At 42.0% G+C, this 144,179-nt stretch overlaps 2 protein-coding genes across 11 annotated transcripts; one reads left to right on the top strand and one right to left on the bottom strand.

Moving 5' to 3' along the window:
• The first annotated feature begins 16,583 nt into the window (after positions 1-16,583).
• Positions 16,584-118,879, top strand: KAT2B (lysine acetyltransferase 2B). Of its 8 annotated transcripts, none has more exons than XM_036267510.1 (19): positions 17,278-17,296; positions 48,734-48,832; positions 49,351-49,477; positions 66,354-66,499; positions 70,305-70,397; positions 71,725-71,906; positions 79,380-79,571; positions 84,553-84,659; positions 88,711-88,833; positions 91,042-91,178; positions 94,017-94,225; positions 95,220-95,346; positions 101,843-101,953; positions 105,044-105,187; positions 109,901-110,015; positions 112,258-112,294; positions 112,527-112,590; positions 112,689-112,773; positions 116,803-118,879. In XM_036267510.1, exons 3-19 carry the CDS (start codon positions 49,429-49,431, stop codon positions 116,994-116,996), a joined length of 2,115 nt encoding a protein of 704 aa, XP_036123403.1. In that variant the 5' UTR covers positions 17,278-17,296; positions 48,734-48,832; positions 49,351-49,428; the 3' UTR covers positions 116,997-118,879. The 8 variants fall into 8 exon arrangements, with proteins under 8 accessions (XP_036123399.1, XP_036123403.1, XP_036123404.1 ...); XM_036267509.1 differs by lacking the exon at positions 17,278-17,296 and adding an exon at positions 42,824-42,899; XM_036267508.1 differs by lacking the exons at positions 17,278-17,296; positions 48,734-48,832 and adding an exon at positions 47,372-47,464 and having other exon boundaries at positions 116,803-116,836; positions 117,743-118,390.
• Positions 118,880-128,422: 9,543 nt separating this feature from the next.
• On the bottom strand, positions 128,423-140,857 carry SGO1 (shugoshin 1). Of its 3 annotated transcripts, none has more exons than XM_036267092.1 (8): positions 140,750-140,857; positions 138,656-138,804; positions 138,376-138,572; positions 135,046-135,122; positions 133,053-133,111; positions 131,313-132,125; positions 128,756-128,945; positions 128,423-128,543 (listed from the first exon to the last, which is right to left on the bottom strand). In XM_036267092.1, exons 2-8 carry the CDS (start codon positions 138,795-138,797, stop codon positions 128,435-128,437), a joined length of 1,587 nt encoding a protein of 528 aa, XP_036122985.1. In that variant the 5' UTR covers positions 138,798-138,804; positions 140,750-140,857; the 3' UTR covers positions 128,423-128,434. The 3 variants fall into 3 exon arrangements, with proteins under 3 accessions (XP_036122985.1, XP_036122984.1, XP_036122983.1); XM_036267091.1 differs by having other exon boundaries at positions 128,756-128,957; XM_036267090.1 differs by lacking the exon at positions 140,750-140,857 and adding an exon at positions 139,856-140,043.
• Between the last annotated feature and the right edge of the window lie 3,322 nt (positions 140,858-144,179).

Consider the following 144,179-nt stretch of genomic DNA (forward strand, 5'->3'; position numbering starts at 1 on the left):
TCCATTCATGTAAAGTACAAAAACTTGCAAACTAAACAATACATTTTTTTTAGGATGCAAACAAATGTGATAAAATGATAAATAAAAACAGGTCATGCCCTGGCCGGTTTGGCTCAGCGGTTGGAGCGCCGGCCTGTGGACCAGAGAACCCCAGGTTCGGTTCCCACTAGGGGCACGTACAAAAAGAAAAAGAAAAAAAAAAAACAGGTCACGCTTGTCTGGTGTGGCTCAGTGGATTGAGTGTCGCCCCATGGACTGAGAGGTCCTGGTTTGATTCCTGGTCAGGGCACATGCCTGGGTTGTGGGCTTGATCCCCAGTGGGGGCCGTGGAGGGGACAGCCAATTGATGTTTCTCTCTCACATAGATGCTTCTCCCTCTCTCTTCCTTTTCCACTCCCTCCCACTCTATCTGAAGATAAATACAAAAATGTCCTTGGGTAAGGATTAAAAAATAAATTAAACAAAATGATACAGCCAATTTGGAAGACAGTTTGGTGGTTTCTTACAAAACTAAACGTGTTTACCATACAATTTAGCAATTATGCTCTTTGGAATTTATCCAAATTAGTTGAAAACTTATATTCACACAAAATCTGCGTATAAATGTATAAAGCACCTTTATGCATAATTGCCAAACTTGGAACCAACCAAGATGTCCTTCAACAGGTGAATGAATGAATAAGTAAAGTTGGTACATCTATACAATGGAATATTATTTGTTGATAAAAAGAAATGAGCTAACCCAGAGACATGGGAGTAAGGTTCAGACTGACAAACTTCAGAGGAGGGGTGGGGGATAGGAAAGAAATAAACCAAATAATTTATGTATATAAGCATAACCAATGAACACAGACAACAATGCTGGGAAGATGCGGGAATGGAAGGAGGGGGTCAATGAGGGAAAAAAGAGAAATATCTGTAACAAAAATAAATTAATTAAAAAAATTTTTTTAAATGAGTTCTCAGGCCAGGAGGAGACATGGATGACTCTTGAATGTATATTGCTAAATGAAAGAAGCTAAAAATATTGTAATAACTATATATGGTGCCAGATGAGCACTAGACTTATTGGAAGATCACTTCATAAGTTATATAAATGTCTAACCATTGTACTGTACACCTGAAACTAATATTAAATTGAATGTCAATTGTAATTGAATATTTAAAAAATTTTAAAACATCGATATAATAATATAAATATTAAAAAAAGAAGCCAATCTGAATTGGTTACATAGTGGATGAATATAGCTACATGACACTCTGGACAAAGCAAAACTATGGAAATAATAAAAAGACCAGTGGCTACCAGGAGGTGGGGGCAGAAAAGGATGAATGGGTGGACCACGGGCGATTTTTACAGCAGTAAAACTATTCTGTGTGATGTTGTAATGGTGGATCATGTTATTATACATCCACTGAAACCCACAGAATGTGCAACACAGAGAATGAACTTTAAACTATGAGTTTAGGTAATAATGTATCAACAGTGGCTCATCAGTTGTAAAAAATGTACCACACTAATGCAAGATAGTAATATAAACAGGAGGGCATATGAGAAATCTGTACTTTCTGCTCTATTTTTCTAGAATCCAAAAACTGCTCAGGAATTAGTTTAACGAAAAAATATGTGTGTATGTAAGTAGAAACATTACAAAAAAGTACCTTTCTGGAAGTGTAGTCAATAATTTTTTCCTCATTCATGTCTAAAGCAGGCAAATAGTAAAGGTTGTAGGAAATTAGAAGATTGACTATTGGGAAGGTTAATAACGCAAGAGAATTCCTTTACTATAAGATGGTTGTATCAATTATTCATTTTCAAAATTTTTGTTTATTTATTTATTTAATTTTTTTGAGAGAGACACACACACATCAATTTATTGTTCCACGTATGTATACATTCATTGGTTGATTCTTGTATGTGCCCTAATCAGGGATTGAACCCGCAACCTTGGTGTGTCAGGACAATGCTCTAACCAACTGAGCTACCCAGCCAAAGCACAGCTGTTCACTTTTTAAATCGACCATCAATAGGAGTAGGCACTCGACCTAGAAGCCAATGGCAAGTGTCTACACTTGGGGAGCTCAGTGCCACAGGAAAATAGATACACATATGCATTACTAGACAATAACAGTGTCGGCGCTCACCATGTGCGGGGACCATTTCTAAGCATTCTGTCCACATCGTCTCATATCCATACAACCCTGCAAAGAGACACCACTAACCCATTTTACAGACAAAGACACCGAAGCCCTGGAACGTGAATTACCCTGCCTGGAGGGAGTGGCAGAGGTGGGAATCAAGCTCCAGGGCGTTGACCAGCAGAATGGGTGACTCTTCTATTCTGCCAGGGACAGAGGTAGCATCAGTTCATTTTGGAAGAAGAGCACAGTGATTCATTTTGCTTCAGTCGGATTCTTATGATTTGAAACTTTTGAAGTTCAAATCCATTCCCCGGTCTTTCTCATGTCACTCTTCCTTTCTTGCCTTTTCCCCATGGCAACACATTCTTGAGCTTGTCCTTCTCCCAACTGAAGCTCAATCAACCTCATGTGGCTCAGCGAAAAGATGGCCGGACGAGTAAATACGAAAGTCAACCTCTCCAGGAGGCTGCCCTTGTTCAGCTTAGACCTGCCCGTGAACTTCCAGTTTACTAGATGTTTCATAACTATGATCATAAAAGTTAAGGCAGCAGGCAGCAGCCCCGCGGAAGAGAGTTATATTTAGTAGTCCTTTAGGAGCTGTCTCTGGGTATCACTGAGATTCTGGTACAGGCTGTTACTGTTTGAGGGCTTCTGGGCCTGCGGCGGAGAAAATGGAGTGGGTGGTTTGCTGACAGTTTTTATAAATACCCCAGTATTTATTTAATGGCAGAAACACACAGAGAGAACACACAGAGCATTAGAGGAAAGTACACAGCTTAGCTCCATTCATCCGCTGGGCCCAGGAACAAGCACTTCTGGTCTGTTCTGAGGCTCGGCCTCTGGGCCCAGCTGCAGCCCTGTGTCTGGGGAAGTCACCTGCCTGCCTGCTGGAGGCGGAAGGAAGGAAGGAACAAGGAACAATGAAGCCTTTATTAAAAGCCAAGGGGTTTTTTTGTTTTGTTTTGTTTTTTACATTTATTTTCTAGTCATGTCCTCCACTGCTAGTAGCTCATCACTGCTTTTTTTTTTAAATCCTCACCCGAGGATATTTTTCTAGTTATCTTCAGATAGAGTGGGAGGGAGGGAAGGAGAGAGAGAGAAACATCGATGTGAGAGAGACACATCGACTGGTTGCCTCCGCATGACCCAACCAGGCTCAGGGACAAACTGCAACCGAGGTACATGCCCTTGACCAGAATCGAGGCTGCAGCTCGTTGGTCCTCGAGCCCATGCTCTAACCCCTGGACCACACCGGCCAGGGTGCTCATCACTGCTTTTAAGGTAAAGGTCAGAAGCCCTGGCGTGGCAGACAAGGCTCTGTCTCTTCAGCCTTGTCTCTCCCCACTTTTCTCTCCGTCCAAGTTTCTGGAACCTGTTCACACTTTGCCCACCTCAGGCCTGTCCTTGCGATTCCCGCCACCTCGAATGCTTTTCCCTTCACTGTCACTAGTTCTAACTCATTCTTCCTTTCTCAGTTAAAACAGCTCCTTCACAAATGGACTGTGAGCATCCCCTGAAAGGCATTTCCTGCTGCCTCCAGCGGAGCCTTCATCCTTATCAAACACCTTCACAACTCCCTATGCCTATATCTTTGTGTGATTATTTAAGTCATGTCTCTCTAGTTTTGTTTTGCTTGCCATTTTTACCCCAGAGCCTTTATGCCTGCCCTGTAAGAAGAGTTCCACAAACATGTGTTAAATAAATCAATGAACAAAAATATATAAATAATTAAATAAACTAACAAATGAAATGAGTGTTTGAACACTTAAATATTTACTTTTTAATATAGGGAGGAAGAAAGAGCTTGAATTCTGCTGGTATAGCTCAGTGGTTGAGCATTGACCCATGCACCAAGAGGTCACTGGTTCGATTCCTGGTCAGGGCACATGCCCAGGTTGTGGGCCAAATCCCCAGTGTGGGGCATACAGGAGGCGGCCAGTCGATGTTCTCTCTCATCAATGTTTCCATCTCTCTTTCCCTCTCACTTCCTTCTTCTCTAAAATCAATAAAGGAAAAATAAAAATTTAGAATTAGAATTAAATAAAGGAAAAAAAAAAAGATCTCGATTCTTTTTCCTCTTCCTCCGTGGTTAGCAGTGCCTTAGTGGAAACATACACGCCCCAGAAGCTGGGTGATCGGAGGGCTAAGAGAAGGAAAGTGGAAATCACAGACTCTTAGCTCTGCTGGGAATTCGGCCACCAAGCAGTCTTACCCGCTGCGGCTGTGCTGTCCAATATGGTAGCCACCAGCCACATGTGTATTTAAATCTAAACTAGTTAAAATTACATAAAATTAAAATGTCAGCTCACCAATCTCACCAGCGATAGTTCACATATTGGGTGACCACATGTGGTCAGTGGCTTCCATATCGGACCGCACCGATTTAAAACATCTCTAATATTGCAGAAAGTTCTAGTTGAATAGTGCTGCTCTAGAATAAAAAATCTCTCCATACAGAACACAGGATTCTCGACAGGACGCAAGAAGAAAGCCCACTTTCCCTTCTGCTTTTGAATGAGGAGGTGGGGGAGACCCTGCACCCATTACAATTATCATCTGTGTTACGTGTGATGCCAGGTGCTGCAGCTAAAGCTTCTTCACCTGTAAGTGAGACTCCTAAGTGCTCTTATTAGGGCTCTTATGAAGATTAAGTTAGTTACAACACATGTTTGGGCACTTAGTCAGCTCTCTATAAATGGGAGTCACCTGGCAAAGTCATTAAGAGCAGGAGAGAGTCTGGTGCAAGCTACTTCTCTGAGCCTCAAGTGCCTTATTGTTAAAATGAGAATAATAACTTTATTATTAGTAAGGAATAGAAAGAATAGTTTGCCAAAAGGGCTTAGCACAGTGCCTGGAAGGTACCCCCAAATTGTTCGTCTTATTTGATCACTGTTGAGAGCTGTAACGAATGTGAATTTCTCATGAATCACTTCAGAAATTGGATTCCAGCTGTTAAAACAGTCCCAGTGTGTACCTGAAGATGTGCGGATGTGGCCAGCAGTGCTAACTTATGAAGCCTTCCTTCGGTTTTGCTGACTCACATTTCTGAGATGCCCATGGTTCTCACTAGGCCAAGAAATGCCTGACATCGGCTGCGTGCCAGGGTTTTACCAAAAGTATTGGTCATCTACAACAATTAAACTTTTATCTAATTTTTCTGTTTGGACTCAGCTAGATTCCTCTAATGTCTCCTGTTAATTATGCTGGCTCAGTTTTCTTCCAAACTGTACACTGTTCCCATCAGGCAGCCAAATGTCAAACAGGATATGTACGTTTGTACTTGGAGGGTGGAGAGTGGGAAGCAAGGGAGGAAAATGATGTTTACTCTGCTGTCAGTTAAAAGCAAGAGAGGGAGAGTGGGGGTGGCAAAACGAGGATCCCTAATATTTATTGAAAATCCACCATTGGCCGGACACAATTTTTTTCTTACGGATTTGTTTTTCTTTATTTTTTTCTTATGGTCTTTCTTTTCTCTTCTTTTATAGTTAAATTTTACATCAAAGTAATGCATGTACACTGTCAAAATGTACTTGTATTTCAAGTGTACAAATTTTGAGTGGATAGTCATCCAAAAAAAGTGAATGACAGTAAATGTGAAAAATTTCAAAAATTAAAAATATTTTGTTTTAAAAAACATTATCTTCTAAAACATAAAAAAGGACCTATCAAACCCAAAAGGCAAAATTAAGTCATTGTTAAGCACGATCAAATTTGTTAAGATATTAAAATGAGCTGAATATTTTATCACTTAACAAAAGTCAATGTCTTTCAAAATAATTGTTTTAAAACTGTTCACAGTTGTTGCATTCAATGTTCATCTATTTGCTAATGAAAAAAAAAATCGACGTTGCGCTTCCCATACGTAATGTTTAGATCTATAGACATACAAATTTAAGGGTACAATAAATTGTTCAATATTACCAAATGTCCCTCACACACTGCCATGTTCATGAAGGCTGCTAATTTATGAGGGTTTTCAGGAGCATGAATTGGATCTTGACAAAAAGAAGCAAGAAAATGGCTGCTTGGCACTCTGGGAAACATCACTTTGTTATGCAAGAATCTTTTGCATTCATGCTAAGAAGAAGGATTTGACAAGTTAATTAATTTGTCTTTTCTCTTACCTAAGCGCTCCTGCCACTCAAATCCTTCCTGTACTCCTAAACTGTGCCTCTCTCGTGTGCAAAACTCCTCAGTATTCTGAAGCCGGCACTTTCTGTTTTAGCAACTAGGAGGAGAGATTTGAGAGATGCGAGGAAGTGTGTCTCCCCGGAGCTTGATCCTGTTAGCTGCAAGGGTGAACGTCTAGGTTTACAGGGTTGCCCTGTCTGGCGCTCACATCAAGTGACAAGTGACAGAAGTGCCCCTCCTCCCACCCCTACTCTGCCTCTGAGTGTTTTTGATGTGTGTAACTTTCAACTGTAGGTCGCAGAGGTAGGGGCTCCTCTTGCTGAGGCTAAGGGTGATGTTGCTTTAAAAACTAATTAAAGAACATGCCATCTTTAATGGGTTACAAGACTATTCTTAAAAAGCACTGCAGTGAACTTTCGGTAAAGACTGGGCTATAAGATCAGGCTATAAAAGCACTCCTGCTTGGAACGTTTAACACTGACAGTTTAAAAATGAAATAGTAAGAGAAAATTTGAAGAAGATGGTGACCACTACCTCACACTATACTCAGCAAATGATTGAGATGCAAAAGGGCCCTAATTGTGAAAGACAAGAACAATGAAACTCAAGAACACATAGGAGAATATCTTCACAAACATTCGTTCAGCTAAGAGTTTTTAAATGGGACACAAAGGACTAAACATAATAGAAAGTACTGAAAATCAAATCAATAAAGGTAAGAGTTTCTGCCCTGGCTGGTTTGGCTCAGCAGTTAGAGCGTAGGCCTGCAGACCAATGAGTCGCAGGTTTGATTCCAGTCAAGGGCGAATACCTCGGCTGAGGTTCATCCCTGGCCCTTGTTGCGTTGTGTGGGAGGCAACCAGTCGATGTGGCTTTATCACATCAATGTTTCTCTTTGTCTCTCTCTCTCTCTGTCCCTCCCACTCTATCTGATAATAAATAGAAAAATATCTTCGGGTGAGGAATTAAAAAAAATAACAACAGTAAGAGCTTCTGTTCATCAAAGATCACTATTAAGAGAGTAGAGGGCAAGCCACAGGCCAAGAGAAATATGCAACATATACATCCACTGAGGAATTCAAATCCAAAATATAAATAAAAAATATAGCACAAATCAATAAGGAAAAGGCAAACTAATTTTATTTATTTATTTTTATCCTCACCCGAGGACACTTTTTCATTCTTTGTTCAGATAGAGCAGGAGGGAGAGAGAGAGAGAGAAACATCGATGTGAAAGGGACACATCGAGTGGCTGCCACCCACACGACCAACCAGGGCCAGGGACAAACTGCAACCGAGGTACATGCCCTTAGCGGGAACCGAACCCGGGTCTCTCCGGACCGCAGGCCGACGCTTTAACCGTTGAGCCAAACCGGCCAGAGCAAGACAAACTAATTTTAAAATGGGCAAAAGACTTCAACAGGCATTTATGTCACAAAAGAGGATATCCAAAATGCCAGTAAAAAAAGAAAATGTGCTCCATCTTATTATGCATGTTGTAAATGCTAATTAAAATTGCAGAGATATGCCATTATACAACCACCAAAATGGTGAAAATTCAAGAGATTGAGGATGTGACAGTTTGATGAGGATGTGCAACCCTGTCATTTTCATATCCTGTAGGCAGGAGTATAAGTTGGTACAGTCACTTTGGAAAACTGGCAATATTTATTAAAGCTCAATGTACTCTTTCCCTATGATCCAGCAACTATACTCCCAGGTATATACCCTGGAAAAGTGAGTATATATGACCACAAAAAGGCATTATAAGAATATTCATAACAACTTTATTTTAGTAGTAAAATAACTGGAAATGTTCATCATTAAGAATAGATAAACTGGCGTGGTCGGTGTCGCTCAGTGGTTGAGCGTGGACCCATGCACCAAGAGGTCGCCGGTTCGATTCCCAGTCAGGGCACATGGCCAGGTTGTGGGCCCAATCCCCAGTGGGAGGCATGCAAGAGGCAGCCAATCAATGTTCTCTCTCATCAATGTTTCTGTCTCTCTCTCCTTCTCCCTTCCTCTCTCTCTCTAACATCAACAAAGGAAAAAAAAATTTTTTAATTTAAAAAAAATTAAAAACTTCAAAAAATGGATAAACTGTGGTATAGTCACATAACTGAATACTACACAACAATAAGAAGTGACAGTTCTCCATATGGAACAACATGATGGATGTAACAAACATAGTGGTATTCAACCAAAGTCCATGCTGTATGATTAAGAACAGGCGAGACTATTCTATGATGATAAAGCCAGAATAACAATTGCCTTAGGGTAGACTAGAAAGGAGCAAAAGAAGCCTTCTTGGGTATTGAGAAATCTATATTTATTTATCTGAATGATGAGTAGCTAAGTACATACCAGTTTCACTGAGCTGAACAATTAAAATTAGTGCACTAAACACGTCATATCTTTTAAAAATGTCTGTTAAAAAAAAAAAAAAAAAGAATAGCCTGGCCGGTGTGGTTCCACGGTTGAGCATCGACCCATGCACCAAGAGGTTCCCCTTTTGATTCTCTGTCAGGGCACAAGCCAGGGTTGCAGGCTCCACCCCCAGTCTGGGGTGTGCAGGAGGCAGTTGATCAACGTTGATGTCTCTCTTTCATCGTTGTTTCTTTTTTTTTTCTTTATTGATTTTAGAGAAAGAGGAAGGGAGAGGGAGAGAGAGATAGAAACATCAATGAGATAGAACATTGGTTGCCTCCTGCATGCCCCACACTGGGGATCGGGCCCACACCTGGGCATGTGCCCTGGCCCGGAATGTAACGGGCAACTTCTTGGTGCATGGGTCAACGCTCAACCACTGAGCCACACCTGCTGGGCTCATCAATGTTTCTATCGATCTCTCCCTTCATCTCCTAAAATCAGTAAAAAAAAAAACATATAAAAAAGAAGAAGAATAAATATCCCCAAACAGAGAAACAAAGGAGTAAAAGCCGCTGAAAATACAAACATGATAGACTCTGACTCTTTTTCTTTTGTTTCCTTTTTGTCTGAAAAAACACATGTCAATTTTAAAAAATGGACATAAAATACCATTTCAATGTAAAAGTTGTCATTCTTTATAAACTTTCAAAAAAACATTAAACTCATCTTAGCTAGATATAACACACTTGTTGCAAATGTTTCACCTCCTACAGATATAACATCTTCCCTAATTGGAAGGTTGGATAAGCAATGCTTTAGATCCTCTGCAAGGACTACTAAAGGGTATGTTCAGTAAGAAAAAAAAAAAAACAAATTTAGAATGAAGGAGTATAGGGCGAGAAACTGTGAACATGGGGGTTGTTAAAATATGTTGGCATAAGTATGTTAAACATTAATTATCTACTGTAGCAATTTTCAACCTTTTTCATCTCATGGCACACATAAACTAATTACTAAAAAAATATATCTTTTGGCCCATTTGACAAAAAAAATAGGTGCAATTTTGATTGTCACACAGGATGGCTATTGTTGTATTGGTTGTCATTTTTTTATTTGACAATCTAAGGGAAAAGAGGTTAGTGCCCCCAACTAAATGGTCAGGTATTGCATGTTTTTAAAATTCTTATGGTACACTGGCTGAAAATCGCTTATCTACCGCATATTATGAATTGAATTGTGTACCACCCTAATTCATATATTGAGATCCTAACCCCTCAGGATGTGATTATACTTGGAGATAGGGTCATAAAAAGGTAACTTAAGGTGATCATTAAGGTGAGCCTTAATCCAATATGACTGGTGTCCTTATAAAAAGAGGAGATTAGGACCCAGACACACACAGAGGGAGAACCATGTGAAGACACCAGTGGAAAATGGTTATCTGAAAGCAGAAGAGAGAGACCTCAGAAGAAAACAATCCTGCCAACATCTTGATCTTGGACTTCTAACCTTCAGAACTATGAGGAAATAAATTTCTGCTCTTTATGCCATGCCTTTTTTTGGTATTTTGTTATGGCAGCCCAGCAAACCAATATATTGCAGTAAAATAAGAAGTCGGTTTGTGTCATAAAAACCTGTAGATCAAAACAGTAGCAAGCAAAAAAGATGGGAGTGTTTGTTGGGTAGTTATGCTAATAGATTGCTTGGTTTCCAGCTATGTAAGAGAAAGGAGTGGAGCAGTTGCGGTAGAGACTACAACCCACAAACCGTATCTACAATCTGACTCTTTATAGTAAAGGTTTACCCAACCCTTCTCTGCAGGGTTTATTTTGTAAATGTTAAAAAACATAAGCAAGCTTTGGCCGGTTTGGCTCAGCGGTTAGAACGTCGGCCTGCGGACCAGAGAGACCCCGGTTTGGTTCCCGCTAAGGTCACGTACCTCGGTTGCAGTTTGTCCCCGGCCCTGGTTGGTCGTGCGGGTGGCAGTCACTTGATGTTTCTCTCTCTTTCTTTTCCTCTCTCTCCCTCCCACTCTATCTGGACAAAAATGGAAAAATGTCCTCGGGTGTGGATTAAAAAAAAAAAATAAGCAAGAAGGATATTTGGGAAATGAGATAAAGAGAGGTATGAAGGAGGATTTCTTAAACTAATGAAAACATTAAGAAACTGTAGTCCTGGCTGGTGTGGCTCAGTTGGTTGGACGTTGTCTTGTGCACTAAAAGATTGCTGGTTTGATTCTGGTTTGATCCTTAGTGGAGAGTGTGCAGGAGGCAGCCCAGAGAAGTTCTGCTCTCCAATGTTTCTCTTCCTCTCTCTCTATAAAAAAATAAATAAAATAAATGTATAAAGAAAATTTAGTTAGTGAATGTACAGATATTTCTATCACTCATTGTATTTTTCTATGTGTCTGAAATATTTTATAATATACAAATTTTTGTGTTTTGGAAAATATGTTACTATGCACAGATATCATGTTTGTGCTTTGTGAGGATATCATGTTTTCATAGTATGGTTATTGTACTATACTACTATCCATTATTCTTTTTTTTTTTTTTTTTTTTTGCATTTATCTTCAGATAGAGCGGGAGGGAGAGAGAGAAACATCGACGTGAGAGAGACACATCGAGTGGTTGCCACTCACACGAGCCCAACTGGGGCTGGGGACAAACTGCAACTGAGTATGTGCCCTTAGCGGGAACTGAACCCGGGACTCTCTGGTCTGAGGGTCGACACTCTAACCGTTGAGCCAAACTGGCCAGGGCTCCATTATTCTTTGGTTTCTGATGTATAGCCCCTATTTCATAAGTTGAAGCACACTGCTCTGAGCTTTGATTTTAGACCTAGAGAGTCAGCTGCAGTGTGCTCACTCAACCAGGACTTAAGATAAAGGAATGGAGGAATTTGGTTTGCCCTTATAAGGGAACCCTAAACTAGAAAACCTTCCTGATATAATTTTTTTTCTTCATTGGTAAAATTATGCATATGAACATTTTCACAGAGTTAGGGAATTAGAATCCCTCTTAGATTATTATTATTATTTTATATTTTTTGTTAATCCTCACCCAAAGATATTTTCCACTGATTTTTAGATAGAGTGGAAGGAGGGGAGGGAAGGAGGGAAAGAGAGAGAGAAACATCAGTCTGAGAGACACATCAATTGGTTGCCTTCCACACGACCCCCACTGGGACCGGGGATCAAACCTGCAACCCAGGTATGTGCACTGGACCGATAATCAAACCCGTAACCCTTTGGGGGGTGTGTGTGTGTGTGTGTGTGGGGGGGGGCTGATGATCTAACCACTGAGCACACCGGCCAGGGCCCCTCTTAAGCTTTTTTTTTCTTCCCTTTATTGATTCTAGAGAGAGAGAAGTGAGAGGGAGAGAGAGATAGAAACGTGGATGAGAGAGAATACTGACTGGATGCCTACCACATGCCCCTCCCTGGGGATCGGGCCCACAACCTGGGTATGTTTCCTAACCGGGAATCAAATCGTGACCTCTTGGTGCATGGGTTGGACGCTCGGCCACTGAGTCACACCAGCCGAACCCCTCCTAGGTTTTTAAAAAATAATTATCAGGCACTTGTTAACAAGAATAAAGTTCATGATATTCAGATTGTTATAGAAAATCTAGGTCATTGCAAAATCTGGTTCTTTGGAAATTTGGTGCTGTTTATTTACTTATTATTATTTTCTTATTTAATTTTTTTTTCTGTATTCTCTCAGTTTTTTATTTTATTTTTTATCCTCACCCAAGGACATTTTTCCATTTTTTGTTCAGATAGAGTGGGAGGGAGAGAGAGGAAGAGAGAGAGAGAAACATCGATGTGAAAGGGACACATCAAGTGGCTACCTCCCGCACGACCCAACCAGGGCCGGGGACAAACTGCAACCAAGGTACACGCCCTTAGCGGGAACCGAACCCATGTCTCTCTGGACCGCAGGCTGACACTCCAACTGCTGAGCCAAACCGGCCAGGGCTTATTTAATTTTCAGTTTGCTTGAAGAGATAGTCACATACTGCTTTGGAAAAGCTGTCAGGCCCTGGCCGGTTTGGCTCAGCGGTTAGTGTCAGCCTGCGGTCCAGAGAGACCCGGGTTTGGTTCCCACTAAGGGCATGTACCTCGGTTGCAGTTTGTCCACGGCCCTGGTAGGTCATGCGGATGGCAGCCACTCGATGTGTCCCTTTCACATCGATGTTTCTCTCTCTCTCTCTCTCTGTGTTCCTCTCTCTCCCTCCCACACTCTACCTGAACGAAAAATGGAAAAATGTTCTCGGGTGAGGATAAAAAAAAAAAAGAGAGAGAGAGAGAAAAGCTGTCAGTTATTTAACCGGAGTTCAGAAGAAAGGAGACTTCATTTTTTCTCCTTAGTTTGTACCTTTATTATAAAGGGTACATAGGCTGGTAAAACAAGTACATATGTTAGTATTTAAAACAGAACACAGTGGGGAAAAGCTTTCTTTACAAGGGCAATGCTCAGCCAAACATATTTAATTCTATTCATATTAAACATGAAAAATTGTTCTTAAGAACAACTATAAAAATAAATAAAATAGCACTAAAGGTATTTGGGGCCAGCCATGCTATCTGGGAGAGAGTTTCAGGCAATACTGCAAATGCAAAAGCCCTGAGGCGAGCAAGAGCTTCCTGAGTTTGGCTGGAGTCAACCACACACCAGGGAAGAGGGCAGGAGAGGTGGGTCTTGCCAATCAGGTTATGGAGTTGAAATTGTATTTTAAATGTTATGAGAAGCCACTGGCAGGTTTCAAGCAGGGAATTATGGGGTAAGGTTTGCATTTACAGCTGTCAACCTCTGCACTACTATTTAGAGGGGATTGTGGAGAGCAAGGGTAAAAGCAGAGAGACCAGTTAGGAAGTTGTTGTTAGTAGTTGGGGTGAGAGGTGATGGCCCTGGAGACACATATGAACAGATCAAAGACAGAGTTTACAGGTAGACATTACTACCAGTATTTACTGAGGACTTTCTTTGAGTGAGGAACTGGGAATTACAAAAGTGAGAAAAAGAAGTTTTACTTTCTTTTTCCAGTGCAAGGCAACTACTTTTACAAGTTAGCTACATCTTTCTAAATCTTTCTCTCGCTTTTTAATTTTTATATGCATTGGTTGAACGTATACAAAATTGTGCTTATATGCCGATGTGTGTTGTTAACATAAATGATATTATCCTGTACGGGGGTTCATTTGACAGTATTTCTTGGAGATCTATTTATGCTGTTACTTTTGTATAAAGGCCATTCTTTGTAATAGCCTCATAATAGTATTAATATGCCAGAAATAACCTCCAGTTATTTGCCTCCAGATCAACTTGCCCCTTACAATTTCTACTCCGGCACTGAGCAGTGGTTAGAGCATTGGTCCGCAGACCAATGAGTCACGGTTTCAATTCTGGTCAAGGGCACATACCTCAGTTGTGGTTAGTCCCCAGCCCTGGTCTGGCTGTGCGGGAGGCAACCAGTCAATGTGTCCCTCTCCTGTAACGTTTCTCTTCCCCTCCCACTCTATCTGCAGATAAATAGAAAACTATCCTCAGGTGAGGATTAGAAAACAACAACAAAATCAAACAATTCCTACTCCCCACACCCTTTATTTTCTAATTGTGGCTTCCTTAACTCAGGAAGTTATAAATACTTTGTAAAGAAAGAACTGCCTTTTATTTACTTGATACCCACTTCCTAAAAGGGCTTTTGCACACAGGATCTAAATGCTCACAACAGCCTAATGAGGAAGCCTTTCAAATCTTTTGCCCTTGAAATGTCCCTGCCTGGTGCTTATAAGGCACTTTGAATAGGCCTTGAAACTCTAGGTCTTCAGCCTAAGGCAGTGTGTCATCTGGGTGCTCTGAGCAGGGAAATAATGAAAAATAATGTTCAGTTCATATCACAAGCAATTCATCATTCAGACAGTGATGGTTTTCAGGGTGGATTGAAATGAGGTTGTTTTCTTCCGCTTCAAAACAACCTGGAAATAGCCTGAATCCTGAACACTGGGAGTAGTCTGGGGGTGGGGGGGAGGTGACAGGTGAGTTAATATTAAAGTTGGCCCATCCCGGCGTCCCCCAACTGTCCCCAAACATACAGAAAATTCGGAAGAACTGCACAGTGAACACTTTAGATTCATCATTAACATTTTAGTCTACTTTATCATATTTCTGTTCATCTGCTTATTTGCCCATTCGCGGAGGCATCACTCCACCTTATGTTTTGATGCATCTCAAAGCACATTGCAGATACCAGGGCACTAAACTTTCAGCATGATCACTATTAACTAGAGTTCAATATTTATGATTTTAAAAAATATTTGAGGGAAATTTATATCCCATGAGATGCAAATCTCAGGTGGACGAGTCCACCAGTTTGATAAATGCCTGCATGTGGAACCCCAAACCCTGTTGATACCTGCTAACATCATGATGTAAGATTTTACTCAAGTGGTCACAGCCTTTAAGACTTCCTTCCTGCTTTGGTGAGAATGGCAAAAAATCTGCAAACCAGCAGAGCCAAGAGAGTGTAGTAGTGGTAACCTGAAGCATACCATGCCAAGAAAAGAAGCACCAAAGGAACCGTCCTGAACGAACCCGATGAGAGTCTCTGACATTTCTTCAGACCTTCTGATGGGACTCAAGTTGGGAGAGGATATTTATTTCCTTTTGCCCCCTCTAACATCACTGTTTAGATGTACAAACTTCGAAAAAGTTTCCATTCTTACATATCGCCCCGCATTAAAAATCAAAAGAACATACTGAATCTGGAACAAGGGTAGAGAAAATTAATAGGAAAAAACGGGATGGGAAGGGAAATGTTTCCAGGGAAAAGCACATTCCTTAAGGCGACACTGCCGGAGTTGGGTGAGTTTTACGGGACGGCATGCAAAGAATTGTATAATCCTCACATTATGACCCATATTACATAAAAATTATGACTCATGTTACAAAAGCAGGGCACTTGTGAAGGGTCCTGAGGAATAGCTCTGGGCTTTTAAAAACTGCTTTAGAAAGACTGGCCAAGGGTGCACAACTTTCCAATGAAAAACTGAAATGTTCATTCCACATTACTCAACACCACCGTTGTCATCAACAAGGACAACGACAGTTCTTTTTTTTTTTTTTTTTTAACAGTTTCAAGGATAGTTGAAAACGCTGAGTTGAGGTTTCTTTTTTAAGTTTGAGGCCAAAATCGATACTCATCTTTTTGGATGCTTCAAATCTTGATTAAAGTATGTTGGTTGTATCAAATTTGAAAACTGAAACATTATAGAAAATAAAATAGCAAGTGTATAATCCCACCGCGCGGAGATGAGCCTATTAACAAACATTCTGTATTCAAACTTTTCCCACTGCGCATAGATTTCATTTTGACGGTGCTTTTAGACAACCGTTCTTTTTAACAACCCGTACTTTCAAACAAAAATTACAGGAAATATTAAGTCTTTTTCTTTCCCTGGTAGATTAGATCCAGAAATTGCTCTAGGAAGGAAGCGTTATTAATTTTTAAAAAGTTGAACAGAAAAGTATTTAAAAAGAGAAACAGAAAACATTACGCCTTTATTTTGGTGAATTAGCAACAAAGAAAAAGATTAGCATGCACGGGTACTTTTCAAAAATATATATTTTTTCCTCCGGCTCCCGCTAGGGTGGAGGAAGTTCTATGTTCCCAGAGAGGATGGAACAAAGTGGAAGAACAAATGACTGCGAGCCTCCCCACCCCCACCTCCTCTCACCCCTGGTTCGGGAGCGTGGGGGTCGGCTGTGGGGGCAGCGGAGACAGTGGCGGCCAGCAGGTGCCTGGGCTCCTGCTCCCTATCCCCCGCCCCCACCCCTCAACCCCACCCCAGCTTGGCCTCGCCCCCTGGCGGGGGAGCGCTAGGTGTAGAGGCGCGAGGGTTGGGGGCACAAGCCCCGGGGGCAGCGGGAGGAGGCCGAGGGGGCCTCCCGCTTCGGCGTCGCAGAGCTTGGCGGCGCCTGCACGCACCCTCAGTCCGGAGCCCCGAGGAACATGTCCGCAGCCGGGGCGCAGAGCGGAGCTCCGGGGAGGAGAACCCGGGGAGGGCGTGTGCAGTGGCGGCGGCGGCAGCGGCAGCGGAGCCGCTAGTCCCCTCCCTCCTGGGGGAGCAGCTGCCGCCGCCGCCACCGTCAGCGCGGGCCGCGGCCGGAGAGAGCCGGGCTAGCGGCGCGCGCGGGGGAGGGCGGGGGCGGGGAGGGGGGTGGGCGAAGGGGGCGGGAGGGCGTGGGGGGAGGGTCTCGCTCTCCCTGAGACCAGAGCCCGAGAGGGAGACCCTGGCGGCGGCGGCGGCGCCTGACACTCGGCACCTCCTGCGGTGCTGCGGGGCGGCATGTCCGAGGCTGGCGGGGCCGGGCCGGCTGGCGGCGGAGCAGGAGCTGGGGCAGGGGCCGGGCTCGGGGCGCTGCCCCCACAGCCCCCCGCGCCGCCGCCGTTGCCGCCGCAGGGCTCCCCGTGTGCCGCCGCCGCCGGGGGCTCGGGCGCCTGCGGACCGGCGACGGCAGTGGCGGCGGCGGGCACGGCCGAAGGACCTGGAGGCGGCGGCTCGGCCCGAATCGCCGTGAAGAAGGCGCAGCTGCGCTCCGCTCCGCGGGCCAAGAAACTGGAGAAACTCGGAGTGTACTCCGCCTGCAAGGTACTCGCTCGCCGCTCGCGGACCGCCGGAGGGGCTAGGGCCCAGCCCGCGGGACCCCCGCCTCCTCCCCTTCCCCCGCCCGCCCCTGCCTCCGCCTCCCGCCTCCTGCCTCCCGCCTCCCGCCTCCTGCCTCCCGCCTGGGGCCGCTGCACCGCGGAAGTGCTGCTGTCGCCCGCGCCCAATTAGCTGCTCGGACAAGAGTGCTGTTGGGTTGGAGAAGGGGGATCACCAAGACCGAGAGCCTTTCATTGCTTCCCCCGTGGAAGGAGTTGCCTCTGTACCCGCGCTCCTGGGTTGCCCTAGGGCTTTGTTGCTGTGTAGGAGCTCGCCAGAAGCGCCTTCCAGAGAGTGGAAGAGTGCACACTGTGTGACGAGCGCCCCAGGGTCAAGGGAATATGTTCGGGGGGAATCTGAGCGCCCCTCTTCGCGCGTCCTCTCCCCGTGTCCCACTGGGAGCAGCTCCGGGAGGGAGTGAAGGTGGAATAGGCTCCCGGACTCCTGCGTTTTTCGGGAGATGGAAGGGGCGGAACGCGCCCCGTGGGAAGGTGGGCATAGCCCGAGGCGAGGGTCCTGGAGCTCCGAGCGCCCTCAGCTGAGGGCGGAGGCGCTGCGGCGCGTGGTGACAGCCCCATCATTATTGTATTATTACTTGTTAGTTAAAACGCTGTCCCAGCTGCTCGGTGTGTAAGCAGGATTTGGCAAACTGACAGCCGAGCGTGCCCGGCGCTACTGCTCAGTTTGAGGACACACGTTTCTTGCCATCCCCTCCCCATCCCAGCTCTCGGCGCGCCGTAGTCCCTCAGCTGCAGATCCAGATGTGGGCGCCGTGCTCCCGCGGTGGGAGGATTGCCCGAGGCCGCGGGGCAGCCTGGCCCAGCGCTGTCAGCAGCGGCTTTGTTTTGACAGGGTGACAGCTGAGGGGGGCGGGGACTTGGCCTTGTCAGCTTCTGCGGCCTGTGGCTGAGTCGGCGGAGAGACACCCTCACACTCACACACCTCCCGTGTATTCTCTCGCTTGCTGCAAACAGGGACAAGTTCCCAGATTCCAGATTCCCGTAATCGAGCTGCAGTGGCCACTTTTGAATTTTTGTGTAAAGATTATTAATCCTGCTAGGACCTCTCCCCTAGGTCGTGCTGTTTTTAGTGTTTTACAGGAGCATCTCAACCGCAGTAGAGTGTCTGTGTTTACCCTTTTCCCACACCATTCACATCCTCATGTGTATGTTGACCACTTACTATGTGCCCTGCACTGGGTCAATACATATTTCTTGAATGAATGTAGGATCTAGCTCAGTGCTTCTCAAACTTTAATGTGCATAGGAATCACCTGGGGAGCTGATTAAAATGCTGATTCTAATTCAGTAGCTCTGGGATGGGACTGAGATTTCTGAGGAACTCTGGAGTGCTGTGATTCTAGTCCATTGACCACACTCCAAGTAGCAAGACCGTAGTTCAGGCCTGAGCAATATATTATGTATCCCTTTTGAATCCAGCGAAGAAAACTGGAAGTGAGAAACAATAATGCAACATAGTAGTTATTTCCGAAGAAAGAATGCAAAAAAGATAAAGTGGGGAGTGTCTAAGAAAGGTGAAGGGCCAGGAGTTGGTTTTGAAGTCATTAGACTAATCAGGAACAAGGTCAAGAACAAAGTCAGTTCCTTGGTGGACCTAGTGTTTAGCAACCAGCATGGGCTTATGTAGGAACTGTGTCAGCTCAGTGTTTCTATCCTGGCTTTTTATTGGGTTGTCATCACGAGCACCTTCTCTTCTGTTGCCTGCTATTGCCTTAATATCGGAAAACTTTCCTGAAGTTTTGGTCCTATCTGAAACTATGTCTGAACATAGGTGCACCTCAGATTTCCAAGAGTGAGGTGTAGCACCTTTTCTAAGATTTGTGACTTAGGCGTTTCATGTTCACATTCATAATCGAATATGTAGGATGGGAAAAACCTTGCTTTGAAAAAGGCCCCTCGTTCTCCTCCTAGGAGATTCTGAAAGCATCAATTTGTATTTATTTGCTCATTCATTCAATAACTACTTAGAGGGGCCCCAACTGGGTACCAGGCATTGTGCTGAATGCTGGGGCTAGGACACTCAGATTCTATCTATCCTTCTGTGTGTGTGTGTGTGTGTGTGTGTGCGCGCGCGCGCGCATGTGTGCAAGTGTTGGGAGCCTGGGGAGGTGGGCAGTGAACCCATTACAATTATATATTGTTTCAAAAATGCTTTCTTAGAGTGGTGTTAGAATTCAGAGCAGGCCAATTCATGAGCTGGAGCACGATTAGGATAGGAATGGCTTCCTGGAGGAAGTGTCAGTGGGTGTTAAGGACTCTTGGCAGAGCAGGGTGGGGTGACGCGAGGCTTCTTGTAGTGGAGAAACTGAAAGCAGATATGAAAGCTTGGAGCTGTGCCGACAGGAGCTAGCACTCCATTGGCTGGTGCCACCAGGTTGCGGGTGTGTGGCCAAGAGGGCCTTGGGGAATCCAGGAATCTTAACATCTTGGGAGTGGCATTATCTCAAATTTGCTTTGTGTTATTTTATTATTTTTAACTGATGACTGGGTGTGAGAAGGTTTAAGAGAGCATAATCAGTGGTTCTTTCTCAGCTTGCCTCTACATTTCATATAAGAAAGCCCAAAAGGACAACTTTTGCTTTACTTTTTGGTACTGACTGGCCCTTTGGCAAGTCAGAGAGGGTAGAGAGGTTAGGGAATAAGGGGGGGACCTGGAAAGAGATGAAGTACTTTACTGGGGGCTATTGAAAAACAACAACAAAAACAGGTCCCAGACCCAATAAAAGATCTGGCCTTTAAACTTCACAAGTGAAACAGAAAAAGAAAGGAGCTAGTTCACAGCCAGGGTGGTGCGCCACACCCCGGAGAGAAGAAGAAGAAGAAGAAGAAGAAAAAAAAAGAAAAACAAACAAACTTGTTTTGCAGGATCCAGGGTAGAGTTTTTTTTTGAACTGTGTCTGGCAAAGGTTGCTTCAGAGAGTCACTTGGCTGGCGTGTGACACAGCCAGAGTGATCATTAAAAATGTAGCTCTGACTATGTATCGCCTCTGCTTAGGACCCTTTAATTTCTCTTTACTGGATTCCACAAGCCCTGCATGGCCTGGCCATTGCTGTCTCTGGCCTCTTTTCAGGGCCTTGCCTGCCCTGTTTCCTTCTTCCTCGGGGCCTCTGTATATACTGTTCACTGGGACTGAAGGTCTTCTCACCTCACTTTCAAATTAACTCCCAGCTTTTCTTGGAAATTTCAGATTCCTTGCATGTTCTTTATCTCCTTGTCCAGCCTTCTCATTATACGTTTTCTGAACCCCTCTGTACTTACTTTTCCTTCCTGGTTCTTTTATCTTGATTTTTAATTGTGTGATTATTTGATATGTGTTTGTCTCTCTGAATAGATTTTAAGTGAAGTGGTTATTGATTGAATGAACGAACTAGAGAAAACTGGAGAAATGATTAGTTGTTAGGATAGCAGTAGTGAGATTTTAGCTTCACTGCTTCTTGACAGTTGGGTAGAGGCAATTCTTTGTGCAGGCCAGATCTAGGAATCCTACAGATGTCCATAGGATTGCTTTTTAGTGTTATAAAAGAAACCGCAAGTGAATATATGAGCCCAAATCCAAATCTCCTTGAATTAAAGTGTTATTTATCTACTAAAAACCGAAAACCATTGAGTGACTCTTCTTAATGAAATAGGCCATTTATACTTGAGGAGAGACAGTAGGGTGTATTGGCCAGATGACAGAGTTCAGAGTTCAGACTGATCTGAGTTCAAATTTCAGGACATCCAGCTGTGTGACCTTGGACAAGAACATCACCTCAGCCTGCATTTCTTAGTTTGTAAAGTAGGAATAATAATGCTCCCCTCAAGGCTTAACAGTGAGGATTTAAAATGGGCTAGTATGTATGAGGCAATCACCAGGGTGTCTGGCCCATGGTGAGCCCTTACAGCTCACAGTAGGGGATCCGCTTTTAATTCGTAAGTCAAGAAAGAACTTGGGACATAGAGAGTCTTGAATTTTAGCCCTAGCCATTTTGGCTCAGCGGTTAGAGCATCGAGCGGTGGACCAGAGAGTCCCAGGTTCGGATTCTGCTAAGGGCACGTACCTCGGTTGCAGTTTGTCCCCAGCCCCAGTTGGGGTCGTGTGGGTGGCAACCAGTCGATGCGTCTCCTCAGGTCCATGTTTCTTTGTCTCTCTTCCTCCCCCCCTCCTGCTCTATCTGAAGATAAATGCAAAAATGTTCTCAGGTGAGGATAAAAAAAAAAAAAGAAAGTCTTGAATTTTGGCTCTGTCACTTGTGTGATCTTGTGCACAATTCATTTTTTTTCTCTGAGTTTTGATTAGTTTATCTATAAAATGGGAACTTCAACGTTGACATTAAAAGAGAGAAGGTCCCCCAAAGTTCCTGGAACCTAAAATTGCTGGGTTGATGCTGGCCAAACTGAACTGTCTGGTGCTTTGCTCTATGCCTCAGAATCAGTGGCCACAAAGCGTTTATGGAAAACCCAGTTGCTTAGATTCTTGGCTGAGTGCCATACCTAGAGAGTCACAGGGCACAGGGCTATACAATTAGCCTTAATTTAAAAAATAATGGTTTATAGTCTAGAAGTAACACTGACTGTATAAAATGCAGAGAGTGGAGGCAGTGGTGCCACTATGAGAGAAGGGTCCTGTGTTGGCCAGGGGCTGGTGAGTGGGGCACCTAGAACAAGCGTTATAGTTGGGGAGCACCCCCCCAATACTTTGTCAGTCACTTCTTCAGAGAGCACCCCCCCCCCCAACTTGTCAACATCTAGAGCAGTGACTCCTCCCCCAGGAGCTATTTAGGGACATTTTTGGTCACTGTAATGGGGGGGAGGGGTATGCTTCTGCAACTAGTAATTAGAGGCCAGGGATGTTGCTACACATCCCGTGATGCACAGGACAGCCCTCCGCCACAAAGAATTATCTGGCCCTAAATTACAGTAGTGCTGAAGTTGAGAAACCCTGCTTTAGAGAAAAATTGTGTTGTCCTGTAGTACCATCAAAACATTGGTAGCATAGGAAAAAATCAATGCTTTTAATGTTAACTTGAATAACACTCAAAATCTGAAATAGCTCACTTTGTGAATCATGGGCATATTTTTCAACAGCTTTATTGAGGTATATACTGTAGATCATAAAACTCACACACTTATGTTTGCAGTCTGTTGCTTTTAAGTCAATGCATACAGTTGTACATCCCTCACCCACAGCCCAGTAATAACTCGTCTCCTGCAGTGGGTTTGTTTGTTAAGGTGATGTTTTGTGTCAGTTGTGGGTTTGCAAATACAATTAAAAATACCTCTTTGGAGATTCTTCAGATAAGCAGTATTGCTCCAGCAAAGCACAAAACGTGGCGGGGGTAAAGGAACTGTTTTTTAAAGAAAGACCAGCCTTTAGTCACATAGTCTATAGCGTACAGTTATTTCATGTGTGGTGACTTCTCTAGAAGGCGGTATTATGGAGCCAACACACACAGGAAAAATATTTCATTTGGCAGGCACAATACAAAAAGCCTGAGAGAAAGAGGACCGAATTTAATTCTATTTGCTCATAAACTTTCAGGGAAGATGGAAATTCAAGCCTGCAAAGCCTTCAGATTGCAATTTGCAGTTTTATGTAACCGAGAAAGTAGTTTATAGGGCAAAACAGCACAAAATCTGCTGAGGACTGTTTTGTTTCAGGAAGCATATGCTTCCAAATAACATTCTATGATGCAGCGCTGGTGGGTTTTTTGTTAGCTTCTTGTTATTGTTTTTTACCACTAAGAAACCTAGTTACCTGTCCACACGGGCAGGATTTTGTTCTGTGTCTATCTGGTAAATCCATGGCGTTAGACCTATCACAGGGAGTCTTGAGGTACAATGTTGTTTCATGTGAGGTACCTTGGAACAATCAGAACATCTGCTTCTCAGATGAAAGATCTGGATACTCAGTACAGTGCCAGTAAAACACGAATTTCCAAGGCTCAGTGGCTTCTGGTTTAGTTCATTTGTCTGTAAATGAGAGAAAGGTTGCTATTTCGGAACAGTTGTCAGTGGTTTCCTGCTCCTACTCTGTGTCCCACCCTAAGGCCTCTGTGGCACAGTGACTACCTGGCTGCTTGGGGAAAACCTGGAGCATCCGCCCTTCTCTCTGTCTCCATATCGAGCACCCTTGGGCACCCACTTAGCTGCTTTGTGTTTCAGTTTCCCCTTCAGTGAAGTGGGAGTCAAGGTGACACCGCATCACTTACTGTGAAGATAAAATCATTTAGCAGATGTGAAAGTTCTTGGAACATGCATTTCACAGACGTCTATTTCATTTCAGTTTTTAAAACTTTCCATTGGTCTCAGCTGTTTGTGTTTGTGCCAAAGTGTAGGCCTCATGTCCCTTGATTCTTCTCCCTGAGGTTAAGAGCAAGGTAGGGAAGGTCATTTGACTAGCAGGGAACTGAGACCAAAAGAAGCTCAGCAACTTTCTTGAGCTGCAGTGGTGGCCGAGGGAGGAGCTGGTCCGCGTGGGTTCTTTCCGCGGCACCGTTCTGCATCCTCTTCCCAAACTTCCTTATGGGGTGGAGGGCTGCTTCCTCCAAATGGTTTACAGAGAGGATTTCACTGGTTTCAGGCATTCTGCTGCTCTCACTTGATGTTTATTGTCCCCTATTGAGAGAGATGTTCAAAGGCTTTTCTAGTTCATTGATACGGCACAGGCCATAAAGCGAAATACGCTTCTTTATTACTGGCCCAAGGCAGATGCATGCCCTTGATTGTTTTAAAGCTGACCATCAAGAATGGTAGCTGTGCTGGCCCAATAGGACTTCCTGCAGGAAGGAAGGAAGATGAAAGAGATCCCTCCTCAGGTTGTAGAAGGTGCCAGAAGTGCCGGAGAGGTAAGGAAATGCCTGTCTGGATGTTTCTGAAGTCCCCAAACAGCTCTACGTAAGACTGCTACATAGCGGTATTTCACCATGACCCAGGGGAAAGTTAAATTTTAACTTTTAATTTTATTATTAGACAGTAAAGTGCTGAAATTATATGTACTGTATGTAGCCCAGTGAATTTTTATAGATGCGAGCAACCATGCAACTGCCACCCAGAAAAAGTTATCATGCATCTTAGAGGATTCCCTTGTGCCCCTTCCCCACCCCTGGTAACCCTTTTTCTGATGTCATTCCCAGAGATTAGTCTTGCCTTTCTTAAACATCCCATAAATGGAATCACACAGTGCAAACTCTTTTGCATCTGGCTTCTGTCTCTCACCATGATGTCTGTGAGCTGCATCCGTGTTGTGGCATCTAGCAGTAGTGTGTAAAGATACATGCTTAAAATGGAAAAACAAGTTAAACATCATCAACCGTTTTCAGGATGGAAGGCATTGGATGTAGACGACTTTTTAAAATGAATTTTAGCCCTGGCCAGTTTGGCTCAGCGGTTAGAGCGTCGCCCTGCGGTCTGGAGAGACCCGGGTTCGGTTCCCGCTAGGGGCACGTACTTCGGTTGCAGTTTGTCCACGGCCCTGGTTGGTCGTGCGGGTGGCAGCCGTTCGATGTGTCCCTTCACATCGATGTTTCTCTCTCTCTCCCTTCCTCTCTCTCCCTCCCACTCTATCTGTACAAAAAATGGAAAAATATCCTCGGGTGAGGATAAAAAAAAAAAAAATAAAAAAAAAAATAAAATGAATTTTAGGCTTTTGAAAGAAGAGATGGGGATTTGAAATTCAAGTGTACTGGGAAGAACCCACGAGGCCAGGAATGTAGACAAGAAATCGGGGAGGTGTATTTAGCTAAGCAGATGTAGATAAGAATTGGAATGGAGGAGAGGCAGAATGTTGGGGAGGTGGGTGCAGGGGACCTGTGATGTCACAGCTGGTGGAATGCCCAGACTGTACTGAGAGTTCTTGTCCCCTGGTGTCTGTGTTGGTGAGTCCTTACTGGTAACTATCCAGGTGAAGTTCTGCTGTCACCCATCCTGGTTCTGGAAGATGACTATAATTATACACCATGTCCTGCAAGCCAGGCAGAACCACACACGTTGGGACCTGTGGCAAGATTCTTAGAAGACTGGGCAGAACCCAGTATATAAAACTCCAGTGGACATTAATGTCTCTGTGATATTGAAACAATTCATCCCAGAAAACTTGTATTAAAATATAAGATAAACTTATTCAATGGAATCATATGGACTATCCACTTACAAATTTTTTCATAGCTGATAGATTTAACATGATTGGAGTTTCATCTTTTTTATTTGTATATGCACATACACAGGGGTGTTATTACCTGTTGCCATTTATTTATTCATTTAACATTTATTTCTGTGGCCTGCTTTAAAAGATTTCTGCTTAGGTAGTTCCTGTATAAACTCTTTAAATCAATTTTTTTTCTTTATTGATTTTAGAGGGGGGGGGAGAGAGAGAGAAATATTGATGAAAGAGAACATCGATTGGCTGCCTCCTGCATGTCCCCTACTGGGGATCAGGCCCATAACCTGGGCGTGTACCATGCCCTGGAATCCAGCCAGAGACCTCTTGGTGCATGGTTTGACGCTCAACCACTGAGCCACACTAGGCAGGCCTATCTAAACTCTTTATGGCAATTCATCACCTGGTGATAATTGAGATAGAATTGAATCCTTTGTAATATTTGAGTTGCTTTCATCTCTGGCATGTAATTGTTCCCGCTGGTACCCCCTGCACTGCACACTTTTCTTCTCCAGGTATTGGCGTGGCTTATTGTCAAATCTCATTTCAGTCTGTTCTCAAAGGCAAGCTTCTCAGAGAAGCCTCCCTGATCACCCTCACTTTCTTCTCCCTGGGTCTGAAACAGCATCCCATCTCTGTGATCTTACCTTGTTTTGTTTTTCTCTATTATATTTATCAATATTTGGAAATCACATGTGTATTTTAAATAATTTCTTGTCTGTTTCTTTTATGACACTAGAAGCTTCATGAAGCAGGGACTTTGGTTCATTCCATATCCCAGGTCCATGGACCGTGTTTTATCCACAGTGGGTACCAGCACATACTGATTAATTAAATGTGTCATTTTATATTCACAGTAACTTTCATATTCACCTGTGACATTGGAGGGAAGAAAATCCTATCTTAAAGATGAGGAAGCCGAGGCTCAGAGAGGTTGAGTAACTTACCGAAAGCCATGTGGTCAGCAGCAGGGTGGCCCTGAGCGGGGGCTGGAATAACGCCTCCTCACCCCCAGCTGAGAGTGGTTCCCGTGAACTCCTGGGGCTTGATCACAAGCAGTACTTGTCTGATGGCCTGGACTGCTACTCTGAGATGGAGCAAAGAGAAGTTACACCCACTTTTAATCTTTCTCTGAGCAGATGATGAGATCTCTGACCACTGTCTCCTTTTCCTCAAAGGAGAATTAAATCCTCCCAAGAGTATCATGAGTATTGTGAGACCAGTGAGTTAAAAACCTATGAAGTGAGAAAAAGGCCCTACGATATATTCTAAAAGTCAACATTATTGCCTGGCCAGTTTGGCTCAGTGAGTGGACTGCGTAGCCCCATAGACTGAGAGGTTCCGGTTCGATTCCTGGTCAGGGGGATGTGCAGGAGGCAGCCAATCGATGTATCTCTCACACATTGATGTTTCTAACTCTCTCTCCCTTTCTCACTCTCAAAGAAATGAATAAAAACATATATTTAAAAAAAAGTCAACATTATGTTAATGAACTAGAAAAAAAATTAATTTCCTATAAAGGCATGTTTTCTAACTATATTTCTCGTTGCTTTGCTGTCTGCTTTGACCAAAGGCTTTATTAGGCTTTCTTTTTTTTTTTTTTTCATCCTCACTTGAGGACATTTTTGCATTTATCCTCAGATAGAGTGGGAGGGAGAGAGAGAGGAAGATAGAGAAACATTGATGTGAGAGAGACACACCGAGTAGTTGCCACCCACACGACCCCAACCGGGGCCAGGGACAAACCTCAACTGAGGTACGTGCCCTTAGCGGGAACCAAACCCGGGCCTCTCTGGTCTGCAGGTCAGTGCTCTAACCACTGAGCCAAACTGGCCAGGGCTAATAGGCTTTCTTTAATTGGCTCTTCTGTTTGCATACAGAGGCCCAGACACAGGGCTTATTATTTTGTTAATCAGGAGATGAATGCATTTACTTTGGGGGAAAAAGTGTGAATAATGTTTCTAATGATCCACTTGGAATGATATGCCACTGAATTTAGGAGAAAACTTTGAGTAATCTCTCAAGTGACCTCAGGGGAATGACGTGGGATGCTTCCATTAATTCCACGCCATCCTGATCAGTCCCCATTCATTGCATGCTCTCAGCCTGTGCAACCTTCTGTGAGGCTCCTGTGGTATGCAGGGATTCCAGAAGCACAGGAACAAGACCCGAGTAGTAGCATAGTGCCTAATGGCGGCAGCTCTCATCTGCATCAGCTCTAACAAGCTGGTGTTGAAACTGGATGGCAGGATGCCAAGGAAGCTAAGGTCAGCATACTTTGAAATAGCAAAGTGAGTCATATAACCCAGGATTTGCACATACCCACAGGGCTACCTGACTCAGCCCACCTCCAAGGGATCACGTTCATGAGTATTGCTTAGGTTCCTGAGCCCAGCTCTGTCCTAGGTGTGTGGTGGGTGACAAAAGGAAGGAAAAGTTATGAGGACCCCCTCATCTTGCTGGGGAGACTGATACAGAGGCAAAGAAAAATTGAAGTGAATAATTAAGCATGAAGTCAGTGAAGAGAGAAGCCATCATGAGCTGGAGGCAGGTGGAAATGTAGGAGAGAGGCCCAGCCCAGATTGATTCAACAGTACAAAACAAAGAAGCAAAACTGAAGTGAGTAAGACCCCGGAGTGGCTGAGATGTGGACCTGGGCAGCAGATGGCCTGGGTGTGAATCCTGATGTGCTGCTTTCTTGCTGTGTGACCCGGGGGGAGATGGTTTACCCTTTGCAAGCCTCAGATTTCATAGCTATAAAATGGAGATCATGACGTTGTCAACTTTTTCCATTCATTCAACAAATTGTTGTTTTACGTGCCAGCCGTTGATTTAGATGCTGGGGATACAATGACAGATGGGTCCTTACTCTTGCAGAGCTTGTTTCTGGTGGCAGAAGCAGACAGTAAATAAGAAAATAATAGAAAGTGGTAAGTGCCACACAGAGAATGAAAACAAGTAAATGAGAGTGCCTGGGGAGTTCTTTCAGATGTGCCTGAAAGGTCTCTGCAGAGGGGACAGGATCTGGGGCCTGAGTGAAGCCAAGAGGGAGGGTGCCAGGTGGGGAGTGCGAAGACCCTCAGACCCAATCAGGGCTGCCAGGCAACCCTTGTGGCTAGCTGGGGACAGGCCGGGGGTGGGGGTGGGGCCAGGGGCAAGTGCAGGAGAAGCATTGGAAGAGGTAGATGGGGGACAGATTGCCAAAGTAATTTTCACACTGTGAAATGATCTGATCTTTGCTTCCAGTCTGTTTTGACAAATGCATATCAAGACACCACATATTTTCATTGCCCCAGAAAGTTCCTTCCTGCTTATTGCCATTCAGATCCCTGTCCCCCAGGGGCAGCTACTGGGCTAAATTTTGTGTCATCCTAGGTTAGTTTTGATATTCTAGAATTGCATATAAACAGTATCACATGGTACATTCTCTTCTTCACTCAGTATATTTGGGGTACATCTATGTTGTTGCATGTGTCAGTTTATTTGTTGCTGAGTATTCCACTGTATGGATGTACCACAGTTTGTTTATCCATTCACTTGTTATGGACATCTGGGCTGTTTCCAATGGATTCAGATTAGATTTTCATTTTATTAAAAAAAAAATGTTTTTTCTTTATTAAAAAATTTTTTTTCTTTATTGATTTTAGAGAGAGAGAAAGAGAGAGGGAGAGAGAAATATTGATGAGAGAGAACATCGATTGGCCGCCTCCTGCATGCACCCTACTGGGGATCGGGCCCACAACCTGGGCATGTGCCCTGACCTGGAATTGAGCCGGGATCTCTCAGTCCATGCGAGGATGCTCAATCCACTGAGCCACACTGGTTGGGCTAGATTTGCATTTTAAAGCATCCACTTTGGCTGCTTTGGGAAGAATACAGTATATAAGAGAAAGCGTAGGAAAAGGCCAGTTGGCGTTATTGCATTCTGGGTATACGTGGATAGTGGGGCTTGACTGAGGGTGGTAGGAGCGGAGGGCGTGAGATGTAGACAGCTTGGGGCCCTAAGTGTGGCGGCAAAGGGATTTGATTTGTCGTTGGAGGTGACTGACATGAATAAAAGACAGAAATGAACCTCCTATCTAGGTTGTTGGTCTGAGCATCTGAAAGAATGGCAGTTGTATTTACTAAGATGGGCAAGACCATGGGGGAAGCAGGTTTGGGGTGGATGGGCATCAAGAATTCTTTTGGGAATATGTTAAAATAGGTAGCTCTCTTAGTAGTCAAATGTTGTTTTGATGATAAAATGAGATAATTTACTTAGCTGTTTAGTATAGTATCTTGAACATTCAGGAAATGGTAGCTTCTATTACAGTGAAAAGCAGTGCTAAATCATAATTATTGAGCTTACAAAAGAGACTAGCCAAATTAGAGAAAAATGAAAAAACAAGTAAACAGGAATAGGGAGAAATAGGATCCACTGGGTAAGGAAGAACTAAATCAGTTGATGGAAGGTTTTGAATTTCAGGGAGAAAATTTTGAACCGAATCCACTTGAGAATATGTCTTTGCGCTTTAAGAAGGAGGAGACACAAGATCCTTAGCGAGCCAGCGAGGAGTTCTAGGTTTTGGCTCCTTGCTCCTTTGCCAGCTGGGTGAACTCAGGCAAGCCACACCCCTTCTCTAAGCATTGAATTACTTGTTCTATGGGTTTGTGAGGAAGGGAAAAGATGATGCAGGCAAAAATTTCCTTGGAAAGTATCAAACAGAAATGCTCAATGTTCTTAAATGGCTTTTTAGACTTGAATGATGTCTTAGACAGTGGGTGCTAGAAGGGGGGCTGGGCATGGGAGGGTATTGCAGAGGAGGGGGGGGACTATGTCTTGTAATTGGTTATTAAGGGCCTGACCTGGGATCCTATAGAATGGAGAAGATATACATCTGGGAGAGCCTTTGAAAGAAAAATCAGATAGCCAAGGGTGAGGGCATTGAATGCAAATGACCTGAGCCCCAGGAGGTGGGAGAACAGTGATGCCATCCGAGAGAACAGGATAGTTGGAAGGGGGGCATTTGAGTTGAGGGCAAGCCTTAATGTAAAACTCACTGGGCGGACCTGCCAGAGTAGGCAGTTGAGAATGTGAACTGAAGTTCTGTTATGCAGGTTGGGCTGCTTATGGGTATTTGCGAGTCATCAGCCCAGATAATGACTGATACCATGAGGCTGTGAGCTGTCCAAGGAAGCAACATATATGGCGCTGTTTATTTTGCTCATCCCGGTTGATTTGGTGCCAAAACAACAGGCTGAAGAGTGAAATATCCTGTTAGTCAGCTGGTTGTCTGGGCTGCTCAGTGCCAGCCAAACAGTTTGACAAATCTTTCCAGTGTGTTGAAGACTGAGCTGACTGCGCTGGCAAGTTCACCGATCAAGTCTTGAGATTGGATGTGTGTGGATTTATTATTATTGTTATTTTAAAAATATTTTTTCTGTATTGATTTTAGAGAGAGAGGATGGGGGGAGAGAGAGAGATGGAAACATCAATGAGAGAGAACATTGATTGGCTGCCTCCTGCATGCCCCCCACTGGGGATCGGGCCCACAACCTGGGCATGTGCCCTGACTGGGAATTGAACTGGCGACCTCTTGGTGCATAGGTCAGTGCTCACCCACTAAGCCACACCGGCCAGGTGGATATGTGTGTATTTAACGAGATTCCAGGAAGTATCTTGGATTTAGTGTCTGGGACTTCAGTTTTTGGCCCTGCTGTCACTCAGGATCTCTCGAGGCCCTTCAGGGGTGGTGCATGTTTGGCTTTGGTCCTGGAGAGGTGACTCAGATGTAATGAAGGGTCTGGCCCACCCTTAGGACATTTAGTAGCACCGGAGTCACTCTAGCACCTTCTGAGATATTTCTGAAAGTCCTGGGTCCTTGATTCAGTCAGACGTGATTGTTTAGCATAAAGAGGACAGTTCCTTATTCACCTCCAGCACAGGTACTAGGACTTCCTCCAGACAGGGACGTCCTGATGGTTTTCTGTTGTTTAGATGTTGAACTAATCTTAGAGAGCATGGAAGGTGAGCTCTCAAATAGCGTGTGTGTACCTGGTTTGCTTTGCCCTGGGTCATTTCTTCATGACTTGACTCTGTTCTCTCTCTGTGTCCTTGACCACTGTCTTCAATTTGTTTGTTTGTTTCTTGTGGTTGTCCAGACCAAAATGGCACTCCTAATTAAGGTGTTCAGAGACACTGCTGCTGCTGTTAGCTCTGTGATCTTTTCTCCCAGTTCGGTTCTCACTTTCAGATTTCTCAAATCCCACTTTCGACCTATAGCTTGATGGTGTCTGCTGGCCTCCCATGTACAACTGGGTGACCTGGAAGGATTGTCACACAGTGGAGAAAAAAAGAGAGGGTTTATGTCCCAGAAAGGATTACTTAGCCATTTACACTGAAGCTGTCTACGGAAAGCTCACGGAGGGAGAGGCGAGCTGTTACGGACACCCACATCCATCGGGCCATTTCTTCCCCCTTCCTTTGCTACTCAAAGTGTTTCCTCAAAGTGGGAACTCTTTAGAAATGCTGCCCTGGCTGGTTTGGCTCAGCGGTTAGAGCGTCGGCCTGCGGTCCAGAGAGACCCGGGTTCGGTTCTCGCTAAGGGCACGTACCTCGGTTGCAGTTTGTCCCCCGCCCTGGTTGGGTCGCGCAAGTGGCAACCACTCGATGTGTCCCTTTCATGACAATGTTTCTCTCTCTGCCTCTCTCTCCCTCTCACTCTAACTGAACAAAATAAACGAAAAAAATGTCCTCAGGTGAGGATTAAAAAAAAAAAAAAGAAATGCAGAATCTCGGGCCCCACTCTGGACCTGCTGAATCTGAATCTGCATTCCAGCAAGATTTCCTAGGGGATTCCTGAGCCGTTCAAGTTGGAGAAGCACGGCTGGAAATCACCAGAGCATCATTCAGACTGCTTCCAAGGCCGTTCACTTGCAAAGAGAACATTTATCGGGATCACAGCTGCATACAGCAGACTCCAGGTGGTGGTGTGCTTTTCAAGTAGGATTAAACGATTTTTTATCTAAGTAATATACGCACTCCATTAAAAGGAAGATTCAGACAGCTCACAGTGGTAGCAAATGAATATGTAAACCCTCTTACCCCAAACCTCCCCATCCCCAGTTTCACTCCTCACCCCTCTTAATCATTTCCAGACGTTGTTAGTCTCCCCTCCCTCACCCTGCACTGCAGCTTATGTTTTATACCGCAGTTCAAGGAGGGGAACTTGAATCGCTGTGCAGAAATGCACGTTAGATTCAGCTAAGCTCGGATGAATTTGTGAACACCCCAGAAAGTTGGATGTCAGCAAGTCAAAGGTGTTGAGTGAGGGAGCCCAAAAGGAGCACCAGTAACACGGCCTTATTATTAGCAAGTTTTGATTGTTTCAAACTCTCCACTGATTTTAAAAACAGGGCAACCTACTTTATGACTCACTTATTCCTGTTACTTGCTATTTCTCTCCTGCTGAGACAAATTCTGACGGTGGAGATGTGGCCACCTAGATGCTGTAACTTCTGTTGCTTTTTTAGATCAGAAAAGGACAGATGGAGAACCCCATGTGGTGGTCTTTTTTTTCTTTCTCCCCCTAAATGTAATTTATTAAGCTTTTTAATTTGTGAGGAGAAATTAACCCTCAACTTTGAGGCCACTTTGCAGGAGACCCATATTCGAAGTGATGATTAAGTTGCTTATGGTTCTTGCCTTTTTATTTTTTTTAGTTCTTGCCTTTTTAAAAAACAGCTTTATTGCCCTGGCCTGTGTCGCTTAGTTGATTGGGTGTTATCCAGTGAACCAAAAGGTTGCTGGTTCAATTCCTGGTCAAGGGCACATGCTAGGCTGCAGGCTCGATCCCCTGTAGGGCTTATGCAGGAGGCAACCGGTCGATGTTATGCTCTCACATTGATGTTTCTCTCTCTATCCCTTCCTTGCTCTCTAAAAATCAATAACTATTCTTAAAAACAAACAAAAAATCAACTTTATTGAGGTATAATAAATACCTCATATATGCCATAAATACCTTTATATATGCCATAAAATTCTCTGATTTTAAGTGTACAGGTCAATGTTTTTTAGAAAATTGAGTTGCATAATTATCATAATCCAGCTTTAGAATGTTTCTTTCACCCCCAAAATATTCTTGTGTCCATTTGTGGTTAACCCCATTTGTACCCCCAACCCCAGTCTGCTAATCCACTTACTATCTTTACAAATTGACCCTTTCTGGACATTCCTATAATGGAATTATACAACATGTGTTCTTTTGTGGCCGGGTTCTTCTGCTGTTTTTTGAGGTTCATCCAGGTTGTAGCATTATCAGCATTTCATTCTTTTATTATTGCCAAGTAATGTTCTAATATATAGATGTGCCTCATTTTGTGTATGCATTCACCAGTTGATGGGCACATGGGTTCTTTCCACTGTTTGGCTAGTACGAAGGATGTTGCTGTGAACACCTCTGTGTATTCTTTGTGTGGATGTATGTTTTCATTTCTCATGGGTTAGATACTAGGAGTAGGTTAGGTGGGTCATGTGATAAGTTTATGTTTAACATTAAAAACCATTTTTTTTACTTGTAAAATACACATCATGTAAAATTAAACAGTGAACTATCTTAACGATTTTTAACTGTGCAGCTCAGTGGCATCAAGTAATTCACATTGTTGTGTAGCCATCACCACTATCCACAGAACTGTTTTCATCTTACAAAACTAAACTCCAGCCCCGGCTGGTTTGGCTCAGTGGGTAGAGCGTCGGCCTGTGGTCCAGAGAGACCCGGGTTCGGTTCCTGCTGAGGGCACGTACCTCTGTTGCAGTTTGTCCCCAGCCCTGGTTGGGCTGTGTGGGTGGCAGCCACTTGATGTGTCCCTTTCACATCGATGTTTCTCTCTCTCTCCCTCCTACTCTATCTGAACAAAAAATGAAAAAATGTCCTTGGGTGAGGATAAAAAAACAAACAAACAAACAAACTAAACTCCATACCCCTTCAGCAGTAACTCCCTATTTCTTTTCACACCTCAGCTCCTGGCACCACCATTCTACTTTCCTTCTCTGTGATTTCACTACTCTAGGTACTTCAGATAAGTGGAATCATACAGTACTTCTCCTTTGACTGGCTGATTTCACTTAGCATAATGTCCTCAAGGTTCATCTATGTTGTAGCACGTGTCAGAATTTCCTTTCTTTTTAAGGCTGAATAATATTCCATTGTGCATATACTACATTTTGCTTCTCCACCCATCTGTCAGTGGATGCTTGGGTCACTTCTGCCTTATGAATGACTGTTGTAAATAATCAACATTGGGGTACAAATACTAAGTATTTGTACCTGCTGTCAGTTCTTTTGGGTATATACCCCAAAATGGAGTTTCTGGATCATATGGTAATTCTATTCTTAATTTTTTTGAGGAAAATCATACTATTTTCCATAGTGGCTACATTGTTTTGCATTTCCACCAAGAGTGCACAAGGGTTACAATTTTTCCACGTGCTTGCTAGCACTTGTTTTTCTGTGTTTTTTTTTTTTTTTTTTATCCTCACCTGAGGACATTTTTCCATTTTTTCTTTAGATAGAATGGGAGGGAGAGAGAGAAAGAAACAGCGACGTGAAAGGGACACATCGAGTGGCTGCCACCCGCACGACCCAGCTAGGACCGGGGACAAACTGCAACCAAGGTACATGCCCTTAGCAGGAACTGAACCCGGGTCTCACTGGACCGTGGGCCGACACTCTAACCGCTGAGCCAAACTGGCCAGGGCCATTTTTCTGTGTTTTTGATAATAGCCATTTTAATATGTGAGGTGGTATTTCATCGTGGTTTTGATTTGCATTTTCTAATGATTAGTGATATTGAAGACCTTTTCTTTTTTTTTTTTTTAATTTGATTTTATTGATTTTTTTTTTATCCTCACCCAAGGACATTTTTCCATTTTTTGTTCAGATAGAGTGGGAGGGAGAGAGAGGAAGATAGAGAGAGAGAAACATCGATGTGAAAGGGACACATCGAGTAGCTGCCACCCGCACAACCAACCAGGGCCGGGGACAAACTGCAACCGAGGTACACGCCCTTAGCGGGAACCGAACCCGGGTCTCTCTGGACCACAGGCCAACGCTCTAACCGCTGAGCCAAATCAGCCAGGGTGAAGACCTTTTCATGTGCCTGTTGGTCATTTGGGTATCTTTGGAGAAATGTCTTTTGTTCTTTGCCTATTTTTGTTCTTTTTACTGGGTTGTTTATTTTTTGTTGTAAAGTTGTAGTTTTTGTTTTTGTTAACATATATTTTGGATTTTAACCCTCTTATCAGATATTTGATTTGTAAATATTTTCTCCCATTTATGGGTTGCCTTTTTACTCTGTTGATTATTTGATGCTCACAGGTCTTTATTTTTGATTGTTCAGTTTATTTATTTTTTTCTTTTGTTGCCTGTGATTTTGGTGTTGTATTCTAAGATTGCCAAATTCAATGTCATGAAGCTTTTCTCCTAGGTTTTATTTGAAGAGTTTTATAGTTTTAGGTTTAGGGCTTTGATTCATTTGGAGTTAATTTTTGTATATGGTGTCAGGTAAGGGACCAGCAACTGCATTCTTTTGCCTGTGAATGTCCAGTTTTTTCAGCATCATTTGTTGGAAATCCTTCCCCTTTCCTCATTGAATGGTCTTGGCACCGTTGTTGAAAATCATTTGACCATATATGTGAGGATTTATTTTTGGGCTCTCTATTCTGTTTTCACTGGTCTATGTATACCTTTTTAAGAAACTGCCAAACTGTTTTCTAAAATGGCTGCACCATTTTATATCCCCTCCAACATTGTATGGGGATTCCCCTCCCTTTCCGACCTTGACAGCATTTGTTGTTATCTGCTCTTTTGATTGTAGTTATCCCAGTCGGTGTGAAGTTGTATCTCACTGTTGTTTTGGTCCTTGACTTTTAAACATTCTGCCATTGTCCAGCCTGGGGCAAGAGGTCGTAAAATAGAGTGAAGACCACACACAGACACAGAACCAATCATCTGCCAACACTCAGTTCTTCTGCAGGGTGGACTGAATACGCTCAGGCAAGTCTCTTAACATCTTTGATCCTCAGAATCTTAGATCTTCTGAATAATGGGAATAATTAATACCTTCCTCACACAAATATTCAAGTGCTTTTCTCATTTTACGTGCTTACTAATTGTTGGATTCACACTTTTACTCCATAAATTTCCTGTCCGTGTGTACTTGCTGTGGGACACCCCTGTCACTGAGTTATTCCAGCAAATAGTGACTTTCCAGTATTTTAAGCATGACAGAATCTTGCTAGACAGCTTGGCTGTCTTTCTTTTGTTCTGGATGTTACCCAGATATCTTCACATCCATCTTACTCATCCACACGGAGTGAACTTCGGGCGCCCTACTCCTTGCCTGTCATCTGGGTCATGATTACTTGTTTATCCAGGTAAGCTTCCTTCTCATCATCCATCCTGGCTCCTGCACCCTGCGACACAGTCTGTTGCATTCTCTGACCTCTAATCTTGGATCCTGTTGCGGCATAAACATTCTGACCCTACCCCCTCGAAAGCAATGCGGTGGCCTCTTCTCTCGTGGTTCTGCCACGTCTGCAGAGACGTGCTCTTGGGGGAGGTGAAGTCATCTGGGTAGCCTTCCCCTCCTTGTGCCCAGGTTGCTAGCTGCTGCAGTAATTGGCTTGGCAGCACACTCCCTAAAAGGCTGTCCTTCAGCTGGTACTTTGTTAAAGCTGCAAGGCCATTCCCCTTGGGAGTTCCTTGAGACAGCAGCTGTCTTGCCTAATTAAGGAGAGACATGGAAAGGTGTTTTGAAGAGAGACCGCTTATCTCACAGAACAGTGGCTGGGCCTGAACATATGGGAGGGAGATAGGAGGGCCAGGGCAGAGAGCACGGTGGCAGCAACTTGGAACATTTGGCAGAAAATGCTTTTGCTGGCAGCCGAAGGATAGATACGGTTTGGATGCTTTCTAAAGGACTTACGGTGTCCTCTTTGGTACATTGGGCAGTAAGTCCCACATGTATTAAAAATTTTGTGCACTTAGCTTTCAAAATGTCCCATGATATATGTATACATGTAGGAAGTACTTTTTATATCCTACCCAAAATACTTTTTTTTATTTTTTTATCCTCACTCGAGGATATTTTTCCATTTTTTGTACAGACAGAGTGGGAGGGAGAGAGTGTAAGGGAGAGAGAGAGAGAAACATCGACGTGAAGGGACACATCGAGTGGCTGCCACCCGCACGACCAACCAGGGCCGGGGACAAACTGCAACCGAAGTACGCGCCCCCAGCGGGAACCGAACCCGGCTCTCTCCGGACCACAGGCCGATGCTCTAACCACTGAGCCAAACTGGCCAGGGCCCAAAATACTTTCTAAAAGAAGTGAGCAAAGCCCCAGGGACTTTCAGCAATCTCAGTGGGGTTTAACTTGAACCACTTAGAACCACTTAGGTTTTCTTTGAGGACTTTGGGACTGTTCTGTGCCTAAGCTGTTAGGGTCCATAGTGAATACTCGGTTTTGGAGAATGCCTTTCTTTTATTTTTATTTATTTATTTTAATCCTCACCTGAGGATATTTTTCTGTTTATCTTCAGATAGAGAGGGAAGGAGGGAGGGAAGGAAAGAGGGAAGGAGGGAGGGAGGAAGAGAGAGAAAGAGAGAGAAACATTGATGTGAAAGAGATACATCGACTGGTTGTCTCCCACACAACCCCGACCAGGGCCGACCAAGGCCGGGCACAACTGCAACTGAGATTCGTGCCCTTGACCGGAATCAAATCTGAGACTCATTAGTCCGAGGGCTGACGCTCTAATTTCTGAGCCAAACTGGCCAGGGCTGAGAGTGACTTCCCTTTAAACTATCGTACAGCGGTGTCCAACGGGAATATAATACAAATCACAGGTAATGTAACATTTTCAAGAAGCCAGAGGTATTAGTTTCCTAGGGCCAACATAACCAATGGTCACAAACAGGGTGGATTAACTAACAGAAAGTTCCTTTCTTTATTTGCAGATTTGGAGGCCAGAGGTCTAGCAAGGTGTCACCAGGGCCATGTTCCCCCTGAAGGTTCTAGGAAGAATCTTTTCTTGCTTTTTTGTAGCATCCGGTGGCTCCTGGCAGTCCTTGGTGTTCCTTGTAGATGTATCAGTCAGTCTCTGCCTCTGTCTTCACATGTCTTCCCTGTGTGTCTGTGACTTGGTGTCTAAATCTCCCTCTCCTTCCTCTTATAAAAACACCAGTTATTGTTTTTGTTTTTGTTTTCATCCTCACCTGAGGACATTTTTGCATTTTATCTTCAGATAGAGCGGGAGGGAGAGAGGGAGGAAGAGAGAAAGAGAAACATCCATGTGAGAGAGACACATCAACTGGTTGCCACCCACACGACCCCAATCGGGGCCGGGGACAAACTGCACCAAGGTGCATGCCCTTAGCGGGAACTGAACCCGGACTCTCTGGTCCGCGAGCCGACGCTCTCTAGCTGCTGAACCAAACTGGCCAGGGCCAGTTATTGGTTTTTGAACCCAGTCTAAATCCAAGCTCATTTTAGTTCAAGAACCCTAAGTAATCTATCTGTTTCCAAATCAGGTCCCGTTCTGAGGTTCTAGATGAATATGAACTTTGGGGGACACTGTTCAACCCACTACACATTAAAAAAAAAAGTGAGAAAAACCAACAGTTCAATTTCATGAATTTAATGTTTTATTTAACACAGTACCAAAATAATATTATAACATGTAATCACTGTATACTATTTTTAATGAGATATTTTAGCATTCTTTTTTTTTTGTTTTTTTGTTTTTTGTACTAAGTCTGAGATCCAGTGTGTATTTTACACTTACAGTGCACCTCAACTTGGACCTGCCACCTTTCAAAGACTTGACATCCACGGGTAGCTGGCTGCCATGTATTTGTTGGCCAAGACAGTTGGAGTGCTGTGTGTCTGACGAAGCTTTTGTGTTCATCAGTGTTTTGCCCTGTGTTTTCTTCCTCGCTCTTTTTCTCTCTCCCTTCATCCTCTTAGTTTTTAGGGAATTTTGTATTCATTTGGAAAAAGTCTCTATTGTTCTGAACAAAACAAATAAAAATCTACTTTGTAAAAGCTACTGGGATCCCCAGACTCAGTGGGGAAGCAAAGTTAGCCCGTTTTGAGAAAAAAGTCCTTTGTTTAGTTACATTTTTAAGCATCAGTGTTTATTGTTGGTGGAATTCATCAAGCACTTCAATCACTAGCAGCTTAAATAAGTGTGGTTAATATTTGGGATGTAACATTTTTGTACTGAGTAGGGAAACACAAGACTTTATTATTACAGATCTCTCTGCCACGAGATTTGTGACCCACCCATTTATCTGCCCCCATGAACACAGCCATTATTCTCTGTCAAGTTAAGACAAGAAATGGCATCTATTTCTTTCTGGGCTGATTGCTGTAAGTCTGTTGCAATAATGAAATTAAAATTTATAAATCTTTAAAAATCTGTGTTGTCTCTCCAAGAATTGCAAGCTTGTTATTTTTTGGCTTGGACTTCAGTGAGAGGAGGAGAGCTTTATAAGCAGACTCGCAGGGAGAAAAGTTTTGGATCCTTGAATTCTTCAACGTGGTTTGTGATAAGGATGTGGTTTCCACCATTCCTCACACCAACTGATTTATGCTGAGCCTGTGTTATTGTCATTGGAATATTTCCTTTAGATAAATCAATGTTAAAGAAAATTAGCAAGCAGCTTATAAATATGAATATCATAGAGAAGGATACATAGTACCCCACATAAGTGTTTATGTATCTAGTTCCTCTATATATCCACATACATATTTAAATTGTTTATTCATGTCTTTTTTTTTTTTTTCCTGCCATTTATAAGGATTTAGAGAGTTTCTATGTCAGTACAAATAGCCTATTCTTTTTTTTTTTTTATCCTCACCCGAGGACATTTTTCCACTTTTTGTTCAGATAGAGCAGGAGGGAGAGAGAGAGAGAGAGAGAAACATCGATGTGAAGGGACACATCGAGTGGCCGCCACCCGCACGACCAACCAGGGCCGGGGACAAACTGCAACCGAGGTACATGCCCTTAGCGGGAACTGAACCTGGGTCTCTCTGTACCGCAGGCCGACGCTCCAACCGCTGAGCCAAACCGGCCAGGGCCAAATAGCCTATTCTTGATAAAGGTAGCATAATAGTTTGTGGTAATTTAATACATTTTTCTCCAATTGATCAAATCTTAGATGACATGTTTTCTTTTGCTCTGGAAAATGGTATGCAAAGATCATTGAGCACGTGTGATTGTTTCTGTAGGAGATTCCTAGTAGGGCAATGGGGCAGAGGGCACGAACATTCGAATTTGGCTTCTGAAAGGCTGTACCTGTGTGTTCTCCCACACACAGAATACGAGTGTGCAAGCTTCCTCAGATCTTGGTCAACTTACTATGTTATCAGTGTGAACCTTTTACTTTTTGCCAGTCTACTTTATGTGAGGAAATATCTCACAGGGCTTTTAATTGTTCATTTCTCTGTTACTAGTTACTTTGACCATTTTGTACAGGTTGATTTGCCATTAGCATTCATTTTTCTTTGAATCACCTGGATTTCTCTTTTTTTCTATCAGACTGTGCCTTTTGCTTATTGTCATAGATGACTTTTATATATTCTGGGTATTGATATTTCAATATGTATGTTCTTTCAGTTGATCTGGTTTATAAAACTTATGGATTTATTTGAGAATTGATATCTTTACAATATAGAGTCTTCTTATCAAGAACAATTTACGTACTCATCTCCTTGCAGATTTAAGTATTTTATGACACTTTCTATCAGGATTATTTTTTGCAGTTGTATTTTCTAGGTGGTTATTGCCAATATGGAGAAAAGCTTCTGAGTTTTATGTGTTGGTGTTACATCTAATCAATTTATCAATTTCTTTGTTAGTTTTGATAAAGTCTAAGAATTGTCTACCGATTTTTAAACTTTTTGTGTACTTCCAGTACAGTAGACATATTGAGGGCTTTTTTTTTTTTTTTGGTAACTTTAATAGGAATGATTTTTATGTCTGTCTAGTGTAATGTTTGTTTTCAGGTTAACTTTATTTTATACCTAATTTGCTGCTTTTTTAAAAAAAATCAGAAATTGATGTTGAATTTTATAAAAAGCAATTTTTGGGTATCAGTTGCAATGATTTTCCCCCCTTTAATTTGTTGATGTAATTTATTTGTTTCAAATGGTCTGTTTTTGCATTTCTGTGATAAAGTTGCCTGAGTGACTTTCTATTATTATCACCTGTAGTGGGAATGGAGGGGATTTATTCTGTGAGTAGCATAACTTTTAGTTTGTAAACTGTCCAGTCATTTGTTTTGTAAGTGCTGTGGCCTGTTTCCTCGTGGCTGGGGCCAGGGGTATCCTCAAGTTACTTTCAGTGGCTGCATCCTCTTCAAGTCCTTGCTTTAAATTTAAAGCAGTGGTTCTCAACCTTCCTAATGTCCCACCCTTTAACACAGTTCCTCGTGTTGTATGTGGGCGTACCCTCCTGGAGACGGATAGAGGAGCCATGTCTCTGATCCTAAGACCATCGGAAATGTATGTTTTCGATGGTCTTAGGTGACCCCTGTGAAAGGGTCGTTCGACCCCCAAAGGGGTCTCAACCCATTGGTTGAGAACCACTGCTTTAAAGTATTAACTGTCATAGTTCATCATGATTTATAAAGTCCTTGTCTCCCCCTCACTCTTCACCTAATAGGACACGCCTAACATTATGTCATTGTCAACTCCATCATCATCTTTATCACTGCTTCCATTTATGCAGTACCTACCCAGTTAATTACTTAATGTGCCAACAGTCTTGTGAGAAGGGTATTTGTATATGCATTTTCTAGATCGGGAAGCTTGGAGAGAGGTTAAGTGATTTGCTCAGGGTTCACCCAGTTAATACAGGTTGGAATTCAGATTTAAAACCATATTTACAGAACTGCAAGGCCTACCCTCTTGAACATGTCACTGATACTGTCACTTGCAGACTTTCTACCAACTTCCACCTAAGCTGAAACATTTTGCTGACCATGACTTTGCCTTTATTCCTTCTGTTGCTGCTGTGGGTTGTTTGGGGCAGAGTGTTGAGGGACCGTGGAGGAAGGGAGAAGCCCTTGCAGGTGCTCAGCAAGGACCCATTTCCCCAGAGACTCTTGTCCCTCTCTCTTGTGGTAGAGGATAGCTTCAAACTTCATATCTCCCTTATCCTCCGGCACTTTTCTCTATCCCTGGCTTCTTTGCTCCTCCGCTGTCAGAGGAAGGCAGGATATTCTGAAAGAACATTCTGGTTCTTAGGCTTTGCTGCAAGAAGATCCAGTCTCTTTCTGCAAGGTCACCTGGGATGATTTCCAGGAAATCTGTCTGCTAAGCTGAGCTTCGGGACAATAGGTATACCTCAACCTTTTTGATTTACATAATTTCTAAGTTTTATCTATTCTAGGTTAATGGGTCGCAACCTTTTGTTTTTAATGTAGGTTGAATTTTTTTTTTTTTTTTCACCTGAGGATATTTTTCTATTTATCTTCAGACAGAGTGGAGGTGTGTGTGTTGGGGGGGGGAGGGGGACAGACATACAGACAGAGACATTGATGTGAGAGAGACACATCGATTGGTTGCCTCCTGTAGGACCCTGACCAGGGCCGGGGACTGAACTGCAACCGAGGTATGTGCCCTTGACCAAAATGGAACCCGCTACTCTTTGGTATGTGGGCCGATGCTCCAACCATTCAACCAGACCAGCCAAGGCAGGTTTTTTTTAAATTGAGTTAACATTGGTTTAAAACATTATATGTCTTAGGTGTACATTATAATTTGATATCTGTCTATACTGTAGCGTGCTTACCACCAGAAGTTTAGTTTCTATCCACACCATACATTTGACCCCCTTTATTCATTGATTCCTCCCCTCATCCCTTTCTCCTCTGGTAACCACCAGTCTGTTGTCCATATCCATAAGTGTTTGTTTAGTTTGATTCTTTTTTTTCTGTATTACACATATGAAAAATTGTACAATTTTTGTCCTTCTTCATCTGACTTATATCACTTAGCTTAATGCTTTCAAGGACGCACTATATCTCCTTTATTTGTCCGTCAGTGTGCACTTAGGTTTTCCCCTATATTGGCTATTGCAAACAATGCTGCATTGAACATAGGGGTACATATATATATATATCTTTTCGAATTAGTGTTTTCATAGAACTCAGAATTGGAAACAACCAAAAGACAACCAACCAAATAGGAGAAGATATTTACAAGTGATATTTTCAATAAGTGCTAATATCCAAAATATATAAAAAACTCTTACAACTCAACAGCAAGAAAAAACAACCTGATTAAAAAATGGGCGGAACCCTGGCCGGTTTGGCTCAGCAGTTGAGCATTGGCCTGCGGACCAAAGAGTCCTGGGTTCAGTTCCCGCTAGGGGCACGTACCAAAAAAAAAAAAAAAAAAGGGCGGAGAATCTAAATAGACATTTTTCTAAGAAAGACATAGAGCTGGCCAACAGGCACATGAAAACACGTTCAACGTTTCTAACTATTAGAGAAATGCAAATCAAAACCACAATGAGATTATCACCTCACACTTCTTAGAGGGGCTGTTATTAAAAAGACAAGAAAAAGCAAATGTTGGAGAGGATGTGGAGAAAAAGGAACTCTTGTGCACTGTTGGTGGGATTGTAAATTGGGGCAGCCACTATGGAATATGGTATAGAGATTCCTAAAAAAAAAAAAAAAAATTAAGAATAGAGCTGTCATATGATCCAGCATGTTTTTTTTTTGTTTTGTTTTTTTGGTACATGCCCCTAGCGGGAACCGAACCCGAGACTCTCTGGTGCGCAGGCTGATGCTCAACCGCTGAGCCAAACTGGCCAGGGCCAGCATGTTGTTTTTTTAATGGATCCCTTACTAGTATCCTTTTCTTTTAGATTAGAGATCTTCAACATTGGCTACACATTGGAATCACTAGCTTAAAAAAATACTGATGCCTATGACCTGTACCTAGAGATTCTGATTTAATTGGTCTGGGGACAGGTGTGGGTTTTGAGCTTTAAGGAGCTCCCTGGTAATTCCAGTGTTCCTCTAAGTTTGAGAACCACTGGGTAGATTTTATTTCTGCAGGGATTTCTTGTGTCCTCAGTATCCGGTCCTGTGATTGACATGTAGTAGGTGCTCAGTGTTTCAAGAATAGGTAGATGAGATGAGAGGTACAGGGAGGGTAGGAGATGTTCGTATTTTGTTTGCTCTTCTTCTTCTCCCTTTGCATTCTTCCCACCCACCCTCTAAATGCAGAGAAAACGTTCACTGTTAGCTCTGCGTTCTGAGGTAATCCAGTCCTAGCATTGTCTTGTGTGGAAAGCAGTGATAATGTCCCACAGGCATCAACCTCAAGCACAGTGCTGAGAGCGTTCTTACCTGTGGATGCATATCTTCGAACCAAACAAAATGGTGCTGTGTCAAGGTTGCTGGCTTCTCCTATAGAAGTAGGATTGATTCAGCGTGTGTTGGCTTCTCAAGCTTCCTTGTAATGAAGGAACTTCATGCTTAACTAGCTCACTTCGTAACTAACTAGTTATGAGAACCTATGAGGACCCGCAGTTACAATGCTAGCTATGGTTGGTTTTATTCTGGACCATACATAGCTTCTGCCAGTTTTACTTACTGTCCATGGACAACCTGCCACAGGAGACTTAGGCTGTGGTTGCTAATGTGTCCAGATGCAAAATCCATCATGTTTGTCTAGAGTAAAATGATTACTGAAGCAAATGAGGTCAGACTCCTAAATATGATTCTTTGGAGTTTTGAACTTCAGTCGTTACCCACCTGACTCCTAACCTAAAGTAAATCTTGGGCCTTAATAAGCAGTGAAACCCTTACCTAAGCAACGTGGCTTCCTGATGATCATTTAAGGAGAATCCTGTGTCCCCTTGGTGGGTCTTGGCTAAAGTATTCATGTTCACATATGTGTATGTACCCATCAGGATATCAAAGAAATTTATATGTTCTGGATTGTATTAGTAATTATTGTGCTTTCCTGTGTAATAGAATGTATGGTTCATCCTGACCTAGAAGTTAAAAGAAAATGGAAATAAGATGACTTGCTCATGTAAATCACTGACAGAAAAATAGATGGATTTTTTTTTCTTTTTTTTAGCTTCAATGAGTGCTTTTTAAAAAACGTATTTTTTAAAAATATGTTCTTAGGGATTTAAAATTTTTTTTTTTTATCCTCACCTGAGGATATTTTTCCATTTTTTGTTCAGATAGAGTGGGAGGGAAAAAGAGGAAGAGAGAGAGAGAGAAACATCAAAATGAAGGGGACACATCGAGTGGCTGCTTCTCGCACAACCCAACCAGGGCCGGGGACAAACTGTAACCAAGGTACGTGCCCTTGGTGGGAACCGAACCCAGGTCTCTCTGGACCGCAGGCCAATGCTCTAACTGCTGAGCCAAACTGGCCAGGGCCTCTTATGGATTTTTAGAGAGAGGAGGGAGAGGGAGAGAAAGGGAGAGAAAGAGAGAGAGAGAGAGAAACACTGATATGAGACAGAAACATCAATCAATTGCCTCCCAGGCCCACCCCAACGGGAGATTGAACCCACAACCTGGGTGTGTGCCCTGACTGGGAATCGAACTGGCAACACTTTGGTGCACGGGACAGTGCTCAACCAAATGAGCCACACGTGACTGATCTTTTTTTCTTTATCCTCACCCGAGGACATTTTTCCATTTTTGATCAGATAGAGTGGGAGGGGGAGAGAGAGAGAGAGAGAGAGAAACATCGACGTGAAAGGGACACATTGAGTGGCTGCCACCTGCGCAACCCAACCAGGGCTGGGAACAAACTGCAACCAAAGTACATGCCCTTAGTGGGAACCGAACCCGGGTCTCTCTGGGCCGCAGGCCAACGCTCTAACCGCTGAGCCAAACTGGCCAGGGCCATGTGACTGATTTTAATGAAAAGAACAAAGTGGGAATGCTTTACCCTAATGACTGAAAGAGAAAGTGAAAGAGAAAGAAATGAGTTTGGAGACATCTGCCTCATGACTTCGTGTTTTGTCCCTATCCTATTTCATACTCGGAAGATCTGTTTGAGAGATAAGAACAGATCAAGCAACCCGCGAGCTCGGCCTTACAGGATTCCTTCCGCTCCCAACCTACCTCGCCATCTACAGCTCCTTGCTTTACTCACTGTGCTCTGGCCGTGCTGGTCTTTGCTTTTGGCAGAGCAAGCCAGACATTCTCTTGCCTTTGCATTGGCCATTCCCTCTGCCTGGAACGCTGTTCCGCCAGACAGCTAATGGTCAACTCCCTCTGCTCCATCAAGTCTTGGCTCTAGTGCCACCTTCTTGAAAAGGCCAGTCATAATTGTAGTCTATCCCACCCTTCCCCCAATTCTCCTTTACTCATCTCTTCATTTTTTATTTCATAGCGCTATCGCTTTCTAATATACTGTATAATTTACTTCTTTGTGTTGCCTGTTTTCTCATGCCCCAGCACCCCCATGTCATCTTCACGAGGGCAGGATCCTTCTTTCCTTACATACCTAGGAAACATACCTGGCACCTAGTAGGCCCTCAGTATATACTGTTGAATAACTCAATATGCATAGTAGTCCTTTGGCTGAGAATGCTCTTCTCCAAACTCAAAGGTTCTGGCTATTACAGTTTTCCCTTTGAGGTTTGGTCCGCTATGCATAATTGCATTATTGGGACTGTTCTGTCATCATTTTTCTTTGTCTAACCACAGGCCTTTTTGGAAAGGGCAGTCAGATCAAACCAACTGCTCAGAAAAGCCGGAGGCTTTGGGAGGCCACTGTCAGGAGAGGAGCGATCCAGAGTGGGGCTGGTGTCCTCTATTTCTGTCAAGACTGTACGAATGCTTTCTCGGGTACAGGTTCTCATGAGCATCCTCCTCAAGAGCATGGCCTCTGAGACCTTTCCAGCCTCAGAAGAGGTGATGACTCCTTGCAGAGGATTTCAGGGTGCAGCTCAGCTTAGTAACAGAGCAGTGGGGTAACAGCCAGGTCCTGCCTAGTGCCTGGGCCAATGAGAGAGTCAGTGGAGCAACTCACTAGAGGTTGTGCTGTTGTGGTTGCTGGTAAAGGTCCTTCCTTTGGTCCTGCCTTCTCCACGTTCATCGTGATGAAATGTGACAAGCCGTCAGGTGGGGCTTGCCAGATACACAGTGCCCGCTGAAAAGGATTTTCCTTCTTCCACCTTGGCCCTTCTTTCCTTGCCAGTTATTCTTTTTCTCTTACTCTTCTATACGTATACATGTTTCAGAAACGATCCCTGTTTTGGAGAATTTTCGGTATGAGGTCAAGGCAGCAGCCATTCTGTAGTTTTCTACAGATCAGGCTTCTGCTAACTTCAGCCATCTGGCACGTGGCGGGGGTGGGGTGGGGCAGCTACACGGAGAAAAGACTTCTGAGAGTTCAGAGAGTTAACACCCAGCGCAAGCACAAGAATCTATGCGATTTGGTTTATAGACCAGTGCTGTCCAGTAGAAATATAATATGGACCATATGTGCAATTTTAAGTGTTCCGGTAGCCACATTTCAAAAGTTAAAAAGAGACAGGTCAAATGAATTTTAATATCTTTTGTTTAACTCTGTTATCTAAAATACCAGTGTTTCAACATGTAACTAATGTGAAGATTATTAATGAGAGGTTTTATTTTATTTTCCACTGGTCTTCTAAATCCGGTATGTGTTTTACATCTAGAGTAGTATATTTCATTTTGGGCTAGCTACATTTCATGTGCTCAGTAGCCGTTGGTGGCTAGTGGCTACTGTATCGGACAGTGTACTTTAGAAGGCTGTCACCCAGAATGAATCAACATATGTTACGTGTTGTTCTAACAAGTTTCTGGTTGCCCAGCCACAGAAAATTTGAAACAGTAAGTAAATGGTGAGAGCAATGACATGGTAAAGGGCAGCGGGGGATGGGTAGAGGAATTATAAGTGGCGGGATCATTCAATGTGAGCATGCTAGCCTGCCAGTCCTTGTGGCCCTGCAAGTATGCCGTGTGGTAGCTTGGTAGAGTAATGGAAAATAATTGATATCTTTCCACACTTGTCCTCCACTTCATAACCCAGTCACCACAAAAAGGCTAAATCACATTCACTGTTCCCTAAGAAGGTAGAGAAGTGTGAAGAGCTTGTGGAAACAGTTAAGGAAGATTTCTGTCAAACGCTGCTTAAATAGTGTTCTTTCTATACAGGAACCCCGGGAATAGACACAGGTAGAAACCAGACTATGTGATGAGGCCCTCTCCATTTCTAAAGCTAGGAGCCCACAAAGGACTTGGAAGAGCCTGCAGGTGTGGCTTCAGTTGGGCATGTCTCTCTTCGTGTCCCCGATTGCTACCTTCATTTTCGAGGGTTTCCCTTCTGGTCCATGGGGCAGACCTGCAGCTGGGGCCTTGGAGCTGGCCAGGCTTCCCGTGGCCTGTGCCCCAGCTGTGTTCCAGGGACCACAGGAGTCCGGCTTGTCGATTCGGGAAGCTTTCTGGATGGGCTTCCTTGGAATTGACCACTCCGTGCACATTTGCTTGGGGCAGTGGTACCAGAGTGTCTGGGTTTGCTGTCTGAGCTGCAGTCCTCAGATTCCAGCTAGCAGAAAACAAACAGCAGCAAAGCCCAAATGCTTGAACCAGATACCCTCTTTGCCTCGTCTCTCTCTGTTTCTTGTGTATACCTAGAAGATTATGAAGTCAGGATGGGGAGGGTAGCTGTCGTACAGCTAGCGTGTACCGCTCTCATTCTCATTCATGTACAACATTCAGTCTGTTGCTGCCTGTTGCGTAATTTTGTCTCTCTCTTTATTCCTTTTTTTTAGGCCGAGGAGTCTTGTAAATGCAATGGCTGGAAAAACCCCAACCCGTCTCCCACTCCCCCCAGAGCCGATCTGCAGCAGATGATTGTCAGTCTGACAGAATCCTGCCGGAGTTGTAGCCATGCCCTCGGTGAGTCCCTGAATCTTCCAGGAAACGCCAGTGATGTCACTGTTGCCAGAAAGTTCTAACTGACATGAATTCCGTGGGGTAACCAGACTTGCTCTATGTGAGGCAACAACAAAAGAGCCTCATGAATTTGCTGGGGAGGGAGGGCTTCATGGGAGACACAAACCCTGCACTTTGGCCCTAACTCTTCCCCCTTTCCCCAGGCGCTGGTTCCCCTGGGGGAGGGCCAGGTAAGATGAACTGTGGACACACGAGATAGAATAACGTGTAACATGTCCTGATTCATTCTGATGGGGACCTGAGGGTCTTTGACCCCTTAGGTTGAAACCTCAGCCAACTTGTTTGTGATCTTATTTTCTGATTCTCTGAACTTTCTGGGAATGCTTCATTTTATCTCCATATTCTTTCGTTTCCTGCATCTAGTAGCTCTTTCTTCACAGGGATTGTGTTCAGTAAATGTTTACTTGTGCTTCCCTTTCAACTTTATCTGTCCCTGAAAGATAATCATTGTCACTACGGCAAGATAGACTCTGCCAGAGTTACTCAACTGGACTGTGCTAATACGTTCTTGTCTTGTAACTTGTTTTAGGATAAAATTTTTTTAAATTGAATTTTGTTTGAATAGATAAAAGTTAATGGGTAATTAGTTCCCCAAGATATTAAAATTCCAGTTCATAAAGGATTTTGGAAGATTATACTTAGGTTTTTGCCTTCAGTTATCCAGTGTCCCAAAGAATGTCTTTATGTCCAGTTTACTGTCTAGTGTTGCAAGGACATACTGGGCAGAATATTCTCACTAAAGTTGTATTTTCCACCCGACCATTTATAAGCAGGTGGCTTCTTTTTGACATTATCTTTCTTACAAGCTTCCAGCTGATATCAAAGGGTACAGCATCAGCCTGCAAGGTCAGCGTGGAGTTCGGCTGGGTCTGAGGTGGTATTTTGTACTCAGCTGGAGAGTATCTCAATACTTCCAGAGCAAAAAAACAAAAAAAAAATAGGAGATAGCGTGATCTTCCCAGGAAGTTACTGTGCTGGAGTAACCTCCTGAAAAAGGAAATTGAGAACATTGATCTCACAGAAGAAATAAAGACACTCATAATCACATCATTGTGTTGGTTTAACTGTTATCTAAAATAATGTAAGTTCTGATTTTTTTGAAGCAGCCAGTGCAAAGGAAAGATTTCAGAAGTTACAGAAGCAACTCTGTCACTTACCCTTTTCATAATTGACCGCCCCCCCCCGCCCCCCCCCCCCCCCCATCAGTGAAGGTCCTTTAGAGCTGCCTCGGAGAATATAATGCAATAAAAAGCCAGGCTCAGGAACTCCTTGAGCACTGAGCTTGACCTGTGTTTGGTATTGATTGGGAAAGTCCGATTATCCTACATCAATTAACATTAAAAAACAGTCTTTTTCTTTTTGGTTCTGTTATAGTCTTTTTTTTTCTTAGCTGAGCAGTCTTCATTCTGAGCATGTAAGCACACATGAATAGCCAAAGGCAGAAACAGCCTTTCACAAAGAAAAGCCAACTTTGTTCCCTTTTATATTTCTTAACAGGCTTTGAAAACAAATACCCTTATTTGACAACACATAATAGAATGGAGGGAAAAAAGGTACATATCCTTTTATCTGGCAAATCCATGCCAAAACTGTAACCTACATATAAGTTAAGATGTGCCTTCAAGTTAGCCTATAGGACAGTCATTATAGACTTATTCATGATATTAAAAAACTGGAAACAACTTAGACTTCCAATGTAGGAGATAATTGGTTAAATTATGAAAATCTATGTTACGAAATTTAATGTGGTTGTTAGAAAAAGGTGTATTTTCCCACTTGGAAAGATATTCTTAACAACAACAGCAACAACAACAAAAAACAGGTTAGCCTGGCCGTTGTAACAGTGGTTGAGTGTCGACCCCTGCACCAAGAGGTCGCCTGTTTGATTCCTGGTTGGGGCTCATGCCCAGGTTGTGGGCCCGATCCCCAGTGGGGGGCATGCAGGAGACGGCCACTGAATGTCCTCTCTCATCAGTGTTTCTCTCTCTCACTCTCCCTTCCTTTCTCTCTAAAATCAATAAAGAAAATTTAAAAACAACAGCAACAAAACCAGGTCATAAAGCAGCTTAATTGGAGGTTTTATAATTTAGAAATTATAGGATCAGCCAGACTGAATTCAGATCCTGGCTCTAGCCCAGCAGGTGTGGCTCAATGGTTGAGTGTGGGCCAAATCCCCAGTGGGGGGCATGCAGGAGGTGGCCGATTGATGTTCTCTCTCATTGATGTTTCTATCTCTCTCTTCCTCTCCCTTCCTCTCTCTCTAAAATGAATAAAGAAAAAAAAAAATCCTGGCTCTATACCCAGTAGCTGTGAGTTGGAGCATTTTATTTAATCTTCCTGGACCTCAGTTTTCTCTGTTAAAAAATGGAGTTAATAATAGTATCCACTGCAGGGATTGTTGTAAGGATTAAATGAGATAACACATTTTAGAACAATGCTTGGCAGATTACTGCAATGTTATGAGCTTTTCTTTCTGGTCAAACAACAGTTTAAATAAGAAAACAGTGTTTATTAGAAGGGTAGTGGTAGCTCTTTGAAGCTGAAAACAGAGGGAAACCAGGTTTCAGTAGAGGATCTCAGCGGCAGGAATGTTTGAGCCTTCTGTCCTAGACGTTGCTGCTGGGTGTTGCTGTTCCAAAGCTTCCCTCCCTGTGAGTATTGGTTCAGAGTTTCACTCCCCCATCTCTCAGTGTGTCTGCCATACAGAGCTACATGGAAGGTGGTCATTCCCCATGCATGGATGTTGACTCAAGAACAGCATCATGAGTATAACCTCATTTTATGAGTTTAGAAAGTACGGCACTTATACGTAAACAGGAAGAGATCTGGAAGGATATATGTTGAGTTGCTGACAGTGATTTTTCTCAGGGTCTTGGGGTTATTATAGGTGCTTTAAAAATATTTTCTCCTTCTTCTTTTTTCCCTCTTTCCTCCACTGTTCCTCTTCAGTTTGCTTTCTTAAAATTAAAATATCAACACCTTTTCAAGTACTCTTGGAATTATTTCCAGAATGCCACAGTATCTTTTTTTTTCTGGGTCAACATATAGGGATTCATTTATCAATATATATATTGTTTTGTTACAGATGTTTCTCCTTTTTCCCTCCATTGACACCCTCCTCCCAATATTCCCCACCCCTAGCATTGTTGTCTATGTCCATGGTTACGCATACATGCACGTAAGTTTTGTGGTTTATCACTTTCCGTCCCCCCTTCTGAGGTTTGTCATTTTGTACCCTACTTCTACGTCTTTGGGTCTGTTTTGTTCATCAGCTTGTTTTGTTCATTAAATTCCACAAATAAGTGAGATCATGTGATATTTGTCTTTCTCTGATTGGCTTATTTCACTTGGCATAATACTCTCCAGGTCCCTCCATGTTGTCTCAAAGGATAAGAGATCTTTCTTATAGCTACATAGTGTTCCATTGTGTACATGTACCACAGCTTTTTTATCCACTCATGTACTGATGGACACTTGGGCTGTTTCCAGATCTTAGCAATTGTAAATAGTGCTGCTATGAACATAGGGGTACATATATTCTTTCTGATTGGTTTTTTAGGCTTTTTAGGGTATATTCCTAGAAGTAGGATCACTGGGTCAAATGGCAGTTCAACTTTTAATTTTTTGAGTTAACACCATATTGTTTTCCATAGTCAGAATGCCATAATATCTTAATATCAATAGACTGTAGAAAACTTTTTTCAGAGATTACATTTCTTCCCCCCACCCCTTCCCTTTTTTTTAAATCCTTACCTGAGGATATTTTTCCTTTTATTTTCAGACAGAGTCGGGGTGGGGGGGGGGGGAGAGAGAAATAGACAGACATGGATGGTCGATTGATTACCTCCTGTACCACCCCAACCAGGGTGAGAGCGGGGGTTGGGGGCACCAAACCACAAACAAGGTGTGTCCTTGACCTGAATCAAACCCACCACCCTTTGGTCTGTGTGTGGGGGAGGGTGGGTCTGGGGACAACGCTGAGCCAAACCAGCCAGGGCACCCCTTCCCTTTATTTTCCTTTATTGATCCTGTAGAGAGAGAGGAAGTGAGAGGGTGAGAGAGATAGAAACATCCCACCCCTTCCCTTTAAAAAACTTGTTATTATGGAAAGTTTTAGACATATATAAAGATAGAAAGAATAATATCAAGGCTATAGAAAAACCTTTTTCCTGAGATGATGTTTCCTCTCTCCCCCTTAAAAAGCTTTTTATTATGGAAAGTCTCAAACATATGTAAAGTAGTAAGAATAGTTTAATAAACTACCTTCTACCATCACGTTATGTGCAGCTGCCATTTCCCCTTCCTCTTTTTATGCCAGAGTATTTTAAGCAAGTTCCAGACATCTTTTCTTATTCATGCAGATTACTTCTTTTTTTTTTGGTCTTCACCTGAGGATATTTTTCTATTTAGCTTCAGATAGAGTGGGAGAGAGAGAGAGGGAGAGAGAAGCATCCACGTGAGAGGGACACATTGACTGGTTGCCTCCCACTTGTCCCCGACCAGGGCCAGGGATGAACTGCAACCGAGGTACGTGCCCTTGACCGGAATTGAACCCGAGACTGGTCTGAGGGCCATTGCTCTAAACACTGAGCCAAACCGGCCAGGGCAGATTATTTCTTTGTTTTTTAAAGATGGATATTTTATTTATTTACACACACACACACACACACACACACACACACACACACTCACTTTACAAAGTGTTCCCCTTCCCGGCATTTCCAGCATCCCCCCGGCACTGCGATGTTATTGGCTGTATTCTCTGTGCTGTAGTTCACATCCCAGGCCTGTTCTCTAACTTCCCTTCTCTTTTTTCACCCAGCCCTCGAAGCCCCTCCCCTCCGGCAACCATTCGGCCGTCTGTTCTCTGTATCTGCCTGTATCTGTTCTGCTTGTTTATATTGTTCTTTTGATTCCACATATGAATGAAATCGTGTGGTATTTGTCTTTCTCTGACTGACTTTTCCCACTTATGTGCAGAGTACTTCTTGGTGATTACCGCCAACGGGGAGGTTGGGTCTAGGGGATTCCGTAGAGCGTCATGCAGGCCTTTCTCTCAAACACCTTTCAGTCAGTGTGTGCTGCTGTTTTCACTGTCACTGTTGGGAGCATAGTTAACTGAGTCACCAGGAATCATACACACGTGTCAATGTGTAGTGTTGCTGGACTTGTCAAAACAAAACATTTAGGTTCATTGATTGAGGTGGTGCCTAGTCTATTGACATGCTGTTGGGCAACTCTTGGCCCAGTTGTATGTGTTCCTTGGGCAGTGAGCTCTGGTTTCATGTGGTCTCCGGACATCCCAGGCATTCTTGGCCTGCCATAATTTGATACTCTTTGGTGTCTCCTGGGTGTAAAACACAGGACTGACAACAGTCTGATCAAGTGGAAAGAACATGCAACTGGGAGTTAGGAAGTAAGAATTCACGGCCTGGCTCAGCAATTTACCATGTCCTTAACCTCTTTGCAATTCAGTATCTTCATCCACAGAATGAAATGGTTAGTCGAGACCTACTATCTAATATTACAGCCTCTCGATAAATGCGGCTAATGAGCACTTGAAATATAGCTACTCCAATGTGAGAGGTGCTGCAAGTGTGGCATACATGCAAGGTTTTATTTTCCCCTCATCCGAGGATATGCTTTTATTGACTTGAGAGAGAGAAGAAGGGAGAGAGAGAGACAGAGAGAGATAGAGAGATAGGCTGCCTCTCTCATGTGCCCCGACCCGACCGGGGATTGAACCCACAACCTATGTATGTGCCCTGACCAGAAATCGAACCTGCAGCATTTTGATGATGATACTCTAACCAACTGAGTCCAGGGCTACATGTGAAATTTTGAAAGGTTGTTATGAATGGAAGAGTGAGATATCATTAATATTGATTACATGCTGAAATGCTATTTTGGATATATTGTGTTAATAAAATTTATTATTAAAAAGAGTTTCACCTGTTTTTTAAACGTAAACTGTGTATAGCTCACATTATATTTCTATTGCATAGTGCTGACCTAGATTATTCTAGTCCATTTTCTGAAATTGTTTGATCTTTGGGATTGTTGCAATCAATTTCATTTATAAAATGTGATGAAGTGTCCTAACAAAGCCTTTAGTTGGCCCAGACATTTCTCCTTATAGTAGTAGTAGTAAAAATCCCCGATTTTCAGCCTGCTTGTTTAAATAGCGTCCTGCTCCTATGACCAGGAAAAGAGGAAACCCCATTGTAATCAAAACACAATTGGAATTTTTGTTGTCATTCTTGAGTCCATTGTTCTGAACTGTGCCAGAACATACCGATTATTAAATATGACTACTAATCATTTTTTACAGTTTTAGGTAGAAGGATTTGATTATTTTTCAATGCCATCTGTCTTTTCTGATAATATTTAATATCTGTTATAGATACATATTATACACACACGCACACACACACATTCAAACATGACAGTAGTGAAAAGAGAACATGACAGTAGTGGAAAGTGGCAGTTGTTTATTACTATGGTTACCTCTGCTTACCTGCGTATTTAAGTAGAAACTTTCCAAGGAAAGTAAAGAGCTAGCATTAACAATTACACTAGAACTTGTTACTTTAATAGAATGAAGTATGAAGGGACTACCAGTATTTTTTTCATGGGCTATTTTAGACATTTAGATCATAGGCAAATCATTTGACCCAATACATTTTCTTTGGCCTTACCACATTTGCATAGACCACTGCCACTTAATCATCCCCTAGTTCCCATTTACACATGTGCTGTGCAGAGGCCAAGTGACACGGCGCTCGGCCAGCACGGCGACACAGCCACCTGAGTCAGCGTATTTCTCTTGGCTGGGTGTCCTCTGTTTTTCTCTTGCTGCCTTTTACACACCGGTTTCTGAGTTGTCCGGACCTGTGAGTCTGGGACAGCAGGAGTGAAGGGGTTAAACATAATATTTTTCCTGCTTGATTTAAATTACTTTTCCTTACCTTCCTCTGGTCATGAAGTCCTGTTGATTTTTCTCTCCATGTGCCCCCCTCTAGCGCTGCCCAAAATCAGGACTTTTCTCTGGATTCTTTGGTTGTATCTGTACCAGCACCCGAAGTTTTCAAAATATATTTTTTTTCTTTATTGGTTTTTAGAGAGAGGAAGGGAGAGGGAGAGAGAGATAGAAACATCGATTGGTCGCCTCCCGCATGGACCCCTTTGGGGATTTGGCTCACAACCTGGGCATGTGCCCTGACCGGGAATCGAACCCACGACCACTTGGTGCATGGCTCGACGCTCAACCACTGAGCCACACCGCCCGGGCCTCATCTCCATTCTTGTATGTCCACCCTCCCAAGGACGTCGTGATCTGCTCTGATCACTTTCTCCAGCTTACCCACTCTGAGCTTTCCATTATTCTCAGAGTGAAGTCCAGCTTTAGCTGGCCATGCTGGATTGTTCAGGCCTCCGCTGTCCAGCCCTTCCCCCACTGCCTGTGTTGCATTTTGGCCACCAGGCTGTTCCATGTTTTTTGAAGGCTCTCCTCACTTTCTCTTCCCCCTTCCTTAGATGTGAGGCCCACACCACATGCAATGCCTTTCCTTCATTTTCTGCCAGGGGACCCCTACTCACCTTCAGGGTTTCACTACCTAGAATGCAGCAGAGAGAATAAAGAGCCTCTTGGAACTCAATTGCAATGCACCTTCTTGGATAACTATAATTATCTATACCCTTGTTGGTTTTCTACTGACTGAGATTAAGGACCGACTCTTGCTCTAGTTCCTAATATATTTAGTTCCTTGGGCATAATTGGGTTTATTCCTTCATTGATAAATATTCATTAAATGCAGTAAGAGTAACAGGGTAGCTGGTTGCTTTTATTTATTTTTAGTTTTAAATTTTTTTTGTTTATTGATTTTAGAGAGAGAGGAAGGGAGAGGGAGAGAGGATAGAAACATCAGTGAGAGTGAACATTGATTGGCCGCCTTCTGCATGCCCCACTGGGGACTTGGCCCACACCTGGGCATGTGCCCTGACTGGGAACTGAACTGGTGACCTCTTGGTACATGGATCGAATCTCAGCCACTGACCCACACCAGCCAGGCTGGTTGCTTTTATTTGCAGAGGCTTTTATAGTTTAATTGTACCTGCACAGGCCAATACAGTAACCACTAGACACGGATATCTGCGGAGCAGTTGAAATGTGGCTAGCCTGATTTAAAGTGTATTGTAAATGTTAAATGCACATGGATTTTAAAGACTTCATATGACAAAAGATTGTAAAATGTTAATAATTTTTTTATATTGAGTACATGTTGAAATGATTTAATCTGGTATATACTAGGTTAAATGCGATATTAAAATTAATTTCACTGATTTTTTTAACTTTTTAAAGTGGCTACTAGAATATTTAAGTGGATGTATGTGGTTTGCATTATGTTTTTACTGGACTGAACTCACCTAAAGGGCTCTTAATCTTCTCTTTTTCTGCACTCCAGAGGTGAGGTTACAAAAGATGAAACCACTTTAAAACTGTAAGCCTCTTGCATATCATCAATTCAGGAGGTTTCATTGAAGGAATTTGTTTTACCTCTTTTCACCTTGACCTCAAATTGCCATGAACCAGAAATGTATTTGAACAGCTTACAAATCCTATGGACACCATGCCCTTTGCTTTCTTTCCAGTGCAAGGAGCCGGGGACATGACGTTAGCTGCCTGCGCAGCTGCCGCCGGTTCACCCTGCAGGGCATGTGAGAACTGGCGGGCTGTCCTCAAGAGAGGTGCCGTCCAGTGACACAGGGAACCACAGCTCAGTGAGGGTCACAGCGCACAGTGACAGTGTGCGCCCTGTTCCCAGCGAGGCAACAGCTGCGCCATGCCTCCTAGCAGCAGGCTTTTGGAGGTTCGCTCTGTGGCACCCTGGGTATTTGCAGCCCTGACACAGCACTGAGAGGCGCCACGGTACACCCTGCTGGAGAGATGAGGAGACAGCAAAGCCTCCCCCAGTCCTCTTACTCCCTCCTCTCCTCCCCCTGCCCTCCACACAAGACCTGGAGCGAGCTTTTCCCAGGCGGCAGGGGTCGGCCATTCTTCGGTAATTCTGTCAATGCTTTGTACCGGACTCTTGAAAGACTATTTGAAATGAAAGCACAGTTGTTTACATTTGATTATCAAATTCTAGGTGGAGGAAAGATATTTTTAAAACTTTTTTTTTTAATCCTCACCTAAGGATATTTTTCTATTGATTTTCAGATAGAATGGGAGGGAGGGAGGAAGGAAAGGAGGGGGAGGGAGAGACAGGAGAGAGAGAGGGGGGGGGAGGGAGAGAGAGAGAGAGAGAGAGAGAGAGAGAGACATCGATGTGAAATGTGAGGGAGACACACCAACTGGCTGCCTCCCTCAGGACCCCGACCAGGGCCAGGGATCGAATCGCAACCGAGGCATGTGCCCTTGACTGGAATTCATCCCGCGACTCTTTGGTCTGTGAACTGATGCTCTAACCACTGAGCCAAAGCAGCCAGGGCTAAAAACTTTTTATTCTGAAATCATTTCAAATTTACAGAAAAGTCATTAAAATAGTAAGGAAGAACATCTTGTCTATCTTTTACCCATCCTTACCTACTGTTTTGGACATGGATTGGAACCAAGGCTGGTCTGCTTTACCAGTCTGGATATAGGATTCTTGTGAAGTCATTAGAAAAGAATTTCGGGGACTCACGTATAGAAGGATTTGAGGTACAGTGGGAAGATTTATTGGGAGTGGAAGGGCGCTCAGGGCACAGATGTCCCTGAAGAGGCTGCTGCACTCCATCATCCACCACCCTGGCTTAGCTCCCTCTCGCAGAGAATTCCAGCCTCGGGCTGTACCACGGCCAGGAGGAGGCCCGGGCCCAGAGAAGATGTGCCAGTACCCCGGCATTGGCATCCAAAGCTTCCACCCCAAGCAAGTCTCCAACTCTCCAGTGGACACCAAATGGGCGTCCAGCAATTGAACTCAATCTCGACACTAACTGCCTGTCGTTAGTGCAGACCCCACAGGTTAAGGGCTCAGTCCCCCTTCTTATTCCCACCTCAGATGCCAATCTCAAGTCCAAGTTACTACCTGTGCTCCTGACCGACCCACTCTAAATTGGAGGGTCCCATGGCCCCCCTCTTCAAGTTCGATAATTGCCTAGAGTGGCTCACAGAACTCAGGAGAACAGTTCACTGACTAGATGAGCAGTTCATTATGAAAGGATGCGCCTCAGGGACAGCAGGATGGAAGAGGTGCAAGGGGCAGGAGCATGGAGCCTCTCTGCCCCTCCAGCGCATCTCCCTCCCTGCACCTCATGTGCACCAAGCTGGCCCCTTCAATTAGGGTGTTTACGGAGGCCTGATTGTACAGGCATAATTGATAACTGGCTACTTTAGCGATTAACTCAACCTCCAGACCCTTTCCCCTCCTGGAGGTGAAGTGGATGGCCTGAAAATTCCAACTCTCTTTTGGTTCCCCTGGCAACCAGCCCCTCCCTCCCCCAATCCTTAGGGGCTTTCCAAAAATCACTTAACATGAACTCAGGTTTGGAATGAAAAGGGCTTGTTGTGAATAACAAAAGACACTCCTTTCACCTTTATTGCTCATTACTTACGAAATTCCTATAGTTTTAGGAGCTCTGTGCCAGGACAGCAGACCAGACATACATACTTCTTATAAATCACAGTATCATAGCCGGTCTCTTTAGTCTCCTTTAACCTGACATCGTTCCTCAGCTTTAGTTCTTTATGACTTTGACATTTAGGTGGAGGGATGTTTTAAATTAAAAAACAAACCTATTAAAGGGCTGGGAGAAAATACTATTTGTTACCTTTTGTTTATGTAAGAAAGACTTTTGCATGCAAGACCTTTAAGAAATGCCAACCATAGATTTGACTTCCTAAAAATTTTAGATTGCTATCCAACCAACCAACCAACCAACCAACCAACCAACCAAGCAACCAAGCAACCAACCAACCAACTACATAACAAAATCCAGGAGCATTTGCAGTGAATGTGACAGACATAAAGCTCTTTCAAGGCAAAAAAAAAAAAAAAAAAAGACATCCTAAAAAAGCAGGGAGAGGACAGGAATAGGCAGTGCACAAAAGAACACATACAAATCGGCCAAAATAGCCAGTAACATGAAAAACAACTCAGGGCATTTCCAGTGAATGCAGATCAAAACAGTGGGGGACCTGCATTAATTTCTTCGAAAGATTGATTACATTATTGAGAATGGTCCTCACTCTGTTGACATGATGTAACTTGATGCAAACTTTATTGGGGGGGGGGTAGATTAAGGAACATATTTCAAAGCTTTAAATAACAAAGAATTATGAGTTCTATGGCAGATTAACTGCTATAGGTTTGTGCATTGTAGTTTATTTCATTTTATTTATTTATTTTTTTGTAATGCTCCCAGACTTGTGTAGCAGAGGAATAAACTTGAGCATGCTAGGTTCTTTTGGCTGGTGTAATAATTAAATTGACAGACAAATAACAAGAGAAAATAACCAAATTTAATTACATGTGTACATATGGGAATCCCACACATTTGAGAGGTTCTAAGACAGAAAGTTAAAGTGAGGCATATATGACATTTGGAGCTAAGGATGAAGTAAGGCACTCTGGGACTTTAGAGGGGAGGAAGGTCATTGTGACTGTGAACATATGTTTGATAATTAGTAGTTTGCCCTGCCATATAGATTGGTCAACAAAGTTAGTTCTGGTGATAATTCTTTTTATGGGCAAGGTCCCTAATTTAAATTCTTTAAGGGAGAGGTAAAAGTTTTTTTATGAGCCTCAGGGTCTTGATTGCGTTTAGCTCAAAATAATTCACATGCCAGAGTAGAACATTTTGAGGCCTTTTCTAAGCCCCTACTATAGTAAATGATAGAGGCATAGCTCTTTAAGAAAACATGCTTTTTGCCCTGGCCTGTTTGACTCAGCGGTTAGAGCGTCAGCCTGTGGTCCAGGTTCAGTTCCCGCTAAGGGCATGTACCTCGGTTGCAGTTTGTCCCCGGCCCTGGTTGGTGGTGCGGGTGGCAGCCACTCGATGTGTCCCTTTCACGTCGATGTTTCTCTCTCTCTCCCTCCCTCCCACTCTGTCTGAACAGAAAATGGAAAAATGTCCTCGGGTGAGGATAAAAAAAAAAAGAAAACATGCTTTTTTTTTTTTTTAAGAAGTACACTTCATATATAAAATTGTCTTTTCTACCGGCTTTATGGTTGAAAGCATACTCTCTCAGTAGGGGTAAATTGACTCTTTTTAGACTGAGTTCTAGAGAATAATATATAATCCTATGTTAGAGTTATGATTTGGAAAAATGTGTTATTGATGATTGCTGTATTTGAAACTTACTTATCATTCCAGTCTGTTACTTTAAGATAATGTATTTCTAAGAATGTTCCCAACTTTGAATGGCAAAACCTAGGTAGATAACTTTATATTCTTGATTAAAGAGTGCCACGGATAATAAACATTTCCAATGGAAAACAAACAACAACCACATGCTTTTAGATAACTGAAGGGAACCTATTTGCATCAACAAGGCTTCTTTAGCAAAGATTAAGAGAGGGTTTCTTTCCATAGTGAGTGACCTTGTTTGGTTAAGTGTGAGTTGATTTGCAGAACAATAAATAGTTTATCCAGTTAGAGTGCCGTCACCTGGGTGTCGGCATGAGCTTCTGAGCAAGTCCTGTGTAATCCTGGTCAGCAGCCCCAGAGCCAGCGGCGGTCTCCAGATTTCGAAGACATGGGTTGTTTGAGGAATGTGGTCGAGAGGACAGTCTGGGGTCTATTTTGGTACTGTGGGATTGAGATCCCAGTGACCACAGAGGTAGGAATGGGAAAAGCGACGACTGAGAGAATGAGCAAGCCAAGTTTGCTGTGATGGTGGCAACTCACGTTGTTGGGGTGGGAGGGCTGTGAGGTGGGCTGTGGCAAAGGTCTGAGCTTGAGGAGAGGTGAGCTGGCGATAAGGATTTGGTGGGAGGAAAATGTGGCGAGTTCGATGATCAGCGAAGGAAAGGAATCTTGGTGAAAGGAGCCAGCGTGGGAGAGCCTGGGGACATAGCAGCCTGAGGCGAAGTTTTCATAATGTGAAGTCCTCACTGTCCTTATCTGGCTTGCTTTTCTTTTTCCCCAACATTTTTCTTCTTTATTGATTCTTAGAGAGGAAGGGAGAGGGAAAGCGATAGAAACATTGATGAGAGAGAACATCGATTGACCACCCCTGCATGCCCCCCACTGGGGATTTGGCCCATACCCTGGGCAGGTGCCCTGTTTGGGAATCGAACCGACGACCTCTTGGTGCATGGCTTGGTGCTCAGCCACTGAATCACACTGGCCAGGCCTTACCTGGCTTTCTCATGACAGGGAAGCTTCACTTTCATAGCAGCTTTCTTTTTTCCTTCTCTAGCAGATGGTTCACTCCTCCTGCTTTCGTCTTATCTTCCCTCACCCCATCATTCATTCTAGGAAGCTTCACCCTTTCCATACAGTGTCATCCTTCTGCCTCAGTATACCCCCTCCTGCCCCAGCCCACCCTCCCTTCATTCTCGGAGGAAGAGATCCCCACCTCTGCTATGAAAGTTACCCTCCTGTGTCCGGTAGACTCACCCTGCCCCCCTCCTGGGACACGTGATGAGTCATTCACCTTCCCAATCTCCAGCTCCTTCCTCCTTTGTACTCTGGGTTACACTCTGAGACTTGAGAGATCATGGGTTTCCCTCCTCAGGTCTCACTTCTGAAGCATTTTCATTTTTGTCTTGTCTACTCTTCAAAATATCTGAGAAGATGGTTCCGAACTGGTTTTCAAACCATGGAACCCCAGTAAGGGATGCCCTTCCTCTCCCCACGCCCCAGCCTTCGGAAAATGAATTTCCACCTCTGTTTCAGAGCAACTCTTTTTTCATTCTGATTAAGAGTTCATTTGGGTAGAATGCTTTGTGAGTTAAGAAAAGCAAGCCACTGGTTTTAACAATGAGTTTAATGTGAGTTAATCCACTATATGTTAACACTTGTGAGTGTTTCATTACGCGGAGGATCTGAAAGAATTGATGTTGTATTGCAGACTTTGTCCTCTCTTAGCTTATCACTGGGAAGAGATGAAAACATTGCAAGGTAAAAACAGTCAAATAAAATTATTTCTGTGAATAACTGACATACAAATCTTGACCTAATTGTCTTCAGAATGAGGCCTGCCTCCCCCAGGCTTCCGACTGACCACAGGGAAATTTCGCAGTCTTCAGAAAGGAATGACCTGGCAATCAGTGTTCTGCTCAAAAGGAAGTCTAATTTCGGTCCTGTATCAGAAAGTGAGAAAGCCACATGATGTGTAGCCAAGTGTAAACTAGTAGATTTTAAGATTAGTTTTTGTGTTTACACACACATATGTTTGTGATTTTTCTATGATGTAATTTAGAGAAACACCTTAGCTGGTTCCTTTCTATTTGATAATGCAATAATACAGTGTTGGGATTTTCAAGTTTAGACATATCATTAGATTTTCTCTGTAATATCTAAGGCAGACAGATCACCGACCTTTCCTCCCTCCCTCTTACCTATAAAACATGGTCTGTGGGGTGCACACTCATGTTCATCACCAATGGCCGTGCCCACCACTCTGCCTTTCCATTACGTTTCTGCGTTAGAAAGGAATTTCTGTTGGGTGGCCTTTGCCCCTCTAATTTTAACCCCGTCAGTCTGGTTTCTTCGTGGACATTTGGAAGGCCCCCTCTCTTGGTATTAAATTCTCTTAACTCTGAAATTGCTTTTGATCAGATATCTTTGTTCGAGCTCCCTCAGAAGGGGACTGCAAGGCAAGGATCTGAATGCAGTGGTATAGTGGGGATGAAGACTGGGTGGAGACGTGAGAGAGGAGGGTGAGGTGGTGACTGAAGGGAGTGACTAAGCCAGCTCCCACTCGGGTGCTTAAGCCTGGGGGGAGCTGCGGGAGCCAGTGTAGAACACTCACCTCACAGTTATTCCGCCTGAGGGTGAGGGAGGGAATGACTCTGACTTCCCTAGTCTTTGGTTGAAGGCTGCTCTTGAGGGGCAAGAGGGTGGCAACGCCGATGACAGGGACGGGAAAAGGCCTCACGTGGAGAAATGGAGCTGCCGGTAATGGGAAGCCAGCAGGTGTGCCCTGAAGCGGTAGGGAAGGGGTTATGGGTCGGGCACCTGCAGCATTTCCTGTCCCAGCTCCTGATTGAGCTATGCGGTTTCTGGAGCAGACTGACCCATGCCGACACCTCGCAGGGACTCCTCGGTGACCTTCAGTGCCCTCTCCCTTAAAAAAGGCAAGGGCGCCCTGGCTGGTTTTGCTCGGCGGTTAGAGCATCGACCTGTGGACCAAGGAGTCGCAGGTTCGATTCTGGTCAGGGGTGCGGGAGGCAACCAGTCGATGTGTCTCTCACCTCTCCTTCCCTCCCACTCTCTGATTATCAATGAAAAGATATCCTCGGGTGAGGATTAAAAAAATAAAAAGCAAACAAAGGCAAGGGAAAGCCTATCACTCCTCTCCCTGTTTTAGTCTTTCTTTCAAGATCATCTCAAGCAGGACTGTGTCTGGCATTTTTAAACCTGCACACCGAGAGCGGCAAGCACAGTGGTAGGTGCTGGGGACACAGAAATGAGGTGTGACTCGCCCAGAGGAGCTCGTGGGCTAGCGGGTGGTTATTGGAGGGCTCACCTAGCGAGGCTTTTTCAAGTGGGAAAGGACTTGAAGATAATCCACTAATCATAAAAAAAAAAAATTGTGGGGCTTTAGAACTTAGGTCAAATGTTTTTCCCTTTCAGACCCTGGTTCTTCCTTGTTGGCTGACACAGCATTGGATGACACAGCATTCAGTCTGCCTGAGCCTCGGTTTTCTCAGCTGTAAAATGGGATTACTGATACCTCCTTTATGGGATTGTTTGAGGATTAATTAAGATAACCTTGGAAAGTGGACTAGATTTGGGTAGAAGAGAGGACAAGGCTAATGATAGTAGGACGACAGAACAGAGGTAGGGAAAGTGGTTTTGGAAGCTTGATCATGGAGGATGTTGAATCTCAAGCTCCAGTAGGAACTTGGCTACAGAGACAGTGAGGTTCAGTATGTCTCAGGAAGGCTGAGGGAACGGGCCTTCATTTGGTCTTGACACTAATACGATATTCTTGCCCCACTGAACTATTAACAGGATCTAGAACTAAACGTTCTGGGTACTTGGTTTTAATGTCCCTCAACCATAGACCCCCAAATCCTGGATCCACCTCCAGGACCACAGAACCCTGTTGATGTGGTGTAGAATGCTCATATGGAAACGTGTACGGCTTTAACACCATCACGACTAGGTTTGGTGCCAGCAACTTTTGGATTTTAAACATACATTTGGCTCAGTGGTTAGAATGTTGGCCCGAGGACCAAAGAGTCACAGGTTCGATTCCGGTCAAGGGCACATAACCCCTGCCTTAGCTGAGGTCATGCAGGAGGCAACCAATCGAAGTTTCTCTCCCTCTCTGCCCCTCCCACTCTATCTGGAAATCGGCGGAAAAATATCCTCGGGTGAGGATTAAAAAAACAAAACAAAACATACATTAGTATTAGAATACATTAGTCACTGGTTCCTTTTTGAGGCTAAGGCTCAATAAGGTGGCAGTCTCTTGATTACAGGTCAGTTTTGTGAGAAGACTTAGATCTTAACACTGGTTCAGAAATGTCCTCTATTTACCATGCAATCTAATTCATTGATGTCCTGGAAGCTTTGTGAGAGAACCTTCCATTGTGAAGTCAAGAATGTGTACAGTTTCCAGCTAACTTCTCACATATGTTCCTTTGATCTTTGTCTTAAGCTGCTCATGTTTCCCACTTGGAGAATGTGTCAGAGGAAGAAATGAACAGACTCCTGGGAATAGTGTTGGATGTGGAATATCTCTTTACCTGTGTCCATAAGGAAGAGGATGCAGATACCAAACAAGTTTATTTCTACCTATTCAAGGTGCGATTTTATCATTTTAAAAGGCCTTTCTTCTTTCTCTCATTGTTTGAATGACCAGCTCATGGGTGGGAAGGCTCTCAGCTCATGATGCATTTCGCCCTCGGAGTTGTGAAGCATGCTTTTTCTCATGACACACCACGCGTTGGACTCGTGACTCTCCTTGAGAGCCTTCATACTTGTATGCAAAGTTCAGTACCTTTATCTGCTTATGCTTACAGATTTCTTTCCGTCCACCCATGCATTCATTCATCCAACAAATGTCTATTGCACACCTGCTCTGTGCATGGCACTCATGTAGGCATGAGGCATAGATCAGGGGCAAAACAGAGTCTTTGCCCTTGTGGAGTTTCCATTTCAGTAGAAGAGGCAGACAACCAACAAGTAAATAATATATTTGCAGGTGGTGCTAAGTGCTGTGAAGAGAAACAAAGTAGGGTAAGTGGAATCAGAATGGCAGGGATGGTAGTGGGTGGGGGGACACGCTAGTGAGGAAGGGCAGTTAGAAAGGCCTCTCTGAGATGGCAACGCAAATGGGGTGATAGGAGCCTTCCCTGGAAAGGGTTGGGGGAAGAGCCTTCCTGGCGGCGGAAGGAACAGCATTGAGGCTGTGCACTGAGTGAGCTTGATGTGATGTGGGATCAGCAAGGAGGCTGGCGTGTGGAGCCCAGTGACGGGGGGACCGGGAGGAGATGGGGTCCGAGGGTGGTCCGAGGGCTGGGACTCTTATGCTTCAAGGGGAGCAGTGAAGAATTTCCGAGTCTGTTTTGGCATCTTGCTACTGTTTGTTGTGTCTTGTTGACACTGGTCACTGGTTATCGCCACTGGTTAGCCCCGTAGCTGACGCTTCATGGCTCTGCCTCAGCTCCTTTGGGTCTTGTCCCTTCTTCTCCACAGATGGAGGGATGTCTCCCCAAGCTCCACATTGCAGTCAGAGCTGACAGACGTGGGAGGGAGAATGGTGGTGGGAACAGATAGGAAAACTTCAGGTTGCCAAAAATAGATTTAGAAAGAAGGCTGACAGAAGGAATAATTAAAAAAAACAAAACAAAAAAAAACCCCTATTATTGAGGGCACTGTTAATTATGTTGTAGTGTGTAACCTTTCTAAGTTACTTTAAAAACAAAAACAGGAAAAAAGCAACATGCCACTCAGAGCTCACAACCAGGAGAAGTTTGCCTGTTCTAATGAGGCTGGGCTTCATTTTCTAGGACAAGGATGGATACAGTTTCCATTGAGGTCGCCCTTTACTTTGGCTGCTAGGGATCTCCGTGAAACTTTATGTCCAGTTCCTATAGCTTTTTTTTTTGGCCTGGATTTACTTGATACACCATTTTCCCTCTCCCCTTTTATTAACTAATAGGGTGTTTGGAGTAGATAGGGGATAGGCGTGGGGGGGGGTTATATTTTTAACTTTTGGGGTCATGGGGGGATATTAACTGTACAAAGGTAAATGGGGGTGAGGGGAGAATGTGAATGAACAGCAGCTCCCCACAGCTGTTAGCAGGCACCAGGCTCCTCCAGGTGACAGCTTGTTGACATGGCTGTGAGGCCTGAGTCATCAGGTTGAACCCTGGCCGGTTCATACTGTTTAGAGCGTCTTTGGAAAAAGATCTTGGTTGAACAAAAACAACGCCTGCATGACTGCAGCTATTATTTATCTTGGAACGAACTCTCTGGCAGTCCCCCGCCGCCCTGTTGGAAGTGAAGGTGGTGTCAAGGTTTCCACCCTGTCAGCCTGCTCTCGGTGCTGCTCAGAACCAACCCGTAGGCCAGGCCGGGAAGCACTGCTCCGCCTGGGAGCACATTGCTCCCCCCGCACCCCTCATCTCTAATGGTGCAAAATCCAGAGTATTCAGCCCCCCCTTCTTTGGACAAATAAGTTCTAGATCATCCTTTTTTAGCTTTTGAAAGGCAGTTCCTGTGTCTCATTTGTCTCAGTAATTAAAATGTATTCTATATTTTTAGCATTACAGAACCTGCAGTCTTAGATGTTGAAAATCAACCCAGTGAGAAGCTGCTTTCTCAAACTCAGTGTGTCCCAGGGCCTGTGAATGGGGCTCTGGGGCCCAGCTCTCCAGGTTTTAAATCCAGCTCTGTCACTTACTAAGTGTGACCTTGGGCACGTCATTTTCCCTCAGTTTCCTTATCTGTAAAATACAAACAATAATAGCACCTGTGTCAAAAGATTGTTACAACTATTAGATTAGAGAATATAGACAAAGAACTACAAAGAGTGCCTGGCAAAATTAGGATGTAAATGCCTGTTGCTATTATTACGTTTTGTTTAGATGCCCATTTATCCCAGCTTCATTCTTTTGTAGAAAATGAGATTCAACATCTCCCCAATCCATCGGTTTGTCTCCGAATTGCAACCTCCAATGGGCCAAGTTTCTAAATGGTCTTATTTTCTTTTCTCTTTTTTTAGACAGATGGTATTTTTTTTTTCTTTATTGATTTTAGAGAGAGGAAGGGAGAGAGAGAGAGAGATGGAAACATCAATGAGAGAGAACATCAATTGGCCGCCTCTTGCACACCCCGCACCGGGGATTTGGCCCACAACCTGGGCATGTGCCCTGACCAGGAATCGAACCGGCACCCCTTGGAGCATGGGTCGACTCTCAACCACTGAGACACACTGGCTGGGCCTATATGGTCTTATTTTCACTGGGCAAAACAAAGTAGGCAACCAGAATTATTTGTATTTAAATTTCATGATCCATTTTTATATACCCTTAGAATTGCATACGGTGACTTAGCACACACTTGTTTTTGGAAAGATGTGCATAATACGTAGTCAGGATCAACAAATGCCCTACACTAATAATTTCCGTGGCACCCCTAGAGGGAACTGAGGCCCTTGTAGGACACACCCAGCGGGGACACATGGTGACCTTCAGCCTTGGGGGGTTGTTCATTTTCATTAACTCCTGCGAGAATGAATGCCTTGTTTTGTTTCTATTGAAAAGGCAGTAAGTGGAGAAAGGAGGGGAAAAAAGTAACTTAACTAAATGCAGGGTCAGTATATTATAACCAGCTCACATGTAAAGGTGGAAGGTAAAGAATTTCAATATTAAATTTATTTTCAGATCACGTCTTGATTAGTGGCTCTCGGTTCCCTTTCCTTTGTGGTATTTGCTCTGCGAAGGCCAGCGCTCCAGTGGCAGGGATTAGGAGCTGTGTTCTGTTTTGTGGGTACTGAGATGCCAGAACACTTGGCTGCGTTCTGTGGATGGAGAGGAAATGAAAAAAGGCTGCAACAGCGAAAGTTGCCAATTGAGAGTCCTGCAAAATTCCTTCCAAAAGAGCCTGGGCCCCATCGATGATGCCTGTGACCTATAGCTGCTACAGACAGCCCCAGCCCACCCACCTCATGTGTGCAGAATGGACCTTGGCCTCCAGAGTGTCAGCCCACCTGCAGTGTTCTAGATGGGCACGTGCAACGTTTTCACGGTGCAATCAGGCCTCTGGGTCAGTGGAAAGCCAGAAACAGGGTGGGGAGAGGGAAAGTGAGTTCAGAGATGGGTCTGGTGGCCACTGCTGGGTGCTCTAGGCTGCCTAGAACGTGAAACGTGTCCAGTTCTTCATGGCTCTGGTCATGGGTGTGAAGGCAAACTTGGGTTACCTGGTAGTCACACATTTTATTGATTTAAGGATTTATTTACATGTAGTCAAGATAAATAGAATATGGTGACTTCCCTTCAAAGGATGTGTGTGTGTGTGTGTGTGTGTGTGTGTGTGTGTGTGAGAGAGAGAGAGAGAGAGAGAGAGAGGCTTTAATTGATTTTTAAAAATTATTTCTTTGCAGCTCTTGAGAAAGTCTATTTTACAAAGAGGAAAACCTGTGGTTGAAGGCTCTTTGGAGAAGAAACCTCCATTTGAAAAACCTAGTATTGAACAGGTAAAAATAAAAGAGAAAAGACCCCCCCCCCCTTTATTGTTTTAAGGTTGAACAAAACTTTTACTCTTCCTTTCATGTCTTTTTCTGTCCTCCATACTTGACTTAGAGATGTTCGCAGGTCTGTGGAAACTGCCTGGGACCTTTTGGCCCAGAAGTGAATACTTAATTTAATAAAGGATCTAGCTTTTGTCTGTTAGGGTTGCCGTGTCCTCAGAATTCACTGTGTGCTTGGGGAAGAAAAAAATTAAGTAGGACATGTTGTTCATAAAAACACATGAAATGTGCTTTTTCTTGCCATTGATGTTTAAAAATCAAGTCTTTGTCCTTTTGTTTGGCACTGTCTGAAAAAGCCTATTGAGGTGAGGGAATTCAGTAGCAATGTGAACAACATTGTAAGTCCAGCAAAAAGACACAAAAAAGATATGAGGTTTTTATGTCCAGAAATTGACTTCCGGCTACATTATGATTCCTGGAAGGAAGTCAATTTACTGGGGAATCTGTTGGCATGCATAGGCTTTTTGTGTTAGGTGTTGTCAGTATCCTTCATCAGCATCACTTTTTAGCCTTTCATTGTTCTGCCACTAAATCTCATAATGTTGACTGAATTTCTTGATGAGGATGCTTACAGAAGACTTGCTATCAGAGACCGAACAAAGAGATGTATTATTATCAGTCAGTGTTCAGTAGAAGAAATTTTGTCTCCCAATTCTATTAAATGAGAATTCATTGTTCTTTTATTTGAAATGAGATTAGATAGGAGTATTCTGCAGAAAGTTAAATGAATGCACAGATTCTTTTAAACACTTAAAATTTTGAATAAGTTTTTTTTTTTTTTGGTGAGCTTGCTGAAACTGAGATAAGAGTTTAAATTCTAGTGGAGTTCAAGTTCAAGGGAAGGTGTATGAGTAGCCTTTTTATTAAAATTTTGCTCAGGTGAAAACATAACATCTATCCAGTATCCTCATTATATGTGAGCTACTGTGTTGATAACACAGCGAGAATTATTCTGCAAAATAGTCATATTTTATTGTTTAAGGGGTTTTGACCTTTTCAGTCTGTGACTCTGATTTTCTTTTTAACCTGTCAGGATTGCAGCAGGCATAGAATTGCAACTTACAGCCTCTCTGTCTTGTCACTTTTCATTGTCTGTGATCTGAGGCACGAGTCCCTCTGGGCATTTCTGTTTTCTAATAGGGAGAAGGAAGATATTTTTGGGACTAGAGAAATGCCTTTTGCTAAGAAACCACCCATGGTGCTGACTGGCTGGGTGTTCAGAATTAGTGTGATTGCACAGCTACATGAATACATTGCCTTCCTTCCTTTTAAGGGTGTGAATAACTTTGTGCAGTACAAATTCAGTCACCTGCCGTCCAAAGAAAGGCAGACAATAGTGGAGTTGGCCAAAATGTTCCTAAACCGCATCAACTATTGGCATCTGGAGGCACCATCTCAGCGAAGACTGCGCTCTCCCAATGATGACATTTCTGGATACAAAGAGAACTACACAAGGTAACCAGGGGACCAGTTCTTTTCCTCTGGGCCCCACAGAGCACTTTGCAGGCATAACATTGTTACTTGTCTCTGCAAGCACAGGTGGTCCAGTTATCATGGTGACTCTTAGCAATCCAGAGAGAATATCTCTACAATTCAACTCTCCAGACTCCTACTTTATTTTTTCAGTATGTTTATTGACTTTTTTTAAGAGAGAGGAAGGGAGAGAGGGAGAGACAGAGAAACATCCATGTCAGAGTGAAACATTGATCTCCTGCATTGCCTCCTACTGGGGATTGAGCCCACAACCTGGGCATGTGCCCTGACTGCAAATCGAACCAGCAACCTTTTGGTGCACTGGATGATGCCCAGCCTCTTGAGCCACACCGGCCAGTGCTCCAGACTCCTACTTTTCATTCATATTATAATGTTTTGGGGGTTGAGGGATACAAGTCATCTAGACCTGTACTATCCAATATGATAGGTGCTAGCCACATGTGGTTTTTGAGCACTTGAAAAATGTGGCTAATATTATTGAGATTTCTAAGATTATACCAAAAAAAAAAAGAATGTAAAATGTTTCATTAATAGTTTTATATATTGATACCATCTTAAAATGATATTTTAGATATATTGGATTACGTGAAATATATTAATTTTACCTGTTTCTTTTTATTTTCTTAATGCGACTACTGGAAAATTTTAAATGACATATGTGGGTTGCATTGTATTTTGTTGAACATCGCTGATCTAGAGAACTATACTATAACTCTGTAATTATTATACAAAGATCTCATTGAAGAAAGCAATGACCATGAACAAAGAATTGTTTTTTTTTTATCCTCACCCGAAGACTTTTTTTTTTTTTGCATTTATCTTCAGATAGAGAGGGAGAGAGGGAGGAGAGAGAGAGAGAAACATCCATGTGAGAGAGACACATTGAGTGATTGCCACCCACATGACCCCAACAGGGGCTGAGGACAAACTGCAACCGAGGTACGTGCCCTTAGCGGGAACCGAACCTGGAACTCTCTGGTCTGCTGGCTGATGCTCTAACTGCTGAGCCAAACTGGTAGGGCAAGAATTGTTTTTAAAGAAGAAAAGATCACCCTAGTCCCAGCACCATGACAGAACTAATATTGTCTTCCATTCTTTGCTTTTTGAAGTATATATTTTGCATTAGTTAGAATGAAGGAAAATACAGAATTTGCATCCTTTTTGTTTCCCACTAACATCTTATCACACATTTTGCTGGTTACATTACAATTTGTTGAGTTGATATACCATATATACCTAACCATTTCCCTATTGGTGAGCATCAAACTCTGCAAATATTCTTGGATTATACACTTTTTTCCCTAAAGTGTGAATTTATTTTTATTGCTTATGAACTGCAAAATAATAAAATTGCCTTCAAAAATCTTAAACATGTGTTCAGCCGGTGTAGCTCAGTGGTTGAGCATCGACCCATGCACCAAGAGGTCGCCGGTTCGATTCCTGGTCAGGGCACATGCCCAGGTTGTGAGCCTAATCCTCAGTGGGGGGCATGCAGGAGGCGGCCAGTGGATGTTCTTCCTCACTGGTGTCTCCCTTTCTCTCTCTCTAACATTAATAAAGGAAACAAAAAAATCTTAAACATGGGCCATAAAAAAAAAAAAATGATTGACCTACATTTGTTTTCATTAAAGTAAGAAAGTGACTTGGATCATTCATTCTATTCACCTTTTTATACCTTTCCCCATAGATTTTGTAGGCACAGCAAGCTTGTTTTCAGGGAGTATTATGGAGCATATATGTGTTTTGGATTTAAAGTACAGACTGTTTTTTGATAGCCTGTAAAGACTTCTTGTCTGCAGGTTATTTTCTGTAATAGCCGATGACATGTAGGAATGGGCATAGTTTCAGATAAGCTTTCCTTTCAGATCATTGGCCTGATCAAGAGAAATACCCTTTTTTCCCTCTCCTCCCCCCTTTAATGGTGTATACAGTTTGAGCTAGGAAATATTTTATCTTTATGATTGACTTTTAGAGGGATTACAGATTTCATCAAAATCAATGTTTAAATTATATCTTCATTTCTGCACCTCCATTTCAGAGTTTTACATGAACAATAGTTCCCATGCCCTGGCTGGTTTGCTCAGTGGTTAGAGCGTCCGAGAACCAGAGAGTCCCTGGTTCGGTTCCCGCTAAGGGCACATACCTCGGTTGCAGTTTGTCCCCGGCCCCGGTTGGGGTCGTGTGGGTGGCAACCACTCTGTGTGTCTCTCTCACATCGATGTTTCTCTCTCTCTATTCCTCCCTCTCTCCCTCCCATTCTTTCTGAACATAAATGCAAGAATGTCCTCGGGTGAGGATTAAAAAAAACCAAAAAACAATAGTTCCCCTATTGTTGTAATTGTTTAAAATGAGAGTTGAGCCCTGGCCGCTTTGGCTCAGCGGTTAGAGCGTCGGCCTGCGGTCCTGAGAGACCCGGGTTCGGTTCCCGCTAAGGGTGCGTATCTTGGTTGCAGTTTGTCCCCGGCCCTGGTCGGTTGTGCGGGTGGCAGCCACTCGATGTGTTCCTTTCACATCGATGTTTCTCTCTCTCTCCCTCCCACTTTACCTGAACAAAAAATGGAAAAATGTCCTCGGGTGAGGATAAAAAAAATAAAATGAGAGTTGAGATAACATATCTCTCAAGAACAAGCATCTTTTAACCCCATCTGTGGACGACTAACAAAGCTGAATGTTTGTCAAAGCCAAACGCCTGAAAGTATTAGCCATTTTTAACAGAGAAAAAAGTGTTTCATCAAGAGGGAGAATTACATGCGAAGTAGCATGGGAGATATTACAGTATTTTAGAAAGCAGGATAAAAATACTGCTAGCATGTAGGACTTACCAAAAAGTGGGTGGAACTTAGAAATACTTAAGGAGTAGTAAAAATAGAAATCAAGCTTGAAAGAGTGATGGGTTTGAATTCTGGCTCCTTTCCTTCCTAGTTCTGTGCGCTTTAGACCAGTCTCTTCACCTCCTTGACCTTCAGTCTCTTTCTCTGTCCAAGGCTCGTCGGTGTTGTGAGTGTTCCTTGAGGTGGTTTGTGCACAGTGTCTAGCACGCAGAACGGGCTGGGCAGGTGCGAGCCATCAGTTTCCTCCCACACGTGTTGTTGCCTGAAGCTCAGTCACTGCCGACACGGGACTCTCCAGCTAGTGTGTACAGTTGAATGGGAGTTCACTTATTCTAACACGACTTTAGAAACTAAGGTCATGAGGAAGAGAGCAGCAGGGCCCTCCTCAGCCCGGCGTCCCGAGCCAGCAGCCCAAGTCGGAGGAGTGGAGCCTGACAGTGATGAAGAGAAACTGCTGAGAGACTGAAATGAATATGCCCCGACGAGTTCTGAAACCTGCCGATTTCTAGGCGGAATGTAGACCGAGAGCCTCGGTTAATAATAAATAAGGAAATGAAGGTAGACAGCACCACCCCGCCTTGCCACCCTCGTGCATGTTGCGACGAAGGGGAAGTAGCAACGACCTGTGAAAATTATGAGAATAATTGTTTCAGAGTAAAACCTCACTGTTAGGACTACCTGGGCATGAAAAAACCACATACCACTGCGACATGGTGTCTCACTGATCCTAATCTAAAAAAATGGGTACTGTTACAGGCTGCAGGCACCACTAGACTTCATCTTGATTTGTAAGTGAGCCTGAGGACCTGTAGTGCTGGTTCAGCATATAATTTACAGCAATTTCGGCGATTAGAACAAAGGGGCTGAAAATTTCTGGAGCTCACAGCAGCCTGAAAGTGGGGGTGAAATAGAATTTTCTGTGGAAAAGACTGGATTCAGAAAATGATTATGTTCATTTCAGAGCTAACCCTTGAAGTTTTACCGTAGAGAAAGTTAAACAATGATCGAACAGTAGAATGGCTTAAACTACTTATACTCTGTTCTGAGTAAAGGAAAGATATTGTATATTGAAAATATTTGACATTAATGTTAAGGTGTACTTAATAATTAATACAGGTACCTATCAAATATACACTATACATATTCCACAGAATCACTCTGGTTTTAGGGAAAAAAAATTGGACAAGATTTTTGAAGTTCCCTGAATTTCATGATTGTGCATTAATATAATTCCATGAAGAAATAACATGAAAACAAGCTGTCAGGAGAATATGACATATTAAAATATATCTGACCAATAGAGTCTGCTCAAGGAAATGGGAAATAACTTGTCTTCGATTCTGAGTTGTACAGAACTTTTGAAAGTTAATGTCACCTCTGTGTCGGGGAGATGTTTCATAAGAGTACTAGGCAAGTTAGATATAACTAAGTTGATTTTGGCGAAACAGTTTTATTAATCATTGTTCTGTAAAGTATAGCCAGCCACCATGCTTACTGAGTGTTCCTAAATAGGCATGGAAGTCCAGGGCAGTATCAAGAAGCGTGGAAAGAACAGTGGACCAGGAGATAGGAGACGTAGTTTCTAGTCTGAACGCGAATAGTAACCAGCCTTTTTAGTTCAGGTGAACTAGGTGAGGTCACTTAAATCTAAAAACTTAGGACTTTCAGTCCAGCAAGTAAGTGGAATGACATGGTCTTCTGCCCTCAAGGTCTCTAGCTTTATTCGTGTCTTAAAGAAAGGAAGGTGGTCGACAATTATCATGATGCTATAAAACTCTGAGTTATGAGAATTATCAGTAAATAGTATGCACATGCCATCCTGTTAGACATGCAAAAATGAATGAACTTTCATAGCCTTTCTCCTGTTCTGGGACCTGAAACCAGTCATTTAGGCAAAATCTTTTTCTGCGGTGAGGTCTTTGGAGGAATGTGTGTGCAGAGACAAGGCACACCAATTCCCGTGTTCTTCTTCCCATCTCACTGCGTGCAATGCCTGTCACTTATTAATCAGTCAATCAATCAATCAATCAGTCAATCAATAAACACCACTTTTTTACTCAGTCTCTTTGTCTTATCATACTGTACACTTTACAAAACTATAAAGTAAGATTCATCTTGGGAGTGAAAATAAAACTAAAATAAAATGTGTAAACTGAGGTCTATACAAGATTCTCGAGGAAATGAATGGAAACTTATTATTGGGAAAAACTTTCTAGATAATAACAATGTATGCTGCCTCCCTCTACCCTGTGAAGATGAAATGACCCAGTAAGGACTTTTGGATAACATTTTATGATTTTATGATACTACTTATAACCTATCATTGCCTTGGCAGAAATAACATCTGTCTTAAGTAGAGTCTCAGACATCTGTGACCTTCCACAGATGGAAGTCCTCTTTTAAAATCAGCACTGCCCAAGAGATATATGACGTGAACAACATACATAATTTAAAATTTTCTAGTAGCTACACTTTAAAAAGTAAGTAGACGCAGGACATTAATTTTCATAATGTTCATTTTATCCAAATATATGAAAATATTCTTTCCCGTATAACAATATGAAAAATTATTAATGATGTATTTTTTCCGATTAAGTCTTCCAAATCCAATGTGTGTTTTATACTCACAACACATCTCAATTCATTGACTACATTTTTGTGATTGAAGCTAAATGAAGACCTTCTACAACAATAAAGTTGTGTTTAATGAAAAAATATTTCACATTATGTCCATTTAAAAGTATATTTGAAATTGATTACAATTAAATAACATTAAAAATTGAGCTCCTTGGTTGTACTAGCCACATTACAAGTGCTTAGTAGTTACCTGTGGCTGGTGGCTACTGTGTCAGCACAGATAAGGGACACACTCATCATAGGCAGCTTTATTGGCCATTACTGCTCTGAATCCTTAAGTCTCATGAAACTGAAGTTAAGATTATTAAGTTTTGTTACAGTTTAACTTTTTCACTTGTTGTTTCATAAGTAGTTACTTGGGAGCTGGCCTCCCTTCAGCTCCAAATATTCTTTTAATTTTATAAGGGGCCATAGGCTAACATCCAGCAAAGACTGGCCTTGAAGGCGATGAATTTCTATATGAAGTGCCCTATGAATTAACAAAATAAATGCATTTCATAGCATTTTCTGCTACCATCCCACACCACTGTTTCCAACTTGGTAAGATACAACACAACACTTAAGACTCCCGTTTTGGTATTATAATCATAAAGTGCCATTGGAGTGTAAATTAGTAAGAGAGAAAAGTCGAGTGAAGACTAGAAGAGATAGCAGGGTTTAAGGTTAATTTTGAATCTAGGCAAATGGGCTAACACTAATGAAAGTTATCTTTCCCAAAGATGAAACAGCATCCCCCCCGGGAAATATGAAGCAATGCAGAGTAAGAAAACAAATAAGCCAATAAACATAAGTAAATTAATATTATTCCACTCTTTATTAAGGGGCTGAGTTCCTGGGGAGCTTTCCGTAGCTGCTTGGGCACATTAGAGCTGTCCCCCCATTTTAAAGATGATCAAGAAGACACACGGGGTGGCTAGGTTTTAATTTTCAGAAAGCAGGCCTGTCCTGGAAGAGTGTGTAGATATGCTACCGAGGAGTAAGGTCTGTACAGTGAAGCTCTGACCCTTCCCTGGTCTGGTGCCTCTGGGACCCTCACTGTACATTTATGTTGTCGGGTCCTGGAAATGACACTTTGCAGCTCCGGGAGACCAAAAAGAAAGAGGGTTGATTTGGAATAGCTTCCCTGGGCGGAATGAGCTTTCCAAATTACATGCCTTACATAGGCAGTGAACCCCAGAACTGTGGTCAGACCTCACGAAAGCCCCTGGTTTTGCTCTGGGCTGGGCACCCCTCCATCTCCGTGCACTGCTTGAGCCTCCAGTGTGATTTTGACTTTGAGTCTGAGTCACTGAAAATGTACTTAAGCAATAGATGGTGGGAGCTTATTACTTCCTGCATTTTGGCTGCGTTTTGAACAGTCTTAAAGATCTTTATCTTCCCACCAAAGCTTCAGGGGTATGTTGAGTGCTGTGTAGGCATTTTAAAAGACACCTTAACTTTTACTCAGAGGACTAGAAGGTGGAATTCTGATTCTTTCATAAAAACTCCCCCTATAATTTCTTCTTTTATTTAAACTACTATTTATGTACCAGAAACTCTAATTGCACTGCACGCTTTCCATACAGCATCTCATGTAATGCTCCTAACAACCCAGTGAAGTGGGTATTACTGCTGTCCCCGTTTCACAGGTAAGGAAATGGAGAGTGAAGAGCATAATTACATTTCCAAAGTCATACCACCAGTTAAGTGGCAAAGTGGGGATTGGAGCCTGGGCTGTCTGATCGCAGGACTCATTGCCCGACACTACAGAATGGAACAGTTTTCGTAGAATCGGACCCAAGTGACTGTATGAAGGCGAGCTCATCTAATTCCCGCGTTTCAGCACCTGCTGGTGATGCCGTTGCCTGTCACTGCAGCCTCAGTTTCTTCTGCTGTGGTTAATGGGATGAGAGGAGCCATAACTGGGAATTTCTGATGATCTGGGGGTTTAAGAGAGATTGATGATGCTTTTCTCCCCTCCTCACAGGTGGCTGTGTTATTGCAACGTACCACAGTTCTGTGACAGTCTACCTCGCTATGAAACCACCCAGGTGTTTGGGAGGACACTGCTTCGCTCGGTCTTCACTGTGATGAGACGACAGCTCCTGGAACAAGCAAGGCAGGAAAAAGACAAACTTCCACTTGAGAAACGAACTCTAATCCTCACCCATTTCCCAAAGTAAGGGAGCACTCTGGCCAGTCTTTGTTTCATCTGGGGGCTTGACGTGGACAAATACCTGCCAAAGCCGGCATCAACAACAAGATAAGGAGTGGCAGGAAAAGCATCCAGGGAGGAGGGACAAAGGGACCTCCTCCTCAGCCCCATCTGCCTGTCCATCTATTATTAGCTTGAATTTGTGATGATTGCAGTCATAGCTTCCTTAGCCCCACCACATCCCACCTGGGTGTCATTGTCTCTGAGCTTCATAGAATGGGGTGTTGCTTTGTTTTGTGTATTTAGCTGCCAGGAAGCTGGAGGGGGTGGGGGAAGCGTGCAGAAGCAGTTTCCATCTCAGAAGTGGTGCAAGAGAAACTCGGGCGGCTGTTTTTTCCATCCTAGATCTCCAGCCCTTTGAGACCGGCGAACCGCTCCTGCCTCCGCCGCAGTGGGCCAGTCCCCGCCCTTCGCAAGCTAGACCCCAGGAGGGGAGCAGGACAGGAAGAGGGGGCCTTCTTCACAGTGACCTTTATACCTCTATGCTCAGTGTCTTGTAGAATACACATCCTCTTGTGCACCTTGCTTCCTGCACCTGCCAGAGATTCCACATACAAAGAATCATTTAAATGTTTTTCAAACGAAGGCAGTGGGGCCACAGGAGTCGGAAGTTGCAGTGTTGCACCCTTGGCCTTGGCAATGCATTTTCCGGCCTGAGAACCAACTATTAAAGCTAAGAGGCTGGCTGCTGGTGAGAAGGGCTGGGTGCCACGGATGACTTGTCATGGAGCAGTGACAGCAAGACAGGAATGCGGCAGCTCATTTTGTGGGTGTCATTTTGCTTAGAGCAGTGCTTGGTGGGGGAGGTGGAAGTTATCATTTGAAAAGCCTTTCTGGGTAGGATAGAGCTTTCCTTCCCTATGCCCCGTTGAGAACAGCTGGTGTAGAGAGTAGAGTTTAAGAGAGGAGGTATTATCTTCTTTGACCAAAGGTGGAGGGAACCCTGTTTTAGTTGTGAGACTAGGTTTTTATTATTAAGTTACTATTACCAAAACAACAACAAAAATGGTTTTCAGGTAGAAACTGACTAGAAAGTCCTTTGCTGCTGAACATAAATCCTAAGCCTTAGGTAAAGGATGTCATGGGTCAATCTGGTGAGATTTCGCGGAACGTCCGATACCCACACGTACCGTCCTTGCATCCTGATTTTCAGTATTTTCTTGAGGAAGCGAGCAGCTGAGACTGAGGCATGACGCGAATGATTTGGCTTCCTCCAGTGGGAGGGATTCAGAAGCACTTAATCTGCAGTTTGGATGTCGCCCCTCACTGGTTTATGAACTCTGGGCATGTTCGTGTATGTCAGTGGCTGCCTTTTCACTAGTCTAAGCTCCTTTCCGTAGAGATTAAAGCAGTTTTCTTACTAATGTCTCTGTTACATTTGCCACATAAGCAGCATTTTATGTTTTCAGATTACAGTTGTCATTCGGTCTCTAAGCCAAGGGGCAAAGAGGAATCCCCTCCCCTGTCGATGGTGCTTCAGGAGCAATTTTGATTGCTTTGCATGGGAACAGTTCTTTTCCCCATAGCAAATGCATTTTGCTTCTTGCAGATATTCGCTAATTATAGGGTGTTTTGTTCCTTCAACCCGTAGTTCTGGCACGCTTGTGCTATTGAGCTGATCAGTGCTGCTTTTCCTTCTCTTTACTAATGGTAGGGTAAAACTACCACCCACTTCTCCTGCATCTCTCTTCGTGGACGAGGACACCATTGGAGGCTGTTAGGGGATTATACCTGCAGGTTTGGCAGCAGAATCACACGTACATTGAAGCCTGAGGTGCTGGTCGAGTCTTAGGCCCTGTCGCCGAGTGAGAGCTGCAGCCCCCTCCATGCCAGCCAGGGAGGTCACGGGGTTCTCAGGGGCATTTCCAGGGCCTTCGTCCTCACCTGCCTCTGCTTCATACGTTGCCCTTTCTTTCACTTGGCTTTAGCTTGTACCTTTCCTCCCATCTCACTGCTTACAAGGTTGTTTTTAAAAAGGTTTGGTATCGCCCTGGCCTGTTTGGCTCAGCGGTTAGAGCATCGGCCTGCAGACTAGAGAGTCCTGGGTTCGGTACGAGGGGCACGTACCTCGGTTGCAGTTTGTCCTGGGCCCCAGTTGGGGTCGTGTGGGTGGCAGCCACTCAGTGTATCTCTCTCACATCGATGTTTCTCCCCACCCCTTCCCCGCTCTATCTGAAGATAAATGTAAAAATGTCCTCAGGTGAGGATAAAAAAAAATAACATAAAAAGGTTTAGCATCTATATTTCATTCTAAAAGTGATAAGTGAACATATTGATGCAAATTTGGTAAAGAAGGAAAATATCTGCCATAGCCTACCTTTAGGGCTTTTAGATATTTCTATATATTCTCCACATATTGTGTTCTTTTATTCTTCATACAATTTTGTATCCTGTGTTTATAAAACAGGCACTTTCTTGTGTCATAAGAGACTGTTTATTATAGTGACATAACTTCATATGTGTATACATATATAACACACACATATACTTATTTTCCTCAGTTATTTTTTTTATTGTTGAAAGTATCACAGATGCTCCCCCCTTTCCCCATTGACCCCCTCCTTCCCACTCCCACTTTCCTAATTTATTTTTTTTTCATTTTTTATCCTCACCCGAGGACATTTTTCCATTTTTTTTTTTTTTTATTCAGACAGAGCGGAAGTGTGAGAGAGAGAGAAACATCAATGTGAGAGGGGCACATTGAGTGGCTGCCACCCACATGACCCAACCAGAGCCGGGGACAAACTGCAACTGAGGTACATGCCCTTAGTGGGAACCGAACCCGGGTCTCTCTGGACCATAGGCTGACGCTCTAAACCCTGAGCCAAACCGCCAGGGCCTAATTTATTAATGGCATTTTTCTTAGGCGAGTCTGTGCCTGGCATTGTGAAGAGTGTTCTGATCATATAATTATGTAACAAAGAAGGAGCCTAGAAGAGGAGAGGGGATTCACTTCTGTGATCAAGGGCAGTTGGGGAATCTTGAGGGCTGTGTCAGGGAAGGGCCGGTCTGCTTAGGGACGGGGGCAATGAATCAAGAACCTCCTCTCCTCTGCAAGGTCACAAGTGATCTTAGGAAGGATTTTAGCTCCTATTGCTGTCCATCTTTCCGTGTTTGGTAAGAAACATACTGAAGTGTTTCAGAACGTGCCTTAATGGTGGCTTGCTTAGCAAGGAGAAGTGACTCATGCGGTTTCTATAAACCATGAACTACACTGTCCGGTGAGGCTAGATAGTCACTCAGATGGTACCTTGTCTTTAAATCTCTGTGAGCATCAAGTCAGGAGACCTGTCCCCCCTTCCCGTCGGACCTTTTTCCTTTTGTTTTCACTTCCAAGAAACCAACCTTTCTCTCCTTTGAAACCACCTAAAATCTTTCTTGCAGGCTTTGATAAATGAGAATACTGGTACTTTTAGTAATAGTGATGACGCTCCTGATGGTGATGATGATAACAGGTCTTTGATCACTAAAACCTTGGAACTAGATACGTTTTACAGCTCAAAAATTTTAAAGGTTTATAAAGGTAATTAAGATAACACATGTGCTCTGTGACCATAGCTCCAAGGGTGTGGTTAATGCTCCCAAATTAAATCCATTTATAATTGTAAACACTATAATAGTCTTATGTATGTTAAGGTCAGATTTTGTTGCCAAATGGGTTCTGGAAAATCTTTTAAGGGCTTTTGGGTTTTATAATCTCAGGGAAGGGATATAGATGGTTTGTAACCTTTTTTACATCACTACAGTGTAAACTCACGAGCTCAAGCGGTGGCTTTGCTCACTCTGCCCTCCCAGCACCTACCCAGTGCCTGGCCCAGGTGGGCCTGCAGTTGGTTACTTGTTGAATGAATGGAGCACTCAGTAGGAGTCCGGTGCCATTTTAGGCACACACATTAGCTTATCCCGCATGGCCACTCTCTGCAGGAAGTACTGTTGATATTTCCACTTTATAAAAGAGGAAACTGGGGAAGAGGGAAATTAGATCCTGTTTTAAGATCCTACAAATCATCAGTGGTATGCTTCATCAGTACATTCTAGAACCCAAGCTCTTAGCCAGTATTCTGTGTTCTTCCACTAGAATTAATGTGCCTTGAAAGTGGCCTGCAGGAAGACATTCCAGTACCAGAAGTATAGATTTGTGTTGGTATATTAACCACAATTCTTCAGTATTGGTGTATATAAGAACCGTCTAAGGCACTTTCCAGAATTTAGTCCCCAAGGCCCATTCTCACAGACTCGGATTCAGTAAGTCTAGGTGGGTAGCCCTATTTCAAACAAGGTCTCCAGGTACTTTCCGTGGGCCCCCAAAACTTGAGATCCATTTGGTTTCTACCAGGACAGGAAGTACAACTTGATCACTGGTTCACTCCTGGCCCTCAATTTTCTAGTTGTGGGACTTTGTACCAGTTATTTAGCCTTTCTCTGTCTTACGTTTTTTCATCTGTAAGATTATGAAGATCAAGTGAGTTAGAGTAAGAGCTACATGTGTGTGGGATAAATAAAAATGCAATGTGTAACTCATTGGGTGGATGTGAGAATTCAGTGAGTGGTGGGACAGTGTGAGCACAGAGCAAGCACTGGATACATGTTAGCATCTTTTGTTATGGCAACGGCTGAGAAGGGCAGCTGCCTGGAGGCCGACGCCTTGCCGAGGCTCACTGAGGGGGACACGGTGACTGCCTTTCCACTGGGGGAAAGCTCTTGCAGCCTATGTTAGGTCAGTCTGCAGAGTGAAAGGAAGTCGATTTGTAGAAATGCCTTTGTGTGTCTGAATATACCAGGGCCGCCCGACGAAACCATCATTCGAGTCATCCTTGACTAGCATATCTCCGAGTTGACTGGGAGATGCTGATGTTCAGGTGCTTGCTGTAGATGGTTAGGGCATCTGTCCTTCTGGCAGTACATTCACTTTCGATTTCACTATTGCTTTTACCCTTGTGTCTAGGTTTCTGTCCATGTTAGAAGAAGAAGTGTATAGTCAAAACTCACCCATCTGGGATCAGGACTTTCTGTCAGCCTCTTCCAGAACCAGCCAGCTAGGGATCCAAACAGGTAATAAAATAATATATATATATATTTTGCATCAATCAGAGAACAACCGGAAAGTGTCACTTTCAGCTCACTCTGCATTTATTTGTGTTTTTCATCAAGAAATTGAAGGCGGGAGCCAGGAAGTTTTGCATCTGCACCTCTATTAACGAGGTGAAAACAACTACTGCTCCTACTATTGGGTTTGCTTAGCTTGCAGATGACACTTCCACCGGAGGTAACATACTGGGCAGCTCAGCTCTGTAGTCACTGCCGGCTCTTTCCAAAGACACGGATAGTCTCCGTCAGGGGCCCGAAATGCCCAGGAGTCAAGTTTCAGGGAGGTTTCTGAATCCATGATGTCTGTTTTGTGTATCAAGTTACTATCATGATGAGTGGAAGACAGCAATCTTGAGTCTCAGGACATGAAGGACTTGCCACTGCCTTGAGTCAGCCAGAGGCATCGCCTGGGGTTTTGCGAGGATGGAAGACATGTGACCTGTGGAGTCACACTGATTCCAGAGAGAGGAACGGAATTCCTTCCTTCAGTACCAGGAGGATTCAGAGAAGTTTGGCAGGAAGGCCAAAGCAGTCATTTGTCTGTGGCCGTAGGAAAAGACAATGCAGAATTTTGACGTTAGAGATTTTTAGTAGCTCTAGTTCGATGTGTTGTAGGGGGGCTTGTGAGTATCACCTCCAGGAAAGATCATTTTATTCTTGCTATTTTTTTCCAAGAAGAATTTTACATACAACAGAAGCCATCCTTTTTAGCCTGGCCAGAGTGGCTCAGCTGGTTAAGCTGTCCTGTGCACCGAACCGTTGCTGGTTTAATTCCAGAGTGGGCACAGACCTGGCTTGGGGGTTTGATCCCCAGTCAGGGCACATCTATGTTTCTCTCTGCCTCTCTCTCTCCCCCCTGCCCCCCTCCATTCCTCTCTCTAAGCATGTCCTCGGTGAGGATTTTAAAAAGTCACCCTTTTTAGTATATGGTTCTGTGAGTTTTAACAAGCACATGTAGTTGTGTAACCAGCACTACCAGCAGAATATAGAGCAGCTGCATCTCGGAAAGTTCAGTTGTACTTTATGTGGTCCAGCCCCAGCACTGGTTACCACAGATTTGTTTTTCCTACAGATTTGGTTTTTTTTTTTTTTTTTGCTTTTTCTAAAAGATCATATGAATGGAATCATAGAGTACATAACTTTTTGAGTCTGGCTTCTTTTTAACTCAGCACAATGCATTTGAGAAGGTGGTTAAACTTTTTTTTTTTTCCATCTAGAGCCCAAGTTTGGGTGTAAATAAAATTAAATTCCCACAAAGCAGAATACCTAAGGAATGAGGTATTTTGTTTTGCGTCAAACCCTTTTTGTTTTTATTCTTATTACCAAAAACATCTTTGTATTTTTATTTATTTTTTTAACCTTAGGTCATAAAATATAATTTCATCTTTATTTGGTCCAAAACCTATAGAGCTTTGGGGTCTGTCTGAGCGTATTACGTGCTCCCTCCAGACCTGCGTTTGCTGGACGTGCGCCCTGTGGGGACTGGGCACTCTTTACTGCCTCTTGTCCCTGCGCTGTTCCCTTGATCTTTGTCCTTCTCTCTGCTAGCTTGCAGATGGCACCTCTCACACAAACTCTATCCTGATTCCTCCTGTGCCTTCTGGCCAGGGCTGGATCTCCTGTATGCCCCACTTTCACAGAACCTCGAGTATATCCTCTCGTTGGTTTTCAAGCGTGGCTGCACAGGGTGATTTAAAAATACTAATTTCTGAGTCCCTTCCCAAGAGTCTGTAATGTAATTTGCCTAGGGTGTGGCCTAGACATTTTAAAAGCTCCCCAGGTGATTCTGCTGTGCAGCAATATTTGAGAACTCCTGGGTCATGCAACACTTACCTTACGCTTGCCTAGGCCTGTTTTTTCTGTACATCTTTTCTCTCCTATGAGTGTAATTCCTGGATGATCAGAGACCCAGTCAGTGTTGCCGCAATAATAATAACTGATACTTCCATTAAGTGCTTGCCTGTGAAGTTTGCTTCATATCTGTAAACCTTAGCACCAAGCCTGGGAAGTTGCTGTTATTATCCCCTTTATAATAGAGGAGTGTTGCCCAAGGTCAGAACTTGTTAAATGATAGAACTGGGTTTTACAGCTGGGTCTGTCTAATTCCTAAATACGATGCTACATTACGAGCCAGAGCTCTAAGGACTACATTGTGCTACTTTGCTGTGCGTTGCAAATGTGCGGACCGATGCTTATGGAAGGAATGATGGAAGCACAGTCTCCTCCTTTAGGCAGGGAGACACCAAAACTATTCAGCAGGGTCAACTTAGGTCTTTTCTGGAGGGTATTCCGGAGAGACCCTCCCTGCTCAAAAGTCCTCAGTCCCCCGGACCCTTGCGTGCTGAAAATGCTTCCCAGTATGTTCCACTTCCAGCAAATTATCTGTCGTAGCACAGGATGGAGAAGGCAGAGGTTGTCTCTCTCCCTCTGGGAATTGCATGTTTATTTTATTTCTGCGGCTAAGGTTGTAACCCAGTTAAGCTGGATTGTACTCTTCAGCATTACCTGGAGCCGTCAGAAACAGGCTGTCTTCTCCTGTTCTGCTTTAATTGCAGTGTGTTCCCTCTGGGGAAAGAAGAGTGTAATCATTGACTTAATTGGTATGTCTGCACATCTATGCAACTGTGATAAATGACATTCATAATGATGGCTCTGAAGTTTTGCAAGGTACTCAGATGTCTTCAGAATCACCAGAGCTTCCTCTTTGTCTAGAATCACTCCAGTGTACTTTGAAATTCAGGAGACCTGTATGCTAGAAGGAAAACCATAAAGGCTGGCACTCCAGTGTATTCTGAGTCTTTGTATACAGACTGCTGTTCAGTTAGGAGTGCTGTGGCCTGGTGTCTCTCCGTTGCCTGGGCTACTTATTCCATCACTTTCTCGGCTGCTGGGAATTGTCCTGCACACTGAACTGTGGCTGCCTTGAAACTTACACGAACATTCTCTCTGGACATCTGTGTGCCCTGCCATCCTCTGTCCTATGTGTGATCAGAGTCACTGAAAACGTCTGTATCCCTCATAGTTACAGACCAGCGGCACACTAGCAAAGCAACATCCTATTTCTTACAGTGGCTTTAAAAAAAGATTTTGTTTGGAAGTGCTCTCAAACTTACAGAAAAGTTAAAAGAATAGAATAGAAATTTTGTATACTGGATATTCACCAACTGTTAACATTTTGCCACACTGGCTTGATCATCCCTCCTCTCTCTGTTTGCTTCGGTCTCAGTGTCTCTCCCTTTTTTTCTAAACGATTTGAAAATTGCAAACACCATGCCTCCTTACTGACTTCAGTGGGTATCTCCCAAGAACAAGGTCATTCTCTTACTTAACAGTGTAGTTATCAAAGCAAGGAATTTTAACCTTGATGCAAGGTTAAACCTTACTGCTTAATCTTTAGGCTAGTCTCCATTTTTGCCTCTTATCTCAGTCATGCGGTTTAGAGCAATTTTTGCATCATATCAGGAGGCACAGTATGTTGGCCTCTCCTGGTGTTGTTGGTATTAGTTTGATCACTTGGTGGTAATTACAAGATTTCTCCACTGCAATGCTACCTTTGTTCCATTGGTAATAAAAAAAAAGTACTTTTGTGGGGAGATACTTCGAAACTATCCTGTCTTCAGCAGAATTATGCTCACAAGGTTTAGCCTGCACAGATGATTCTCCTCAAATCAAATATTATATGCTGGCTGCCAACCTTTTTTTTCCTGGCTTCCATCTTTTCTTCCTTATTTATTTATTGACATCCTTGTGTAAGGAAGAGCTTCGCCTTCTCCCCACTCACTTATTATCTAGTCACTTAAGATTTTATCCCTATGGATTCAGATAGTCTTACTCTATTCAGTGAGTTATAATCCCTTTCTGTCTTTATTATCCTGCGTACACTGACCCCATTCCTTTTATTTTAAAGGTGACTTCTTTGTGGTATTGGGCAGGACTGGGATGGTCTCACCTGCACTTGGTTCCTCATTGCCTAAGGAAAGTCATCTAATGCCCTCTTTTTCTTTTCTTGGGGTAGTCATCAATCCACCTCCTGTGGCTGGGACGATTTCATACAATTCGAACGCATCTTCCCTTGAGCAGTCAAATGGAGGGAGCAGCAGTCCTGGCAAAGGCTCTTCTGGGCTGGAGGCAAACCCAGGTAAGCACTTGGGGGGCATAATAGAGGGCTGTGATTTGCCCTGGAGGTTCTGTTGTAATCTGAGATGTGCCAGAGGTAGCCTCAAACAAACTACAGATGGTTCATGTCCAGGATTTTCATGGCTAGAAATGAATTTGAGCGATATTGGGTAGTTGTGGCTATGTAACAAGCCAACCCAAAATGCAGAGTCTGAAAGCAAAACTGGAATCATTTATGATAATAGCTCACTCAGTCTGTGTTTCCTGGTTGGTGGCTGATCTCTACTACCTCATTAAGTCCTGGCTGGGCTTGCTCATGCGTTCTACCTATTGACTAGGGGTCTGTTTTGGGCTCCACAAGAACACTTGAGTCATCTCTCTTCTTCATATTTCTCATCCTCTTCCTGATTGGGCTGCCTTTCCTTTTCTTGGGGCAGACTATGTCCTTATGATGATATCAGAAGCACCAGAGAGGAAGCAGAAATAGTTTATTAAAGCTTAGGCTTAGAACGGGTATACCAGCACTCTTGCCTCATTGTGTCCAATCACATGGTCAAATTCAGAGTCAATGGGTGGAGAAATGTACTCTGCTACTTTTGGAGGAAGAACTGCAAAGTCTCATGGTGGAGTGTGGATACCAGGAGGGTCCTAGGTTAAGAATTTGGCCATTAATGTAATCTGCCACATGGGCAAAAACATCTCTTAGTCCTAAAATTTTGATGTCACAGTTATAGAAGGTTTTGAAGGTTGCGTTTCTGTCCACAGGCTTGACGTCAAACAAATCTTGGATATGACCAGAGTTTGACATTAAAAAAGTGGCACAAAAGAGGGAGAAAAGAGACTTTTATATGAAGTACCAACTATTTAGCACGTGTGCCACCATTCTCTCTCCCGCTTCCAAGGGAGACATCACTCAATCCAGAAACTGCTAATGAGCTTGGATGCAGCCTCAGATTCTTTCTTGTCATAATACTATCAGCAGTCTATAAAGTATAGGTATACATACACCTCAGCTACAGAGTAAATAGTTCAAAGCATTACTCTAGGGGAATCATGGAATTTGAAGGCATTTGGTCACCTCTAATAACAACAACTAAGAGTTATGAAAACGAACTCAACAAAGTTCATTTAGTAACTAACACACAGTATCTCTGCAAGCATCATATATGAGCAAGGTAGTTGGCATTGCCCTTCTCCTTTTTAACTACAGAAATGGGATTCACTCCTGAAGAATCCATTCGATTGGAACATCTACATTTTTAAAAAATTTCAATTGTAAAAATAAATACATGCTATGACAAGAAATTAAGGAAAACCAAACACGATAGTAGAAAAGAACAAAGAACCACCATGCAATCTAATGAGGAAAATGGGAGAAAGTTCTCTGCCTTTTCCTGGTTTCCTAGCATGTGACGTGGCGAGAATGGCCCTGCTCATTTTGTGAAACATCTTTTTAAGGCAAAAAAGCATTGTGAGAGATAAAGAATGAAGAAATTAAATTCACCAACAAAATAAAACATTTTGCTAGTATATTTCAAATATATGTAGCCATATATACATAATACACATACACACATATATACAAACATCATACATATATACATACATATGAAAGAGAATTAACAGAACTATAAGGAGAAATAAATCAATCAACAGTTGAAAATGAAGAAACGTCTCTGATCAAGCAGACAAAACTATCAGTAACAATACAGAAGTCCTGAAAATATGATCAATGAGTTTACTCTAATGCCTGTATAGCGATCATTGCTTCTAAAAATCAGAAAATACACATTTATTCCAAGAATACACTACAAGTTTATAAATAATTGGTTATATTTTATGCCATAAAGCAAGTTTTAAAAAATTTTGACATTTCGGTAGTACATGAACTATGTATGTTCTGACCACAAAGGCACTAACTTAGAGATTAATAATGAATGATAACTAGACTAACTCCTTGTCTTTACAAATGAAGAAATGCATGCTTTAATAGCTTATCTATCAAGTTAAGAAATTGTCATAGAAAATATTCAGAGTGGATCTATGGTTGGCAGTTATTGTCATCTTCTTTCCCCTTTTTTACACCTTCTCCTACTGCCTCTTTCCTGGGTAAATGGAGATTTGACCTTCATACCCATTAGTGTTATTAGAAAATTAGTTGGATTAATCAACATATCTGCTTTGTGTTTAAAATAACCCATTGTTTGCCCTTTTATTTTGATCATCACAGGAGAAAAGAGGAAAATGAATGACTCTCATGTTTTGGAGGAGGCCAAGAAACCCCGAGTTATGGGAGATATTCCAATGGAATTAATCAATGAGGTCATGTCTACCATCACGGACCCTGCAGTGATGGTTGGACCAGAGGTCAGCAGGGTAAACCTGGGCAGCCAGCCGGTAGATCTCTTCTGCTCTCCTAGCCACTCTGTCTGTCCCAAATGGGCATGGTATCACTGAGAGGTAGCATGCTATACTATCCTGGTTTGCACTTAACCTGGTGGTCGGGGTGGAGGGCAGGAAAAGCTGGTTGGACAGGTGATTTCCCCGTGGCGAATATTACATTACAGACAAACTTAATCTCATAGTTCAGGCCATTTCTCCTCCCTCAACTTTCTATCTTGAAGAATTTCTTTCTTTTTTTAATCCTCACTCGAGGATATTTTTCTATTTATCTTCAGGTAGAGTGGGAAGGAGAGAGAGGAAGAGAAAGGGAGAGAGAGAGAGAAACATTGACATGACAGGGACACATCGACTGATTGCCTCCCACGTTACCCCAACCAGGGCTGGGAACAAACCGAAACTGATTATGTGCCCTTGGCTGGAATCGAACCCGGGATGGGACTCATTGGTCTGAAGGCTGATGCTCTACTGCTGAGCCAAACCAGCCAGGGCTCTATCTTGAAAACTATCATGAATGTTGGAAAATTTTATGATAAAGACTTTTTAGATTCACCAGTTATTAACATTATGTTACATTTGCTTTGTCTGTCTCACTCCCTCTCCTCTCTCCCGTGAATCTTTCGGAACCATTTTAGAATTATATACAGATATCATAACACTTCACCACTAATTATTTTTGCCTGTATCTTGTAAGACGGAGACTATTTTTTTATATTACCACAATGTAGTTGTCACTATTAGGAAATACGGCTAGGTTACAATATTGTCTAATGTATGGGTTGGCAATTTATAGCCTGATGGTCAAATTTGGCCCACTGTCTATTGTTGTCAACAAAGTTTTATTTAAACATATTGTCTATGTCTGCCTTGCACTACAAGAGCAGATTTGAATAACAGACTGGATGTATGGTTTACAAAGCCTGAAATATTTGTTATCTGGCCCTTCATAGAAAAGTTTGCTGATCTCTCTACAGCCCATATCCAAATTCCCCATATATCTAAATTATGCCCTTGATAACATTTGTTACATTTAGTTCTTATCTCTTTATTTTTATTTATTTATTTTGGTTAATCCTCACCCGAGGATATTTTTAAGATAGAGTAGAAGGGAGGGGAGAGAGAGAGAAACATTGATGTGAGAGAGACACATTGATTGGTTGCCTCCTGCACCACCCCGACTGGGGATGGGGATCAAACCTATAGCACAAATATATGCCCTTGACCAGGAATCAAACCCGGGACCCTTTGGTCCTTGGGCCAGCGCCCTAATCACTGAGCCAAACTGACCAGGGCTAGTTCATATCTCTTTAGTCTCCTTTAACCTAGAACAGTTCCTAGCCCTCTTTTGGTTTTTTTTGGAAGTGCCATGTTGAAGAGTCCTGGTCACTAGTTTTGTACAACGTCCTTCCATTTAGATTTGTCTGTTTACTCAAGGTTAGATTCAAATAAAGCATTTTGGGTAGAAGCGCACTGTTACCTCATGCATTCCGTCCAGTGGCAGGGCACTTCAAGGCATTTGTAACGGCTTCTAGGAAGTCGAGAAGTTTTGCAAAACATCTTTTTAAACTTTTTTTTTAGCATGGCTCTGCTAGACTAAAGTATTTTTTTTTTATTTGTCATGTTTTCTTAGATATTTATTTTATGGTATTAGGAGAATTCAGAAACCAGAATGTTTTAAGAGAAAGATCTCTTTTATTTATTTTTTATCCTCACCCGAGGACATTTTTTGTTCAGATAGAGTGGGAGGGAGACAGAGGGAGAGAGAGAGAGAGAAACATCGACGTGAAAGGGACATACCGAGTGGCTGCCACCTGCATGACAAAGCAGGGCCGGGGACAAACTGCAACTGAGGTACGCACCCTTAGCGGGAACCAAACCCGGGTCTCTCTGGACCGTAGGCCGACGTTCTAACTGCTGAGCCAAACCGGCGAGGGTGAGAAAGATCTCTTTTAGATATCTGAACCTGGGATCGGAATCTATAGCTCCTTGTCTTTTGGGCATTTAGGGCTTCACAGATGAGCTTAGCTCAGGATTTTCAGCTGTAAAATGTAGACGCGGTCACACCTTTCACAGTTTGTGGGCTGGATGTAGCAGTGTATTGGAGCTGGCTCACACTGGCACACAGAGACAATTGTGAAATTCTCAGGAATTCTGTGAGCTGGTTGTTAAATATGTTGGTAGCTTGAAATTGACTACAGTGGCACCGGGTCACCTGTAGACGGATGAAATGAGCAAGCGCTCCCGATGAGGGCTTTTCTTCCCTAGGGAGCTAGGTGGATTAAATAGGTCGGGACATGAATCCTCCAAAAAGAGGCACTAGCCCTATAAATGTGACTGTAACAAGGATTTGGGATCTGTCACCCGAGGGTTCTACCAAGCTCAGCCAGAGGAGATTCCTTTAAACCAGGGTGTGGCAAGCGATAGCCCACAGGCCAGATCCAGTCTGCCCTCCCCCTTTTAAATACAGTTTTATTGGAATACTGTTACACCCATTTGTTTATGTGTTGTTGGTGGCCGCTTTTACACTACAACAGCATTGACTAGTTACCACACAGACCCGGCACTTTACAGGGAAGGAGGTGACTCCGAATGTACACCAAATATCCGTGTACACGTATCATACTCTGATCTCTCAGAATGCTCTTCCTAGCTTTTCTGTTTTGTTTTCATACCTAACTTGTGTGTTGTTCGGGACCCTGAAAATCCATAGCTTATTAGAACCAAACGAACAGCGTTGATGCGTCCCGTCTCCACGGTCTTAAGAGAAGAGCTCTGGGTAATTTTTTCCCATCTCCCGCACCCCAGAACAATCTTCTGTCGGCGCATTCGGCCAGGGACGAGGCAGCACGGCTGGAAGAGCGCAGGGGCGTGATTGAATTTCACGTGGTTGGCAATTCCCTGAACCAGAAACCCAACAAGAAGATCCTGATGTGGCTGGTCGGTCTGCAGAACGTGTTCTCCCACCAGCTGCCCCGAATGCCCAAAGAGTACATCACACGGCTCGTCTTTGACCCGTAAGTGGTGCTCTGCTCTCCCCTCTTTTTTTACTGCCTGTTTGAATGGAAGAGGAACCGCACAGAAAGGGAAAGCCAGCCACAGTCGCCCAGGGACCCTCCTGCCTCTTGTCACACGGTGGATACAGAGCCTCGTAAGATAATTGCCATGTCTAAAGCATTAAGGTGCATTTGTCAACAAGCCACAGACTTTTTTGTTACTAATAATGTGTTTTAGGTTGCTGGTGCCTATCCTGTGCTTCATTCATGAAAGCAGTGAGAGAATATAAACACTGAGAAGATGCCCCACTTTTTTTATAGTCAAAACATTGTTGATTTTGCTGTCTTAACTCGGTACCGTGGTTGCCTGGGTCTGTAAGCACCAGGAAAATCATTGGGATATCAGACAAGTTAACTTTGAAAATTCATTGCTTTAAAAAAAAAACAAACCTCCAAAAAAACTAAACTTCTGATTGAATGTGTTTTAACATATATAGCCCAGGAGCCTCTGTGAAGTCTGATTCATGCGTATGACAATTCCGAGTGACATTTTTGACAGAGAGGAGGTCTGGGATCCTGAATGCAGGTTTGGGCAGATTGTACATGTGGATTTTGTATTCCTTTCCAAAATGTTTCTGACTGAGACTAATCTTCAGAAACATGCCACTTTTGTTCATGACTTAGTGCTCTCCCCGACCCCACACTGTGGGTCTCTTGGCATTGGGTGTACCCCCATTGCAGGACGCCAGAACAGGTACTCTGTTCTTTATTTGTAAATCTCAGACCGTTTTGTTCTGGTGGCGTCTCCGATGAAGAGTTGTGTAGGCAAGCTTGCTCTAAAAAGTCCACATTAAAGAATGAGGTCTGATGAGATAGTACCTAGATAAAGGAGGTTTCCATAGAAACTCAAGAAAAACACTACCCCCCCTCCCGGTTGGTTAATAAGGAACACCCCCAAAAAGTATATTTATATAACCAACATAGGTAAAACTTTGATATAATCTTATTTTTTCAGGAAACACAAAACCCTTGCTTTAATTAAAGATGGCCGTGTTATCGGTGGTATCTGTTTCCGTATGTTTCCATCCCAAGGATTCACAGAGATTGTTTTCTGTGCTGTAACCTCAAATGAGCAAGTCAAGGTAAGGGTAACCCAAGGTCGTAGAAGAAAAACAGAATGTGGTATTTCTCACTAAAGCTGCAGAGCGTGGGAAGGTCTCTCTGGGCCATGTCCAGAGAAGTTTCGAAGTGGACTTCTGGACTTTCTGAGAAGCATCCTCTTGCTGTGAGTGTATGTGTACATGTCTGAGGAGAGTAAATGTTCTGCATCAGCAGGTGCGGTTCCACCAAGGCTCTGTTGGGCCTTGGGACAAGGTACAGGGACACTGCACAGCCCCAAAGGCAACTCAAGTATAGTCTGTGGCAAATGAAGGATGTTTGCAAATAAATCGCAGCGTTCATTGTTAGTTTACACATGCAGGCACACACACACACACACACACACACACACACACACACACAGCTGGTGACAGTGAACCACCAGAAAGGATATGGTGTGATGTAGCTTATATTTCAGAAAGATTTCTTACGGCTTTGTCCCTCACCGGGGGCAGGAGCTAAAGACATTCTGTAAGGGAAGCTGCGAAAACTTTGAAATGTATGGCTGTGTTTCAGAAGTATTCATGCTGGGCTTGGAATGCAGTGTTTTTAGGGGCTGGTGTGTGTGAGTGACTAATGTACTTTCCCAATTATTCTTGGCCTAGGTCTCTCTCTCCCCGGGAACTGTGGCTGTTTTATTGATATCGTGGCTGGTATCACAGCCTGCCTGGAATAAACCAGACGCTCCGTTGGCAGAAAGAGCTCTTATCTAGATGAGGTTGTGTTCTACTCTGCTGCCCTTAGGAACACGGAGGCAGGAAACGTGTCTTTAGAATATTATTCATTTGGTATTTGGGGAGCCCTAAAGAATATCCTGCAAAAATATGGCAGGCGGTGGAAAGCTGAGCAGCTCAGGATTAGATGGTTGCTGAGAAAAATCAGAGGACGGTCTGAGGCAATGCTGTCCAATGAATAATCTTAACGTGCCATGCAAACAGAAGCCATCTCTGTGATTTCACATATTCTAGTAGCCACATGAAAAATAAAGCAAAAAAATTTTTTTTTAATATGTTATGTTTTACCCAGTATATCCAAAATATTGTCATTGCAAAGGTACTCCGCGTTATGAAGAATTATTAATGAGGCATTCTTCATTCTTTGGTTTGTACTAAATCTCTGATATCAAGTGTGTACTTGACACTTAACAGCTTGTCTCGACTTGGACTAGCCACGGTTCAGACGCGCCCTGTGCACACGTGGCCAGTGGGTCCCGTGCTGGACAGTGCGGGTCCAAGCACGGTGGCTTCGCGCCGCCACAAGCAAGCAGTGCCATTGACAACACAAAGAGGAGCCCCTGCGAGGACTCATTCTCTGCCTGAGGGCTGTGGCTGGTGCTGCGGATCCTTTTTCTTTCATCAGCAGCTTGGCTCTGGTCACTGCCAGTGATAGCCACTGAGATTAGTGATTCTCACAAAGCACAAACGGGGCTGATTGCCGTGGACTCATAGTACTAAGCATCAAAGGGCAAAATTCATTAGTCTTCTATTTGTCATTCTGACCAGAGAAGGTGAGGGCCCAAATTTGCTTGAAACGGATCCTCCAGTTCTTTTCCAAGGAATTCTGACAGTGTGCCTTTAGAGGGTGATGTTGTTATCTTGATCACTGTTTTGTTTTTTTAATTTTCCTCTACCCAAAGTGAGAAACAATTCCAAATGTCCAGACATTAGGAACTAACTGAAAAAGAAAATCTTGTTTGGCTTTTCATAGGGAGAGGAGCTGGCAAATATGCCCTTGGTTTATAATTTCAGAAAAAAAGTCTGCACAATTTTTATTTTCCAAGAAAGCTCCACCAAGTGCCTTGTTTGGAAGGGTTGATTAAGGTTGACTTATAGGGATACCAGAGGGAAACTAAAGGTATTTAATATGAATTGGATACTTTGTCTTACTACTTTTCAGAAGGGCACTTTATTTTTTTTCCCAAACCACGTGATTTTCTAAAGACTTGAAGGAATGTGGCCAAACATCACAAACTCAGTAGGAAGAACTAGAAAAATCACTTTTTGTAAGTGACTTATAATGGTCGTTTTGGAAAATAAAAGATTATTTTTAAAAAACTGAATAGAATGGATGAGTTTCAGAGAAGCCAGTGCTTGGTAGCACCTCTTTGTGTAAACAGTGTGTTCGTAGGTGGTTTTCAATTTTTATTTACTATATTAAAAACGTTGACTAAAATATACTTTAAAATTTAGATCCACCCATTTTGGGGTATTATGCTTACCTCCAAGTTTCTGTGAATGCTTTAAGTAGGATCTATATGTGAATTTATCTTGCTCAAAGCACACACAAGATAATATTGAGGCATTTACTTCCAGTTCCTTACCTGGTTCAAGACTATCTCGTCCACCAAGAATTATTTGGATTTGATATTATACGCAACTTGAGAGTTACATACCTAATACTTGTTTACCATAATAAACAATTAAACACCGAAGTTACTAGACAGATTTTGAAAAGAATCCTTCTTATTAAAAACAAAGATATACAAACAAGGGAAATAGTTCTGGGGTGAAACTCTAAACATTTGCTTATAATAGCATAAGGTTGTCAATGCCTCTTTCACCAAAGAAATATTTCTGCCACCACTATTACCAGACACAGCGCTAGACAGAGAGAGGATTCAAGTTCAAAGACACAACCCCTACTCGCAGGCAACTCGGAAAATTTCTTTGGAGAGGTGACAGATGAGTGGCCAGTGATGAAAAATATCTTATGTAGGCTTTGAGAAGCTATTTACAAAAGAGCCATTATTGTTGTTCTTGAGTGAATCATTGGATTGTGGGTGAAGGGGAGGAAATGGATAGTTCTGTTAATTCCTTATAAGATACATGGTGTATACAACAAAAGCCTAACTCTCTTCCATCAACTACATCTCTGTTAAAGTGCATTTCATTGGAAGACACATTCCCTATTGATTTTTAGACATTACTGTTTCTGTGCACAGGCTGTTTCCTTAGCGTAGCCAATCCTTTTCTCTCCTGTTATTTTTCTTTAAAAATAATTTAAAATTACATAGGTTGTACACGGATACATTTTCAAATAAACAAACACACCACTCCACCTTTAAGTCCTCACCATCCCACGACTGTCCGCTGGCTGTACTTCTTCCGGGTGCTCCTCTGCTGACTTGCATGATGGAAATGTACCTGTATGTAAGAGGGGACTGTTTTTGGAAATAGAATTTATACTGTACATACCTAAAGAAAACCTTTCCATTATGTCTTAGGGGTCCTTCAACTGCAGTGCATATATAGATAGTTATTTAAATTTACATTTAGATCAGTTAAAATGAAATAAAATTTAAAATTCAGTTTTTTAGTCACTCAGTTATTCAGTAGCCACAAGCGACTATTGGCTACCAAATAGGATAAAGAACTCTCCCATCATTGCAGAAATTTCTGTTAAACAGTACTGACACAGACCTATTTTATTATTTTTATATTTCATAATGTGGATGCACCACAATTTATGTAATCATTTCCCTACTGAGAACATTTATGTTTTTTCCTGTCACAGGGGCTCTGTTTGCAAATGTTTTTCTAGACACCAAGAAGTAGAATTGCTGCATGAATGAATGGTGGCCACTCTAAATTAAAAAAAAAGTTTCCAGATTGCTCTTTTCAACGGATTTACCAACATCCATGTTCATCAGTGATGTTGGAGAGTACCGTGTCCCCCTATCCTTACTGACACTGGGTACTATCAGCCATAAAGATGTTTCCATGCTGCCCGGGCAGGGTGGCTCAGTTGGTTGGAGCGTTGTCCCGTACACTGAAAGGTTGTGGGTTTGATTCCCGGTCAGGGCACATACTTAGAGTTTGGGTTCGATTCCCAGTCAAACCAAGTATAGGAGGCAGCAGATCAGTGTTTCTCTCTCTCTTCCTTTTTTTCTCTCTAAAATAAAAAAAAATCAACACTTATCCTCTGGTGAGGATAAAAAGAGATATTTGCATACTGTTGAGTGAAATATTGCTTCTCCCGATGGAGTGCTCTGATTACTGTTGAGGTCACATCATTTTTATATTTGTCATTAGTATTTATTGCTTGTTCCTTTCCTGTGACAATTTAAAAAAAAAAAAATTTTTTTTTTATTCTTACCCTACGACACTTTTGCATTTATCTTCAGATAGAGCAGGAGGGAGAGGTGGGGGACGAGAGAGAGAGAAACTTCAATGTGAGAGAGACACATCAACTGGTTGCCACCCACACAACCCCAACCAGGGCCGCCGGAGGACAAACTGCAACCAAGATACATGCCCATAGAGGGAACCGAACCCAGACTCTCTGGTCCGCAGGCCGACACTCTAACCGCTGAGCCAAACCGGCCAGGGCTCCTGTGACAATTTTTTAAGGCTGTCTCTCTTTTTTGGTATTCATCTGATAGAAGATATTTATGAATTCCTGATATTAAATATTTATAATATATGTTACAACTATACCCTTCCAAATTTGCCATTTGTCTTTTATTTAGGGTATTTTAAATTTAGCTTATGATATCTTTAAGAAGTTTTAAAATTAGAAATTCTACTTAATCAGTTTTTTCCTTTATGCTTTGGTATTTTATGTTTTCTTTAAGAAGCATTTTTGTACCACTAGGTTATAAACCCACTTTTCTATGTCTTTTGTATAGGTTTATTTTTCCTTACATTTAGATCACCAGTCCATCTTCTCTTACCTTGATTTCCCTTTGACATACTCTTTTAAGGCCAAGCTCAAACATATTTTTACTTCCTGTCCCCTCTTCCTCTCTCCCTTATAGCCTTTTCTCTATTATAGGTTCAAATACATCACTCTGTATCAATGCCACACAGTAGAAATATACTGTGAGTCCCAAATGCAAGCCACATCTGTAACTTTAAATTTTCAAGTATCCATATTTTTCAGAAGTAAAATTAAACAGGTGAAATTAAATTTTATGTTTTACATTTAACCTGGTATGTCCACAATATTGTCGTTTCAACATATAACAAGTATACAATGTTCTTAATAAGAGTTTTTTCCTGATGTGTAGTTTACACTCTGGTGCATCTCATTATGGACTAGTCACATTTCAGTTGCTCAGAAACCACTGCCGCTCTCGTATTGAACAGTGCAGCTCTGTGCTATAATTATCTCTGTGTGTGGTTATCTTCCCCGTTTAACTGTTTTCTTCTCAAGGAGAGAGGTATTTCATTCATCCTTTTCTTTGAGTTTTATTCAGACTCACACTGTATATGTATGGGGATATGTTTGGGAAAAGCTGAAATGTTCTTGGGTAACATCGAGAGAAGAATAATTTCCGGAAGAGGGAGACTTCACATGCGAGGGAGCATTAGACCAAATGACTTCCAAAGGTCCTTCTCTCCTTGAGGTCCCACGGTTTTATGAGATCACACCTGTAAGCGCATTGGAGTTATTTAGAAAAGCGTGTTACCAAATTCTAAAATACTTATGTGAAAAGATATTTGTGTTTGGATTCTTGGATTTCCTTTCACCTTTTTTTTATGATGTTCTAAAGCAATCACTTTATTTCTGTTTTTATTTTTTTATTGATTTTAGAGAGAGGAAGGGGGGGGGAGAGAGAGAGTGAGAAAGAGAGAGAAACATAGATACGTTGTTCCACTTATTTATGCATTCACTGGTTCCTTCTTGTATGTGCCCTGACTGGGGATCAAACCCACAACCTTGGTGTATCAGGACGACTGAGCCACCTGGCCAGGGCCAGTCACCTTAAATTTATATTTTCTCTAAGCTTTGCACATCACTGAAAAACCTGGTGATCGCATTTTGTTTTTCATATTTCTATCATTAACCTGTTAATCGAGCGGGACGTATAAATACGTCAAACGTTGCATACAGTGAAAAGAATTCCCCGGTTATTCCCAGGTTAACAGGTTAATTTACTCAACATTGTTCACTCGCTTTCATTACTTCCTGATGTCTTCTGGCTCACTCAGAGATTCTGGGCTGCTTAGACCGTGTTTGGAAAGGTCGGATAAGACCAAGCTGAAAATCTCGTGTCTGTGTCTGATGATACAGTTGAAGACTTGCTGATTTGCATACACAGGAAACACTTGGACTAGTTAACATTCCAGGAAAGATTAGCACTGTTCATTTACATTGCTCCTTTCATCTCAGGTTCTCAAATACTTTGAAGATAAGCAGAAATTCATAATCCATATTTACTCCAAAAACTTCTTTATTAATATTCAGCAAGTAATCTTTAGGATTGAACTAGCAGCTTGTAGCCTCCTTGTGTTATTTCTTAAAGAACCAGAAACTTGTATTCCTAAGTAATGGTTATATCTCTATTCAAAGATTTTGAATGTTTTGGTTTTGTTGTTCATCTCAAAGTTCAGAAATGCAAGAAAGGGTGTTGATGTTATATTGGCAAAATATATCAAAGTACAAATTCCTGACTTTGCCAGTGTTTCCTGAAAAATGTGTCGGACTTCTTTTTCTTCAAAACCTAATATATTTGTCTATATACTGATTTTCACGTAGGGCTATGGAACGCACCTGATGAATCATTTGAAAGAATTTCATATAAAACATGACATCCTGAACTTTCTCACATATGCAGATGAATATGCAATTGGGTATTTCAAGAAACAGGTAAGTTTTTCACTGTGTGACACTGTTCCGTCATACATTTTAAAACTACGCACTCAGGTAGCCTGCATTCAAACCAGCCCCTCCACCCCAGAGTTTGCTACTTATAAGAACAACATACATTTATTATGCAAGCCTGAAGTCAGAAGTAAGCTTCAGACGATTAGAGGGTATGGCCAGCATATAGTAAGTACCAGACAAATATTTGTTGAGTGAATGAATGTCATCTCTAAGTGAATGGCACCCTGCCATTCAAAATGATGGTATCCCCAGGCGAAGAAGAGATTCCCAGTGTGGGTGAGTCGAGTTCTCCATGTGTAAAAGAAATAGGGTCAGTCTATGGAAAGCCTCTCTTTAGAGCAGAGGAATTTCTCATGTTTAGGAAGAGCTGCAGATAGTTAGTTCTGGTCCTGCAGCGCTCAGCGGGCTGGAAGGTCGGCTGCCCTCAGTCTTTCTTATCAGAACCTTTCAGCTTGGCTTTTGAGGGATTATGTTTTGGCTGCATATTTATTTTCACAGTGCTTTATACTTCCTATACATTTTTTCACTTAATCTGGCTACAGAAGTAACGTATAGTTGTAGAAATTTTAGAAAATGGAGTAAAACAAAGAAAAGAGGAAAAATTGCTGGTAATTCTACCACCCAGAGAAATTTAATATTAAATGTTCATGTTTTGATATATACCCTTCTAATATTTTCTTCTGTGTGTGTGTGTGTGTGTGTGTATGTGCGTATGTAAATATAAAAATTGGCTCCTACTGTAATTTAATTGCCTGTTTTACTTAATATATTCTGATGATTTTTAAAATATGACTTTTAATAGTTCTCTGAAATTCTGTTGTATAAATAGAAAGTAATTTATTAGACCGATTCCACATTTTGGAGACATTTACATATTTTTTGTATGTAAGTGTGTGTGTGTAGCCCTCACCGCCCTCATCTGTGGTAATTTGCTTTGACTAGGTGTCTAGAAGTAGAGTTGCTTCCAGATACATGTAAGGCTTTGCTATGCGTTGCCAACTACTGTCATAGTTTCTGTTCTGGTCAGCGATATATAAAGGGGCTCAGGAAATTATTACTATTTTTTATTTATTTATTTATTTATATTTTTTCTTCAATTTTTCTTTATTTTTGTTACAGATGTTTCTCTTTTCCCCTCCTAGACCTCCTCCTCTCCATCCCGCCCCTTCCCACCCCCCCAGCACTGTTGTCTGTGTCCACTGGTTATGCACACATGCATATAAGTTCTTTGGTTCATCTCATCCATCCCCCCACCCCCCTACTCTGAGGTTTGTCGGTCTGACTCAGGAAATTATTTGGTAATTGAAAAGTAGATTTTTACATTTTTCTTAGGTAACAAACTGTATATGTTTGCATTTGTATAATCATTGTGAGGTTTGACTTGTTTTTCCTTGTTTATGGACGCTTTGCATTCATTTTTATTTGTTTTTTGAATGGCCAATTCATTGTATTTTGCCTTTTTTTCTATTAAAATATTTATTTTTACATTGATTTATGAAAACTCTGTATTTAAGGATTCTTTTATTTTAGGATTTTTCCCTGTTTGTCATGTTTCAACATTGTTTACAGCTTTTTCTTTAATGTACAGAATGTTAAAGATTTTATAACAAAGTTTATTAAGTTCTTTAAAAAAAACTATAGGTCCTGCTGTGGCTGGTTTGGCTCAGTGGTTAGAGCATCAGCCTGAAGACCAAAGGGTCTTGGGTTCGATTCCTGGTCAAGGGGATGGACCTGGGTTGCAGGTTTCATCCCAGTCGGTCAGGGCCAGGCAGGAGGCAACCGATGTGTCTCTCACGTTGTTGTCTCCCTTCCCTCCTTCCTACTCTATCTAAAAACCAATGGACAGATATCCTCAGGTGAGGATTAAAAATATATGTATGTATCCTTACATGAGTAGAAAGCTTTTCCTCTTCTGATGTCAGATCATTAATTGCCTGTACATTTTTTTCTCATTTTTCGGGATGTGTTTTTGGCTTTTATAATTAAACTTACCTGCCCAGAACTCAGCAGACTGTATCACTGAGGGCTTGAGAGTGGGCTTTCCTGGGTTGTCAGTACATTGCACAGCGTGAAACCTCCGCCCTGGTTCTTGACTTGCCTGTGTGCTCTGAAGGCAGTGGCAATAGTTGCTTCTAAAGTAAGTTTCTGCTGAAAGAGGAGGCAGGAAACTACTGGTGATGGTTCTGAAGCCCAAGTAATTTTCTGCGAAAAGCTGAAATAGGCACTGTAAGGAAAATTATGTTTATATTATAAATATATGAATATATACCCTGTGGCACTATGTTATTACAGCTTGGAGTATGTAAATGAATATGTTGCAAAGCATTAATGTCACTGAAACAACCACACGTTGTGATGGTCTGGAAGTTTTCTGCCTGTAAAATTGGGGTTTCATTTTCTCAACGTCACGTTTTCAATAGCCGTATTTTCTGACAAGTTTTTCTTTCAGACTTTAGGTCAGTGTCAGTTATTGATTTGTTGAGAGTCTTGGGAACACCCTCCCCTACTTTGGAGAGAATTTGTGCAATTTAATGCAAAATTAAACCTTATTTTTACTTAACACTCGTTTCTGCTTTAAAAAAACCTTATTATTGTGGGTTTGTTTTTTTTTAATCCTCACCCGAGGACATTTTTGCATTCATTTCAGACAGAGTGGGAGGGAGGGGGGGGGGGGGAGAGTGAGAAACATTGATGTGCGAGAGACACATCGACTGACCCCAATCGGGGCTGGGGACAAACTGTCATCGAGGTACGTGCCCTTAGCGGGAACTAAACCCGGGACTCTCTGGTCCACAGGCCAACGCTCTAACCGCTGAGCCAAACCGGCCAGGGCTTATTATTGTGTTCTACTAGGATTATTTATTTAATGTCACTTTGCTTCCTATTTGTACATTTGGTTTTTGATGTTTTTGAACTTCACGGAAGGGTTTCATGCTCTTCTTTCCCATGATAACATGAAGAGACCTTGAAAGAAGCTAACCTTGATGCCTAGCACAGTACCTAGCACACAGTTAGCACTCAAGAGACATTTGTTGCACAATGCCCAAATGAATGAATTTATTTGCTTTGCAGGGTTTCTCCAAAGAAATTAAAATACCTAAAACCAAATATGTTGGTTACATCAAGGATTATGAAGGAGCCACTTTAATGGGATGTGAGCTAAATCCACAGATCCCATACACAGAATTTTCTGTCATCATTAAGAAGCAGAAGGAGGTAAGCATGTGACTGACTCATGTTTCTCGATAGAAGCCAGTCTTAGTTGGGGTGAGTTGCGTGTCACTGGGCTCTGTGTGCATGGGTTTCCTGGGTGTCATCTCAGTTTGCTATGGTTTGTCTAATTTCTTCTTTGAAGGTATCCTTGATCTGTTTCCTCGGGGTCACCATTCCTGAGAGCCAGCACCATTTGTTAAATTGGTATAAAAAAACAAAACCTATAAAATGTAATGAGTCATGTTAACTTCACCTTCAAAGTCTTTTACATTCTGGTCTCAAGCATCCTTCCCAAACTTACCTCTTTATTTTCTTCTCTAAACTATTCTTCAAAGGCAGTTACTGATGCTTTAACCCTCTTGCTTGATGTCTTCATCGCTTACCCACCTCCTTCTCCCAACACAGGTGAACTGAACCACATCAGCCTGTGTTCCACTTCCTCCTTTGAACTTCTCCAGCATTAGTTTGATCCACCCATTGGAACTGTAGTTATTCATCATCTTATATAGACATTTATCTTAGTGTGTATTAATCTCTCCTTTTACATGGCAGGTTCTGAAGGCTACATTTCTAGGTATTCAGTGATTTGTTATCTAATAATGGGGTGAAGTCTTTTATGTATATGAACAGAAAGAGAAGCAGTAAATGGAAAGGTTGATACATCTGACTATGTAGCAATTTTACGTCTATAAGACAGGAAAAAAAACCACACACACACAAAAAGAGCATAATTTGGGAGTGCACAGAAGCCATTTAACAAATGAATGAACTGTGTGTGTTAAGCCTAGGGTCACTCCTTGCTCCTCTAGTTTGTTGGAGTTCAGGAACTGGGAGTATGCAGCTGTCATCCTACGCAAACCTACTCTATACTTCTGTTACTCAGTCTCGTGCTCCTTTCTCCAGACGTAACTTCTAGAAGTTCTTCTATCTCTAATTTTTTTTGCTAATCCACACCTGAGGGTTTTATCCCATTGCTTTTTAGAGAGAATGGGGGTGGGGTGGGGGGAGAGGAGCCCTGACCTATAGACTGGGGATCGAACCTGAAACCCAGGTATGTGCCCTTGACTGGGAATCGAACCTGTGACCCTTTGCTGCATGGGCTGACACTCTAACCATTTAGCAGCACTGGCCAAGGCAATCTTATCTTTTTTTCTGGTTTCTGCTAATGTCCCTTAATCTCAGTTCTTAATTATTTTAGACATCACCAGTACAGCAGACAACACTTACACAGTGTCTGTGCATAGTAGGTGCTCAATAAATATTATCTTCTCAAAGTGGCTCAGATTTGTTATTATGCTTCTCAGGGAAGTGAGCAAAAGGGTTTTGTTTTGTTTTTTAAGTTAGAAAATAAAAACAACCTTTGTTGTTTTTTGGTCAAAATGTCAGCCTAAGAGAATTCCAAATAGGGTACTTGGTGAGTTAATAAAAGCCCAGCAGGCTCCTCACTCTGTCTCTCTGAAGAGCTGGCTTTCTTCATTGTTCTCTTCAGGGCTTAATGAGCAGGTCTGAATTCAGCAGCTCATTGTTCAGCACTGGAGGCTGCTGGCCAAGGAAAGCCATCGGGGTGCTGTCAGCTGCTCCTTCCTCACTCCTCCTCCCAGCAGCCCAGCTCGTCTCCACAGTGCAAGCGGGAAGCAGGATTCCCCTGGAGGGTCTGCACATTCACGCAGCCCAGGTCTGGTGGCTGTTCCTCCCTGAAGGGGCAAGCCACACACACAGAGCTGACCAAAGCAGTCATCTTCTTAGAAGACAAAGCTCCTTCCCCTTTCCTCCTTCTCTTCTCTTCGATCTTTTATCCTCTCACCTTCCTTGACCGCCAGCCTTCTCTGACACACACCAGTTGAAAGCACGGTGCAAGCTTGGAGCTGCTAACCTAGTTCTTTTAAAAAAGATCTGAAGTCACCCTAATAAAATACTTGAATTCATACAGTACCTTCTTCCACTGAAATAAAGTGATTTTTACAAATATCTTTTATTCTAACTGTGAAATCCCCCCTGAGGAAGGAAGGTCAGGACTAATGGTGGTAGCAAACAAACTGAATATATGGAGAAGTTTCCTAGCCCCTAAAAACACAAAGAGCAGAACAAATTGTAGTTGTGGTTCGCGGAGGTGGAGACAGACCTAGTGCTGTTGGACAGGTGGTGCAGCGGGAAGAGCTGAGTACTACTTTGTGAGGGCTGAGTCCAGGGAATGGTGGGGTTACAGGGGCCCAGTGTCCTACAAGGTGGCTTTGTGGGAGATGTGTTTTGAACTGGGCAGCCTGGTAGGGAAATCAGCATGAGCAAAGACTCAGAGTCCAACTAGATGCGTGGGCATGTGCATGACTAGGGTGGGTAATGAAAACCACTATCTGAGAAAGTGTAAATGATCTATGAGCAGGCAGAATTGGCTATGCGTGAGAGAGAGAGAGAGAGAGAGAGTGTGTGTGTGTGTGTGTGTGTGTGTGTAGGCTGGGAGGAAGGGATCATACTTCGATCTTAATCCACGTGTGAGACTACAAGGAACTGGATTTGGAGGAGCCAAAGTCAGGATGAGGGAAAGGAATTCGATTTTTGTAAGAAGACATGTTAAGGCTTGGTGACATATTAAAGATGAGAGAGTCTCCCCAAAGTTTCTGTTTGGGAAGACTAACACTGACAGCGATGGAATGAGAGACGGGGGTGAGCGGAGAAAGGTGACGACAGTGTGAAAGTGAAGACATTTTCTGAGCAGGTGAAGAGGCCAGTGGAATGTCTCCTTTCTCCAAAGCGATCCTTGGAGGCACAGTGAGATTAGGGCGCCTCTCACTCCTGTTCCCAGTCGCTCAGCAGGGCCACCACCTTGCAGGTGCTGCGGGAGAGGTGTGGGAGCCACCTCAGGTCATCACACTGGAGAGTCCTTTGGTTAAGAGAAAACAACTTTTAAAAAAAATTTTTTATCCTCACCCGAGGACATTTTTGCATTTATCATCAGATAGAGCTGGAGGGAGAGAGAGAGGAAGAGAGAGAGAGAAACATCGATGCGGGAGAGACACATTGAGTGGTTGTCACCTACATGACCCCAACCGGGGCCAGGGACAAACTGCAACTGATATACATCCCCTTAGCGGGAACCGAACCCGGGACTCTCTGGTCTTCAGGCTGACGCTCTAATCGCTGAGCAAAACCAGCCAGGGTGAGAAAACAACTTTTTAAATTATATTTAAAATAATATTTTCTGAAGGCCTTCATTTAAGAAATTGCCACTGGAGTCTTTTTAAAAAAGATTTGTACTTATAGACAAATGAAGGGAGAGTATTCGTCTAGACTTGTGCTGTCCAGAGTGGCAGCCACGAGCCACATGTGGCTACTGAGGACTTGATATGTGGCCCGTCCAAAGTGAGATGTGCTGTAAATGGGAAATGCATTCTGATTTTGAAGAGCTAACATGAATAAAAGAACGTAAACTATTATCATTTTCTATTGATTATATGCTGCAATGGAAATATTTTGGATATATTGGATTAAATGAAAATATATTGTTCAAGTCAATTTCACTTGTTTGTACTACTTACAAAAATGTGGCTGTTGGAAAATTTTAAATTACATGATTTGTTTGCATTATATTCCTATTGGACAGCACTGAACCAGAGTTACAGGAATATCCTTTTACTAGTCCCATGGTTTTATGGAGTTCTTTGTTTTTTAAAATTATTATTTTCTTTATTGACTTTAGAGAGAGAGGAAGGGAGAGGGGAGAGACATAGAAACATTGATGAGGGAGAACATCAATTGGCTGCCTCCTGCATGCCCCCCACTGGGGATTTGGCCCACAATCTGGGCAAGTGCCCTGACTGGGAATCGAACGAGCGACCTCTTGGTGCATGGGTCACCACTCAACCACTAAGCCACACCAGCTGGGCTGGAGTCCTTTGTTTAATAGGATTATGAATTCATGCTGCAGCATTTACCAGTGATAAGTTTGAAATCAGGCACAATTAGGAATTAGACTTTTTTGTTTTCTTTTGTGAATTCAGTTAATGACTGCTACTGTTTTGTTTTTTTCTTTTCCAAAACTCAGTTATGATATGGTTAATTTCAGAATGGTGATTTGGGGGGGGGGTGTTTTTTTCTTTTTGTAATTCTTTTGGAACCAATTACCTCAATTTATTAGGAATCATTTTATAAACCAAATAGCTCTCAAAATCACCACATCATGGTTGTGATGCCTTAACAGGCAACCCTTTAGAGCTGCTGTTTTCACACAAACAGCATAGGTTGGGGCTCAAGCCTTGAAAAATTCAAATACTAGTGTCACCCTCCCAGGCTCTGGGGACTTTCTGAGGCCTGTTCTTCGGCCCATACGGTTCCTAGCCATGGACGTGAAGAGGTCTGGGGAGCAGACCTCAGCTGCTTTACTGTAGCTCGGGCAGAGCCTCCTGGGACAAGCAGGGAAGATCATTGGCTCTGATGTTAAAGAGGACAGTGGGCCCTTGGGCTAGTGTGTTTGTTCTTTCGATGTTGACTTTCTCATGGCCGGGGACAAGTGCTCAAAGACGGTTGCGTGAATGGCACTAAATGGGCATGGCGTAACAGAACGTCTTCATGACTTACCCGTTTAGCAGAATGCACCCCTTTCTATTTCTTGTTTCCTCAAGACTTGATTTTGTTAGGGGAACAGCGCCGTAGGTCGGCCGACGGACGCCGTCGCCGCAGACGTCTGTCACTGAACGCCTTTTCTTCCTGTTGCTTTTACAGATCATTAAAAAGCTGATAGAAAGAAAACAAGCCCAGATTCGAAAAGTCTACCCTGGACTTTCATGTTTTAAAGATGGAGTTCGACAGATTCCAATAGAAAGCATTCCTGGAATTAGTATGTATATAGATTTTCTTTTAGAAGCAAAGTCTTTCGGTAACGCCATCAGATGTGTTTGAAACTGTTACCAGCGTGCAGTACTTGAGAAAGCTTTTTGCCCTGTCCTTCTCCGTGTTATTTCTAGCCTTTTACGAAGGTAGCAAATGCTTTCTTTTAATGTCTTTTATTTATTTCCCATTGCAAACAAACCAAAGAGAGCTTGCATGACCTCTTGTAGCTGTGAATATCCATCATTTATTGAGAGTCTGCTGTTTGTAGCACAGTGCTGGGCGCTCCCCGTGTGGGACCTTGAATGTAGGGAATCCTACTTTTCTTTTCTTTTGTTTTTTTTATCCTCACCTGAGGACATTTTTTACATTTTTGGTTCAGATAGAGTGGGAGGGAGAGAGAGGAAGAGAGAGACAGAGAGAGAGAAACATCGACGTAAAAGGGACACATCGAGTGGCTGCCACCCGCACAACCCAACCAGGGTCAGGGACAAACTGCAACCAAGGTACACGCCCTTAGCGGGAACCGAACCCGGGTCTCTCTGGACCGCAGGCCGACGCTCTAACCGCTGAGCCAAACTGGCCAGGGCGGAATTCTACTTTTCAAATGGAGAAATTCAATCTCAGTTAAGTCCTTTATTTATTTATTTAAAAAAAAATTTTTTTTTTCTAGTCCTCACCCAAGGATATTTTTCCATTCATCTTCAGATAGAGTGGGAGGAAGGAAGAAAGAGAGAGAGAGAAACATCGATGTGAGAGAGACACACTGACTGGTTGCCTCCCACAGGACCCCAACCAGGGCCGGGGACGAACTGCAACCGAGGTACATGCCCTTGGCTAGAATCAAACCCGGGACACTCTGGTCTGTGGGCCGATGCTCTAACCACTGAGAAAAACTGGCCAGGGCTGGTTAAGTCCTTTAACCTTACATGGCACATGACCAATAACTGTCAGAATGAGAAGCAGCCCCCTTTTAAAAAAATTATCTTTATTGTTGAGAGTATTACAAAGGTACCCCTTTTTCCCCCCATTGACCCCCCCCCCCTGCTTCCACCCCTCCTCCCCCCAGGCCTATTGTCTCTGTCCATTGGTTATGCATGTCAGTTCTTTGGGTAATCTATTCCTGTGCTCCCCCCCTTCCCTCTGAGAATCGTCAGTCTGCAGAAGCAGCCCATTCCTTATCTCCTCCAAACATCTGGCTCTTCTCACCACGTCTGATGGCCATCATCCCAAACGTCTAAAAAGGATGATTGGAAATCACATCATTTGTTTCCAGTTCCCTATTTTACAACAGTTTTCCCGAGGGTTCTTATCTGCGAGTATGTTAGCAGTGAGTTGTATTGAGTTAAAACATAAAATTGCTCTTTTGGTAGATCGAAGCTGTCAAATACTGGCCCTTTCATTTGGTTCGAGTCCAGGGTCTTCTGGTATACTGAAGATTCATAAAGCAAAACAAAATTCTACAAACTAAAATTCTGCAGAAATAAACAAGACATTATTTGTTTCTTCCAGATCTGTTTCATGTTTCTTCTTTACAAAATCTACCCTATAGGATCTATCTGGCTTTCACTGCCTGACCCAGAAATTTTACTTCCTCATATTATCCCAATTAATGGCATGATAGCTACCACATTCCTGAATGCCAGTTTGTGCTAGGCATCTTTCTATGGCATAACATCAGCTAATTTTTTAGAGTTTTGTTTTATCGATTGATAAACTGAGAGCCAGAAGGTTAAATAACGTATCTAGCATAAGTTAGCTTTTAAGGAGAAAGCAAGAAATCAGCTCCAGGTCTCCTGGACTCCAGACTGTTTTCTTTCTGCTACACTAAACCATCTTGCGTTACAAGCAGGGTCTTCGCCAAATAAAATAAAGAGCAGGACAGACTTTGTTCTAACCTAAAATAACAGCTTAACTCTTTCACATGGTGATGGGGAAGAAAAAAAATGTGACTTTGAGTTTAAAAAATATACATCACCACAGTACTGGACATTTTTACTTTTTATGATTTTATTTGAAAGGTTGGAGTTCCTTCTTTAAGAAAACATTTGCACATAGAGCAGGCTTGTTTGTCTTGGAAACGTTTTGTCCTGTTAGTGTACGAGGAGGTAACTCACTGCAGTTCATTTCAGTCTCTTCCCGGGAACAGACCGAGGCATGGCTGTAATTTATTGCATTTTCGTTAAGTGTTAACTGTTGTGCTCTTGACCGCAAGCAGTTCTCATTCAGTGTTTGATTTCGTTGCCATATAGGAGAGACAGGCTGGAAACAGAGTGGAAAAGAGAAAAGGTAAGTGTGATGGGTGAGAGGATATGGAAGTGATACCTCCCCCCCCCTCGGCAACTTAGAGAAAATGGGCAAACTGATTGTAGTCACCAGCACGTGTTGGGTTTCAGTGTTCATCAAACAATCAGGAATGAATCCAGGTTTGGGTTTTTGTAAGAAGGAGTTGAATAGGAAGCATCTGGCAAGAGGGTAAAAAACTAATGGTTGCTCCTTGTTCCCGCTCTTTTCTTTCAAGTAAAGAGCCCAAAGACTCTGACCAGCTTTACAGCACGCTCAAGAGCATCCTCCAGCAGGTGAAGGTGGGTGTTTTCTTTTCATGCACTTTATGAAAATATTGTGAAATGATTTCCCGCATGGAATTTCCATATTAGATACCTTCCTTTTTTCTTTACCCAAGAGCCATCAAAGCGCTTGGCCCTTCATGGAACCTGTGAAGAGAACAGAAGCTCCGGGATATTATGAAGTTATAAGGTTCCCCATGGGTAATGCCATTAACATTTTCTAAGTATAGATTTAAAGCTCTCTGGATGGTGGGGTGGGGGGCAGACGGTTACTGAGGTTAATGTGTGCTCTTCTGTCGTGGGGTAGGGTGTGTCGGATGGGTGGTGGGACTCCAGGTTCCCGGGCAGGGCTGTCAGAATGACCAAGGGGAGCTGGGTGGCTGTATTCGTGAGGGGTGCTCTGCAGCTGCCGGAGAGCCCAGTGCCAACAGAACTAGAGGCAGAGAGCAGGTGGAGACTGCAGGCAGCACGAGAAAGCTGGCTGTTCCTATATGACCTCACTGACAGTCTACCTGTTGGCTGCAAGTGGATGGACTTCAGGTGGTCTTTTTGATATATTTTGAGTTGGTTTGAGGATTTTTAAGGCAGTACAAAATGAGTTAGGTAAAGCTGCTGGACTTTGGACTTTCAGAGGGAGAAATCCTAGTTAATGCAGCCCTTGATTTTTCAGGCTCTTGGTGGATACTATCAATATCACTCTTTATACTCCTATTTTAAGCTTTGTCCCACATCCAAAACCAAACAAAAAACACCATTAGAAATGTCGGCTGGAGGAATTTGCTGCCGTGTCTGCACCATGCTAATAGGAACGATTTGAGTGAGCTGAGAATCCTCCCACTAAACCAGTTTGGCAGAGGACAGACCACTAGCTGAAACGTTTTCCGTTCAGTGGGTTGTGTGGCCATGTTTTGGAGAGCGCCTGTGTCTTCTGTCCCTTTTCTACCTGTCGTCTCTTCCTGCTGCTAAGAAAGGACTGAAGTGTGGAAAGAAGAGTGAAAGGGATCCAGCAGCTCCCTGATGATAGAGTGATTTGTGGATGTTTTCAGTGGCATTCATTTTTACATGAACGTTTTCTGTGGGCGTGGTCACGATTTCAGTTGTCTGCACTCCTTAAAGTGGACAGCCATCCATATGCTTTTCCTTCCCTCTATTTCTCTGCCTTGCTTTTGTGTATTTCATGAAAACCAGAGTGGGGGGTGACTGAGTCTAGAGTTCTGAATGGCAGGGTGGTTTGGGAATTTTTATTTTCCATGATGTAAAAAAATATGTCAGAACCCTTATGTACATTTCAAAACGTTACTGATCTTTGCATCCTCATCTCCTGGACCATCTCAACACCTGTGGTGAAACTCTCATGGGAGGTCGTGTGCATTTGCAGAGAATAACTTTCTTTCAGCCCATCCATGAGCTCTTTGGAGACCTGCAGTGGTATGTCTAGCAGGCTTCTCTGCCATAGTCTACTCACAGCCTGCTTTCTGGAAGTTTTTTGCTTGGTCCAGTCTAAGAAGGATGTGAGCCTCCACAGTTGATCACTGTGTTTTTGTTTTTTTTTTATCCTCACCCGAGGATATTTTTCCATTTTTTGTACAGATAGAGTGGGAGAGAGAGAGAGGAAGGGAGAGAGAGACAGAAACATCGACGTGAAGGGACACATCGAGTGGCTGCCACCCACACGACCAACCAGGGCTGGGGACAAACTGCAACCGAGGTACGTGCCCTTAGCGGGAACTGAACCCGGGTCTCTCTGGACCGCAGGCCGACGCTCTAACCGCTGAGCCAAACCGGCCAGGGCGATCACTGTGTTTTTGTATAGCTGGGTGTTTGGGAGGGGCAAATTGACCACACTGAGCAAGACCGGTGGTGGGCTGAGGTGCCTGCTGGACAGAGTCAGTTGAAACAGTAAATGGTGCTCTTCAGTGGAGCTATAATAATTTTGCTGGGATGCCTTTAGGTGCTGGGCAAAACATGTAGCCTTGACCCCTAAGAGTCATGGGTTGTTTTTTCTTTAATATGTTTTTATTGATTTTTTTTTTTTAGAGAAAGAGAAAGAGAGCGAGAGAGAGAAACATCTATCAGCTGCCTCCTGCACACCCCCTACTGGGAGTCGAGCCCACAACCTGGGCATGTGCCCTGACTGGGAATCATACTGGGACCTCTTGATGCTCAATCCTCTGAGTCACACCAGCCGGGCAGATAGTCATGGTTTTAAGAACAAGACTGATAAGTCAATAATTTTACTTTTCCTCATTACCTTCTTGGCTCTTTCCAAAGATGTTTCTTCTGTTTCCTCTGTATCCTAAAACACTCTTTTCTTCCATATGAGTGAGATCTAAATTGTTAGGGAACGTTGTCAGAATAGTCTGGCCCAAGGATGTCTTCTGGTCACACGTGAGTTGCCAGGCAGGGTTTTCCAGTGTATTCAGAATTCCCAAGTTGGTGGTAGGAATGAAAACAGAATAATTTATTGGTGTTTCCACATTTGGTATTACTGATGTTTGATCACCTTCGTTTTAAATTTATGCAATTTGGTTAACTGAGAGAATCTAAAAAGGCTAGAAGAAGAAAGATGCTATTGATCACGGTAGAGCAGAATTATGCAGAATTGGTTGTAATTATTCAGAAAGGCCCAAACACTTCTATGATTCTTGTTTTGTTTCTGTTATAGTTTAGTCTCTCCTCATCTCTTTTTACACTCTCCCCTCCAGAAGATATGTGAAAAGCTTTCAGATAAATATCTTTTGTTGTTAAGTTTCCTTGTCTTTTTCCCCTTTCATTTATTTATTTTTTGGGTTAAACAGCTCTTCTGGGACGTCATATGTGGCAGCATGTCTTAAGTGGTAGGTGTGTGGGTGGAAGGCAGGTAAACATTTCATTTGACCTAGAGAGGCACAGTTTAATTGATCTTTCTTTGTTAAGCAGGAGGGCATTTTCATCTGCTCAGTCACACGTGGGTGGACCTTTAGTGGGGTATTTGCAGAGCCTTTGTGTGTCTTAACATTTAAAAATTATTCTCTCTTTTGAAACTATTTCAGTTAGAGAAGAAAGAAAATCGAAAGTTGCACTCACAGATGTGGTGACATAACTTGAACCGAGACAGGCTGTAGTCAGAGGAAATCAGTAACAGCAGACTTATCCCATTTTTTCCTATGTGGGAGATTTAGGATTTTGATGCAAATTAATTTCTCCCAGTTTGGGGATGTTGCATATACATTCATTTATCTTATTAAATGATAATCCCGGTCTATTTGGTTATGTCTTTTTCCCTCTGGAAATGTGATAGTCTAGTGGGAATGTGTGTTATTGATGTTTAGAAGCTCTTTCTTAGTGATACTTGACTTACTTTCCCATGCACAGTTAATAAAACTTTTAATTATAGACCCAGACTTAGAGACAACTGGGGACCTATAAGTAGACAATGTTAATAAGTTAATGTTAGTAAGTAGAAGATGTTAGTGTCTTCTAATCTGCATGGAGTTCTTGAAATCAGTCCTGAGACTGAGGATTAAAGAAGCCCCATTGTATTCTTATAAATTTAAGAAGCACTGTGTTCATTTGTAAAAATAATGCAATTTAAAAGCATGTGGATATATTGGGAAAACATTCTTTTTACAATAGTCTTGTGAGGCCTATTTACTTTAGAAAATGGATTATTAAGTTTGTCATTCTTAGGTCATTGATGGAGCATGAAACTAAACTTATTTGAACCCTTTACTGCAAGGTCACTGGTGTGTTTGCAGATGTATTTATGATCGGTTTCTCTACTTTAGTTCTGTCTCTGCAACACCAAAACTGTGACTTTAAGGAAACAAACTCAGTCTGATCATTTTAAGTAATGAAATGGTTCAGTACAAATGTCCCACCTGTTCTACTCCATGTCAATAAAGCCTCTTCTGTATAAATCTGAATGAATAGCTAACAGTATTTAGTTTATCATACTTATCGCTGCTAATCTGCATAGCTTCTTGTGCTGAATAAGGGATTGGGCCAGAAGACTAACAATGGCCCCTTCAATGTTAAAATGCTGTGATTTTGCACAAGAAACCCTCACAAAAGAAAGAACATAAGATTTAAGAACTGTTTTCCCTGGTTATATGAATGTCTCTTAAACAAAGGCATTGAGATGGAAAAAATTCAACCAAACTGATGACAGATTTCTTTTCTAATCTCAGTTTTGTCAGCTAATGTTCAAACAAGGTCAAGACTTGCTAATATATTTTTTTTCCTGTGCAGATCTGAAAACCATGAGTGAACGCCTCAAGAATAGGTACTACGTGTCTAAGAAATTATTCATGGCAGATTTACAGCGAGTCTTTACCAATTGCAAAGAGTACAACCCCCCTGAGAGTGAATACTACAAATGTGCCAATATTCTGGAGAAATTCTTCTTCAGTAAAATTAAGGAAGCTGGATTAATTGACAAGTGATTTTCCCCCCCTATCTGCTTCTTAGAAACTCATCAAGCAGTGTGCCTAAAGCAACGTGGTTTAGTTGACAAAGAATTGGACATAATGTGTTGAAGATACTTGTAAATGTAATAATTAGCACTTTTGAAAAACAAAAACCTCCTCTTAGCTTTTCAGATATGTATTTAAATTTAAGTCATAGAACATTTTTATTTTATGAAATAGATTTTAATCTATTTACTACTATTCATGTAAATTTTCTATGGCATGTCCATTAGCTGAATATTCAATGATAGATGATCAGGGGTTTCCTCAAAACCTGTATACGAGGAAATTGCACATAGTACCAAGATTTGAGGGAATCCAGAAAATTTCAGACCGTGAATGTTTCCATTTTTTTTTAATGGAATGTGAGAGTTTATTTTTATTTTTTCCTGAAGGACTTTAAGGAAGGGATATGTGATAAAAAGCCCATAAAAGGTGAAATATGTGATGTTTGAAGTCTCTTTGTAGACTTTATATATATATTTTTAGAAAACACTCATCTAGATGAGGTGCTTTGAGCAGTTCTGAAAAATAAAATTCCAGAAAAGCAACTGCTTTGATTCCTAAGGAAGAAATTCTAAATAATGCAGACTTTTTTATAAGCATCCGGGCTTTTGATAATTCTATCTACCTACAAAAAACTTGTGAATGCATAACCACTATTTTAATAATTATTTTCTCTACACAAATTTATAATATTATATCTGACTTTGCTTATGCAGGCCATAAGTTCCAAAAGGCAATTACCTGGGCCACAAAGGCATAAATTTGAAAACACTTGAAATTGAATCAACATGCTTTAATAGGAAAAGAGGTATAAATCTATATATGTATCAAATATGGTGAATTCTTGTTCTAATAAATAAGGATTTTTTTTTCCTTTTCTATGATACACAACACCCCATTGATAATGTATATATGGACATTTTTTCCTTTTACATCTTCAGATTGTGAATATTCACTGTCTAAGATGAATTAAATTACCACCAAGATTTGCTGTCAGTATTTTAACACCTACATTGGTTTATAGACCCAGGGTAATATCCCACTAAAATCACCATACAACCTTATTAACCTGTCTTGGGATTCCAGCTTCGTGCTTGGATTAAGTTCCCGATTAACACTACATTGATAAGTGGGACATCCGCCATCCCAGCTCTGGGAGAACCAACTAATAGAAAACAATTGAAGGCCATCTTGATGATCTCGACACTAATTTTTGTGACGCAAATTTATAAACTGATTTTTGTAAAGAACTAGGTTTTAAAAGTGTATTTAACTTGATGTTTTCTATCAGCATACATGAATTAAGACGATCATGTAATAGTCATTAAAAACAATTGCCAGAGATAATCTGTATAAAGGAAAAACAAAACAAAACATATGAATGGCTATTAAGTTAGAAGTATTGTTTTTAATATGTAAGAGAGATTCAGAATGCTCACAATGACAAATGCCTCAACTTTTTTAAGTATAAGAAACCACCTTGAGTGGCATCTAGATTTCTAATGAAGAATGATGATACCATTTGGATTAAGTGCTTGGACTGGTTTTACACAGTGCTTTGTCCTGGACCTGCCGAACATCTGTCCAGCTTGGTCTCCTGTGAAAGTTTGTTATTTTCTGGGTAGACATTCTTATAGAGTATTGTCTTTAAAATCAGATTGTCTCTTCTATATTGAAAGCATTTTTATGTTTTCTAATTTAAAAATTAATATTTTCTTATAGATATTGTGCAATAAAGCTGAAGTAGGATGTGTGGTTTTTGCAAATGCTTTAACAGCTGATAAAATTTTACATTTGTAAAATTAATATATTGTACTGGTACAAAATAGTTTTAAATTATATTTTAAAAAGCTCTCAAATCTGGTGGTGTGTTTTCTTTTTCTAGCAGATTGGTTTTAATAGGGAACATGTATGACCTGGTTGATGACCATGGACTGTGTCCTTAATTCTTAGTTCTTAAGCATTTTTTGTTGAAGATATTTGGAGTTGTTGCATTTATGGGGAGCTTCATAAAAATCTCCAGCCCATCAGTGAGAGATTTTCAAGAGGAAGGACACTTATTGCACCTGTGTCTCTTGAGTTGTCCACAGCATTTTGCCCACTGTCACTTGTTAAACAAGGAAAATTGAGAAATTAAATCCCCCCTCCCCATTTTTCTATTTTGCATCAGTGAAATAGATAAATGAGCAGAGGTAAAAAATAAAGCTGATTTTTAGGTTTCTCCCATATGAGCTTCTAATGTTACCCAAAATACTGACTGTAGGAAGTAATACTATAGCCTGTGGGGTGAGAGGACCCACCAAAGAGCACCCCTCTTCCCTTCTGAATTCTGAACTGAGAAGTCACGAGCATAAGGCATATATGATTGTGAAAATATCTTTATTAATGATAAAGTGGATATTGGGGAATATGGCTTTTGTATCTGTGGAAAATGGGCTTTATAATAGTGAGTTCTAGCGTGTGAGAGTCAGAATGCTCACAGTGAAAAATGCCTCAACTTTTTAAAGTATAAGAAATCTTGAGTGGCATTTAGATTTCTAATGAAGAATGATACCGTTTGGATTAAGTGTCTTGGACTGGTTTTACCCAGTGCTTTGTCCTGGACCTGCCGAAGCATCTGTCCGGCGTGGTCTCCTGTGAAAGTGTATTTTCTGGGTAGACGTTCTTACAGAGAGCCGTCGGCAGCCTTCGCCACTGCCTGCGCCCCCCTCCCAGGGCACGGCCTTTATCCTTAAGCCCAGTACTCAGCCAAGAGCAGGGGTGTTGTCTGAAGGCAGGACAGTTCCGAAGAGGCACCGGCGAGGGAGAACAGACACCCAGTCCACCGATTAGGTAAGTCCCTCCAGAGGAGGAATGAACGAGGGCCGGACAGAAGCCAGGGGGTGATGGATGTCCTGCCACCGGGAAGTAAACGTCTGGAATGGAGGTACGTTTCCCTCAACCCACCCCGTATATTCATAGTCCAAAATCTCTATTTTTTTGATTATTCAACACAATTGAAAACTGGTTGTATTCATGAGAAGAAAATAGTGAAGACTTTGAGGTTTTCACATTACCTGGAAGTAAAATTTAGAATTATGGAACCTAAGAAGTAGTAGAAGTAGCATTAGACTGAAGTACTATGGACAGGTTCATAATGTGTCATCCCCTTTAAGCCGACACTCTTCAGACCAACCCTCAGTGTTTATTTAAGAGTCTAAGAGCTGCACAAGGGTGACTTGGCATTTTCCATATTTTTGGAGCTTAATAAGCATTTTCCTTTTAGCAAAGAAACACACCCCAAAGAGGGTGGCTACTTTGGAATATCAAAAGTCATAATGACTGCAAGAGGTAGTAATTAAGTTGGCTTTCTTTTTTCCTCCAGCATCTTGAAACATATGTTTAGATTTCTTGACTATTTAAACATTTTTTTTTCCTGATAGAAAAGGGTGAGAGGGTGAAGAGGGTGGTGGTTGGGGGCAGGGAAAGTGGTGGCAGGGACTGAAATCAATGCCTCTGCTTGAGTCTTAAGGATCTTGGTGGTGTAGTGCTATTTACCTTCTCCTTTGGGTGCGTCAGTGCTATAAATAGAAGTTAAGACAGAGATCGGCAGGGCATAAATAGTGTTAGTAATGTCACAGGTAGAGAGCTGAAAAATGAACTTAGAGAGACGGAAAAGCTAGTAGAAGTAGATTTCCCTTTGTACTTGGAGAAAGACCTTCAATAAAGTAAACAGAAGATGCTGAGGAGGTGAGAACACTCATGCATCGTGAAAAGTCCTCTGCATTTTATGGATAGTTATGCCTCGGCTTCTTCATGGGAGCATCTTCTTGTTTTGTGAGAAAAGGAAGCTGTTTAACAAATGACAAAGCTGGAGATTTTCTTTGGGTTTATTAAAAAGCAACATGTCAACAAAGCAGAGAAGAGCAAGGAAAACAAGTTAGATTTCCTGCTCCCTCTTATTATTAGGAAGTCCAATATAACCTTGGCAGTTAGTTTAAAAAGGTGAGAAACAGTATGTGTAGTGTGTATGTGTATGTGTGTGTGATTTTTCCAAGCTAAACCAAAGGTTGGTTGTCAGTTTTAGTTTATCTAGATTTAAAGTTCTTTAAAGAAATCTCCTGGAGAACTTGTTGGAAGCTGCAGACCTCAAAATACTGCACACGTCACTTTCTGCCCACATGTTTACCTGGTTCTTGGACTTTTCCTAAAATTTATTTGCTGTCTGTTAACCTCCCATTTTCTACAGTTAATAAATGGACATCTGATTTATGCTTTAAAATAGGCAAGACAGATCTGCCTTTTTGTGCAATAGGCTGTCTGACAGCAAAATAGGCGAAGGTCTATAAGCAAGTTCTTGGTTCGGTTGCTGTTGGCTGTTTCAGAGTTGGAATCGAGTGCACACTTGGTTCCTAACAAGTTCGTGACCAAGCTCTAATTCACATCTTTTCCACAGACTGCTATTAAGTCAGTGTGTCAGCACTGTTCTCTCAACACCCATACACACTCATACACTTGTAGCTTTGTGCTATAGCCCTCCTATATATTTTTACACATTTTACAAATATGAGTTGCCAGCTTTTAAAAACTTAAATCTATTACTGGAAATGAAATGTAAATGATGTGACAAGGTAACATCTGTGAATTTATAGAGGTGAGAGATTCATGTGAGGTTGGGTGAAAGTTGATGATGTGTTGTGGGGATCGGGTTGCAGAAAGTCATGAAACACCTTGCTAAGGAGCCTGGGCTTTTAATAACAGGCCTACAGGAGCTACTGAAACTTAGAGTATGTGTAGGTAAAAAATGATCGAAGTTGTATATATTTTCATGGGAGGTCAGACATTGAGTGAGTAATTACAGCTGTCCAGAATGCTACAATGGAAGGTAGCACTTAAGTGGTGGTACCAAGGGTGGCTTCACCAACATACAAGTTAAATTTAAAAGATACCTGTCAGCCCTGGCCGGTTTGGCTCAGCGGTTAGAGCGTCGGCCTGCGGTCTGGAGAGACCCGGGTTCGGTTCCCGCTAAGGGCATGTACCTTGGTTGCAGTTTGTCCCCGGCCCTGGTTGGTCGTGCGGGTGGCAGCCACTCGATGTGTCCCTTCACGTCGATGTTTCTCACTCTCTCTCCCTTCCTCTCTCTCCCTCCCATTCTATCTGTACCAAAAATGGGAAAAATATCCTCGGGTGAGGATAAAAAAAAAAAAAAAAAAAAAAAAAAAAAATAAAAGATACCTGTCAAACATATGTAGCTTCAAGATGTTTGCTAAGCACTCCCTTGTTCCCTTCCCTAACCTAAAATAATCACCGTCCCAGGGGCCTGTCTGTAGGGAAATCCCGGGGCTTCCATTGGTCTAGTGCTAAGACTTACAAAAAGGAAGGGACAGTCTGGAAGTGGGAGCTTAGGGAAGGCTTCCCAGAGGAAACTACTTTTAATCTGTGTGCTGAAAGATGAACAGGCATTGACTAGGGCAAAGTTTGGAGGAAGGCAGGCAGAAATAATACAGGCCGAAGCAGTCAAGAATCACCGGAAGTGAGAGACTCCACGGGACAGGAGTGGTAGCTAAGAGTGGTGTGAGATGGTATAGCGCCATTATAGGCCATATTGAGAATACTGGATTTTATTTTAGGGGAAATAGGAAATGGCTGTGAAGCATGATCAAATTTTTGTCCCATAAAGGATGAGCTCACAAAAAAATTAGGAAGCATAAGCAAACAAATCATAACAGTCAACAGACAAAACAAATACCAAGTTTAGACACCTAATGTGAGAAAACACCAATACTTGGGGGGGGGAAAAAAACAAGTGCTTATAATTGTTAAAAATAGAGAACAGCCCTGGCCAGTTTGGCTCAGCGGTTGAGTGTCGGCCTGGGGACCAGAGAGTCCCAGGTTCGGTTCCTGCTAGGTGCATGTATCCCCCCCCCCCCCAAAAAAAGCACAAAACATTAGTGACAGTTTAAATAGGCTATGTATGATGTAGCCAAGGATAGAAGGTGTGGCCTGGAATATAGAACTGATGAAACAAAGAACACAGGTAAAGAAATGGGGAAAAGGAGTTAAGAGGCAGAGGTTAGGCTGTAAAACAATGTGAATTCCATTAAGGCAGAATATTTGTTTTGCTTACTGAGGTGTTCTAAATGCCTAGAACAGTGCCTGGCACAGTTGGTGCTGAAATGTGTTAAGTCAAAGTCCAACAATTATAAGTTGTATAAGGAGAGAATGGGGAAAAGGCAATATTCAACAAACTAAATTCTTTTGCAATTAAAAGGCATGAATATTTAAAACCCGTGAATCCAAAGCAGAATAAATTATTGGCTTTCACTTCTGTCCATGAAGTAGTATAATTACAATGGGGCTTGTTCACTCACTTATCAGTGAACGTGAGAAAATTGGACTTGGTATATTAATAAACTTCAGAAATTGGATGAGAGGTGGTACAGGGCTATGATCCCAGAGAGGAGGAACATAAACAGCCCTATGTTCATCCCATGTTTCTTCCCATGGCAGTTTCGGAATTGTGACAAAGGGGGAATCCAAACAGTCCAGTGCTACCACTGGTTGAGATGATAGAGGATGAAGTTCTGAGGAAGCTAGAATTTGCCAGCAGGGTATTGGAGAGGAAGGAGCTATGCAGAGGAAGAGCTCCAGCATTCAACGAAGACTCAGGGACTAACCTGCACATATGTAGGAAAGAAGAGCTGTGCGGTAAAGAATAATTATAGGGAAGCCAAACAACTCTCATTGCTTACACAGGCCAGGAATCATTTATGCACCCAGCAGCCAGAGCAGACAAACCTTGTTAGATACATGGCACACTCAGTGGAGGCCTGAGATACGTCATGTAGTACTGGGGCTAACGGAGCCCTAGAGTGAAAGCTACACTAGACACTAGACCTGCCACCGAAGCCTAAAACCAAGCCTTAAAGCTGATTTCTAAGTAACTTCATTGCCCAACAAAACAAAGTTCAAAATTCTTTAAAGGAATATAACCAAATATTATAAAAATATTAATATTTTATATTAATATAAAAATATTAATTCCAAATGTACAGTATTCAATAAAAAATTATAAGCCCGGCCAGTGTGGCTCAGTGGTTGAGCGTCAACTCATTCACAAAGAGAGGTTGCTGGTTTGATTCCCAGTCAGGGCACATGCCCAGGTTGTGGGCCCAATCCCCAGTGGGGGCATGCTGGAGGCGGCCAATCGATATTCTCTCTCATTGATGTTTCTCTCTCCCTCTCTCTAAAAAATCAATAAAGAAAAAATAATAAAATATACGAAAAGCAGGAGATACATAGTTAAAAGAAAAACTGACCAATAAAAACTGATTCAGATACCAAAGAGAAAATGGAATTAGCAGACAAGGATATTAAAACAGCGTTTATAAACATAACTGTGTTCAAGGATATAAAAAGATATGAGTACACCCTGGCTGGTTTGGCTCAGCAGTTAGAGCATTGGTCCACGGACCAGAGTCCTGGGTTTGGTTCCCACTAAGGGCATGTATGTACCTTGCAGTTTGCCCCGGCCCTGGTTGGGGTTGTGTGGGTGGCAACCAGTTGATGTGTCTCTCTCTTTCTCCCTCCCGCTCTATCTGAAGATAAATGCAAAAATGTCCTCGGGTGAGGATTAAGAAAAAAAGGCATGAATACAATGTGGAGAAAAATGGAAGATATACAGGGTGGGGCAAAAGTAGGTTTATAGTTGTAAGTATGTAAAACAGAGTTTATTCTTGTATTACTTATTGTATTACCTATTTGTATTACAACTCCAAGCCTACTTTTGTCCACCTCATATACAAATAGAGAGCCAAATATAGTTTCCAGAGGTGAAAAATTCCCTGGATGGGATCAATACAAGATTTGACACAGCAGAAGAAAACAAACTTGAAGATATGACAATAGAAGCTATCCAAAATGAAAGTGAAAACACAACATGTCAACATTTGAAGGGTGCAGCCAATACAGTGCTTAAAGGAAAAATTATAGCATTGAAAACACTCATTAACATGAGGGAGCTCTCAAATCAGCCTACCTTAAGAAGGTAGGAAAAAAGCAAATTAAGCAAATAGAAAAATATGAAGGAGTACAAATCAATGAAATAAAAAAAATGAACAAAAAGATAAATCAGTGAAATTACCAGTTCTTTAAAATAAACTTCTAGCTAGACTGATCTTGAAAAAAGAGAAAACAGTAACTACCAATATCAGGAATGAAAGAGAGGATATAACTAGCGCTCTTACATGCAAAATATTAAAAGGATAAGGGGATATTTATTTTAAAAAAACTTTTTTCTTTGATATTAGAGAGGAAGGGAGAGGGAGAGAAACATCAAGGAGAGAGAACATCGACTGGCTGCCTCCTGCATGCCCCACACTGGGGACCTGGCCCACAACCTGGGCATGTGCCTGGATTGGGAACCGAACCGGTGACCTGGTGCATGCGTCGACACCCAACCATTGAGCCACACCGGCCGGGTGGATAAGGGAATATTTTAAACAACATCATGCCAACTCATTTGTTAACTTAGATGGAATGAATTAATACCTTGTGTAACACAAATCAGCAAAACGGACTAAAGAAATAGAAAACCTAAACATCCCTTATCAAATAAAGTAAATTCATAATGAAAAACTGTTTTTTCAAACTCAAGGCACAGATGGCTTCACTAGTCTGTTGAACATTTAAGGAAAAAGTACTTAGAAAACAGATGTGTTTTTCAGAAAACATTTTATGAGGCTAGTTTTATTACCCTTAATCTAAGTCCAGAAAAAAAAATTATAAACCAGTAACTGAGGAAATAGCTATAACCCATGTAAATAAAGACAAGGAATAGTATCTAGACTACATAAAGAACCTATACTAGAAAAAGATGTTCTAGTGGAAAAGTGGGCAAAAGATATACAGCAATTCATAGAATAAGAATGACCAATAAACATGTGAATTCTCACAAGTAATTAACTCAGTAAAAATAAAATCTTTTATGTAATTAAAACAAAAACCATTTCACACTCATTGGGTTGGCTAATTTTTTAATGTTCAGTAATACCAAATGACAGTGGTGGGGAAACTGGAAACTTAAAATGCTATTAGGAGAGTGATATACTCCTTGTCAGGAGGATGGGTACAAACAAGCACTTCAGAGCGCAGAGCCACTTCTAGTATCAACTCCATGGAAATATACATATGTATAAGGATGTAAAACATTCACTGCAGCAATAATTTGTAGTAATGAAAAAGTGGAAGCAAATTCTCTCTCAAAAGAAGAATGTCTGATTTATTTATATAACAAAATACTGTACAATGGAAATAATCTACATTTAGGAACATCGATAAATCTCAAAAACAATGTTGAGTTACAAGTCAGTTACAACAAGAGATATACAATATAACATTCATGTAAAATGTTAACATACAAAACAATTCTTAACAGTCTAAGAATAAACACTACAGCAAGAATACACAAATATTAAAAGAACAGAAATACCAAATTTAGAATTATGATTTTGAAGACAGAGATGGGAAGGATCACAGCTACATCAGAAAATGTCAACAGAGAAAGATCCATCAAAATGAAGTAAATGTCTGGGGCAGGAGTTTGCAAACTTTCTCTGTAAAAAGTCTGGAGAATAAATATTTTAGGTTGCAGGCTAAAAAGGTGAAATGAAACTTTATATAAGTACTTATTTGGGGTTCAAATCTAGTGTTTTATCACCAAAATTGATAGTCAGGATTTGATTCCCCCCCCCAACCATTTAAAAACATAAAAGTTCTTAAACATTGATTTTTTAGCTTGCAGCTAGCTCATAGAAAAGCAGGCAGAAGACTGTATTTGGCCCAAAGGCTGTAGTTTGCTCATGGCTAGCCCAGAGCAGCATTGTCCAAAAGAATTTTCTGTGGTGATGGAAATGTTCTCTATTTGCACTGTCCCCAATATGGTAATCACTAGTCATGTGGCTATTGGGTATTTGAAATGTGGCTACTGTGAATGAAAAATTAAATTTTAAATTGGATTTAATCTTAATTAAGGTAGCCATTCAAGAGTTTTTCTGAATTTAAAGAACAGGGTAAGGAGAGTGGTTGAACAAATAAAGTGTAAAAAAAGAGATTGTGATGGGAGAGTAGGCCATATGAATCAGTGAGGACTGATATTTGAGAACAGGGACATCAATTTATAAGTAGAGAAAAGTACATAGCTTTGGAGGTCAGGAATAAAAAAATTTTGGCTGATGAAAAGGATTTGGGGTGTGACTGATACAGAATGCAGAAAGGTAAGGAGATATAGTCAAGAAACTTGTCAGGATTGCAAGAGTCCCCTAGTAAAATAGAATTTGTTGATCATGGGACCTGGAGATTCCACAATGAAAAGTTGAGACGAGTGTTAGTTTGAGAGAATGGTGGGGGAGCTAAGAGTTTCTTGGCAATGATTACAGCGAAAACCAAAGTGGGGAAAGAAATGTCCAAGAATGATGAGAACAGTGAAGGCTAGACAGTATGGTGGTCCAGATATGCACTCTTTGTTATTTAAAGAACAGAAGAAAAACACAAGCACTATATTATGCAAATTTTATTGCCTTTAAAAATGGACAACCTACAGTGCTTTAAAGTTTAAAGAGGTATATATAAGCAGTGGCTTCAAACTTTCAGAACTGAACTAATACTCTCTCATTGGCTGATCAAAAAAAAAATCTTTGACATTCACACATTAGAGTTTTTGACTAAGTAACTAACTATCCTGAAAGTCCATGACATAATAATTCTTGATTTTTGTTGAGGTATCACTTTGAATAATACACACCCAGAGCTTAGCTTGGGGTTCAGAGTTAGTTACTTACCTAGTCCCTCAGCCTAAGCAACCATTAATTTTCTAGTCATGAGCTCATACACATTTTATCTGAAAAACTAAATACAACAATGGTATAAAGGAGACACAAACAATAGGGTATACCCTACTGTGAATGTCAAGAATTTATTCAAATATTATATAAGGAGTTTCAAAAGATCTTCAGCCTGTTTTCAAAAATCATTCTAGTATTCCCCACTAAAAGGAAAAATAAAAGGGCCAGAAGCTTATAATTAAAACATCTTATTTGAATAATCATTATTAATTCCAAAAATGTTGGTATAAGATACATTTTGACTAAAATTAAGGGTTTTAGGCAGTATAAGAAATCTAACTATAAATAGTGCTTAAGTCTAGTTATTTATATTTAAAAGAAAAAAATAAACCAAATCTATTAAAGGTTTAAAAAAAAAGATCACATTTGATGTGTAGTTTTTAAGAAATGTTCTTGCTCTAGAGTCTTGTCAAGAGAATATTCTATGGCAATAATTCAACCCACTTGTGTGCTTACAGTTCTCTCTTGGAGCAATAGAAGGGGGTGTAGGATGAATTTAAACCACATCCAACCAATGCTTCATTGTAGTTACTTCATACTTTTTTTTTTAGAACTGCGTCTGGAATCCTTTCTTTGCTTGAAAACAGGCGAATTCAAGAAACACAAATCTGTAAAAGGGTCCCCTCTTCTTAGTTTCCTATAAAGGTAAAAAGTGCTCTTTAGCATCCCAATATTAACTTCCTCTTCAGGATAAAGTTATTATAAAATATGCCAGTGTTAATATTCCTGCCTTAGTTTTTTTATCACAATTTTATATTTCAAATAAGACTCACCCCTGAACAAAGCTCCATAACCTTACTCCCCCAAAATGTATCATTAAAACTGAATTCCCACAAATTAAATACTTACGAAGCGAGTGTGGGTTCCTTATAGTTCACACTGACTGTGCACCTACGCTTAGGCAGAGACACTGGTGGGCTTTCTTCCTTCTCTTTTGGAGAAAGAGAAAGTTTTTTCATTTTCACTTCAGTATACAAGGGTACATTGGTGATATCCTTCAGGCTAAAATGAGGTGACTGGTATGTTTCAGGTACTTCACCTACAAAAACAACTTTTATTGAATATGGGTCAAAAAAACAAACAACCCACAGTAAATAAAATTGTATGCAATTACATATCCTAAATGTACACAAAACCCAGCATTTCATATTTTTTAACCTGTTCAACAGTTTTTCATCCTAGATGACATTGAAATGTTCACTATTGTAGATATGAAGAACTGATACCATAGTTTACTAAAAGTTAAAATTCTTGAAAATTAAAAAATTAAGTCATCTAGGATAGCTTGGGTGTAATGAATTAATTTAAACTATGCAGTTTCATTTTAGTCACACCTTGCTTTTTAGAATCATCAAGGCCTCTACCTCTTTTTTATTTTTAAAAATATGTTATTAATTTTTTAAAGCAAAGGAGAGATAGAAACATCGATGTGATAGAGAAACATTGATCCTCACTGGGGATCGAGCCCACAGCCTGGGCGTGTGCCTTGGCCGAGAATCAACTGGGACCTCTCAGTCCATGGGGTGATGCTCAATCCACTGAGCCATACCAGCCTGGCTTTTTGTTTTGTTTTAAGGCCTCTATCTCTTTCACTGCCAAAGCTTATTAAGTGACTTCCTATAGTCTAAGAACACAGCAAGATGATTTTATACTTGGTAACCCTGTTGTCCAGGGTTATCTGGGTTTCAAATATTCTTTTTTGTCCCTACATAAGCATATTGTACTATACTAATTATGATCATTTTCAGTTTGGAAAATATGGTTAAGCAATAACATCAGATCAGTTGTTATATTCTAGAAAGCTTAATGTACACACAAAACCTCCAGGGAACTTGTGAAAAATATGCAGATTCTGATTCAAGAGTATGAGGTATAGCCTGAGATTCTGCAATTGTATGAAATTTCCAGCTAATGCTGATGCTAAAGGTCCAGGGACCACACCTTGAGTAACACTATTTAGAATGAACTTTTTTCCTTTTAGAAAACTCATAGAAATTCTCAAATATACATAAAGGTGGAGACAACAGTATAATGAACCCACAGTTACCCAGCTTCAATAATTACCAACATTTTGCCAATTTTGTTTGATTTACTCATTAAAGCATATTTTTTGAAAAGATATTTGCATGCTATTACCACCACCTAAGTGGCTGGCCTTGGAAAGTCATTTAACTCTTTCAGGCTTTAGTTTCCTAATAAACAAAACAAGCACAATGACACCTCTGAACTTCAGAGTTGTTCTTAGGATCAAATAAAATAGCATGACAAAAATCTGAGAATAATACAACCTGACTGTATATGTTATTTTTACCAAAGTAACTAAAATTCCCAGATGAGAATCTTTGTGGGCAGGTGCAGGTTGTATCCTGAACCTTTGAATCATTCTGACTTTTGATCTAACAAAAGCAAAATCTTCTAAGCCACAGTTTTTAGATGTCTTACAAATATCCTACAAAAGAATACTAAGCCTGTCAATTGAGAAAAGAGTTTTTTGGTTTTGTTAGGCCACCTTCACTAACTAGAAAAATAATATTTAAAGTCATGGTTCCTGTCACATTGAATATAAAGCAAAGACATTAAAATGACAGATTACTGGATTTAAGTTTGATTTCATTTTTAAGGGGCTATTGCAGGTGAGCGTATAAAAGATATTTTAACTCAACCTAACGCCACAAAAAAGTTTTTTTCTTGCCTTGGAAAGCTTCATTTACAGAAAGTAAAAATGCTTCTTCCATAACAAGTAGTACAGCCGTCCCTCGCCATTTCACGCTTCGACTTTCATGGCTTCACTCTTATTGCGGTTTTTTCAAATACTATACATATATATACATACTATATTTGAAAAAATTGCGATAGAGTGAAGCCGCGAAAGTTGAAGTGCAAAGTGGCGAGGGACGACTGTATATAAATAAAGAATCCTGCTTCGCAGGTAGAGTCTGGAACTGATTAACCACGATAACCGAGGGCTGACCGTATTTGCTGTTTTTTTTTTGAAAATTTTTTCTGAACTTCTTGGGCTGACAATGGTTAATAAAATTACACAGGTTTCAAGTGTACAATTCTATCATCTGAATATTGTATTGTTTACCACCCAAAGTCAAGTCTTCTTCGGTCACCATTTATTTCCCCCTTTACCCTCCTTGTACTCATAACCCCCCCCCCCCCCACTCTTTGTATTTGTTCTTAAAGAGGATTTAAATTAGCTTAAAGCAGTTCAGAGCAATACAACTGTGATTTCCACCCCTGGTCCCCCACTATTTAATCAGACTGTTACTCCTCCCAAAGAGACAGATGGCAAGTCTCTAACCTCCCCCAGAGAAACAGATGGTAAGTATAGTATATAAGCACCAGGAGGGATCATTTATCATAAACATTAAAAATGCAGGCAAACAAGTAGATCACTTACTGGTAGGAGTTTTTGTTGACTGAGAACTCTCCATCTCTTTTTCATCCTTACATCTTAGTGCCCTTTTAGATCGTGGCCTGGTGACTGGGCTCCTATCTGATTGGCTGGTGAGACTTGGACTGTATTTGCAAGTGGGCAAATACAGGTCATCGGAATCATCTCCTGAACTACTTGATCCACAGCTGCTCACTTCAGATACATTGCTGTTTGCTTCTCTTTTGGAATCATTGCTCATTTTTTGTCGGAAAGGAGTGAGATGAACACCTTCTTCCGAATTAAAATTGTAAGCATCATTGTAAGTGATAAAATCATCTATTTTTTTGGAAACAGGTTTTTTATTTTTACTTTTGCTCCCTTTATACTTAGATACAAATTTTGCTTTTTTCCTCCTGTTAGCTTTTCTCTTCTCTCCTCTTTTTCTTCCTTGTGCATCTCTATGCTTATTTTTAGTTTGCTCAGATTTATACTCTAAAATGTCTTCTTTTGTTTTAGCAGATCTTCCTGGGTGAACCTGCTTTGGTGATAAGTTAATTTGATCCTTGTTCCATTGACAAACATTTTGTTCCACATTTTCAGATATGTGCATGTGTACTAGTGGATCTACAAATCTAACTGTTTCCAGTCCAAAAGATTGCTCTGACATATGACTGATTTCAGAATTATCCAAGGTGTTGAATTGGCATAGATTGTTAAAATGTCTCTTTAAATTGCGGCGGAGAGATACAGTTCTAGGTAAGATAGTATCAGTAGACATATCTTCACTTGACTCCAAATCAAATCCCAATCTGTCTTGAGAAATAGTAAGTACTTGCTCTGAGAATTTAAAAAATAAATGAGACAAATAGTTTTACTTTATGGAAATTTTAATTATGAGAATCTTAGAATTCAAAGTTAAAAATGGAATAAATGAAAAGTCATCTGTAGTTCCCATATTACCATCAATTTATTTGGCAATGATCAAATGATAGCTTCTACCTGACCTCTAGAAGAATTTTATATATCCTTCAAAAATATTCTAACTTAGGGTTTTATGTGCCCCTCATTTAAAGAATACCTAGTAGTTTACATGTATCTATGTGTATAGGATTAAGAGGAAAAGAATCTTATATTCCAAAGGAGGAAAAATACACCAAGAAAGTGGGAACTAAGCTGTTGTTTGAAAAATGGAAAAAATTGGGATAACTGGAAAGCCTTTCAGGTAGGAAATATCTGTATTTTTAAGAAAAGTGTGGAAATTTGGTGTTGCTTATTTTCAAATGCTTTCCCTTCTTCAAAGCTTAGGTAGAAGACTGATATTTGATATTAGGAACACACTGATTTAAAAGTAGAAAGAGCATGGCTTTGGAGTTCAGCTTTGAGTTTAAACCTTAACTCTTATGATCTGGGCTACTTCTTATATGAGATACTTTACTTCTTTGAGTCTATATAAAACGGGACTGACTGTACCTATATTGCAAGGTTGTTGTGAGGGTTAAGTGAGACAACATATGTCAAATGGGCTCAGTAAATTGTGGCCACAGTTATTTATAGGCAAGGTTTCTAATTATAGATTTGGCAAAATAAATGGATGTATTTTAAAACACTTATTATTCTCTGTAAAATAAACAGATTTGCTTTAAGCAGAAGAATACCAGGTGAGAAGATTTAAAAAGTTAAAAAAGAAAATTAGAGACATTGTTACTTGTTCTCAAAGACCTCATCTTGCCCTTGATCACATTTTCAGATTTTCGCTTGAATTACCTTCTGTTTGGAATGATTCTCCTTGTTCTGGAAGGTGAGCTTCCTGAAGAGGATCTTGCCTTAGAAAATACCATTAAAAAATAGAAATTCAATTAACAATTATGTAATAGAAATAAATGTAAGGTTTTCTTAAAATTAAAATTTTTAATTTTCTTTACTATTATTTCATAATTCCACTCTAAATCAGTACATCTGTTCTACATAAAAGGAAACCATAAAACATTTACACTGATTACATGGAGGCTGATTTGTTACAACTGACATTCAACTGTGAACTGGAATAAGTAACGTATCAAATTGGATAGTTCCTCCTTAAAGCATGCCAAAACTCTTAACTTCAATTAACTGCAGAAACAGCCAATCAGAATTGACTTAAAAAAATATATTAAAGAAATGTAGTTTGATTATTCAACTCTTTAGCAGTCTGCTTTATCATTAGCTGATAAATAGCTGTAATATTTTTATTTTTGGTAGTGGCTTTTACGATGTTTAACTATTGACTGCTCTGAAGTAAACATTGTTCACGTAAAACAAACAAATGAAAAAACTCTGTCCCTCTCTTTGGTGCATGGAAAGAGAAATTTTCTTTACACTCTAACACTATTAGTGGTGTTTCATTTGAATTATAACTTGATTCTTTATTTACTGTAGAGAATTGTCACTTCTGGACATCAAAATTTAAATATAGGTTTAGGCAACAGAGTTATGATAACAAACTAATAAAAAGTTTAGAAATCTTACAAAGACTCAAGTACCGCCCTGGCTAGTCTGGGTCAGTGGTTAGAGCGTCAGCCCAAGGACCAAAGAATCGTGGGTTCGATTCTGGTCAAGGGCACGTACCTTGGTTGCAGTTTGGTCCCTGGCCCTGGTTGGGGTCATGTGGGAGGCAACCAGTCGATGTGTCTCTCTCACATTGATGTTTCTCTCTCTCCCTTCCTCCCTTCCACTCGATCTGAAGATGAATGGAAAAATATTCTCGGGTGAGGATTAAAAAAAAAAAAAAGACTCAATTACCTCACCTTACTTTTTTGGCTATTACATATTTTGTCAGATATTAAAGTTCAATTTTAGAATTATTAAAATTAATATGGGGACACAAATCATATTAGTAATTACTTCTGTGAGGTCTGGGACATAGGCTTAAAAGGGATATGAAGAAATGGCTTATGGCAGTAGTTCCTACTTGAGGACAAGTATGCACCCCTAGGGGATAATGGGCAATGTCTGCAGACATTTTCGGTTCTCACAACTAGGAGAGAGGAATGCTACTGGCATTTAGTGAGTAGAGGCCGAGGATGCTGCTACATACCCCATAAGGCTTAGGACAGCTCTCTAAACAAAGAGTGATCTGGCCTAAATGTTAGTAGTGTTAAGACTGAGAAACCCCAGGCCGGAGTGATAACCATGCTCTATATCTTAATTGAGATTTTGGTTTGACTATATGTTAGTCAAACTCATTGAGCTGTATAATTATCATCTGTGTGTTTTACTGTATGTAATTATATCTCAATGATTCATAAGCAAACAAATAAAGTACACATGATCGAAGAGAAAGGCAAGAAGGTATACGGGATCTGACTGTATTTAGGAATAAATTGGTTTAGCAAGACATGTGACAGTGGTGTTAAATGTTTTATTGTATTTCTTCTCTAAAACAGACTATTTGTAGTACTATCAAAATACCATCATTTGAATAACCAATCCTTCCTTCTTAGAACAAAAACTTGGTATAGGAAAAATATTGAAGGGAATGATTTAAAAATCCTAGAAAAGCATCATATTCTTAGACATCAAAAAAAGTAACTGGAAGAATGATTTGGTTTGGCTATATATAATAAGAGTTTTAACATTTTATATTTTCTTAAATATATTCTCAGTAGAGTGAACATCAGACTCAAAATATGAGTTAATATGATGCCAATTTACTTTCATAGCCAGATCACAGAATTACACGTTTGATATTAATAAGCATAATAATGAATTTGATACTAACGGTAAATCCTTCACAAATAAATCCCCGGAGTTGCTGTCACTGTTGGAGTCCATTCCAGAGGAACTTACTTCATGGTTCTGTGAATGCATTAAAAGAAAGAAAACACTAGTAAAACTGAAATATTCATAACAAAGATCAGTTATTAAAAAATAAATATTTATTGACAGTCTATCATGGTGCCAGGCAGTGTTCTAGGAATTAGGTCTATAGCAGCTAAAAAAAAAAATTAGTTTTACTCTCTTAAAACTTACATTCTAGTGTGGGGAGAGAAAATTAAAAAACAAACAAGACAGATATATAAATAATTTCAGATAGTATTAAGTGCTATCAAAGATTTACTCAGGGTGAAATGACAGTAATTGAGGTGGGGGGCTCTTTTAGATAGGGTGACTTTCATCTGAAATCTGAAGAATGAAAAAGAGCCATTGAAAGAGCAGGGGGAAGAAAAAGCCGTGGAAACAGCAAATAGAAAAGTCATGATGTAGGAAAACTCTTGCTGTGTTTAGAAAAGAAAGGCAGTTGTAGCTGGAGAAAGTCACTAAGAACAGTAAAAAATCTGGCCTCTTGCAGAGGCCAGATCACATAGGGCTCTGAGAGCCATGAACTTGGATTGTAGTCTAAGTGTGATGGGAGGTCACTTAAATATTAAGCAGGGAAGTAAAATGATCTAACTTTTAAAAAGATCAGTCCGGCCACTGTGTGAAACATGGATTGAAATGGGCCAAGGAGTTAGGAAATCATCGTAGTAAGTGAAACAGACATATTAGCTAGGACTGGAATTCTGTGACTCTAGAGGTGAGGAAGGTTTTGAGTTGAACAAATGGGTAAGGCTGTTTTTATTGAGATGGGTGACTTATGGAGGGAAGTAGAAGTACACAGTATCTTTGGTGGGTGGGAACTAGTTTTGTACAAAATATTTGAGATCCTTTATAAATATTTAATTGGATATATCAAGTAGTTGTGCTGTGTGTGTGTAGGTCTTGAGCTATAAATTTGGAAGTTACTAGTAAGTAGGCAGAGATGGGACTAGGACAACTGACATTTCAAAGAAGCCAGCAAAAGAGACTGACATGGAAGAGTCAGAAAAGTAGAAAGAAAACTAGGAGAATGTGATGGTAAGAAAGCTAAATGATCAAAGTATTTCTAGCAAAGTGTAATCCCTGTGTTGTATATTACTTCAAGGTCAAAAAGAAAGAGACATGACCACTGAATGTGGCAACATGGAGGTTTTGGTGACCTTGACACATAGTGACAATAGAATGGCATGGATAAAGGCCAGATAAAAGTTGAGTTAAAAAATGAATGGAGCCCCAGCTCAGTGGCTAGAGCACTAGCCTGTGATTCCTGCTTAAGGGCACGTACCTGGGTTGTAGGTTTGATCCCCAGTCCTGGTTGGCATTGTGCAGGAGGCAACCAATCAGTGTCTTTCTCATATCAATGTTTCTCTCTCCTCTTTCTTCCATTCTATCTAAAAATCAATGGAAAAATATCCTTGGGTGAGGCTAAAAAGTGAATGGAAGCATTCACTGGTTGCTTCTTGTATGTGTCCTGACCAGGTATTGAAATGTAACCCTGGTGTACTGGGATGGCACTCTAACCAACTGAGATACCCAGCCATGGCATAAATCAGTGGAACAACAAATCGATGTTTCTCTTCCCCTAAAAAAATAAATAAAAATGGCTAAGATCACTTTTAAATAAAAGTAAATGGAGGCTGAACAAGTGAAGACATTAAGTGCTCTGTTGTCTTTGGAAAATTCTGCTGTGAATGGGAACAGAGAAATATGCAGATAGAGATGAGATCAGGAGAGGTTTCACTTATTTTCTTTTACTCTGAAGTTGATTCTAAGGCACATTTGTATGATAGAATGATTCAGCAGAGAGGGAGATAAATGTTGGAAGAGAGTGCAAACTTTCAGGAGCAAAGTCCTAGTGGAGATGAGAAGAAGGGAAATGATGCACAAGGAGAGAGTTTGGACTCTGACGGGAGCTGCGACACTTCTGCCACTGCAACAACAGGGAAGATGGAGAATATGAATATAGATATAGGCAGATTTGTGGACTTGTATTAGGAAGATGGGCGTGCCAGTCCGATTCCTTAGAAATCATTCTAATTCAATTCAGTTGTTTTTTGAAAGGCGACACACATATAGTATGCTAATGTTATAATGCATAGCTTAAAACTGTTCATCAGAAACCAAAAAAGGAGAAGAAAAAAATTAGGAAAGATTACATTCTGAAGGAAAATTTTATTAAATAATCTAATCCTTACATAAAGGTAAAGAAATCATATTTAATCTTTATAAAGAAAATTCTCTACTACACTGGATATGAATATACTACACATGCATTCTATATATCATATAGAAAAAATGTGGAATCACCTTAGCTGCACGGAAGCAAGAACTCTTTCACTGACTCCTGTCAACAGAGAGGTGACTTTAATTCCTTTCTCAGGTCCATATCCCTCCCCTGATCACTATGGTCTGGCTTTCTTCTCTGGTCTCCTACTAACACAACTGTCTTCACTGGCACAGCAAACAAATGGCCACCAGGGAAGAAAGTAAATTGTTAACACCTGACACTCAACACTACTTTTCTCTTTCTCTGCCCCATGAGTTTCCCTGGCAGTGGCTTCTGGGAAAAAGAAAGAAGAAATTGGCTCATCATTACTCTTCTCAGGATTAATGTGTAATAACACACAAAGAAAACCAAGCTTTCTCCGTGTCTGTTATAGTTTGGCTGGCCTTTCTATATAGCCATGGACATAAACAGAAAGATTAAAAATGTGGACAGGGTCCTGACCAGTTTGGCTCAGCAGTTAGAGCGTTGGCCTGCAGACCAATGAGTTGTGGGTTTGATTCTGGTCAAGGGCACATACCTCGGTTGTGGTTTGTCCCCGGCCCTGGTCGGGTCATGCTGGAGGCAACCAGTCGATGTGTCTCTCTCACATGAATGTTGCGCGCTCTCTCTCTCCACCTCTCCCTTCCTCCCACTCCATCTGATGATAAAAATATCCTCAGGTGAGGATTAAAAAAGAAAATGTGGCCAGGAGAATGTTCAAGATATTTCTTGTTTGGGAATTAATGTATAATCTTCTTTATTTAGCCAACTAGTAAGTAAAAATGATTCTCTATAAGCACATACTTCCCACACCCCAACTGAGGTAGCTCTTATAAAACCCCACTGGACGTAGCAAAACTACATAAAGAGCTAAGATTTATAGTACCAATTAACAGTTATTAGCAATTAATAGCATAATTGATCTAAACTACTAAATCATAGCTTTACTATTTTTCCTATGAAATTCAGCCTTTGTAATGAAAATACCTGAGCAGGTTCTTCTGTTTGTTGTGAAGTAAGTTTTTCTTTCAATGCATATAACTGATATGTGAGGTAGTAACATTCTTTTCTCAGCTGTAGGATTATGTCTTGGGCTTCTCTCACTTTGGATTTTTCATTTTCCAAAGCTAAAACTAACATTTTGTTGTTGTCTTGGTAGTTTTTTAGCAGAGTAGAAGTATTGGCTAAAAGAGGATAAAGTTTTTTATTATTAGTTATTAAATATAAATTTAAAAAGTGACGCAAAAGGACAACATGAAAATCTTACTGATTATTTGGCATGGTGCAACTATAAAAGACTTTCGTTTGCCAAGCTCTGCCAAGTTTTTATTCCTTTTCTCTTTCATTCGTTTCTTTATGTCTTCAAGACTGTCTTGAAAGGACTTTTTGAGGTTTCTTTCCTTGGCCATCTTCTGCCTATGAATTTAAAACAATAAAAATATTTCATTTTTCTAAAGATGTCATCATCAAATACAAAAAGAGCTTGAAAACCGTCTGTTGATAAAGAATGATTAAACAGAGACATTAACTGAAGAATAAACTCAAAGTACATGGCTAACCTGGTAATAATCAAAATTCTGCAGTTTTTAAATCTCGTTAATATTTTTGGTATACATATTATCCTCCCCAAGTACTTTATAGGGTAGGTTTAATAAATGTGGATTTCCAATCCAAAGACTGAAATATGCCACTTATTTATTCTTTAAGAAATACTCACTGGCAGCTTACCATATAGTAGGTACTATGGGAAATTCTTAATATTATATTTTGATATTTGTTTCCTACAGGCAGTGCTTATGACCAACTTTTAGTGTTTATTAGGCTTACAGCATTAGTTCAGAGGCAATCATATATCTGGGCTTTGTTTTCAAGTTTTTCTCTATATTACTTATCAGATTAGGTTATTTGATTACGTCCCAGTCTTCCACGCACTTTTAACCCAGTGTTACTTTAGATATGCACATGCTCTCAGAAAAGTCAAAGTGATCTTCAGAGGTATAAACTGTGCAGCACTGTATACAATTGTAATAGGCTATTACAACAACGACAGAGCTAGAACCGGCAGAATCTGGGGCACAGGAACATGTCAGTTTTCTCAAAGTTATTCTAAAATTCAGGCCTGCTAAACTTCCAGTACATCATGAATATACCAAACCAGACATTTAAATAATGATTGTTTTACAATACAGTTAAAAGTAGCAAAACATGCACTGATAGTGGAATATACTATTGAGTACATTAATACGTAAGTATACTTAAATCTTTCAATGTGGCAAATCAGGCTTCAGTATTCTGCTACTAAAGCATGTCAAACTACTTTTCATGAGCATCTTGTACCTTAGATTGCACTTTTGCAGATGTTAAAATCGCAAAAAATATTATTTTCCTGTAACAATCCATGTATACAACTTTCACTACAAAGGCTACCTTCATCTCTTCCTAGTCAAATCTCTTCCTGGAAACTTACATTTTCTTGAGCATTTTTCTCCAGGCCTTACTCATTATCTTAAACATAGATAGACTGGGATGTTCCCAGTAGAGAAAGCACAACTGTTCTTAAAGCAGGGACGTTAAGTGGGCTGTTTTCCAAGTTCCAGCCGCAGATGTTTGAAAGCCATACAGATTACGTAACAGATCAAGTGAGTTTCGTTCAGGTATCTTAAAAACCAAGTGTTATCTTGAAAAGCAAAAGCAAAAAAACCCTGTTATTTAATCAACTTAAAATCCACACACACACAAAATCGCCGCTGGGAGGTTTCACTCCCCGTGCGGGCCGCGGCCGGCACCGAGGCGGCGTGGAGAGGACGCAGGGCTGGTCCCGGCGCGGGAGGCCGGCCTCGCCCGGTGCTGGTAAGGGCTCTGGCTCCCAAGAACCGGGAATATCGGGCCTCCGTCCGATCCTGTCACCGCCCTGCCGGGGGCTCCCTGCGGTCACCGACCGAGCACCAGCGCGGGGCAGCTCGGAAACCAGCTGCCAGCGTGTGTGCCGTTCGCTGAGCCCGGCTTTCAACTACGGTAGATGCTTTGTTTGCACATCAGTTCACCCAACGCTACAAGGCGGGCGGCGCGGGTCCCCGCTTATCCAACAAGAGGAAACTGGATGGTCGGGACGCGTGGGTGGGGTGGCCCGGCAGACAGACACCCGGGAGGCCCGACTCCACGGCCTCAGTGTTTGGGCCCCGCACTCAGAACGACAGAGGCCCCGAGGGAAGAGGCGCGGGGTCAGGACGCTCTGCTCCACGTCAGAATCCCGCGGCCTCCTCGTTCTCGGAGGCGCTTCGGGAAGGCCAGCGCGGGGGTGGGCGCGCTGCCGGGAAAGGGCCAGGAGACCCGCCTCCCCCTGGTACCTCCGCCACGATACCTTGGCCACCGCTTCCGCAGCAGCGGTCTCCCTCCTCACATCCCGAGGCCCCGCGAAAGCGTCCGGCGGATTGTGCGTCGGCTTCCCGCAGCGCCAGTTCCGTCTCCCGTCACCCGCCGACTACCGCGGCCGCATTCGAAATTCGCATCCGCGTCCACCCATTGGCTGGCTGGAGGCGGTCACGTGAGACGGCGGCGCAGCAACCGACGTAGCAGAGCCCCGCCCCCCCGGGCGTCCCCACGTGACGCGCTCTCGACAAGCATCCACATCCGGGCGTCCGCCGTCTGAGCACTAGGAGGGCGGAGCCGGTTGTCGGGCGGTCGACCTGCTCGCTCTTCTCTGCTCTAAGTTGTTGGCTCTCGTGGGTGGAGCCGCTCCCAGACCTTTCCCGGGTGGGTGCTTTAGGACGTTCAGAAGCTTCCTGTGTTTTTGGTTTTGCAGTGCCCCTTCTCCGAGGCTGTGCTCCAGGGTTCCCTCTTGTGAGAAGAATCTCCTTGGTTGGTTGCCGGGCCAAGCAGTGGAACTGCTTCACGGAGGCAGCTTTTAGGGGGCAACGGTGGGGAACGGATTTTGGATTCACGGGGCTGTTATTGGGGAAGTTGCCGATACCTGAAACATTCTGCTCCAGGTTCTTTCTCTTTGCCCGGCTACCTCTGGCTCTTTAACCCTCAGGAGATGGCACCACCCGGTTACTCCCCCGCAAGTCTGGGGGAATCTTTAAAAAAAAATTTTTTTTTTCTTTATTGAATTTAGGGGGAGAGGAAGAGGAGGGAGAGAGAGAGAAACATGGATAAGAGAGAACATCCATTGGCGTTCTGCTGCATGTCCCCCACTGGGGATGGAGCCCACAACCTGGGCACGTGCCCTGACCCGGAATGGAACCAGTCCACCTGGTGCACGGGTCTACGCTCAACCTCTGGGCCACACCAATTGGGCTGGGAAATCTTTTTCATTGATTCTTCTTCCTTAGTCACCCAGTCCGGCCAGTTCTACTTTCTAAGTATTTCTCACCTCCAGACCTCACTATTTTTCATCCCCTAATCCAGCCTACTACCTAATCTCTTTCCATGAGCTGCATGAGCACCTACTCTGACCATTGACTCCACTCCATTGTGTTCTTCATAGTGACATTTAAAAAATATTTTCATTTTATTTATTTATTTATCGAGAGTATTACAGATGTCTCCCATTGCTCCCCTCCTCCTGGTTCCTGCCCCACCCCAGGTGTTCACCACACTATTGTCTGTGTCCATGGGTTATGCATATATGCATATAAATTCTTCGGTTAATCTCTTTTCCACACACACATTTTGGCAAAGCAAATATGATTGACTACAAAACTCTTAAATTTTGGCTGCCAATAGCATCTAAGCACTTCTTGGTGTTTGGTCCTTAAAGAGCCACCTGGTTCCTGGGAACCTCTTCTGGATTTTCTTTCATTTCCTTGTCCTTCTTCTTGCTGCTCTTGCCCTTGCTGTTCTGTTTGTCAAGAAGAGTGCTCCCTCCCTCGAGCCCCACTTACTCTTATGCATGCTGCAGGTGTCATTTAGATGTAAATTCTTCCAGAAGCCTTATCTCTCCCTGTCCCCAGAGTTCTACTAGTACCTTACTTTGTGCTTCCTTAGTGCCATGCATATTCCCCTTGGTAGTCCTTGTAGCACTGACTTGTTATTCATTGCCTGTTTATTCAAGTTGCATAAGGGTAGGAACTATATATACCTGTTCATAGTTAAATCTTTAGCATTTGTTTAGTAATTTGAAGGAAGTGGTAAATATTCACTGGGACAGTAAAGCAATAGCTAAATGAAATCTAAATGAGTGCTTTAACTTTAGACATTCAATTTATTATAATTTTTTTTTAAATCCTCACCCTAGGATACTTTTCCGTTTATTTTCAGACAGAGTGGGAGGGAAGAAGGGAGAAAGAGAGAGAGAAACATCAGTGTGAGAGAGGCACAGTGATAGGCTGCCTCCCACACGACCCCAACCAAGGCTAGGGACTGAACTGCCACCCAGGTACATGTCCTAGATCTGAATCGAACCCGCGACTCTTTGGTCCACGGGTTGATGCTCTGCTGATCCAAACCATTCAGGGCTATAAAGTTGTTTTTTTTTTAAAGATAACTAACATTTAATTAGTGGGGTAATCTCATTGTAAGGTATAAAAATGTTGAATCACTATATCGTACACCTGAAACTAATATAACAAATATAAGATTGTATACCAAGTATACTTAAAATAAATTTAAAAAGAGGTAACTAACATTTACACCCTCACCCTAGTCTAAGCCTCACCTCAGGCCTTCCTGGTTTAAGTGGAAGAGATTACAGTGGTTCTCAACTTTTCTAATGCTGCGACCCTTTAATACAGTTCCTCATGTTGCAGTGACCCCCAACTATAAAGTTATTTTCATTGCTACTTCATAATTGTAATTTTGCGACTGTTATGTTTTAGGCAACTTCTGTGAAAGGTTGAGAACCGCTGGTTAGCCAACAAAAACTTGTTCTCCAGGTGTCATCCACCAGATTTCCTCCATTAATCCTCAGTTTACTCACACCTGGGCAGTGTGGTTCATCGAGTAGAGGAATCAAGAAGGAAGGAGCAGAGATGTTTTTTAATTACTTGAGGTCAAAGGGTATGAAGTGGAAGGTGAGAGCAGGGCTGGATTCATGGGCATGTGGCCTTCTCAAAAAGCCCCTGCAGTTGCTTGAATGCTCTGCTGTTGCCATCTTGAAATGCTTAATAATTTATCATTGAACTTGTGACTTGTAAGCGAAGTCTGATGAGGCAGTGGAGCATGCACATGAGTATATGAGAAACATGTAATATGTATGTCCATCCCTGCCTTTTGCTGCCTTATTGCCATGATATACTTACTTTGTGCTTTGGGCCATGTGTTCACAAGGGCTTCACACTTGCTTTAATGCTCTGCAGTCTTGAAATTCTTAATAATTTTATCTTTAAACTACATTCTCACTTAAAAAAATATATTTTTGTTGATTTTTTTTTTTTTTTTTGAGAGAAAGTAGGGGAGAGAGACAGAAACATCCATATGAGAGAGAAACATCAATTGGCTTCTGGCTGCATGGCCCCTACTGGGGTTTGACCCTGCAATCCGGGAATGTGCCCTGACAGGAATCCAACCTGGACCGCTCAGTGCAGGAGACAATACTCAATCCACGAGCCACTCCAGCTGGGCATGGGTACTCACTTTGAATTTTTTTTTTTTTTTTGGTGGTACGTGCCCCTAGTGGGAACCGAACCCGGGACTCTCTGGTCCGCAGGCTGATGCTCAACTGCTGAGCCAAACTGACCAGGGCCTCACTTTGAATCTTATTGGACACTCTTGCTTCTTAGCCTAAACAGATTATTAAAATCTAATCTGAGTTTCCTGTTACCAGAAAATTTAAGAAACTAAAGTTGACTTTA

The sequence above is a fragment of the Molossus molossus genome, unplaced genomic scaffold, assembly GCF_014108415.1.
Source record: "Molossus molossus isolate mMolMol1 unplaced genomic scaffold, mMolMol1.p scaffold_m16_p_18, whole genome shotgun sequence".
NCBI lineage: Eukaryota > Metazoa > Chordata > Mammalia > Chiroptera > Molossidae > Molossus > Molossus molossus.

Coding starts and splice junctions, on each gene's coding strand:
- KAT2B (XM_036267506.1), top strand. CDS start 16,994: ATGTCCGAGGCTGGCGGGGCCGGGCCGGCTGGCGGCGGAGCAGGAGCT. Junction 79,572..84,552: donor ATCCTCACCCATTTCCCAAA/GTAAGGGAGCAC, acceptor CCTTGTGTCTAG/GTTTCTGTCCATGTTAGAAG. Junction 101,954..105,043: donor TTGGGTATTTCAAGAAACAG/GTAAGTTTTTCA, acceptor TTTGCTTTGCAG/GGTTTCTCCAAAGAAATTAA.
- SGO1 (XM_036267090.1), bottom strand. CDS start 139,902: ATGTTTAAGATAATGAGTAAGGCCTGGAGAAAAATGCTCAAGAAAAT. Junction 138,805..139,855: donor AGAAAAATGCTCAAGAAAAT/GTAAGTTTCCAG, acceptor TTAAATTCATAG/GCAGAAGATGGCCAAGGAAA. Junction 133,112..135,045: donor TTATTTGTGAAGGATTTACC/GTTAGTATCAAA, acceptor GTATTTTCTAAG/GCAAGATCCTCTTCAGGAAG.